At 62.9% G+C, this 108,073-nt stretch overlaps 5 protein-coding genes across 22 annotated transcripts; 3 read left to right on the forward strand and 2 right to left on the reverse strand.

Annotated features, from left to right (window-relative positions):
• Positions 1-211: 211 nt before the first annotated feature.
• On the reverse strand, positions 212-17,133 carry LOC126635962 (RAS protein activator like-3-like). Its single transcript, XM_050307631.1, is given in 20 exon segments — positions 212-361; positions 1,590-1,665; positions 2,417-2,586; positions 2,667-2,786; positions 3,435-3,753; positions 4,622-4,725; positions 4,999-5,200; positions 5,953-6,189; positions 7,130-7,274; positions 8,661-8,805; positions 9,611-10,147; positions 11,183-11,281; positions 11,886-12,009; positions 12,777-12,865; positions 12,958-13,046; positions 14,339-14,411; positions 14,515-14,633; positions 15,693-15,878; positions 15,881-16,084; positions 16,779-17,133. Coding segments are annotated over 20 exon segments (3,543 nt in total).
• Positions 17,134-17,721: 588 nt separating this feature from the next.
• LOC126635963 (N-acetylmuramoyl-L-alanine amidase-like) lies at positions 17,722-22,668 on the reverse strand. The gene is given in 7 exon segments (XM_050307632.1): positions 17,722-17,984; positions 18,078-18,595; positions 18,709-19,003; positions 20,270-20,480; positions 21,059-21,735; positions 21,737-21,923; positions 22,506-22,668. Coding segments are annotated over 6 exon segments (1,428 nt in total). The 5' UTR covers positions 22,561-22,668; the 3' UTR covers positions 17,722-17,984; positions 18,078-18,592.
• A 359-nt stretch (positions 22,669-23,027) lies between these two features.
• Positions 23,028-32,960, forward strand: LOC126635966 (cytochrome P450 4F3-like). 8 transcript variants are annotated; one of them, XM_050307655.1, is made up of 14 exons: positions 23,029-23,676; positions 24,360-24,504; positions 24,976-25,029; positions 25,647-25,774; positions 27,439-27,560; positions 28,229-28,538; positions 28,852-28,918; positions 29,005-29,134; positions 29,209-29,342; positions 29,430-29,494; positions 30,435-30,517; positions 31,417-31,456; positions 31,712-31,755; positions 32,210-32,228. In XM_050307655.1, the coding sequence occupies exons 1-14, from the start codon at positions 23,491-23,493 to the stop codon at positions 32,211-32,213; spliced, it is 1,512 nt and encodes a 503-aa protein (XP_050163612.1). In that variant the 5' UTR covers positions 23,029-23,490; the 3' UTR covers positions 32,214-32,228. The 8 variants fall into 8 exon arrangements, with proteins under 8 accessions (XP_050163609.1, XP_050163608.1, XP_050163612.1 ...); XM_050307654.1 differs by lacking the exon at positions 31,417-31,456 and adding an exon at positions 31,548-31,587 and having other exon boundaries at positions 23,030-23,676; XM_050307652.1 differs by lacking the exons at positions 31,712-31,755; positions 32,210-32,228 and adding an exon at positions 32,744-32,960 and having other exon boundaries at positions 23,028-23,676.
• A 1,038-nt stretch (positions 32,961-33,998) lies between these two features.
• Positions 33,999-57,715, forward strand: MCOLN1 (mucolipin TRP cation channel 1). 10 transcript variants are annotated; one of them, XM_050307636.1, is made up of 14 exons: positions 33,999-34,078; positions 36,249-36,472; positions 38,396-38,563; positions 41,263-41,419; positions 41,993-42,074; positions 42,477-42,573; positions 43,691-43,790; positions 45,350-45,456; positions 47,117-47,266; positions 49,277-49,378; positions 50,848-50,970; positions 54,394-54,600; positions 56,694-56,824; positions 57,540-57,715. In XM_050307636.1, exons 1-14 carry the CDS (start codon positions 34,024-34,026, stop codon positions 57,574-57,576), a joined length of 1,740 nt encoding a protein of 579 aa, XP_050163593.1. In that variant the 5' UTR covers positions 33,999-34,023; the 3' UTR covers positions 57,577-57,715. The 10 variants fall into 10 exon arrangements, with proteins under 10 accessions (XP_050163593.1, XP_050163600.1, XP_050163596.1 ...); XM_050307638.1 differs by lacking the exon at positions 33,999-34,078 and adding an exon at positions 34,375-34,398; XM_050307637.1 differs by lacking the exon at positions 33,999-34,078 and adding an exon at positions 34,460-34,527.
• Positions 57,716-67,976: 10,261 nt separating this feature from the next.
• Positions 67,977-106,186, forward strand: PNPLA6 (patatin like phospholipase domain containing 6). Of its 2 annotated transcripts, none has more exons than XM_050307634.1 (33): positions 67,977-68,059; positions 68,167-68,249; positions 68,364-68,461; positions 69,226-69,366; positions 72,254-72,413; positions 73,944-74,024; positions 75,314-75,442; positions 75,525-75,605; positions 76,604-76,712; positions 76,829-76,921; positions 78,166-78,272; positions 79,424-79,615; positions 80,845-80,922; positions 82,827-83,032; positions 85,025-85,156; positions 85,242-85,365; positions 85,960-86,073; positions 86,800-86,875; positions 86,976-87,116; positions 88,811-88,874; positions 88,960-89,128; positions 90,483-90,665; positions 91,621-91,739; positions 92,326-92,482; positions 93,210-93,326; positions 93,438-93,507; positions 94,636-94,752; positions 98,160-98,308; positions 100,408-100,560; positions 101,117-101,233; positions 104,269-104,365; positions 104,452-104,555; positions 106,109-106,186. In XM_050307634.1, exons 2-33 carry the CDS (start codon positions 68,217-68,219, stop codon positions 106,184-106,186), a joined length of 3,789 nt encoding a protein of 1,262 aa, XP_050163591.1. In that variant the 5' UTR covers positions 67,977-68,059; positions 68,167-68,216. The 2 variants fall into 2 exon arrangements, with proteins under 2 accessions (XP_050163591.1, XP_050163590.1); XM_050307633.1 differs by lacking the exon at positions 94,636-94,752 and adding an exon at positions 95,302-95,418.
• The last annotated feature ends 1,887 nt before the right edge of the window (positions 106,187-108,073 follow it).

Consider the following 108,073-nt stretch of genomic DNA (forward strand, 5'->3'; position numbering starts at 1 on the left):
GACAGTCTGGGATTGGACACAGAGCCCCGAGGGGTGCCAGGACACGGCCAAGCCCTCGGTGACAGTGACACCAACGCTGTTTATTCCCACGGGATCGGGACCAAACACCCTTCGGGATCCCCCGGAGCAGGTTGGGGACGGGGCTGCAGGGACACCCCGGGGACACCCTGGGGACGCTCTGGGACACCCTGGGGACGCTCTGGGACACGGGTCACACGCTGGTGGCCTGGGCCTCGTCCCCGCTCTCGTCCCAGCCCCGCGCTGGCCCCCGGGGTCTGGTCCTGCCGGGGGGTCCCAGGGCCTGGGCCAGGATCCCGCGCAGCTCCGACTGCTCCCGCTCCAGCGCCGACAGCCGCCGCTCCTGCGGGGACACGGGGCACCCCTGTCACCCCTGCCTGTCCCCTGCCCACCCCCCTGTCACCCTGGGTCCCCCCTGTCATCCCGTGTCACTTGTGTGCCACCCCCATGTCACCTGTGTCATCCCCGTGTCACCTGTGTCACTCATGTCACCCTGTGTCACCCCTGTGTCATCCCTGTGTCACCTGTGTCACTCATGTCACCCTGTGTCATCTATGTCATCTCTGTGTCACCCCTGTGTCATCCCTGTGTCACCTGTGTCATTCATGTCACCCTGGGTCTCCCGTGTCATCCCGTGTCACCTGTGTCACTTATGTCACCCTGTGTCACCTGTGGGCCACCCCCATGTCACCTGTGTCACCCCTGTGTCACCTGTGTCACTCATGTCACTCGTGTCACCCTGTGTCCCCATGTCATCCCATGTCACCTGTGTGCCACCCCCATGTCACCTGTGTCATCCCTATGTCACCTGTGTCACTCATGTCACCCTGTGTCACCTATGTCATCTCTGTGTCACCCATGTGTCACCCCTGTGTCACCCCTGTGTCACTCATGTCACTCGTGTCACCCTGTGTCCCCATGTCATCCCATGTCACCTGTGTGCCACCCCCATGTCACCTGTGTCATCCCCGTGTCACCTGTGTCACTACATGTCCCCTCATGTCACCCCATGTCCCCCATGTCATCCTGTGTCCCCCGTGTCATCCCGTGTCACCTGTGTGCCACCCCGTGTCACCTGTGTCATCCTATGTCACCCATGCCACCCATGTTACCCTGTGTCATCCCATGTCCCCCTGTGCCACCCTGTGTCATCCATGTCACCCCTGTGTCACCTCTGTCACCTCTGTGTCACCTGTGCCACACCCATGTCACCGCTGTGTCACCCCCTGCCTCCCCGTGTCATCCCGTGCCATCCTGTGTCACCCCATGTCACCCATGTCACCTGTGTCCGCCCACGTCACCGCTGTGTCACTGCGTATTCCCCGTGTCACCCCCTGTCACCCTCTGTCACTGTATGTCCCCCGTGTCACCCGTGTCACCCTGTGCCCTCCATGTCATCCCATGTCACACCCCGTGTGTCCCCCATGTCATCTGTGTGTCCCCATGTCACCTATATCACCCTGTTCCCCCTGTGTCCCCCCGTGTTCCCCCATGTCCCCTGTGTCCCCCTGGTATTCCCTGTGTCCCCAGTGTCCCCCATGTCCCCCCTGTGTCCGCATCCCATCTCTCACCAGCTCCCGGTTCTTCTCCTCGTTGCTCTTCAGCCTCTCCAGGTCCTTTTTCCTGGTGCCTTCGGCCGCCGTCAGCCTGGGATGGGGGTGAGCTGAGACCCCGGGGGGCACCCACTGCTTTGGGGCACCCCTTGTTTTGGGGCACCCACAGGTTTAGGGCACCCAAAGGTTTTGGGACCCACTGGTTTGGGTCACTCCCTGTTTTGGGTCCCCCCCCCGTGTTTAGGAACATTCCTGGTTTGGGTCACTCCCTGGTTTGGGCACCCCTTATTTTGGGTCACCCCAATTTGGGACACTCCTGGGTTGGGACACTGCCTATTCTGGGTCCCCCCTTATTGGGAACAACCCCTCTTTTGGGTCACCCCCAGTCCTGGGTCACTCCCTTTCTTGGGTTTCCCCCTTGTTTGAGTCTCCCCTCCTCTTTTGGGTCACACCCTCTATTGAGTCACTCCCTGTTTTGGGTCACACCCTCTTTTGGGTCACCCCCAGTCCTGGATCACTCCCTTTCTTGGGTTTCCCCCTGTTTGAGTCTCCCCCCCCCTCTTTTGGGACACCTCCTCTTTTGAGTTACCCCCTGTTTTGGGTCACACCCTCTTTTGGATCACCCCCAGTTCTGGGTCACTCCCTTTCTTGGGTTTCCCCCTGTTTGAGTCTCCTCCCTCTTTTGGGACACCCCCTCTTTTGAGTCACCCTCAGTTTGGGTCACTCCCAGTTTGGGTCACCCCCAGTTTTGGACATCCCTTTTATAGTCTCACCCCTCACCCCCTGCTCCGGGTCCCCCCAGTTTTGTGTCCCCCTCCCCCAGTTCTGCCCCCCCATATCCCCACCTGGCCCCCAGGTTGGCGGCTCGGGCGTTGCCCTCGTCCAGCTGCTGCCGGAGCCGCTCCAGCTGCTCCCGGTGCTGCTCCTCGGCGCGTCCCGCCCGCGCCTCCGCCCGCTCCAGCCGCTCCCGCAGCTCCGACACCTCCTCCCGCAGCGCCTCCAGCAGCCGCCCGTGCTGGGGGGGACCGACAGTCACCGGGGGAATACCAAGGGCTATGCAGGAGGGTCTCAGGGGCCACCGCCCGCCCCCGTTACCTTCTCGAGCGGGCGCAGCGCGTAGAGCTCGCCCCGGGCCGCCGGGTCCTCCGCGAAGCGCTGCCACGGCACCGCCGGCTTGCGGGGCAGCGACGCCGACGAGCGCAGCTTCCCGCGGGCCTGCGGGCACCGCGGCGCCGGGTTAAGGCCGCCGGACCCCTCGGAGCACCGGGGAGGGCCGCCGGACCCCTCGGAGCACTGGGTAGTGCCACCAAACCCCTCAGAGCAGTGGTTAACACCCCATGTCTCTCAGAGCACCAGTTAGAGCTGCTGGAACCCTCGCAGCACCAGTTAGCACCCCAGACTCCTCCTCGGAGCACCAGTTAGTGCCCCAGACCCCACAGAGCACTGATTAGTGCTGCTGGAGTCCTCAGAGCACTGGTTAACATCCTGTGCCCCTCAGAGCACTGGTTAGTGCTGCTGGAACCCTTGGAGCACCAGTTAGTGTCACCAGACCCCTCGGAACACCAGCCCCCACTCCAGGGTGGCACCGGGACACCGGTTAATGCCCCTTGGACCACCAGTCAATGCCACTGGACCCCTTGGGGCACCAGTAAGTACCCTGTGCCCCTCAGACCACCAGTCAACGCCACTGGACCCCTTGGGGCACCAGTAAACACCCTGTGCCCCTCAGACCACCAGTCAATGCCACCAGGCCCCTCAGACCACCAGTCAACACCCCATGCCCCTCACACCACCAGTCAACACCACCAGGCCCCTCTGACCAGCGGTCCCCACAGGGGCACCACGGCAGCTGCCGGGCCTTACCGGGGCGCTGCCGGTGACCGGTGACCCTGTGCCATCGCCGGGCGACGGCTCGGCCTCGAGCTCGGCGCTGCCCTGGTGGCGCGGGCGCCGCGGGGCCTTGCCCTGCGCCGGCACGCTCTGGGTGCGCTGGACGTTGCGGCGCTCCCGGCCGGGCTCCGGGGCTGGCGATGGCTCCGGCGATGGCTCCGGCTCCGGCTCCGGCCCCTCCTCACGGCCCCGCACGCGGCGGATGCTGATGAGGGACTGGCTCTTGATGAGGGGGCTGTGCTTGCTCAGGTCCCGCGGGGGCACAAAGCCCGGCTTGAAGGGCTCGCAGGGGCTGCGAGGGGACAGAGGGCACAGGGTGTGGGGGATGCAGGGATGGACCCAGGAGGGAGCGGGACCACCACCTACCCAGCCCAGAGGGACCCCAAACCATCTTGGGATCAGACCCATCACCCAGTCACAGCCTGGACCAAAGACATTCCAAACCCATCTGGGAACAGACCCATCTCCTGACCCCGTATGGGACCAAAGGCACCACAAACCTTGTTGGGATCAAGATCCATATCCCGACCCCAGTCTGAACCAGAGGGACTCCAAACCCTGACCCCAAGTCCTGTTAAGATCAGACCCATCTCCCAATCCCTGCCTGCACCAGAGATACCCAAACTCCATTGGGATCAGACCCATCTCCCAAACCCAACAAGAGCCAGAACCCAGAACCATCCTCAAACCCAGCCAGGACTAGAAACACCCCCTAAATCCATCTGGCACCAAAAACATCTCCTGGACATAAACTGGGCCAAAATATCCACCAAATCCAGTCCAGATCAGAACCACCCCTTAAACTGGGACCAGAACCATCCCCTACCTGCACCTCAACCACCTGCTGGACCCACCAGGGATGAGAACCATCCCCTGAACCCAACTGGGACCAGTGACTCCAACTCCAATCTGAACCAGAGTCCCCCCAGACCCATGCAAGACCAGAACCGTCCCCTGGCCCCAGGCAGGACCCCAAACTCCACCAAAGCTCCTCCCGTGTCCCCCTTGGGACACATGTCCAACTCAGCCCCCTGCGTCCCACTTGGTCCCCCATGTCCCCCTTGATCCCCTGTCCCCTCCTCAGCCCCCCGTGTCCCCCTCAGCCCCCCATGTCCCCCTTGGTCCCCTGTGTCCCCCTCAGCTCCCGTGTCCCCCCGTACCTCCTCTTGGCGGTGGAGCTGAGCCGGACGGACACGGGCACGGGGGTGCCCTCCCTGATGGCCGTGAGGATGGTGGGCAGCGGTTCCAGCTCCTCCTGCGTGGCCTGCGGGGACACGGCCGGGACATTCTGGGGACAGGGGGAAAGGTGCCACCCACGGGGCAGCCAACACCAGCTCTGGGGGGAAAAGGGAAGGGAAGGGAAGGGAAGGGAAGGAAGGGAAGGAAGGAAGGGAAGGGAAGGGAAGGGAAGGGAAGGGAAGGGAAGGAAGGGAAGGGAAGGGAAGGGAAGGGAAGGGAAGGGAAGGGAAGGGAAGGGAAGGGAAGGGAAGGGAAGGGAGAGAAGGATGCAGCCTTGGGGACAACAGGGTGGTGGCACCTGGTCCAGGCTGGAGAAGATGTCGCAGAGCAGCAGGTGGAGCGTGGCCAGCTCCAGGGCCAGGTCCACGTAGCCGTCGTAGGTGGCCATGTGGGCGCTGCTCTCGGGGCTGGCCACGCTCTGCAGGAACTCTGCCATGGGGCTCCAGTGGCACTCCAGGAACTCGTTCATGAAGCCCATGTAGGCTTCCTTCTCACCAAACCTGGGGGCCGCCTCGGGGTTACCCGGGGGCCGGGGCGTGGCCTGGGCCACCACCGCGGTCACAGGGGCCACCGCCGCGGTCACAGGGGCCACCACCGCAGTCACAGGGGGCACCACCGCAGTCACAGGGGGCACCACCGCGGTCACAGGGGCACCACCACGGTCACAGGGGCCACCGCCGCGGTCACAGGGGCCACCACCGCAGTCACAGGGGCACCACCATGGTCACAGGGGGCACCACCGCGGTCACAGGGGCCACCACCGCGGTCACAGGGGCACCACCACGGTCACAGGGGCCACCACTGCGGTCACAGGGGCACCACCACGGTCACAGGGGCCACCACCACGGTCACAGGGGCCACCACTGCGGTCACAGGGGCACCACCACGGTCACAGGGGCCACCACCATGGTCACAGGGGCCACCACCGCGGTCACAGGGGCACCACCATGGTCACAGGGGGCACCACCGCGGTCACAGGGGCCACCGCCACGGGCATGGCCACAGACCACTTTCAGGAACAGGGACCAGGGACACTGCCATGGTTAGGGGCGACCTCTGTGGTCACATGGGCCACCACCATGGTCAGGGGCCACCTTCATGGTCACAGCCACCACCCTGGGCATGGGACACCACCCTCATCACGCAGCAAGCCACCTCCAGGAGGTGACACGTGCCACGGAGCACGTCGGGGATGTCCCCACTGCCCCGCACGCCCACCCACGGCCACCCCCTCCCCGCCACCGCCACCTACGTGGTGAAGTTGGCCAAGTTCTGGATGACCTTGGCCACGAGGGTGAGGGTGCGGGCGGTGGCCTCGCCGGGGTACTCCTGGACGAGGCCGAAGAGGCTCGGGGACATGATGGCGGGGCAGAGGAACCGCAGGAAGAGCGAGGCCGACACCAGGCGCTGCCCCAGGGCCGCCTTGCCCCGCGCCGCGCACTCCTCCTGCCACGCTGCAAACACCTCGCCCAGCTCCGCCGGGAAGGCGCTGGGGGAGACACGCCCTGATGGGGGCTGGGGACGGGGGGTGGGCTTGGAAACCCCCACTCACACCCCCTGTGCCATCACAGTGCCCACCACGCCTGTGCTTGTCCCTGTGTCGGTCCCAGGTGCTTGTCCCCAGGTCCTTCCTGTGCCCAACTCATGTCCACCAAGGGATGGTGCCAGATCCCAATCCCATCCCCATCCCTGTCCCTCATGGCTGTCCCCAAGGTTGTCCCCAGGTCCTTCCTGTGCCTATCCCCCAGCCCAGCCTACAGATGGTGCCCATTCCCATGTCTCTCCCCTGTGTCTGTCCCCAAGGTTGTCCCCAGGTCCTTCCTGTGTCCACTGCCATGTCCAACCTGTGAATGGTGCCCATCCCCATCCCTGTTCTCTGTGTCAGTCCCCAAACCTGTCCCCAGGTCCTTCCTGTGCCCATCCCCATGTCCAACCCATGGGTGATGCCCATCCCCATCCCTGTCCTCTGTGTCAGTCCCCAAACCTGTCCCCAGGTCCTTCCTGTGCCCATCTCCATGTCCAGCCCACGGGTGATGCCCACCCCATCCCTGTCCCCTGTGTCAATTCCAAACCTGTCCCCAGGTCCTTCCTGTGCCCATCTCCATGTCCAGCCCACGGGTGATGCCCACCCCATCCCTGTCCCCTGTGTCTGTCCCCCCAGGGTTGCCCTCAGGTCCTTCCTGTTGCCCATCCCCACCCCTGTCCCCAAACCTCTCCCCAGGCCCGTCCCAGTGCCCACCCCCATGTCCATCCCAGGGCGGTGCCAGTCCCCAAACCCACCCCCTGTGCCCACCCCTGTGCCCACCCCTGTCCTCCTGCCCGTTCCCATTCCCACCCCCAGCCCCATCACCCATCTCCAAGCCTTTTCCCCGAGTTCTCCTGGCCGTGTTGCCCCCCTGCCCACCCCCTGCGTGGGCGCTGCCCCTCACTCGCAGTTGTGGGCGATGCGCTGGAAGGTCTCCTCGCAGACCTGCCGCAGGTTCTTCTGGTGGATGGAGAGGTCGGGGCCGAAGCATTTGCTGGGATCCACCTCGCAGCTCTCATCTGAGCTGCACAGCCGGGCCACCACCTCCCCTGGGCACCGTGGGACAGCCCGTCAGGGGACGGACAGACCGGCCACTGGTACAGGGGTGGGTGGGACGTGTCCCCATGGAGGGGCTGGGGGTGTCCCACTGTCCTTGAGGGGACAGACTGGCCACCAGCACGGGGGTGGGTGGGACGTGTCCCCATGGAGGGGCTGGGGGTGTCCCACTGTCTTTGAGGGGACAGCCCATCAGGGGATGGACAGACCGACCACTGGCACGGGGGTGGGTGGGACGAGTCCCCATGGAGGGGCTGGGGGTGTCCCACTGTCCATGAGGGGACAGACTGACCACCAGCACGGGGTGGGTGGGACGAGTCCCCATGGAGGGGCTGGAGGTGTCCCACTGTCCTTGAGGGACAGCCTGTCAGGGACAGACAGACAGGCCACTGGTAGGGGGTGGGTGGGACACGTCCCCATGGATGGTCTGGGGTGTCCCCACTGTCCATGAGGGGACAGACTGGCCACCAACACGGGGATGGGTGGGACGAGTCCCCATGGAGGGGCTGGGGGTGTCCCACTGTCCTTGAGGGGACAGCCTGTCAGGGGACAGACAGACAGGCCACTGGTAGGGGGGTGGGTGGGACACGTCCCCATGGATGGTCTGGGGGTGTCCCACTGTCCATGAGGGGACAGACTGGCCACCAACACGGGGATGGGTGGGACGAGTCCCCATGGAGGGGCTGGGGGTGTCCCACTGTCCATGAGGGGACAGCCTCTCAGGGGACGGACAGACCGGCCACTGGTAGGGGGGTGGGTGGGACACGTCCCCATGGAGGGGCTGGAGGTGTCCCACTGTCCATGAGGGGACAGTCTGGCCACTGGCACGGGGGTGGGTGGGACGTGTCCCCATGGAGGGGCTGGGGGTGTCCCACTGTCCTTGAGGGGACAGACCGGCCACTGGCACGAGGGTGGCTGGGACACATCCCCATGGAGGGGCTGGAGGTGTCCCACAGCCTGTGATGGGACGAACTGGCCACTGGCACAGGGATGACCAGGACAAGCCCTCCCCACATCCCCATGGATGGTCTGGGGGTGTCTCACAGCCACCAGCACGGGGTTGGCTGGGACATGTCCCCACCACATCCCCAGGGGTGGTCTGGAGGTGTCCCCACAACCCGTGATGGGATCGATGGGCCACAGGCACAGGGGTGACCAGAAGAAGCCCCCACCACATCCCCAGAGGTGACCAGGAGAAGCCCCCACCACGTCCCCAGGGGTGACCAGGAGAAGCCCCCACCACGTCCCCAGGCGTGGTCCGGGGGTGTCCTTCAGCCCCAAAGCCCCGTAACACCCCATAGCACCCATAATGTCCCTCCTGGGGTGTCCTGCACCCCCTCACACCCCGGGATGTCCCCCAAGACCTGCCCCCGGCTTACCCAGCGTGTCCTGGAGGTACTTGCCCCCCACCAGTTTCATGTACTCGTCGATGGCCTTGGTGGCCAAGGTGTTCTCACGGAAGATCAGGGCCTCGCGCTCATCGAAACGGTCCAGCTCAGCCACGCCAAGGTCGATGAGGAACGACTGCCAGGGGACGTGATCGAGGGCTTGGTGGCACCCATGGCCCCAAAATGGCTCGGCCAACCTCCTCTAGGATCTCCTGGCACTCCCCTGAGTTTTGTTTTCTATCCCTCCAATTCCATCCAAACTCATCCATCCCATCCTGTTCCATCCCATCCCAACCCTGCCCATCCCACTCTGTTCCGTTCCAGCACAACTCAACCCAATCCATCTATCCCATCCCTACCCAACTCCTCCATCCCGTCCCATCCCATCCCACCCCATCCCATCCCAATCCCATCCCATCCATCCCATTCCAAACCAACCTAACACAACCCATCCATCCCACCCCATCCCATCCCAAAACCAAATTTATCCATCCCATTCCAACCCAGCTCAACCCAACCCATTCATCCCATCCCATCCCATCCCATCCCATTTCATCCCATTCCAAATGATCCCAACCCAACCTATCCATTCCATCCCACTCCGCCCCAACCCAATCCAACTCATTCATGCCATCCATCCCATCCCATCCCATCCCATCCCATCCATCCCATTCCAAACCAACCTAACACAACCCAACCCATCCATCCCACTCCAAACCATCCCAACACAACCCGTCCATCCCATCCCAATCCAATTTATCCATCCCATTCCAACCCAACCCAACTCACCCCATCCATCCCGTCTCACCCCACCCCATGCCACCAATCCCAACTCACTCCCATCCCACCCCATCTACCCCGGCACCCCCGCCCTCGAGATGCCTCTCCCGCCCCCACTCACCACACCCCCCTCCGCTCCTCCCTCCCTCCTCCGTACCCACCTTGGCCTTGCCGGTGCTCTGCAGGACGCGCACCAGGGCCCCTGCCAGCTCCTCCTTGTGGCGCAGGGCGATGGCGGGCTCCAGGCGGGCGCACAGCTCGCGGTAGTGGAAGGTGATGAACTCGGCCAGCTCCTTGTAGCGCACGATGGGCAGCACCCGCACCTCGCGGTACCGCCCGCGCACCCGCAGCGCCGGCGCCCGCTCGCCGCCCGCGCCGGGGCCGCTCAGGCTGTACCAGCGCTCCAGCGGCTGCCGCGCCAGCTCGGCCAGCGGCACGGTCACCGCGGCCAGCGGCGGCGCGCCGGGCTGGTCGTCGCGGCACAGCGCCAGGGTGAGGGCACGGGCGGGCGGCAGCGCGGCCAGCTGGAACAGCTCCCCCCAGAAGAGCTCGCCGTCGGCGCCCGCCGCCTTGGCCGTGGTGCGCGCCAGGAGCGCCCCGTCCAGCTGCAGGTGGCACCGCAGGCGGCGCCGCGGGGGAAGGTCCCGGCCCTCGTACACCCACAGGCTCAGCGCCAGCTCCAGCCGCTCGCAGTTGTCCTGGGGGGGGACGGGGGGTGTGGGGATGGAGGGACGTGTGGGGTGGAGGGACGTGTGTGGGGTGGAGGGGACGTGTGGGTGGAGGGACGGGTGGGGTGGAGGAGATGTGGGTGAGGGGAGATGTGGTGGAGGGAGATGTGGGGTGGAGGGACGTGTGGGGTGGAGGGACATGTGGGTGGAGGGATGTGTGGGGTGGAGGGCACGTGTATGGGGTGGAGGGGATGGGGAGGGGACATGGAGGGACAGAGGGGACATGGAGGGACAGAGAGGACATGGAGGGGACATGGAGGGACAGACAGGACGGGACATGGAGGGACTGTGTGGATGTGGGGATGGGGTATGTGGGGACAGCAGGGGACATATGTGGGGATGGAGGGGACAGGAAGGGGACATGGAGGGACAGAGAGAACATGGAGGGACAGGACGGGACATGGAGGGACTGTGTGGATGTGGGGATGGGGTATGTGGGGACAGCAGGGACATGGGGATGTGTAGGGATGGAGGGGACAGGGAGGGGACAGGGAGGAACAGGGAGGGGGCAGGGGGGGACAGACGGGACATGGAGGGACCGTGTGGGCATGGGGATGGGGTATATGGGGACGTCAGGGGACATGTGTGGGGATGGAGGGGACATGGAAGGGACATGTGGATGTGGGGATGGGATATGTGGGGACAGCAGGGACATGGGGACATGTGTGGGGATGGAGGGGACACGGAGGGGACCATGTGGATTTGGGAATGGGATATGTGGGGACAGTAGGGGACATGGGGACGTGTGGGGATGGAGGGGATGGAGACAGACAGGAGGGGACATGGAGGGACAGAGGGGACATGGAGGGACATGAGGAGACATGAAGGGATGCGAAGGGACATGAAGGGACATGGAAGGGCATGAAGGGCCATGGGGACAGGAGAAGAAGTGCAGGGCAGGAGGGCACATGGAGGGACAGGGTGTCCCTTTGGTGTCCCTTTGGTGTCCCTGCTGTGTCCCCGCAGTGTCCCCACGGTGTCCCCACGGTGTCCCCGCGGTCCCACCTTGTTGGGCTGCACGGTCCGCCGCAGGTTCTCGATCCAGCGGTCGCGCTCGGCCAGGGAGGCGCAGCCGAAGGACCGGCTGCCCTCGCCCGTGATCACCTGCGGGCACGGGGGGCTGTGGGGGCACCCCAGGCTGCCCCACGGGGGCTGTGCTGGGGACTCGGGGTGCCCACGGCCGAGGGCTGTGCTGGGCTGTCCTTTTGGGCTGCCTGGTGCCTGTACATGGTGTGCCTGGGTGCCTCTGGGGTGCCCTGGGTGCTCCTTTAGGGTCCTCTGGTGTGCTGTGGGTACCTCTCAGGGTGCTCTGGGTGCCCCTTTAAAGGGTCTGGGTGTTCCTGGGTGCTCCTTTAGGGTGCCCTGGCTGTCCGCTTTGAGCGGTGCCTGTCGAGTGCCCTGGGTGCCTTCTCCAGGTACTCTGAGCTGGCCTGGGTGTCCCTTCCAGGGTAGCCCTGAGTGCCCTAGTGCTGCCTCGGGTGCCCATGCTTCAGTCTGCCTGGGGCTCCCTGGATTCTCAGGATGCCTCTCCAAGGTGGAATTGGTGACCTGGGCTCCCCCTCAGGTTGCCTTGGGTGCCCCCTCGGGTGCCCTGAGTGCCCCTCCAAGGTGAAAAGGGTGTCCTGAGTTCCCCTCCAGCTTGTCTGGGGTGCCCCCCAGGGTGCCCTGGGTGCCTCTGTGGGGCTCTCTGAGCCTCCCAACCCTTTACCTGGAAGCAGAACCTCTCGCCCACGATGCTGCCGTGCACGGGCCGCACGATGACGGCGTCCCCGCTCAGGTCCAGCTCGGCCGGGGGCAGCAGCGACTCCCGGGAGCCGCTCCGGCTGGGGACCCTGGGGACAGGAGTGTCACTGAGACCACCCAAATCACATCAAATGGGGACCCTGGGGACAGGAGTGTCACTGGGAGAGCCCCCTCAGCACCCACCCACCCAAATCACATCAATTGGGGACCCTGGGGACAGGAGTGTCACTGGGAGCCCTCAGCACCCACCCACCCAAACCACATCAAATGGGGACCCTGGGGACAGGAGTGTCACTGGGACCACCCAGCACCCACCCACCCAAACCACATCAAATGGGGACCCTGGGGACAGGAGTGTCACTGGAGAGTCCCCCTCAGCACCCACCCACCCAAACCACATCAAATGGGGACCCTGGGGACAGGAGTGTCACTGGGAGAGCCCCTCAGCACCCACCCACCCAAACCACATCAAATGGGGACCCTGGGGACAGGAGTGTCACTGGGAGAGCCCCTCAGCACCCACCCACCCAAATCACATCAATTGGGGACCCTGGGGACAGGAGTGTCACTGGGAGAGCCCCCTCAGCACCCACCCACCCAAATCACATCAAATGGGGACCCTGGGGACAGGAGTGTCACTGGGACCACCCAGCACCCACCCAAACCACATCAAATGGGGACCCTGGGGACAGGAGTGTCACTGGGAGAGCACCCCAGCACCCACCCACCCAAATCACATCAAATGGGGACCCTGGGGACAGGAGTGTCACCAGGACCCCCCCCAGCACCCACCCATCCAAAAATGCCTGAATTGGGGACCCCCAGCACTCCCACCCCCTCCCCGGCCGTCCCGCACCTCTCGGCCTCGGGGCCCGTCACCGCCGGGGTCTCAGCTTTGGTGCCACCGCGACTCTTCCTGTCCCGGAGCCTCTTCCACAAGAGCCCCTGCATGGCGCGAGGGGACAGCGACAGCCCCGTGTCACCCCCGGGGAGGGGCAGCACCCCCGGGGGGGTGGGGACAGGGTGGGTGTGCCCACCTTGACATTGCTGAGCTGGGAGGTGGGGGGGGTCTCGCTCTCGGGGCTCCTCGCGGCCCCCCGGGCATTCCTCTCATCTGCAGCCGGGTCTGGGGGTGGGCAGTGGGGTCAGCACCCCCTCCCCAGCACCCCGGGCACCCCAACACCGTGCCAGGGGCTGGAGGGGCAGGACACCCACCCCGACCCCCGGGAAACGTCACCCAAATCCTGCAGGTGTTGGGTGCAGCCAAGTTTGGGTGGGAAGGTGGGTGAATGGTGGGGGGAGGAGGGAGGAGGGGCAGAGGGATTTATCCTGCTGCTCGGGTCAATACCCGGTGCTGGTGCCCACCCCCAGTGCCCAATGCGAGGGTCCAGCCCCAGTGCCCACCCCCGGTGCCCTGGTGCTGGTGGCCATGCCCGTGTCCCAGTGTCCCAGTGTCCCAGTCCCAGTGTCCCAGTCCCAGTGTCCCAGTGTCAGTGCCATGATGCCAGGCACCCACTCCCGTGCCCGGTGTGCGCCAGGCGTGTGCCAGCCCCGTGCCAGCAGCGTGCCAGGAGCGTGCCGGGGGTCCCGGCGCGGAGCAGGGCAGGCGGTGCCAGGGCCCCATGAGCCCGTGTCGGTGCCAGAGGAAGCCGGAGGGGGTTTTATCTCCGGTGCTTTATCGTGGGATCAGCAGACGCAGCAGCGGGAAGGAAGTGGGGACGGGACGGGGACAGTGACGGGGACAGGGACGGTGACAGTGACACAGCTCAGTGTGGGGCACGGGGCACGGCGTGAAGTGCGGCTCGGGGCTTGGCGTGCGCTGCTGCAGGGTGTGGGGCACGGCACGGAGCATGGCATGGGACATGGCACAGGACATGGCACAAGGCTTGGTGTGGGACATGGCACAGGGCTTGATGTAGGGCACAGCACAGAGCGTGGCATGGGACATGGCACAGAGCATGGCATGGGACATGGCACAGGGTTTGGTGTGGGAAGTGGCACAGAGCTTGGCATGGGGAATGGCACAGGGCTTGGTGTGGGGAATGGCACAGAGCATGGCGTGGGGAATGGCATGGCATGGGACATGGCACAGGGTTTGGTGTGGGGCACAGCACAGAGCATGGCATGGGGAATCGCACAGAGCTTGGTGTGGGAAATGGCACAGGGCATGGCATGGGACACGGTACAGGGCTTGGTGTGGGAAATGGCACAGGGGATGGCATGGGACACGGCACAGGGCACAGGCCACAGGGCACGGGGCACAGGGCACGGGGCACAGCACGGTGCTCAAGTCACGACCTCGTGGTTCCCACCACAGTGCCCGTCCCAGCCCCTGTCCCAGGGGGCTCCGTGCACACACGTGTGGCTCACGTGGCACATGCCAACCCCCCCCATCCCGTGGCATCGGCGTGTGCTCACCAGGGTCCCTCCTGCCCACGTTGGTGCCCTCGGAGTTGGAGCTCCCGGCGCGGTTCCTGCTCCGGTGGGAAGCCTGGGGGGCACGGGGAGGGGGGTCAGGCACCGCCCCCCTGGCACCCAGCTGGCCACCCTGTCACCCATGGGTGCCCAGGGCACTCCTGCCCCCCTGGCCTCACCTCCTCGTCCCTGCCCACCAGGACCAGGTGTCCGTCCACCAGGCAGAACTGGGACACGTCCCACACCGGGACGTCGGGCACTGGCGCCAGCGGGATCGGGGGCGTCCTCTGAGTGCTCACTGGGGGGGCACAGTGTGGTGTCAGGGGGGCTCCAGGTGCCCACCGTGTCCCTGTCACCCACGGGCAGCCTGGCAGTGGCGGGGGACACGTGGCTGTGAACGTGCCACAATGGCTGTGGTGACACCAAGGGACACGTGGCCATGGAGGTGCCACCATGAATGTGGCAGTGCCAGGGGACACTTGGTCACGGCTGTGCCCCATCTGGGGTGGCAATGCTGGGGGACATGTGGCCCTGGAGGTGCCACTGTGGGTGACACAATCCTGATGGACATGTGGCCACGGAGATGCCACCACGGGATGTGGTCACACCAGGGGACACGTGGCCACTGAGATGCCACCAGGGATGTGGTCACACCAGGGGACAAGCAGCCATGGAAGTGCCACAATCAAGGTGCCAGTGCTGGGGGACACTTGGCTGTGCCACCCTCAGCGTGGCCGTGCCAGACCACTCTTGGGGACAGCCCCGTGTGGCTGCCCTGCCCTGGCCCTGCCCCCTGTGTGGGTGGCCCTGCCCCGTCCGTGGGTGGCCCTGCCCTGTCCGTGGGTGGCTGTGCCGGTTTGGCCGGATCCTGGCGCCACCGGGGCTGGCACAGCTCCAGGAGTCACCCCTGAGCCCCGTGCCGGGCACACACGGGGGACCAGGGCCACGGGGAGCAGCACCTGGTGCCAGGTGGGACCCATCCTGCACCCAGGGGTGCTCCCCCAACCCCGGAGGGCACCCACAGGCAGGAGCTCCCCAAAGGGAGCAGCAAAGTCTGGCCACGTCCTGTCACCCACCCAGCACCCAGCGCTTCCCAGAGCACAGTGGTCACCATCACCCCACCGCCCATCACTGTCACCCCCCGTCCATCACTGTCGTCACCCCACCCATCACTGTCACCCCCGCCCATCACTGTCACCCCCACCCATCACTGTCACCCCCACCCATCACCACTCATCACCCCACTCATCCCATCACCATCCCCCAACTCATCACCCTCCATCACCCCCACTCATCACACCCACCCATCAACCCCTCAACCCCCTCCCCTCCCTTCCCGCCTCCCCTCCCCCCGTACCTGTCCCATCGTGTCCCCCCTGCTCCGCCCTGTCCCCGTGGCCCCTCCTCCTGCCCACGGAGCGCAGGTACTTGTGCAGGGGGGCCCGGCCGCCCCCCTCGGCCCCGCGGGGCTCCTTGGGTCCCTTGGAGGGTGCCGAGAAGGCTCTCTGGAACAGGGACCGGCGGCTGCTGGCCTTGGGGACCCTCTCTGGGACCCCCTGTCCGGGGGGCCGTCGCTCTCGGGGTGGCTGTAGGAGCGTTTCCAGCCCTGCAGTCGAGCCCAGCGGCGGCTCCCGGGGGACCCCCCGGCCCTCTCGGGGTCCCGCTCGCCCCCCCCCGGGGTGCTCGTGCGCCACTTGTAGGCCTTCAGCAGGGTGGGGGCTCTGGGGCCACCGGGGGCTCCACCTCCATCTGTGGGGAAGGGGTGTGTTGGTGGAGGGTCCGTGGGATGATGGGAGGGGGCGGGATGGGGAGAGTCACGTTGGGGGCCATGGGGCGGTGTGGGGAGGGTGAGGGGTGGGATGGGGAGAGAGTTCAGGGGTCCATGAACTGGTGGTGAGGGGTGGGATGGGGAGAGTCACGTTGGGGGCCATGGGGTGGTGTGGGGAGGGTGAGGGTGGATGGGGTGAGGTTGGGGGTCCATGGACTGGTGGGGGTGGGATGGGAGAGTCACATTGGGGGCCAGGGGCTGTGGGAGGGTGAGGTGGGATGGGTGAGGTTGGGGTCCATGAATTGTGGGGTTTCATGAGATGGGAAGAGTCACGTTGGGGGTCCACGGGCTGGCGAGGAGGTGAGGTGGTGGGATGGGTGGTCCCCTATCCAGGCACCCCAATCTTGTGCATCCCCACTCGGGCACCCCTGTTTAGGGGACCCTAATCCAGGCACCCCCATCCAAGGCCACCCCCATCCTTTCTCGCCACCCATATTGGGGCACCCAGTGGGTGCCCACGTTCCCAGAGTGCCCCGACCCGTGAGGAGTCCCTGTTTTGTGTGTTCCCACATCCCCAAGATGCTTCTACCCACCCAGGGATCCCCCATTTTGGGGGTTCCCGTGTCCCCAGGGTGCCCCTGCCCACCGAGGGGTCCCCACCCAGCGGGCTCTCACGCCATCCATCCTCCTCCCCACGGCGGGGCGCGGTGATAGCGTGGCCCGGGTGACAGCCGGGCCTCTGCCCCGCCACCCCCGTGCCCCGGGGCGCAGGTGGTACCGGAGATGTTTCCGTCGCGCCCCGGCCGCGCTTCCCTTCGCGCCGCCACCGCGTTTCCTCCCGCACCTGAACCCGCGCCCCGTCCCGGGGTCCCGTCCCCCAGCCCCGCACCCCGGGGTGCTCACAGAGGGGCTGCTCGGGGTGGGGGGACACAGGGTTGGTGACACCCCCCTCGCCGCGACACCCCTGGGGGTGGCAGCGACCGGCGGGCACCTGCGGCTTTGGCACCCGCCAAACTGGGGGCAGCAGCATCCCCGAGCCGGGCTGTGCCGAGGGGCCAAACCCGCGGAGGGCAGGGGGCGCGCAGGCATTTTTGGGGTCCCCACCCCACCTCGCAGCGCCCCCCAGCACCCCGCAGCACCCCCGCCCTCCCCCGCAGCGCCCGGCGCCCCGCGGGATGCTGTGCCACCCCCTCGCCCCGCATTCCCCGCGCATCCCCACGGCTGGAGCATCCCGGGGGGGTCCCCTCCGAGCGCCCCCCGCCGTGTCCCCCCGAGGTACCTCGGCTGTTCTCCGCCCGCTCCGACACCCGCGCTCGGCCCCGGTTCCTGTCGTGGCTTCCCCATGTGACCGGGCAGGAGTTTCAGTCACACCCTCACCTCCGCCTCTGCCCCGCTCGGCTCATCCGAGCTCCCGCATCGCGTGGGGGACACGGCCCGGGGCGCGGCGGGGACCGGGGGGGCCACCACGGGACAGCCCAGGGGGGCTCAGCGTGCCCCGATGACCGTCAGGAGGTTGCAGAGTGAGCAGAGGCTGGAGGTGACAGAGAAGTCCCCTCCCATCACCCCCGTCCCTGAGCCTCGGTTCCCCCGAGCCCTCCAGGGACCACCCAGAGCCACGTCCTGGCAATGATTTATTTCGGGAGTTTGAGGCTACAGGGATGGACGGCTGGGCTGGTGGGGCTGGGCCAGGGTCCCTCCAGGCTGGTGGCCACCTAAGTTGGGATCTGTCCAGGCTGGAGTTCTGCTGGGCCAGGGTTCATCTGACATCCTTTGGGCTGGAGTCCACCCAGGGTCAGTGTCCACCCAGACCAGTGTCCATCTGAGCTGGGATCCATGGGGCTGGTGCCCACCTGGATCAGGATCCATGGGGCTGGTGCCCACCTGGATCAGGATCCATGGGGCTGGTGTCCACCTGGATCAGGATCTGTTGGGCTGGTGCCCACCTGGATCAGGATCCGTGGGGCTGGTATCCACCTGGATCAGGGCTGAGCTGTGACTGGATGGACTGGGTGAGGGTCTGTCTGGACCGGGGTCAATCTGGACCAGGCTCCATCCAGGTTGGTTCCCATGGGGATGGAGTCCATCTGGACCAGCATCCAACTGGGCTGCCTTCTGGCCACTTCTGGGTCAGAGTCCATCTGGATCAGGGTTCTTTTGGGATCTGTGGGATTGGTGTGTCCATCGGGACCAGTCCATCCAGATCGGCATCCATGGCACGTGTCCATCTGGATCAGGATCCATCTGGGATCCATGGGTCTGGTGTCCATCTGGACCAGGGTCCATCCAGCATCCATGGGACTGACGTCTGCTGGACCAGGGTCCATCCAGCATCCATGGGACTGACATCTGCTGGACCAGGGTCTGTCCAGCATCCATGGGACTGACATCTGCTGGACCAGGGTCCGTCCAGCCCATCCCCCACTGGCCCAGCATCCATCCAGCCCACGCTCCGACCTCACCATCCGGCCCGGGGCCCACGGGGCTGGTCCTCACTGGGCAGGGGAGAAGAACCCCGGTCAGTCCCAGCACCGCCCCAACATCCCTCCCACACAACCCCCATCACCCCCACCCCAAACGTGGGTGACACCCCCCGCCCCGGTGTCACCTGGAAGCCGGGCCAGCTCTGGATCTCCTGGAAGAGGGCATCCCCGGGGCAGTCGGTGCGGCCCAGCTGGCGGTGCCCGCGCAGGGTGTAGTTGTGGAGGATGTGGCCGGCGCGGACGGCGCAGGGCAGGAGCTCGTCCCGCACCAGGGCCAGGGCGTCGGGGTCCGGCAGGGTGGCTGAGAAGTCCCCCACGTAGCCCACCCCGAAACCTTTGGTGTTGTAGCCCTTGGTGTGGGCACCCACCCAGTGCCACCCCCGGCCCTGGTACAGGTACCCGTCCGAGCCCACCACGAAGCTGCGGGGACACGAGGGGGGACAGTGGTGGGGACTGAGGGGACAGTGACAGGGATTGAGGGGGGACAGTGGTGGGGACTGAGGGGACAGTGGGAGACCATTGGGGACAGTGATGGGGACAAGGGGACAGTGATGGGACCATGGGAGGACAGTGATAGGGACAATGGAGGGATAGTGATGGGGATTGAGGGGTACCAGCAATGGGGACAAGAGGGGGACAGAGATGGGGATTGAGGGGGGACAGTGATGGGACCAAAGGGGCACAGTGATGAGGACAAGGGGGACAGTGATGGGACCAAGGGGACAGTGGTGGGATTGAGGGTGCCAGTGATGGGGACAGGGGGACAGTGATGGGACCAAAGGGGGACAGTGATGGGGTCCAAGGGGGGACAGTGATGGGGACAATGGAGGGACAGTGATGGGGATTGAGGGGTGCCAGCAATGGGGACAAGAGTGGGACAGTGATGGGGATTAAGGGGGGACAGTGATGGGAGCGTGGGGGGACAGTGATGGCAACTGAGGGGTGACAGTGGTGGGACCAAAGGGGAACAGTGGTAGGGACAATGGGGGGACAGTGATGGGACCATGGAGGGACAGTTATGGGGATTGAAGGGGGACAGGGATGGGACAATGGAGGGACAGTGGTGGGACTGAGAGGGGACAGTGATGGGACCAAGAGGGGACAGTGATGGGACCAAGAGGGGACAGTGCTGGGACTGAGGGGGGACACTGGTGGGACCAAGAAGGGACAGTGATGAGGACAGGCATGGGGACTGCAGGGGGAGTGAGAGATCAGGGGACGGTGATGGGGACCAAGGGGGGACAGTGATGGGGACAGTGGGGGGAGAGTGATGGGGATTAAGGGGGTCACTGATGGGCACTGAGGGTGGACAGTGATGTGGTCAGTGGAGGGGCAGTGATGGGGACTGTGTGGGGTGACAGGTCCCAGGTCCTGGGGGTTCAGGTCACAGGAAACATCTTGGGGGGGTGGTTCCAGGTCCCAGGGAGGGGGTTCCAGGGGCTGGGGGGTGGTCCCAGGTCCCAGGGTGGGTCCAGATCTCGGGTGGTTCCAGGTCCCAGGAGGGTTCAGAGGCTGGGGTGGTCCCAGGTCCCAGGGTGGGTCCCAGATCTCGGGGTGGTTCCAGGTCCCAGGGAGGGGGTTCCAGGGGCTGGGGGGTGGTCCCAGGTCCCAGGGTGGGTCCCAGATCTCGGGGTGGGTCCCAGGTCTCAGGGTGGGTTCCAGGGGCCCGGGGGGGGTGGCAGGGACCTGTATCCGATGTCATCCCAGCCGCGGGTGTCCTGGTGGAAGCGCTGCATGCTGCGCATGGCGCGGGCACAGGCGCGGAAGGAGCGGCACGGGGTGCCCGGCTCCAGGGTGTGGTGGATGAACACGGAGCCCAGCGGGAGGCTCAGCAGGCTGGGGGTGCCCCGGTACGGACGGGCCCCCCACATGCAGCGGGGCACGATGGCCGGGCACTCTGGGGGGCACAGGGACCCTCAGCTGGGCCCTGGGGGACGCGGCAGTGGGGTCTTGGGGACAGGAGGGCACAGGGCATCTGCCCGGCTGAGGAACCCCTTGGCATGGACACGGATGTGTCCTCCTGTGGGCAGAAGGGGGAGTGTCTGCTCTGGGGGTCCCTTGGGTGGGCCGTGGTGGTGCCCACCCAGGGGACATGGTGGTGGTCACCCAGGAGACAGGGTGGTCTCCACCCAGGGGACACAGTGGTGGCCACCCAGGGGACACAGTGATGGCCACCCAGGGGACATGTTGGTGCCCACCCAGGGGACAGGGTGGTGCCCACCCAGGGGACACAGTGGTGCCCACCCAGGGGACATGTTGGTGCCCACCCAGGGGACAGGGTGGTGCCCACCAGGGCCGTGGTGCTCTCGCCCCCCTCCCCCCCCAGGTCCCCACTCTGCTGTCCACTCTTGCCTCTCCTCAGTGCCCCCCTCACCGGGGGACCCCAGCCCCACCCGGGGTGCACCTTCCCCTACCCTCCCACCCACTTTCGGGTGGGCCAAAGCTCACCACATTCCAGTGCCCCCTCCCCCGTACCCACGTAGCGCTGGGTGAACTCCCCCGCCGCTCGTCGAGCCACGGCCGCCACCTCCTCGGGCCCCACGCCCTCCAACAGCCCCCGCGTGGGGGGCAGGACCCTCAGTACGTCCAGCATGGCCACCAGCTCCTCCTCCAGCCTCTCCGGCCCCGCCAGCGCCCCGAAATCCCGCCGTCGGTAGCTGCTGGGGGGTCTCGCCGTGTCCGAGCCGTTGCCCGTCCCGTAGTAGCCCCGGAGGAGCTCGGCGAGCGGGACGGGGTCCTGGGCCAGGCGGTCACCCAGGACCACCCCGTCCATCGCCCCGTTGGCCACGGCGTCGGGCACGGGGGTCGGAGGGCCCGTCAGGGTGTAGTTTTGGGGGTCGTCCACGTCGTCCCAGCAGCCACCGGGTCCCAGCGCGGGTCCGTCGCTGTCCCGTGCCAGGAGGAAGGAGGTCCCCAAAACCTCGGCGATGGTGACGGCGAAGAGCGGGTCGAGGGGCGGCCGAGGGGTGGGGAGGGGGTCCCAAGAGCCCTCCGAGCCCCCTCGCCTGAGCCCCACCTCGATGCCGGCGAGGAGGGGGCCGAGGGCCACCGTGGAGCCGTCGGGGGCCAGCACGGCCCCGCGCTCCGGGGCAGCGGGGTCGGGCCGGAGGAGCTCCCGGAGGAGCTGCCACTGCTCGGGGGGCAGCTCTGCGAGGGTCAGGGGAGCTCGGGGGCTCACCCAGCACGGCGCGGCACCCCGGGCTGCTGCAGACCCCCAGGGACCGCGCCAGGGCCGGGAAGGTGCCCAGGAGCCCCCGGGCCGGGGATTCGAGAGCGTCCAGGATCTGAATCAGAGAGTCCGTGTGGCGAGGGGAGACCTGGGGGGACAACCGGGGCAGGGGAGGGGGTCAGGGAGCAGGGGGTGTCCCAGGAGGGGAGGAGGTTTGGGATGAGAGGGTGCACCAAAAACAGGGGAGAAGGACCCAAGACAGGGGGAAAGGATCCAAAAACTGGATGAAAGGAATGCAAACCAGGATGGGACGACCCAAAACTGGGGGAAAGGATCCGAAATCTGGGGGAAAGACCCAAGGGGGGAGACGTGGGGGACAACGAGGGAGGGGAGGGAGGGTCAGGGGGTGGGGGTGTCCTGGGGAAGGGGAAGGGGAAGGGGTTGGAGTGGGGGGATGCACCGAAAACAGGGGGAAAGACCCGAAGCAGAGGGAAAGAACCCAAAAACCAGGGGGAAAAGACCCAAAACAGGGGGAAGGGACTCAAAATCGAGCTGACATGAGGTGCCATGGGGTGTTGTGTTGAGGTGTGGCGTGGGGTGCTGTGGCATCTTGTGGCGTGTCATGGGGTACTGTGGGTCCTGCGGGGTGCCGTGGGGTGTTGTGGGGTGTTGTGGGGTGCCGTGGGGTGCTGTGGGGTGTTGTGGCGTGTTGTGGCGTGTTGTGGCATGTTGTGGTGTGTTGTGGCGTGTTCCTACCTGTGCCGGGGCGGGTGCAGACGCTCAGCACCAGGAGCAACCACGGGAACATCCCACGGGACACGGGAATACCTTGCGGGACACGGAAATATCCTGCGGGACACGGGAATATCCTGTGGGATACGGGAATATCCTGTGGGACAGGGGAATATCCTGCGGGACACGGCCCCGGTGTCGCGACCTCGGGGACTTTGTCCCCATGGAGGCGGGGAACGGGGACACAACCGGGGGGGAAACAGCGACACCCGGGGTGGGGGCGACAATGACACACGGGGGAACAGCGACACACGGGGGGGACAGCGACACACGGGAGGGGACATAGGGACACGCGGGGGACGGGGACACAGGGGGGACAGTGACACACGGTGGGGGGACATGGGGACACGGAGGGGTCAGGGCACACGGGGACAGCACACGGTGGGGGACATGGGGACACGGGGGTCGGGGACACACGGGGGGGACAGGGGGACACGGGAGGGGGCAGGGGACGTGAGTGTGTGACGGGGGTGCTTCCGGGGTGACAATTCTGCAGCGCGTGTGGCAGGAGCACGCATGTCACTGCATGAAGCCACCAGGACACGTGTCAGGGGACGAAGCCTCCAGGGGACGATGGCACCAGCACAGGCGTGGAAGGACGATGCCAGCAGGACACGCGTGGCAGCGATGATGCCCACCAGGACACACGTCAGGGGACGATGCCACCACGCTCGGGGTGACAGTGCCATCAGGACACACGAGGGGACGCTGCCACCAGGACATTCGTCAGGGGACGATGCCACCACATACGGAGGGGACTGATGCCACCGGGACACGCGTCAGGGGACAACGCTACCAGGACCTACAGCAGGGGACGCCACCACCGGGACACACATCGCGACAAAGCCACCAGGACGCGCTGGGTGCCACCCACTCCGGGGACATGTGACCCCACGGGTGACACCGCCCACGACCCGACCCTTGCCCTGTCCCCAACGGTGCTGCCATGGCGGTGACCGTGGCGCTCGGTCCCCTGGGCGCGGTGGCCCTGGGCACCCTGCTGCTGTCCCTGCTGCTGCGGTGGCTTTGGGACGCCGTGGTGGCTGTCGCCCGCTTCCGGGCCACTTGTCGCCAGCTGAACAGGTTCCCCCTCCCCCCGTGGCGCAACTGGCTGCTGGGACACACCGGCATGGTGAGGGGACAGCGGGGTGGCACCCAGGAGAGGTGGCAGGGAGGGGGGGACAGCGGGGACAGGGCGGTGGCACCTTTGGGGGGACGCTGGGGACAAGGCGGTGATGTCTGGGCGGTGGACAGGGACAGTGGTGGCACCTGGTGGTGGCAGCGGGAACAGGTCTGGGGAACGGGCAGGGACAGGGTGGTGGCACCTGCGGGGGACAGAGGGGACGGGGTGGTGGGGATAGGGGTGTCCCTAAGGCACGATGAGGACACGCATGTCCCCACGGCTGTCCCCAAGGTGGGAACACGTGTGTCCCACGGCTGGCAGTGCCCTCGAGGTCACACATAGCCCCCTGGTGTCCCCAGGTTGGGATCACAGGTGTCCCCATGCTTGGATCGTAGGTGTCCCCGGTGTCCCTGGTGTCCCCAAGCTGGGATGACTGGTGTCCCCAGTGTCCCCAGACTGGGATGACTGGTGTCCCTGGGTGTCCCCAGGCTGGCATGACCGGTTTCCCCGGTGTCCCCAGGTTGGGACCACTGGTGTCCCTGGGTGTCCCCAGGCTGGCATGACTGGTGTCCCCTGTGTCCCCAGTGTCCCCATGCTGGGATCACAGGTGTCCCTGGATGTCCCCATGCTGGGATCACAGGTGTCCCTGGGTGTCCCCGAGCTGGGATGACCAGTGTCCCCGGTGTCCCCAGGCTGGGAGCACAGAGCAGGACCTGCAGGCCGTGGATGCTCTGGTGGCCCGGTACAGCCCGGGCTGCCTGTGGTGGGGGCTGCCCTGGCTGCCCGTCCTGCGCCTCTTCCACCCCAGCACCCTCCGGCCCCTCCTCAGCGCCTCAGGTAGGACACGGGGCCACCACAGGTGTCACAGGGGCTGGCACGGTCACCTGGCAGTGCCCAGGCACCCACCCTGTGGTGGCCACCAACCCAACCCCTCTGGTCCTCGGAGCTGTCACCCATGGCCAGACCAGTGAATGTCCAAATGCCACCTCAAGGTGGCCACCAACCCGTCCTTGAGGGGTCCCCAGGGCCACCCACAGGTGTCACCCATGGCCAACCCATGGTTGTAGCCCAACCAACCTGTGGGTGCAGACAGAGGGTCCCCACCCCAAGTGTCCCCACCTGAGGGGACTCTGGTGGCCCCCAGCCCACCCTGGTGGTCCCCAGCCCATCCTGGTGGTCCCCTGCCCACCCTGGTGGCCCTCTGCCCATCCTGGTGGTTCCCAGCCCATCCTGGTGGCCCCCTGCCCACCCTGGTGGTCCCCAGCCCATCCTGGTGGCCCCCTGCCCACCCCACCCCCCTCTCTACAGCCTTCGTTGCCCCCAAGGACGAGTTTTCCTACGGCTTCCTCAAGCCCTGGCTGGGTGAGTGGGTGCTGGGGGGGGGGACAGGGTGGGGGGCAGCACCCCTGGGTGCCCCCTGGATTGAGTCAGGGGTCTCATAGGGACAGAGACAGCTCCCCTGGGTGGTCCCAGATGGATCTGGGGGTCTCATAGAGGAGGGGGTAGCACCCCTGGGTGGTCGTGGATGGATCTGGGGGTCTCACAGAGGAGGGGGCAGCCCTCCTGGGTGGTCGTGGATGGATCTGGGTGTCTCAGGGGAGGGGGTAGCACCCCTGGGTGGTCGTGGATGGATCTGGGGGTCTCACAGGGACAGGGACAGCACCCCTGGGTGGTCCCAGATGGATTTGGGGGTCTCACAGGGGAGGGGGCACCCTCCTGGGTGGTCGTGGATGGATCTGGAGTCTCACAGGGGAGGGGGCAGCCCTCCTGGGTGGTCGTGGATGGATCTGGGGGTCTCACAGAGGAGGGGGCAGCCCTCCTGGGTGGTCCCAGATGGATCTGGGGGTCTCACAGGGACAGGGACAGCACCCCTGGGTGGTCATGGATGGATCTGGGTGTCCCCCCCAGGTGAGGGGGCAGCAGGGATGGGGGCAGCCCCCCTGGGTGCCCCCCTGGACAGAGTGGGGTGTGCCCCCCAGGTGAGGGGCTGCTGCTGAGCGGGGGGCACAGGTGGGTGCGGCACCGGCGCCTCCTGAACCCGGCGTTCCACGGGGACGTGGTCCGGGGGTACACGGGAATCTTCAACCAGAGCACCCACGTCCTGCTCGTGAGCGCCCCGAGATGCACCCCAAATCTGCCCTGTACCCCAAACCTCATCCTGCACCCCCAAATCTGCCCTGCACCCCAGATCTGCCCTGCACCCCAAACCTCATCCTGCACCCCCACATCTGCCCTGCACCCCAAACCTCATCCTGCACCCCCACATCTGCCCTGCACCCCTAAATCTGCCCTGCACCCCCACATCTGCCCTGCACCCCAAACCTCATCCTGCACCCCAAACCTCATCCTGCACCCCCAGATCTACCCTGCACCCCAAATCTGCCCTGCACCCCAAATCTGCCCTGCACCCCTAAATCTGCCCTGCACCCCAAACCTCGTCCTGCACCCCCAGATCTGCCCTGAACCCCAAACCTCGTCCTGCACCCCCACATCTGCCCTGCACCCCAAACCTTGTCCTACACCCCCAAATCTGCCCTGCACCCCAAACTTCATCCTGCACCCCCAAATCTGCCCTGCATCCCAAATCTGCACTGCACCCCAAACCTCATCCTGAACGCCAAATCTGTCCTGCACCCCCAAATCTGCCCTGCACCCCCAGATCTACCCTGCACTCCAGATCTGCCCTGCACCCCCAAATCTGCCCTGCACCCCAAACCTTGTCCTACACCCCCAAACCCTGTGCTGCATCCCCAGATCTGCCCTGAACCCCAAACCTTGTCCTGCACCCCAAACCCCATTCCTGCACCCCAAACCCTGTCCCACACCCTTAACCTTGTCCTGCACCCCAAACCCCAAGATCTGTCCTGCACCCTGAGACCTGTTCCTGCACCCCAGACCCCGTCCCACATCCCAAACTCTGTCCTGCACCCAGACCCCAATCCCCACCCCCAGATGCTCTCCCCAACCCCATCCCCTGCCCTTAACCCCAATCCTCATCCCCTGTCCTGCACTCAGACCCAAAACTACCCCTTAACCCTGCCCAATGCCTGTCCACACCCCAATGCACACCCTGACCCCAATTCTCACCTCGTGTCCCAGTCCCAGACACCCCCGACCCCGTCCCTGTCCCACCCTCAACACCCCCCCAATCCCATCCCTGTCCTACCCCTGATCCCATCCCTGTCCTGCCCCCCAATCCTGCCCCTGTCCCACCCCCAATCCCATCCCTGTCCCACCCCAACACCCCCAATCCTATCCCTGTCCCGCCCCCAATCCCACCCCAACACCGCCTAAATCCCATCCTTGTCCGCCCCAACACCCCCAAATCCCATCCCTGTCCTACCCCCAATCCCACCCCTGTCCCACCACCAACACCCGATCCACCCTGTCCCACCCCAACACCCCCAATCCTGTTCCACCCCAATCCCACCTAACACCCTTAAATTCCATCCCTGTCCCGCCCCAACACCCCCAAATCCCATCCCTGTCCTGCCCCCAACACCCCCAAATCCTATCCCTGTCCTGCCCCTGATCCCATCCCTGTCCACACCCACTCCCACCCCTGTCCCACCCCAACATCCCCAATCCTATCCCTGTCCCACCCCAATCCCACCCCAACAGCCCCAAATCCCATCCCTGTCCTACCCCTGATCCCATCCCTGTCCCACCCTCAACACCCCCAAATCCCATCCTGTCCTGCCCCTGATCCCATCCCTGTCCCACCCCCAATCCACCCTGTCCCACCCCTAACCCTGTTGGTGTCCCCCCCAGGCCAAGTGGGGGGCGGCGACCGCTGAGGGCCCGGTGGGGCTGGAGGTGCTGCAGCCCCTGAGCCTCCTCACCCTGGACACGCTGCAGAAATGCATCTTCAGCCACGAGAGCCACTGCCAGGAGTGAGTGTCACCCGTCCCACCCCCCCTTGCCCGTCCCCGCGGTCGTGGTGGCCCTGCCATTGTCCCCTTGCCCATCCTGGTGGTCCCACCGTGGTCCCCTCGCCCATCCCGGTGGTGGTGGTGGTGGCTCTGCCATGGACCCTCTTGCTCATCTTGGTGGTCTCAGTGGTTTGGCCGTGGTCCCTTTGGCCATCCTGGTCCCTGGTGGCCATCCTGGTGGCCACGGTTGCCCCACCATGGTCCCGTTGGCCATCCTGATGGTCCTACCATGGTCCCCATTGGCCATCCTGGTGACCAAGTCCATGGATCCCATTGGCCAACCTGGTGGCCAAGTCCATGGACCCCATTGGCCATCCTGGTGGCCCCACCACGGTCCCCATTGGCCATCCTGGTGGCCCCACCATGGTCCCCACTGGCCATCCTGGTGGCTCTACCATGGTCCCTGTTGACCATCTTGGTAGCCCCACCACAGTCCCCATTGGCCATCCTGGTGGCCCCATCATGATCTCCCGTGGCCATCCTGGTGGCCCCACCATGGTCTCCCTTGGCCATCCTGGTGGCCATCCCCACAGTCCCCATTGGCCATCCTGGTGGCTGCCCCCAAAGCCCCCCCACCGACCATCCCGGTGGCCGTGGTGGCCCCTCCACGGTGCCCGCTGGCCCCGCAGGAAGCCCAGCGAGTACATCCAGGCCATCCTGGAGCTGAGCTCGCTGGTGGTGCGGCGCCAGCTCCGTCCTCTGCTCCACCCGCCGTGGCTCTACCGCCTCTCCGCCGACGGCCGCCGCTTCGCCCGCGCCTGCGCCACCGTCCACGGCTTCACCGCCCGCGTGGTGCAGCGCCGGCGCCGCGCCCTGGCCGGCCTGGGCCACCAGGACCCGCTGGAGGGCCACCAGGACCCACTGGAGGGCCACCAGGACCTGCTGGAGGGCCACCGGGGTCGCAGCCTGGACTTCATCGACCTCCTGCTGCTTGCTAAGGTGGGGCGGGGGGTGGGTGTGGTGGTCATGGGGGGGTGGTGGTGGCCATGGGGGGTGGTGGTGGCCATTGGGGGAAGGGTGGTGGCCAAGGGGAAGGTTTGGCCATAGAGTGGTGGCCATGGGGATGGTGGTGGCCACGGGGGGATGGTGGTGGTCAAGGGGGACACAGTGGTGGCCATGGGCATAGGGATGACCAAGAGGATGGTGGTGGCCGTGGAGGAGGTTTGACCACAGACTGGTGGCCACGGAGGAGGGCTGGCCACAGACTGGTGGCCCTGGGTAGCCCAGTGGCTCACACTCCCCCTTCCCCCAGGACGAGGACGGCAACACCCTGTCGGACGAGGACATCGCGGCCGAGGCCGACACCTTCATGTTCGAGGGTGAGGACGCCACCCTTGTCCCCAGGTGCCAGCTGGGGGGGGGGATGACACCCAGGTGTCCCCTCTCTCACCCGCTGTCCCCACAGGCCACGACACCACGGCCAGCGGCCTGGCCTGGCTCTTCTACAACCTGGCCGGCCACCCCGAGTACCAGGAGCGGTGTCGCCAGGAGGTCCGGGAGCTCCTGGCAGGCCGGGACACCGAGGACATCGAGTGGTGAGAGATCCTCAGGGACGTCCCTAGCCACCCCATGCTCAGGGGACACGGTGCCACCATGGCTTTGTCCCCAGGGAGGACCTGTCCCGCCTGCCCTTCACCACCATGTGCATCAAGGAGAGCCTGCGGCTGCACCCGCCCGTCACCGCCGTGTCCCGGCGCTGCACCCAGGACGTGGCCCTGCGTGACGGTCGTGTCATCCCCAAGGGTGAGGCCACCCCCCTGGGGTGTCCCCGGTGTCACCGGCCCCCCCCCTCGTCCCCTGTCCCTGAGGTCATCGTTTCTGTCCCACCAGGGGTCATGTGCCTGATGAGCATCTACGGGACCCACCACAACCCCGAGCTCTGGCCCGACCCTGAGGTAGGGCCAGGAGGGCGTGGGAGGTCCCTGTCACTGTGGTGGGGACAGTTGTGTCCCCATGGTGTGACAATGTCCCTGTCACTGTGGTGGGGACAGCTTTGTCCCCATGGTGTGACAATGTCCCTGTCACTGTGGTGGGGACAGCTGTGTCCCCATGGTGTGACAGTGTCCCTGTCATCATGGTGGGGACAGCCATGTCCCCATGGTGTGACAGTGTCCCTGTCGTCGTGGTGGGGACAGCCATGCTCCCATGGCGTGATGGTGTCCCTGTCATCTTGGTGGGGACAGCCATGTCCCCATGGTGTGCCAGTGTCCCTGTCACCGTGGTGGGGACAGCCATGCTCCCATGGCGTGATGGTGTCCCTGTTATCATGGTGGGGACAGCCATGTTCCGATGGTGTGGCGATGTCCCTGTCCCCATGGCTGGGGACAGCCATGTCCCCATGGAGGGGACAGCCATGTGCCTACGGCAGTGACAGCCATGTCCCCATGGTAGTGACAGCCCTGTCCCCATGGAGGGGACAGCCATGTCCCCATGGCGTGACAGTGTCCCTGTCCCCATACTGGTGACAGCCATGTCCCCATGGTGTGGCAATGTCCCTGTCCCCATGCTGGTGACAGCCATGTCCCCATGGCAGTGACAGCCATGTCCTCATGGTATGGCGGTGTCCCTGTCACCATGGTGGGGACAGTCGTGTCTCCATGGCAGTGGCAGCCATGTCCCCATGGCATGACAGTGTCCCTGTCCCCGTGACGGTGACAGCCGTGTGTGTGCCAGTGTCCCTTTCCCCATGGCAGTAACAGCTGTGACCCTGTGGTGTGGCGATGTCCCTGTCCCCATGGTGGGGACAGTTGAGTCCCCATGGCAGTGACAGCCATGTCCCCATGGCGTGACAGTGTCCCTGTCCCCGTGGCGGTGACAGTGTCCATGTCACTCCAGGTCTACAACCCGCTGAGGTTCAGCCCCGAGAACACCAAGGGACGGTCCCCGGGGTCCTTCATCCCCTTCTCCGCCGGCCCCAGGTACACCAGGGTGGGGTCCCTGTTCCTCCTTCCCAAGGTGCCCCCACAAGGCAACCCTTACCTCTGGGCTGTCCCCAAACAGGGTCCCCCCTGCCCTGGTTGGTCCCCAACCTGGGTCACCCCTGGGCTTTGCTCCCACCAAGGTTCCCGTCATCCCAATGTTGGTCCTGCCAAGTCCCCCCACCCCAGCTCTGTCCCTCTTATGGGGTCCTCCCTGGCCTTTGCCCCCACTGAGGTCCCCACCACTCCAACGCTGTCCCCTCAAGTCACCCCTCCCCAACTCTGTCCCTTCTGGGGTCCCCCTTGGGCTTTGCATCCATCAATCAAGGTTCCCACCACGCCAATGTTGGTCCCCCCCAAGTCTCCCCACCCCAACTCTGTCCCTCTCGAGTCCCCTCTTATTCCAGCTCTGCCCCCCCTTCAGAGTCAACCCTGGTTGTCACCCCAGCCTGGCCCCACATGTCCTCATGGGCAGGGGACCTTGTCCCACCCCCCATCCTCACTGAGGCTCACCATGACTGGGGGACGGCCTTTGCCAGTGGCCCATGGTGGCTGTCCTTAGTGATCCCCAGTGGCCATCCCTAGTGGCCCAGGTGGTCCCTGTTTACTGTCCCTGGTGGCCTGTGGTGGTCCCTGTGGTGGCCGTCCCCACCCTGGCTGGGTTCACAGTGGGCTCGTTGTCCCCGAGCTGTGACATCCAGCTGGGACAGCCCTGGGGAGGGTGGTGGTGGTGGTGGTGGCACCTGTGTCACCCGGGAGGTGACAGCGGGGGCCGTGGTGGCAGGAACTGCATCGGGCAGAGCTTTGCCATGGCTGAGATGAAGGTGGTGGCGGGGGTGGTGGTGGTGGTGGTGGCACCTGTGTCACCCAGGAGGTGACAGCGGGGGCCGTGGTGGCAGGAACTGCATCGGGCAGAGCTTCACCATGGCCGAGATGAAGGTGGTGGTGGGGGTGATGGTGGTGGTGGGGGGTGATGGTGGTGGCACCTGTGTCACCCGGGAGGTGACAGTGGGGGCCGTGGTGGTGGCAGGAACTGCATCGGGCAGAGCTTCGCCATGGCCGAGATGAAGGTGGTGGTGGGGGGGTGTTGGTGGGGGTTGATGGTGGTGGCACCTGTGTCACCCGGGAGGTGACAGCGGGGGCCGTGGTGGCAGGAACTGCATCGGGTAGAGCTTCGCCATGGCCGAGATGAAGGTGGTGGGGGAGGTGATGGTGGTGGCACCTGTGTCACCCGGGAGGTGACAGTGGAGGCTGTGGTGGCAGGAACTGCATCGGGCAGAGCTTCGCCATGGCCGAGATGAAGGTGGTGGTGGGGGTGATGGTGGTGGTGGGGGCACCTGTGTCACCCAGGAGGTGACAGCGAGGGCCCTGGTGGTGGCAGGAACTGCATCGGGCAGAGCTTCGCCATGGCCGAGATGAAGGTGGTGGGGGGGGTGATGGTGGTGGTGGTGGCACCTGTGTCACCCAGGAGGTGACAGCGGGGGCCGTGGTGGCAGGAACTGCATCGGGCAGAGCTTCGCCATGGCCGAGATGAAGGTGGTGGGGGTGATGGTGGTGGTGGTGGCACCTGTGTCACCCAGGAGGTGACAGCAGGGGCCGTGGTGGCAGGAACTGCATCGGGCAGAGCTTCGCCATGGCCGAGATGAAGGTGGTGGCAGGGGTGGTGGTGGGGGCACCTGTGTCACCCAGGAGGTGACAGTGGGGGCCCTGGTGGTGGCAGGAACTGCATCGGGCAGAGCTTCGCCATGGCCGAGATGAAGGTGGTGGTGGTGGGGGGGATGATGGTGGTGGTGGGGGCACCTGTGTCACCCAGGAGGTGACAGCAGGGGCCGTGGTGGCAGGAACTGCATCGGGCAGAGCTTCGCCATGGCCGAGATGAAGGTGGTGGTGGGTGATGGTGGTGGTGGTGGCACCTGTGTCACCCGGGAGGTGACAGTGGAGGCTGTGGTGGCAGGAACTGCATCGGGCAGAGCTTCACCATGGCCGAGATGAAGGTGGTGGTGGGGGTGATGGTGGTGGTAGTGGCATCTGTGTCACCAGGAGGTGACAGCGGGGGCCGTGGTGGCAGGAACTGCATCGGGCAGAGCTTCGCCATGGCCAAGATGAAGGTGGTGGTGGGGAGGGTGATGGTGGTGGTGGTGGCACCTGTGTCACCCGGGAGGTGACAGCAGGGGCCGTGGTGGTAGGAACTGCATCGGGCAGAGCTTCGCCATGGCCGAGATGAAGGTGGTGACGGCGCTGACGCTGTCGCGGTTCTCGCTCCGGAGGGACCCGGCGCGGCCGCCCCCGCGCCGCAAACCGGAGCTGATCCTGCGCGCCGAGGACGGGCTGTGGCTGCTGCTGGAGCCGCTGCCCGGCGGCACGGCCTGAGGGACACCCTGGGGACACCGTGGGGACACCGTGGGGACACCCTGCGGGGTGGGTGTCGCGCCGGGGGGGAGCGGCAGGGAATAAACGTGGCACAGAAGGGACATTGTGGTGCTCTCATGGTGTCCGTGTGTCCTCCTTGGTCACGGGACATCCTGTGGCACGTGGGGCTGTCCCTCCGTGATGTTGTCACTGCCCTGACGGGGGTGTGGCCTCCTGGGACACGTGCCACCCTCCGTGGGTGTGTCCCTTGGGCCGTATGTCACCCTCCATGGCCGTGTCACCCCATGTCACTGTGCACGTCTGTGTCCCTCCATGTCCCCATCCATAGCTGTGTCACCTCATGTCACTGGCCCCATCTGTGTCCCTCCATGTCACCCTCCATGGCCGTGTCACCCCATGTCACTGTCCCTGTCTGTGTCCCTCCATGTCACCCTCCATGGCCGTGTCACCCCCTGTCACTGTCCCTGTCTGTGTCCCTCCATGTCACCATCCATAACTGTGTCACCCCATGTCACTGTCCCCGTCTGTGTCCCTCCATGACACCCTCCATGGCCGTGTCACCCCATGTCACTGTCCCTGTCTGTGTCCCTCCATGTCACCATCCATGGCCGTGTCACCTCATGTCACCCTCCATGTCCGTGTCACCCCATGTCACTGTCCCCATCTGTGTCCCTCCATGTCACCATCCACGGCCATGTCACCCCATGTCACTGTCCCCGTCTGTGTCCCTCCATGTCACCCTCCATGACCATGTCATCCCATGTCACTGTCCCTGTCTGTATCCCTCTATGTCACCCTCCACGGCCGTGTCACCTCATGTCACTGTCCACGTCTGTGTCCCTCCATGACCCCATCCATGGCCGTGTCACCCCATGTCACTGTCCCTGTCTGTGTCCCTCCATGTCACCATTCATAACTGTGTCACCCCATGTCACTGTCCCTGTCTGTGTCCCTCCATGTCACCATCCATAACTGTGTCACCCCATGTCACTGTCCCCGTCTGTGTCCCTCCATGTCACCCTCCATAAGTCCGTGTCACCCCCATGTCACTGTCCACATCTGTGTCCCTCCATGTCACCATTCATGGCCATGACCCCCCCCATACCTGATGTCCCCGTCCATGTCCGTGTCCCCCCATGTCCGACGTCACTGTCCCCACCGAGGCCGGCGAGGGGCGGAGTCAAGAGCTGGGTGGGCGTGATCACATCATTAAGGGGGCGTGGTCAAACAACAGAGGGCGGTGCGTGGGCGTGGTCACCGCAGTCGGTGGGCGGGCTCACAAACACATCGATGAGATGAGTGGGCGTGGTCACCGCCATCGGTAGGCGGGGCTCGGAGGCAGTGGGCGGAACCACCGCGCTCTGAGCTAAGAGAAATGGGCGTGGTTATGCAAATGAGAGGGCGGGTGGGTGCGGTGATTGGTGGGTGCGAGCAGGTGGGCGGGGCCGTGTTTTTTTCCGGTCACGTGAAGGGGCGGGGCGGGCGAGGCCTCGCCATGGCGGAGGCGTCCGGTGAGGGGGAGCGAGGGAGAGGGGGACACTGAGGGGGACACTGAGGGGGGACACCGAGTTGCACCGGCACGGGGGAGGACACCGGGAGCACATCGGGATAGGGAGACGGCGCCATGGCGGCGGCATCTGGTGAGAGGAGCGGAATAGGAGCGGGAAGAGGGGTTGGGAGGGGGACACCGGGACAGGGGCAGGGAATAGGGGGGTGACATCGGGACCAGGGGACACTGGGGGGGACACGGGGACAAGAGGGTGACATCAGGACCAGGGGACACTGAGGGGGACACCGGGACAAGAGGGTGACATCGGGACCGAGGGGACACTGGGGGGACACCGGGACAGGGGGCAGGGAATAGGGGGGTGACATCGGGACCAGGGGACACTGGGGGGGACACCGGGACAGGGAATAGGGGGGTGACATCGGGACCAGGGGACACTGGGGGTGACACCGGGACAGGGGGAGCAGGGAATAGGGGGGTGACATCAGGACCAGGGGACACTGGGGGTGACACCGGGACAGGGGGAGCAGGGAATAGGGGGGTGACATCGGGACCAGGGGACACTGGGGGTGACACCGGGACAGGAGCAGGGAATAGGGGGTGACATCGGGACTGGGGGACACTGGGGGGACACCGGGACAGGGGAGCAGGGAATAGGGGGGTGACACCGGGACAGGGCAGACGGCGGCGTCCGGTGATGGGGAGCAGGAATAGGAATAGGGGGGACACGGGGACAGGGGGAGACACCGGGACAAGAAGTGGCACCGGGGCGAGGTGGGACCCGGACAAGGAGGTGACAGCGGGCTGAGGGGACACCGAGGAGTGGCGAGAGGGGGGATAGGGGTACGGAGGTGACAGCGGGCTGAGGGGACACGGAGGAGTGGGCGGGGGAACACCGGGGCGAGTGAGACCGGGACAGGGGGTGACAGCGGGACAGGGAGTGACACCGGGTTGAGGGGACACCGGGGCGAGATGGGACCGAATGGGGGGAAGGTTGACACCGGTGACAGGGGGTGACACCGGGACAGGGGGTGACACCGGGGGGTGAGTGAGACCGGGACAGGGAAGTGAGAGCGGGCTGAGGGCACACCGAGAACCGGGCATGGGGACAGGGAGGTGACAGCGGGCTGGGGGGACACCGAGAACCGGACATGGGGACAGGGGGGTGACAGCGGGCTGGGGGACACCAGGACGGACATGGGGACAGGGGGTGACACGGGCAGAGAGGACACAGGGATAGGGGGTGACACCGGCATGGGGACACGGGGACAGGGAGGTGACTGGCAGGCTGGGGGACACGGGAACTGACACGGGGACAGAGGTGACACTGGGCATGGGGAGGAGACACGGGGACAGGGAGGTGATGGCGGGCTGAGGGGACACCGAGGCCTGGACATGGGGACAGAGGGTGACACCGGGCATGAGGAGGACACAGGGACAGGGGGTGACACCGGGCATGGGGAGGAGCAGGGACAGGGAGATGACGGCGGCTGGGGGACACCGAGAACCGGACATGGGGACAGGGGGTGACACCGGGCAGGGAGGGACACGGGGACAGGGAGGTGACACGGGGACAGGGAGGTGACGGCGGGCGGAGGGAACACGAGAACCGGACACGGGGACAGGGGTGACACACCGGGCATGGGGAGGGACACGGGGACAGGGAGGTGACGGCGGGCGGAGGGGGACACCGAGAACCGGACACGGGGACAGGGGGTGACACCGGGCATGGGGAGGGACACGGGGACAGGGAGGTGACACCGGGCATGGGGAGGGACACGGGGACAGGGAGGTGACAGCGGGCACACCGCGGGGCTCCGTGTCCCCCCGTCCGAGCCGCCCCGGTGCCCGCAGAGACCGAGCGGCTGCTGAGCCGCGGCCCCGGGTACGGCGCGGCCGAGGCGGCCCCGGCGGCGGAGCGGGACGAGCGGGAGGAGCGGGAGGAGCGGGAGGAGCTGGAGCTTCGCCGTCGCCTCAAGTACTTCTTCATGAGCCCCTGCGACAAGTACCGAGCCCGCGGCAGGAGGCCCGTGAAGCTCGGGCTGCAGCTCGCCAAGATCATCCTCGTCACCGTCCAGGTAGGGGGGGGACATAGGGGAGGGAGCACAGGGGGTGGGGACAGCGGGAAGGGGGTTGGGACACGGGGAGGCACAGGGACATGGGGACATTGGGCAGGGGGCTGGGACACTGGGGAGGGTTACAGGGATGTGGGGACAGTGGGGGGGCAGGGATGTGGGGACATCGGGGGAGGGGGCTGGGACACAGGGGAAGGGGGTACAGGGATGTGGGGACACAGGGGAGGGGCACAGGGACATGGGGACATTGGGCAGGGGGTTGGGACACAGGAGGGGGCACAGGGACATGGGGACATTGGGCAGGGGGCTGGGACACAGGAGGGGGCACAGGGACATGGGGACATTGGGCAGGGGGTCTGGGACACAGGGGAGGGGGTACGGACATGGAGACAGCAGGGAGGGGGCACAGGGACATGGAGACAGCAGGGAGGGCACAGGGATGTGGGGACATTGGGCAGGGGAGGTTGGGACACAGGGAGGGGCACAGGGACATGGGGACAGTGGGCAGGGGGCTGGGACACTGGGGAGGGGTACAGGGACATGGGGACAGTGGGCAGGGGGCTGGGACACAGGAGGGGGTACAGGGACATGGGGACATTGGGCAGGGGGGCTGGGACACAGGGGAGGGGGAACAGTGGGAAGGGTCCCCTGGGACATGGAGGGAGATGCCAGGGTGGGTGGCACCGGGGGACAGCGGGCACAGGGACACTGGGACACAGGACACCGGGGGGGGGGTGACAATGACACACGTGCTCAGTGTCATTGGGAGGTGACACTGAGGTGGGCACTGGGGGACAAGGGAGGGGACACTCAGTGAGGCCTGGGGACACCGGGGTGGCGCCAGAGTGTCCCCAAAAGGGGGGGGGACAGGCAGGGCTGTCACCTGCCCCTGGGCTGGTGTGGAACACGGTCACGGGACAGGGAGGAAGCGGGTGGCATGTGACATCCCCCCTCAGCGGGGACACCGGGCCCCCCTCGTTCTGCTTACTCAGCACAACCGCCTTGTCCTGTCACCCGCTGTCACCCGCTGTCACCCTGAGCCTTTGCCCTGCTAATCAGGGGCACGGTTAATTAATAGGAGCTAATTAAGGGCGCGGGGAGGGGTTCGGAGCAGGGAAAACAATGAGGGGGAAGAGGAAGTTTGGGATCCTCAGGTTTCCCGGGGGGGTGTTTGGGGACATTGTGCGGTCATGAGTGTCCCCAGTGGGATTGTCCTCCCCTTGTCTGTGGTGGGACAGTGTGTCCCCAAAGGGGATTGTCCCCTCCATCAGGACGTGGGTGTCCCCAAGGACATTGTCCTCAATCCATGATGGGACACAAGTGTCCTCAAAGGAGATTGTCCCCTCCATCAGGACATGGGTGTCCCCAAGGACATTGTCCTCAATCCATGATGGGACACAAGTGTCCCCAAGGAGATTGTCCCCTCCATCAGGACATGGGTGTCCCCAGGGACATTGTCCTGCAATCTATCTGTGGTGGGACAGTGTGACCCACCCCTCCATCAGGACATGGGTGTCCCCAGGGAGATTGTCCCCTCCATCAGGACATGGGTGTCCCCAAGGACATTGTCCTCAATCCGTGATGGGACACAAGTGTCCCCAAGGGGATTGTCCCCTCCATCAGGACATGGGTGTCCCCAGGGGGATTTGTCCTCCCCCATCTGTGGTGTGACACCCGTGTCCCCAAGGAGATCGTCCCCCCACCTCCGCTGGGACAGGGGCTTTGCCTCAGGAAAACGGGGCAGTTCCAGAGGTTTTGGGGCTCACCAGGTGCCACCTGCCCCTGTCACCTCGAGGTCCCCCCCAGTCACGTGGCGGTGATGCCGTTTCCCCTCCCGGGAGCCTCTTTTGGGGGGCATTTTGGAGGCTGTGGTGGCACCGCTGTGGGGTCACCGCGGGGCTGATGGCGGTGGCCTTCATCCCCCAGCTCATCCTCTTCGGGCTCAGCAACCAGATGGTGGTGGCCTTCAAGGAGGAGAACACGGTGGCCTTCAAGCACCTCTTCCTCAAGGACTACGTGGACGGCGCCGACGACTCCTACGCCGTCTACACCCAGCGGGACCTCTACGAGCGCGTCTTCTACGCCCTGGAGAAGGTGGGGCACGGGTGGGGTGGGGGCACAGGGGGGGTCTGGGGATGTGGAGGTGGCTCAGGGTCACCTGCAGCCCCTGAAGGCACCTTGTCCCGCAGTACCTGGCCATCCCCAGCGAGGCCATCGGGTGCTACACCTACAAGTGGGGACATGGGGGTGATTTGGGGACACGGAGATGATGAGGAGTCATGGAGGTGGTTTGGGGTCATGGGGGTGGTTTGGGGCCACCTCCAACCCCTGAGACCACCTTGTCCTGCAGTACCTGGCTGTCCCCAACGAAGCCATCGGGTGCTACACCTACGAGTGGGGACAGGGGTGATTTGGGGACACAGACATGATGAGGGGTCATGGAGGTGGTTTGGGGTCACAGGGGTGGTTTGGGGTCACAGGGGTGGTTTGGGGCCACCTGCAGCCCCTGAAGGCACCTTGTCCTGCAGTCCTTGGCCATCCCCAGCGAGGCCATCGGGTGCTACACCTATGAGTGGGGACAGGGGGGTGATTTGGGGACACGGAGATGATGAGGGGTCATGGAAGTGGTTTGGGGACACAGGGGTGGTTTGGGGTCACAGGGGTGGTTTGGGGTCACCTGCACCCCCTGAGGGTCCCCTGTCCCGCAGTACCTGGCGCTGCCCAGCGAGGCCATCGGGCGCTATGCATACGTGTGGGGACACAGAGTGCTGTGGGGTCATGGAGGTGGTTTGGGGTCACAGGGGGGTTTGGGGCCACCTGCACCCCCTGAGGGCCCCCTGTCCCGCAGTACCTGGCGCTGCCCAGCGAGGCCCTCGGGCGCTACGCATACATGTGGGGACACAGAGTGCTGTGGGGTCATGGAGGTGGTTTGAGGTCACGGGGGTGGTTTGGGGTCACAGGGGTGTTTTGGGGTCACGGGGGTGGTTTGGGCCCACCTGCACCCCCTGAAGGCCCCCTGTCCCGCAGTACCTGGCGCATGCCCAGCGAGGCCCTCGGGTGCTACGCCTGCGTGTGGGGACACAGGGATTCTCAGGGCTGTGGGGGTGGTTTGGGGTCACAGGGGTGGTTTGGGGTGATGGAGGTGGTTTAGGGTCACAGGGGTGGTCTTGGGGCCACCTCCACCCCTGAGCCCACCTTGTCCTGCAGTCCTTGGCGCATGCCCAGCAAGGCCATCGGTGCTACACCTGCGTGTGGGGACATGGGGGTGATTTGGGGACACAGGAGATGATGGAAGGGTCACGGAGGTGGTTTGGGGTCACAGGGACCACCTGCACCCCCTGAGGTCCCCCTGTCCCGCAGTCCTTGGCCATCCCCAGCGAGGCCATCGGCCACTACAGCTATGAGTGGGGGCAGGGGGATGATCTGGGGACACGGGATGATGGGTCATGGAGGTGGTTTGGGGTCACAGGGGTGGTTTGGGGTCACAGGGGGGTTTGGGGCCACCTGCACCCCCTGAGGGTCCCCTGTCCCGCAGTACCTGGCGCTGCCCAGCGAGGCCCTCGGGCGCTACGCGTACATGTGGGGACACAGAGTGCTGTGGGGTCATGGAGGTGGTTTGGGGTCACAGGGGGGTTTGGGGTCACCTGCACCCCCTGAAGCCCCTGTCCCGCAGTCCTGGGCTATCTGGCGAGACCCTGGCGCTACGCCTATGTGGGGACATGGGGTGATTTGGGGACACGGAGATGATGGGGGTCATGGAGGTGGTTTGGGGCACGGGTGTTTGGGGTCACGGGGTGGTTTGGGGCCACCTGCACCCTGAGGCCCCTGTCCTGCAGTCCTGGCGCTGCCCAGCGAGGCCCTCGGGCGCTACGTCGTGGGGTGGTTTGGGGTCACAGGGGTGGTTTGGGGTGATGGAGGTGGTTTAGGGTCACGGGGATGGTTTGGGGCCACCTCCACCCCCTGAAGACCCACTGTCCTGCAGTACCTGGCGCTGCCCAGCAAGGCCCTCGGGCGCTACGCGTACGTGTGGGGACATTGGGGTGATTTGGGGACACAGAGATGATGGGGGGTCACGGGGGTGGTTTGGGGTCACAGGGACCACCTGCACCCCCTGAAGGCCCCCTGTCCCGCAGTACCTGGCGCTGCCCAGCGAGGCCCTCGGGCGCTACGCGTACGTGTGGGGACACAGGGATTCTCAGGGCTGTGGGGGTGGTTTGGGGTCACAGGGGTGGTTTGGGACCACCTCCACCCCCTGAAGGCCCCCTGCCCCGCAGTCCTTGGCCATCCCCAGCGAGGCCCTCGGGCGCTACGCGTACATGTGGGGACACAGAGTGGTGTGGGGACATTGGGGTGATTTGGGGTCACAGGGGTGGTTTGGGGTCACAGGGGTGGTTTGGGGCCACCTGCACCCCCTGAAGGCCCCCTGTCCCGCAGTACCTGGCGCTGCCCAGCGAGGCCCTCGGGCGCTACGCGTACGTGCGGGGACATTGGGGTGATTTGGGGACACGGAGATGATGGGGGGTCATGGAGGTGGTTTGGGCACACGGGGGTGGTTTGGGGTCACGGGGGTGGTTTGGGGCCACCTTCATCCCCTTAGGGCCCCCTGTCCCTCAGTACCTGGCGCTGCCCAGCGAGGCCCTCGGGCGCTACGCGTACGAGTGGGGACAGGGGGGTGATTTGGGGACACAAAGTGGTGTGGGGTGATGGAAGTGGTTTGGGGTCACAGGGGTGGTTTGGGGTCACAGGGGTGGTTTGGGGTCACCTCCACCCCCTGAAGACCCCCTGTCCCGCAGTACCTGGCGCTGCCCAGCGAGGCCCTCGGGCGTTACGCCTACGTGCGCGGCGGGGCCGGGAACGGCTCGGCCCTCCTGCTGTGCCAGCGCTACTTCCGCAAGGGCCGCATCGACCCCGCCAACGACACCTTCAACATCGACCCCCACATCGTCACAGGTGGGTCTGGGGAGGGAGGTGGGGCCATCAGACAACGTCCCAAAGCTACCACGGGGGCCTGGGAGGGGTTGGGGTGTCACTCCAGGCTGGGGAGGGTCTGGGAGGGAGGGGGGGTACTTGGGATGGTCTGGAAGTGTTTGGGGTGGCCTGGAAGTGTTTGAGATTTCCTTAAAGTGTTTGGGATACCCTAGAAGTGTTTGGGATTTCCTTAAAGTGTTTGGGATTTCCTTGAAGTGTTTGGGATGCCCTGGAGGTATTTGGGATGCCCTGGAAATGTTTGGGATTGCCTGGAAGTGTTTGGGATTTCCTGGAAGTGTTTGGGGTGGCCTGGAAGTGTTTGGGATTACCTGGAAGTGTTTTGGATTTCCTTAAAGTGTTTGGGATGCCCTGGAGGTATTTGGGATGCCCTGGAAATGTCTGAGGATTGCCTGGAAGTGTTTGGGATTTCCTTGAAGTGCTTGGGATGGCCTGGGAGTGCTTGGGATGGCCTGGAAGTGTTTGGGATTTCCTTAAAGTGTTTGAGATTTCCTGGAAGTGCTTGGGATGCCCTGAAGGTTCTTCTCCACCCCACAGATTGCCTGGGGGTGGATCCTGAGGACCCCCAGCCCCCAGCTCTGGATGGCACCTACAGGAACTTCACCCTCAAATTCCACAAGTAAATCCCCACTTCCCCAAATCCCAGTGCCAGGGGTTGCTTCCCTTCCCCAAAACCTGGTGCCGGGGTTTGGTTCCTCTTCCCAAATCCTGGGTGTTGTGTTCCCTTTTTGGGGGGAGGGAAGGGGGGGCTGAGACCCCCTTGGAAAGCCCCGGGATTGAGGATTGAGGATTGAGGGTTGAGGGTCGAGGATTGAGGGTCAAGGATTGAGGGTTGAGGATTGAGAGTTGAGGATTGAGAGTTGAGGATTGAGGATCGAGGATTGAGGGTTGAGGGTTGAATATTGAGGATTGAGGGTTGAGGATCGAGGATTGAGAATTGAGGATCGAGGTTTGAGGATTGAGGATCGAATATTGAGGATTGAGGGTTGAGGGTCGAGGATTGAGGGGGGTCCCTCCCCAGGCTCGTCAACGTCACCATCCAGTTCCAGCTCAAGGCCATCAACGTCCAGACCATCATCAACAACGAGATCCCCGACTGCTACACCTTCACCATCACCGTGAGCCCCCGGCAATGGGGGTCCTGGGGGGGCCCCCTCCTGTGTCCTCCTCGGGTGTCCCCCTTGTGTGTCCCCCTCATGTGTGTCCCTCACGTCCCATCATGGCTCTTCTCTGTCCCTGTGTCCCTCCCGTGTCCCTCTTGTCCTTCGTGTTCCCCTGGTGTCCCCCTCACGTGTCCCTCCCACCCCTTGTGTCCCCCTCCTGTCCCTCGCCCGTCCCTCTGTCCCCTGTGTGTCCCTCTTGTCCTTTGTGTCCCCCTCGTGTCCCTCGTGTTCCTCCTGTCCCCTGTGTGTCCCTCTTGTCCTTTGTGTCCCCCTGGTGTCCCTCTGTGTGTCCCTCTGTCCCTCCCGTGTCCTTCTGTCCCCTGTGTGTTCCTCTTGTCCTTTGTGTCCCCCTCGTGTCCCTCCTGTCCCTCGTGTGTCCCTCATGTCCCTGCATCCCTTGCCTGTCCCTCCCATGTCCCTCTGTCCCCAAAGTGTCCCTCTTGTCCTTTGTCTCCCCCTGGTGTTCCCCTCATGTGTCCTTCCCATCCCTTGTGTCTCTCCTGTCCTTTGTGTCCCCATCCTGTGTCCCTCTGTCCCGTGTCCCTCAGGTGTCCCTTGAGTCCCTGTGTCCCCCTTGTCCTTCATGTGTCCCTCTGTCCCCGTGCCCCTCCCGTGCCCCTCGCATCCCTCTTGTGTCCCTTTGCCCCCGTGTGCCTCGCATGTCCCTCACACCCCTGGTGTCCCTGGGAGGGACGGGGACAGTCCCCGAGGGGTGGTGAGTGGGTGTTGTGTGGGTGTTGAGTGGGTGTTGAGAGGGTGTTGTGTGGGTGGTGAGTGGGTGTTGTGTGGGTGTTGTGTGGGTGTTGTGTGGGTGGTGAGTGGGTGTTGTGTGGGTGTTGTGTGGGTGGTGAGTGGGTGTTGTGTGGGTGGTGTGTTGTGTGGGTGTTGTGTGGGTGGTGAGTGGGTGTTGTGTGGGTGTTGTGTGGGTGTTGAGTGGATGGTGAGAGGGTGTTGTGTGGGTGGTGAGTGGGTGTTGTGTGGGTGTTGTGTGGGTGTTGAGTGGCTGTTGAGTGGGTGTTGTGTGGGTGTTGTGTGGGTGGTGAGTGGCTGGTGACCGTGCCCCTGTCCCCAGATCACGTTTGACAACAAGGCCCACAGCGGGCGGGTGAGGATCCACCTGGACAACCACGCCCACATCAAGCAGTGCAAGGACCCCTCAGTCTTCGGGAGAGGTGGGACAAGGGAGGGTGGTTCCTGTCCCCAGGGGGTGGCTCCTGTCCCCAAGGAGTGCCTTCTGTCCCCAGGGGTGGCTCCTGTCCCCAGGGAGTGCCTTCTGTCCCCAGGGGTGGCTCCTGTCCCCAGGGGGTGGCTCCTGTCCCCAGGGGGTACCTCCTGTCCCCAAAGGGTGATTCCTGTCCCCAGGGGATGCCTTCTGTCCCCAGGGGGTGGCTCTTGTCCCCAGTGATGGCTCCTGTCCCCAGTGGTGGCTCCTGTCCCCAGTGATGGCTCCTGTCCCCAGGGGGTGCCTCCTGTCCCTAGGGGGTGACTCCTGTCCCCAAAGGGTGATTTTTGTCCCCAGAGGGTGATTTTTGTCCCCAGGGGGTGCCTTCTGTCCCCAGGGGTGACTCCTGTCCCCAGTGGTGGCTCCTGTCCCCATGGGTGGCTCCTGTCCCCAGGGGTGGCTCCTCTCCCCAGGGGGTGCCTCCTGTCCCCAAAGGGTGATTTCTGTCCCCAAAGAGTGATTTCTGTCCCCAGTGGTGGCTCCTGTCCCCAAGGGGTGACTCCTGTCCCCAGGGGGTGGCTCCTGTCCCCATTGGTGGCTCCTGTCCCCAGTGGTGGCTCCTGTCCCCAGGGGGTGCCTCCTGTCCCCAAAGGGTGATTTTTGTCCCCAAAGGGTGGTTCCTGTCCCCATGGTGGCTCCTGTCCCCAGGGGTGGCTCCTGTCCCCAGGGAGTGCCTTCTGTCCCCAGGGGGTGGTTCCTGTCCCCAGAGGTGGATTCTGTCCCCAAGGAGTTCCTCCTGTCCCCGGGAGTTCCTCCTGTCCCCAGGGGGTGGCTCTTGTCCCCAGTGATGGCTCCTGTCCACGAGAGGGGCTCCTGTCCCCAGGGGGTGATTTCTGTCTCCAGGGAGTGCCTCCTGTCCCCAGGGGGTGGCTCCTGTCCCCAGAGGGTGGCTCCTGTCCCCAGGGGTGGCTCCTGTCCCCAGGGGTGTCTCCTGTCCCCAGGGGGTGATTTCTGTCCCCAGGGAGTGCCTCCTGTCCCCAGGGGGTGGCTCCTGTCCCCAGTGACGGCTCCTGTCCCCAGGGGGTGCCTTCTGTCCCCAGAGGGTGATTTTTGTCCCCAGAGGGTGATTTTTGTCCCCAGGGAGTGCCTTCTGTCCCCAGAGGGTGATTCCTGTCCCCAGAGGTGGCTCCTGTCCCCTGGGGTGGCTCCTGTCCCCAAGGAGTTCCTCCTGTCCCCAGGGAGTTCCTCCTGTCCCCAGAGGGTGGCTCCTGTCCCCAGTGGTGGCTCCTGTCCCCAGGGCGTGCCTTCTGTCCCCAGAGGGTGATTTTTGTCCCCAGGGGTGCCTCCTGTCCCCAAAGGGTGATTTCTGTCCCCAAAGGGTGATTTCTGTCCCCATGGGTGGCTACTGTCCCCAAAGGGTGATTTCTGTCCCCAGAGGGTGATTTCTGTCCCCAGAGGTGACTCCTGTCCCCAATGGTGGCTCCTGTCCCCAGGGGGGTGACAACAGGCCGTAGAGGGGCTCAGGAGGTCCCCCAGGTTCCGAGCAGCCCCTCCCCGTGTGTCCTGCAGGTGACAATTCCTTCCGGCTGTTCTTCGATGTCATCGTCATCCTCGTGTGCTCCTTGTCCTTCATCCTCTGCGCCCGCTCCATCGTCCGCGGCCTCGCCCTGCAGCTCGTGCGTGGGGGACGGGGGGAGGCTGAGGGAGAGGGGGAATGGGGGGAGAGGGTGGGAAGGAGGGGAGATGGTGGAGAGGTGGGAGGAGCGCAGGAAGGGTGGGAGGTGTTGGGAAGGGGTGGGAGGGTGGGAGATGGTGGGAAGGACGGGATATGGTAGGAAGGGTGGGAGATGGTGGGAAGGGGAGCAGAGATGGTGGGAAGGAGTGGGAGATGGTGGGAAGGGGGGAGAGGGTGGGAAGGGGAGGAGATGGTGGGAAGGAGTTGGGAGGTGGTGGGAAGGGGTGGGAGAGGGTGGGAAGGAGTGGGAGATGGTGGGAAGGAGTGGGGAGATGGTGGGAAGGGGTGGGAGGGGGTGGGAGGTGGTGGGAAGGGGTGGGAAGGGGTGGGAGAGGGTGGGAAGGAGTGGGAGATGGTGGGAAGGGGTGGGAGGGTGGGAGGGGGTGGGAGGGGGTGGGAAGGGGTGAGAAGGGTGGGAAGGGGTGGGAGAGGGTGGGAAGGAGTGGGAGATGGTGGGAAGGGGTGGGAGGAGGGTAGGAGAGGGTGGGAGATGGTGGGAAGGGGTGGGGAGATGAGTGGGAAAGAGTGGGAGATGGTGGGAAGGGTGGGAGATGGTGGGAAGGAGTGGGAGATGGTAGGAAGGGGTGGGAGGCAGTGGGAAGGGTTGGGAGATGATGAGAGGGGGTGGGAGATGGTGGGAAGGAGGGGAGATGGTGGGAAGGGTTGGGAGGTGGTGGGAAGGAGTGGGAGATGGTGGGAGATGGTGGGAAGTGGGAGATGGTGGGAAGGGGTGGGAAGGAGTAGGAGATGGTAGGAGATGGTAGGAGATGGTGGGAGATGGTGGGAGGCGGTGGGAGGCAGTGGGAAGGGTTGGGAAGTGATGGGAAGCAGTGGGAGGCACTGGGAAGGGTTGGGAAGGGTTGGGAAGTGGTGGGAGGCAGTGGGAAGGGTTGGGAAGCAGTGGGAAGGGCTGGGAAGCAGTGGGAAGGGTTGGGAAGCAGTGGGAAGGGTTGGGAAGCAGTGGGAAGCAGTGGGAAGGGTTGGGAAGCAGTGGGAGGCAGTGGGAAGGGTTGGGAAGGGTTGGGCAGCAGTGGGAGGCAGTGGGAAGGGTTGGGAAGGGTTGGGAAGCAGTGGGAAGGGTTGAGAAGCAGTGGGAAGGGTTGGGAAGGGTTGGGAAGCAGTGGGAAGGGTTGAGAAGCAGTGGGAAGCACTGGGAAGCGATGGGAAGGGTTGGGAAGGGTGGGAAGCACTGGGAAACAATGGGAAGGGTTGGGAGGCAGTGGGAAGCACTGGGAGGCACTGGGAAGGGTTGGGAAGCAGTGGGAAGGACTGGGAGGCAGTGGGAAGGGTTGGGAAGCAGTGGGAGGCACTGGGAAGGGTTGGGAAGCAGTGGGAAGGGCTGGGAAGCAGTGGGAAGGGCTGGGAAGCAGTGGGAGGCAGTGGGAAGGGCTGGGAAGCAGTGGGAAGCACTGGGAAGCACTGGGCAGTGGCGTCACTCGCAACCTCCCCTCGAGGTGTCCCCGTTGGGGACATCCCCCCAACACCACTCCCAGGATTCCAGAGGAACCCCTTTCCCAGGGGGGAGCTGTGGGTGCCGTGACCCCCTTCCTGGGCGGAGTGGGGGTGGCAAACCCCCCATGTGACCCCCCCTGACCCCACAGGAGTTCAGCCGGTTCTTCCATCGCCGCTACGGGCGCGGCGTGTCCCTGTCGGACCGCATGGAATTCCTGAACGGGTGGTACATCCTGCTGGTCATCAGCGACGTCCTCACCGTGCTGGGCACCCTCATGAAGATCGGCATCGAGGCCAAGGTCTGGGGGAGGGGCTGGGGGGGGCACCAGGGCTGTCCCCTGTGCTCCAGGAGGGGACATTGTCACCCAACAGCCACCCCTGGGTGTGTCCCCAGTGCTCCAGGAGGGGACATTGTCACCCCACAGCCACCCCTGGGTGTGTCCCCAGTGCTCCAGGAGGGGACATTGTCACCCCTGGATGTCATCAGAGCCCTCCAGGAGGGGTCAATGTCACCCCACAGCCACCCCTGGGTGTGTCCCCAGTGCCCCTGGAGGGGACATTGTCACCCCTGGATGTCATCAGAGCCCTCCAGGAGGGGACATTGTCACCCCACAGCCACCCCTGGGTGCTGGCAGTCACCCAGTGACGATGTCCTGGATGTCCCCTGTGCTCCAGGAGGGGACATTGCCACCCCACAGCCACCCCTGGGGCTGTCCCCTGTGCTCCAGGAGGGGACATTGCCACCCCACAGCCACCCCTGGGGCTGTCCCCTGTGCCCCTGGAGGGGACGTTGTCACCCCACAGCCACCCATGGGTGTGTCCCCTGTGCCCCTGGAGGGGACATTGTCACCCCACAGCCACCCCTGGGTGCTGGCAGTCACCCAGTGACACCCTGGATGTCATCAAATCCCTCCAGGAGGAGACATTGTCACCCAACAGCCACCCCTGGGTGTGTCCCCAGTGCTCCAGGAGGGGACATTGTCACCCAACAGCCATCCCTGAGTGCTGGCAGTGATCCAGTGACAATGTCCTGGATGTCCCCTGTGCTCCAGGAGGGGACATTGTCACCCAACAGCCACCTCTGGGTGTGTCCCCTGTGCCCCAGTGACACCCTGGATGTCATCCAGAGCCCTCCAGGAGGGGACATTGTCACCCCACAGCCACCCCTGGGTGCTGGCAGTGACCCAGTGACAATGTCCTGGATGTCCCCAGTGCTCCAGGAGGGGACATTGTCACCCCTGGATGTCATCAGAGCCCTCCAGGAGGGGACATTGTCACCCCACAGCCACCCCTGGGTGTTGCCAATGCCCCTGTGACACCCTGGATGTCATCCAGAGCCCTCCAGGAGGGGACATTGTCACCCAACAGCCACCCCTGGGTGCTGGCAGTGACCCAGTGACACCCCTGGGTATGTCCCCAGTGCTCCAGGAGGGGACATTGCCACCCCACAGCCACCCTTGGGTATGTCCCCAGTGCTCCAGGAGGGGACATTACCACCCCACAGCCACCCCTGGGTGTTACCAATGCCCCTGTGACACCCTGGATGTCATCCAGAGCCCTTCAGGAGGGGACATTGACCCCCAAAAGCCACTCCTGGGTGTTGCCAATGCCCCAGTGACACCCTGGATGTCATCAGAGCCTTCCAGGAGGGGACATTGTCACCCCACAGCCACCTCTGGATGTGTCCCCTGTGCTCCAGGAGGGGACATTGTCACCCCACAGCCACCCCTGGGTGTTGGCAGTGACCCAGTGACAATGTCCTGGATGTCCCCTGTGCCCCTGGAGGGGACATTGTCACCCCACAGCCACCCCTGGGTATGTCCCCAGTGCCCCAGGAGGGGACATTGTTACCCCACAGCCACCCCTGGGTGCTGGCAGTGACCCAGTGACACCCTGGATGTCATCCAGAGCCCTCCAGGAGGGGACATTGTCACCCAACAGCCACCCCTGGGTGTGTCCCCAGTGCTCCAGAAGGGGACATTGTCACCCAACAGCCACCCCTGGGTGCTGTCCGCAGTGACCCAGTGACACCCTGGATGTCATCAGAGCCCTCCAGGAGGGGACATTGACCCCCAAAAGTCACTCCTGGCTGTTGCCACTGCCCCAGTGACAACATCACTGGTGTCCCAGAGCACCCCCATCTCTCCAGAGGGTCCCGAGTGTCACCCCAGAGCCCTTTTGGGGGTGACTCACAGGGCGTGGTGGCACCAGGAATTCCCTCTGGGGGAGTTGGGGGGGGTTTGTTGGTCTCGGGGACGGCGCTGGGGATGTCGTGCCGGTGCCAGCACCGCCCGTGTCCCCCCCCCCAGAACTTCGCGGGGTACGACGTGTGCAGCATCCTGCTGGGGACATCCACGCTGCTGGTGTGGGTGGGGGTCATCCGCTACCTCACCTTCTTCCAGAAGTACAACGTGAGTGACGGCCCTGCCACCGCCAGGGGACACTTCCAGGGGTGGGGGTGGCCTGGGAGGGGACAGTTCCAGGGCTGGGAGGGACTGGGATGACCCCACAGGGGACAGTTCCAGGGGTGGGGATGGCCCGGGAGGGGACAGTTCCAGGGGTGGGAGGGACTGGGATGACCCCGCAGGAGACAATTCCAGGGGTGGGGGTGGCCCTCAGGGGACAATTCCAGGGGTGGGGATGGCCCGGCAGGGGACAATTCCAGGGCTGGCATTGACCAGGATGGCCCCTCAGGGGACAGTTCCAGGGGTGGGAGTGACTGGGATGGCCCCTCAGGGGACAGTTCCAGGGGTGGGAGTGACTGGGATGGCCCCTCAGGGGACAATTCCGGGCCTGGGGTTGGTCAGGATGGCCCCTCAGGGGACAATTCCAGGGGTGGGGATGGCCCCTCAGGGGACAGTTCCAGGGCTGGCATTGACCAGGATGGCCCCTCAGGGGACACTTCCAGGAGTGGGGATGGCCCCTCAGGGGACAGTTCCAGGAGTGGGGATGGCCCAGCAGGGGACAGTTCCATGGGTGGGGATGGCCAGGATGGCCCCTCAGGGGGCAGTTTCAGGGCTGAGAGTGACTGGGATGGCCCCTCAGGGGACACTTCCAGGGGTGGGAGTGACAGGGATGGCCCCTCAAGGGACACTTCCAGGGGTGGGAGTGACAGGGATGGCCCCTCAGGGGACACTTCCAGGGGTGGGGATGGCCAGGATGGCCCCTCAGGGGGCAGTTCCTGGCCCTGGGTCCTGCCAGAGCTAGGGTTGTCCCTTGGTTGCTGCCCTTTGTCCCCAGGGTCACATGGTGGGGAACTTGGGGTCTCACAGGTCCCTGTCCCCTCATCTTGGTCTCACAGGTCCCCATCCTCAGATTTTGGGGTCTCACAGGTCCCTGTCCCCTCACCTTGGGGTATTTAAGGTCCCTGTCCCCTCACCTCAGGGTCTTTCAGGTCCCTATCCCCTCACCTCGGGGTCTCACAGGTCCCCATCCTCAGATTTTGGGGTCTCACAGGTCCCCATCCTCAGATTTGGGGGTCTCACAGGTCCCTGTCCCCTCACCTTGGGGTCTCACAGCTCCTGTCCCCTCACCTTGGGGGTCTCACAGGTCCCTGTCCCCTCACCTTGGGTTCTCACAGGTCCCCATCTTGGGGTCTCTCAGGTCCCCATCCTCGGGGTCTCACAGCTCCTGTCCCCTCCCTTGGGGGTCTCACAGCTCCTGTCCCCTCACCTTGGGGTCTCACAGGTCCCCATCTTTGGGGCCTCACAGGTCTTTGTCCCCTCACCTTGGGGTCCCCTCCTCCGAGCTGGGGGTCCCCCCATGTCCCTCCCCCTTCCCCCACGTGTTCTCCCGTGGTGCTGCCACCTCGGGGTCTCTGCTGTCCCCAATTTGGGGTGGTGGTGGTGGGGGTTCATCCCCTCTGTCCCCCCCTCCTCAGATCCTCATCGTCACCTTGCGCGTGGCCCTGCCCAACGTGATCCGCTTCTGCTGCTGCGTGGCCGTCATCTACCTGGGCTACTGCTTCTGTGGCTGGATCGTGCTGGGCCCCTACCACGTCAAGGTGGGCTCGGGGAGGGCTTTGGGAGGGGTTTGGGGGGGATTTGAGGGGATTTGGGGGGGATTTGGGGGGGGATTTGAGGGGCTTTAGGGGCTCCCCCTGCGCCAGGGGACTCCCAAATCCCCACCGGATCCCGCTGGGGTGACCCTGCTGGGGGTTGTGTTCCCTCTCCCCAAATCCCTGTGTTGGGATTTGTGTTTTCTACCCCCAAATCCCTGTTTGGGGGTTGTGTTCCCTCTCCCCAAATCCCTGTGTTGGGATTTGTGTTCCCTGCTCCCAAATCCCTGGTTTGGGGTTTGTGTTCCCTCCCCAAAAACCCCATTTTGGGGGTTGTATTCCCTTCCCAAAACCCTGTTTTGGGGGTTGTGTTTTCTTCCCAAATCCCTGGTTTGGGGTTTGTGTTCCCTCTCCCCAAATCCCTGTGTTGGGATTTGTGTTCCCTCTCTCCAAAACCCTGTGTTGGGATTTGTGTTTTCTACCCCCAAATCCCTGTATTTGGGGTTGTGTTCCCTCTCCCCAAACCCCCCCATTTTGGGGGTTGTGTTCCCTTTTCCCAAATCCCTGTGCTGAGGGTTGTTTTCTACCCCCAAATCCTTGTTTTGGGGGTTGTGTTTCCTTCCCCCAAATCCCTGGTTTGGGGGTTGTGTTTTCTTCCCAAATCCCTGTTTTGGGGGTTGTGTTTTCTTCCCAAATCCCCATTTTGGGGTTTGTGTTCCCTCTCCCCAAATCCCTGTGTTGGGATTTGTGTTCCCTCTCCCAAATCCCTGGTTTGGGGTTTGTGTTCCCTCCCCAAAAACCCCATTTTGGGGGTTGTATTCCCTTCCCAAATCCCTGTTTTGGGGTTTGTGTTCCCTCTCCCCAAATCCCTGTTTTGGGGTTTGTGTTCCCTGCTCCCCAAATCCCTGTGTTGGGATTTGTGTTTTCTACCCCCAAATCCCTGTGTTGGGATTTGTGTTTTCTACCCCCAAATCCCTGTATTGGGATTTGTGTTCCCTCTCCCCAAATCCCTGTGTTGGGATTTGTGTTTTCTACCTCCAAAACCCTGTGTTGGGATTTGTGTTTTCTACCCCCAAATCCCTGGTTTTGGGGTTGTGTTCCCTCCTCAAACCCCCATTTTGGGGCTTGTGTTCCCCTCCACAAAACCCTGTTTTGGGGGTTGTGTTTTCTTCCCAAATCCCTGTTTTGGGGTTTGTGTTCCCTCTCCCCAAATCCCTGTTTTGGGGGTTGTGTTTTCTTCCCAAATCCCTGTTTTGGGGTTTGTGTTCCCTTTTCCCCAAATCCCTGTGCTGAGGGTTGTGTTTCCTACCCCCAAATCCCCATTTTGGGGGTTGTGTTCCCTTCCCCCAAATCCCTGGTTTGGGGGTTGTGTTTCCTTTCCCCAAATCCCTGTGCTGAGGGTTGTGTTTTCTACCCCCAAATCCCTGTTTTTGGGGTTGTGTTCCCTCCCCAACCCCCCCATTTTGGGGCTTGTGTTCCCCTCCACAAAACCCTGTTTTGAGGGTTGTGTTTTCTTCCCAAATCCCTGTTTTGGGGTTGTGTTCCCTCTCCCCAAATCCCTGGTTTGGGGTTTGTGTTCCCTCTCCCCAAATCCCTGTGTTGGGATTTGTGTTCCCTCTCCCCAAATCCCTGGTTTGGGGTTTGTGTTCCCTCCCCAAATCCCCATTTTGGGGGTTGTATTCCCTTCCCAAATCCCTGTTTGGGGGTTGTGTTCCCTCCCCAAAACCCCATTTTGGAGTTTGTATTCCCTTCCCAAATCCCTGTGTTGGGATTTGTGTTCCCTCTCCCCAAATCCCTGTGTTGGGATTTGTGTTTTCTACCCCCAAATCCCTGTTTTTGGGGTTGTGTTCCCTCCCCAACCCCCCCATTTTGGGACTTGTGTTCCCCTCCACAAAACCCTGTTTTGGGGGTTGTGTTTTCTTCCCAAATCCCTGTTTTGGGGTTTGTGTTCCCTTTTCCCCAAATCCCTGGGCTGAGGGTTGTGTTTCCTTCCCCCAAATTCCCATTTTGGGGTTTGTGTTTCCTTCCCCAAATCCCTTCCCCAGTCCCAGGTTTGGGAGCAGCTGGATTTGGGATCAGATGGATTCAGGCTCACGCTGACCTTTGCCTCAGTTTCCCTTCCTGGTGGCACATGGGGTGACAAGTGGGGGTGACACCAGGGGTGACACGGGGAGGTGACATGGGGTGACACAGAGGTGACACTGAGGTGACCCCGCCCTCTCCCCCAGTTCATGGTGTCCGAGTGCCTGTTCTCCCTCAGCGGTGACGAGGGGTGACACAGGGTGACACAGGGTGACACAGGTGACACTGAGGGTGACACAGGTGACACTGAGGGTGACACAGAGGTGACACAGAGGTGAATGATCACCCCCTGTCCCCCCAGTTCCGGTCTCTGTCCATGGTGTCCGAGTGCCTGTTCTCTCTCATCAATGGTGACGAGGGGTGACACACAGGGTGACACAGAGGTGACACAGATGACACATAGGGTGACACAGGGGGGTGACACAGAGGTGACACAGAGGGTGACACAGAGGTGACACAGAGGTGACACAGAGGTGACGCTGTCCCCCCCAGTTCTGGTCTCTGTCCATGGTGTCCGAGTGCCTGTTCTCCCTCATCAACGGTGACGCAGGGTGACACAGAGGGTGACACAGAGGGTGACACAGGGTGACACTGAGGGTGACACAGGTGACACAGAGGTGACACTGTGCCACCCTGTCCCCCAGTTCCGGCCCTGTCCATGGTGTCCGAGTGCCTGTCTCCCTCATCAGCGGTGACGAGGGGTGACACACAGGGTGACACAGGTGACACAGAGGGAGGGTGACACAGGTGACACAGGGGGTGACACAGAGGTGACACTGAGGGTGACAGAGGGTGACACTGAGGGTGACACAGAGGTGACACAGAGGTGACACTGTCCCCCCCAGTTCCGGTCTCTGTCCATGGTGTCCGAGTGCCTGTTCTCCCTTATCAATGGCCATGAGGGGTGACACACAGGGTGACACAGAGGGAGGGTGACACAGGGTGACACAGGTGACACACAGAGGTGACAGGTGACACTGCTGTCACCCCTGTCCCCCAGTTCCGGTCTCTGTCCATGGTGTCCGAGTGCCTGTTCTCCCTCATCAACGGTGATGAGGGGTGACACACAGGGTGACACAGGGGGTGACACAGAGGGAGGGTGACACAGAGGTGACACAGAGGGTGACACAGAGGGAGGGTGACACAGAGGTTCCAGGTGACACTGCTGTCACCCCCTGTCCCCCCCAGTTCCGGTCCCTGTCCATGGTGTCCAAGTGCCTGTTCTCCCTCATCAACGGTGACGAGGGGTGACACACAGGGTGACACACAGGGTGACATAGAGGGAGGGTGACACAGAGGTGACTCAGAGGTGACACAGGGTGACACAGAGGTGACACTGTCCCCCAGTTCCGGTCTCTGTCCATGGTGTCCGAGTGCCTGTTCTCCCTCATCAACGGTGACGACATGTTCGTGACGTTTGCGGAGATGCAGCAGCACAGCCACCTGGTGTGGCTCTTCAGCCAGGTGTACCTGTACACCTTCATCAGCCTCTTCATCTACATGGTGCTCAGCCTCTTCATCGCCCTCATCACCGGCTCCTACGAGACCATCAAGGTGCCACGGAATGGGAGGGGGGAGGGGAAAGGGGTGGGGTTTGGGGGGGGTCACACCCCCTGCGCTTCACCTGGTCCCTCACCTGTCCATCCCCTCACCTGTCCCCTCACCTGTGTGACCCCTCACCTGTCCCCTCACCTGTGTGTCCCCTCACCTGTCCCCTCACCTGTGTGACCCCTCACCTGTCCCCTCACCTGTGTGACCCCTCACCTGTCCCCTCACCTGTGTGTCCTCTTCACCTGTCCCCTCACCTGTCTGTCCCTTCACCTGTCCCCTTTCTCTGTCCCCTCACCTGTGTGTCCCCTAACCTGTCCCTCCCCTCACCTGTCCCCTCACCTGTCCCCTTCCCTGTGTGTCCCCTCACCTGTGTGTCCCCTCATGTGTCCCTCCCGTCCCATGTCCATCCCCTCACCTGTCCATCTCCTTACCTGTCCCCTCAGCTGTCCCTTGTCCTCAGCACCAGTGTGAGGGTGACAGCCCGGTGTCCCAGCTCCATCCCCTGACCTGTCCCATGTCCCCTGAGCTGTCCCCATGTCCCCTGAGCTGTCCCCATGTCCCCCATGTCCCCTGTGTGTCCCCAGCACCAGTGTGAGGGTGACACTCCGGTGTCCCAGCTCCATCCCCTCACTGGGGGTGTCCCCTGAGCTGTTCCATGTCCCCTGAGCTGTCCCCTGTGTCCCCAGCACCAGTGTGAGGGTGACACCCCAGTGTCCCAGCTCCATCCCCTGAGCTGTCCCATGTCCCCTGAGCTGTCCCCTGTGTGTCCCCAGCACCAGTGTGAGGGTGACACCCCAGTGTCCCAGCTCCATCCCCTCACTGGGGGTGTCCCCTGAGCTGTCCCCTGTCCTGTCCCCTGTGTCCCCTGTGTGTCCCCAGCACCAGTGTGAGGGTGACACTCCGGTGTCCCAGCTCCATCTCCTCACTGGGGGTGTCCCCATGTCCCCTGTGTGTCCCCAGCACCAGTGTGAGGGTGACACTCCGGTGTCCCAGCTCCATCTCCTCACTGGGGGTGTCCCCATGTCCCCTGTGTCCCCTGTGTCCCCAGCACCAGTGTGAGGGTGACACTCCGGTGTCCCAGCTCCATCCCCTGACCTGTCCCCTGAGCTGTCCCCTGTGTCCCCAGCACCAGTGTGAGGGTGACACTCCGGTGTCCCAGCTCCATCCCCTGACCTGTCCCCATGTCCCCTGAGCTGTCCCCATGTCCCCTGTGTCCCCAGCACCAGTGTGAGGGTGACACTCCGGTGTCCCAGCTCCATCCCCTCACTGGGGGTGTCCCCTGAGCTGTCCCCTGAGCTGTCCCCATGTCCCCTGACCTGTCCCCTGACCTGTTCCATGTCCCCATGTCCCCTGTGTCCCCAGCACCAGTGTGAAGGTGACACTCCGGTGTCCCAGCTCCATCCCCTCACTGGGGGTGTCCCCTGAGCTGTCCCCTGAGCTGCCCCATGTCCCCTGAGCTGTCCCCTGTGTGTCCCCAGCACCAGTGTGAGGGTGACACCCCGGTGTCCCAGCTCCATCCCCTCACTGGGGGTGTCCCCATGTCCCCTGTGTCCCCTGACCTGTCCCATGTCCCCTGAGCTGTCCCCTGTGTCCCCAGCACCAGTGTGAGGGTGACACTCCGGTGTCCCAGCTCCATCCCCTCACTGGGGGTGTCCCCATGTCCCCTGAGCTGTCCCCTGTGTCCCCAGCACCAGTGTGAGGGTGACACTCCGGTGTCCCAGCTCCATCCCCTCACTGGGGGTGTCCCCTGAGCTGTCCCCTGAGCTGTCCCCATGTCCCCTGAGCTGTCCCCTGAGCTGTCCCCTGTGTGTCCCCAGCACCAGTGTGAGGGTGACACCCCGGTGTCCCAGCTCCATCCCCTCACTGGGGGTGTCCCCTGAGCTGTCCCCATGTCCCCTGACCTGTCCCCATGTCCCCTGTGTCCCCTGTGTGTCCCCAGCACCAGTGTGAGGGTGACACTCCGGTGTCCCAGCTCCATCCCCTGACCTGTCCCCATGTCCCCTGTGTGTCCCCAGCACCAGTGTGAGGGTGACACTCCGGTGTCCCAGCTCCATCCCCTCACTGGGGGTGTCCCCATGTCCCCTGTGTGTCCCCAGCACCAGTGTGAGGGTGACACTCCGGTGTCCCAGCTCCACGCCTACATCGCGCAGTGCCAGGACAGCCCCAAGTCCGGGAAGTTCCGCCGGGACAGCTCCTCGTCCTGCTCCGTGTTCTGCTGCTGCGAGAGGTGGGAGGGGATCAGGGGGGATTTTGGGGGGGTTTTGGGGGTTTTGGGGCGCTGGGACCCCCCATCAGCCGGCCCAGGGGGAGGAGGGTCCGGCTGGTTTGGCCGCTGATCCCACCTGGGTCGGGATTTCCAGCCCCTTCTCCACGTGTGGGGGGGGAGGCTCTGCCAGGACCCCCAAAATGATCCCAAAATCTGTCACCCCTCAAAATGACCCCAAGATCTGGCACCCCAAATGACCTCAAAATCTGGCACCTCAACATGACCCCAAAAATTCAGCCCCTCAATATGACCCCAAAATCTGGCACCCCAAATGACCTCAAAATCTGGCACCCTCAAAATGACCCCAAAAATTCAGCCCCTCAACATGACCCCAAAATCCAGCCCCCAAAATCCAAGTCAGTCTCTTCCTGCAACCCCAAAACGACCCCAGCATTATCAATCTCTTCCCACCCCCCACCCCAAAAAGCCCAGTACCCCAAAAACGACCCCAAAACCCTTGAGCCTCTTGCCACCCCCCCCAAAACCACCCTGTGCCCTCTCTTCCAGCCCCCCCAAAATGCCCCGTGGGCCCCCCACCCAAAATGGGTCCAACCATCCTCTGTGACTCCCCCCTCCCCCCCTCCTGTATTTTTGGGGTGTGGGGGGGTCTCACCCCCCCACCTTGAGTCCCTGCACCCCAAATTTACACCCCATAACCGGTGCCATCTCCCCCCAGGGCTCCCCTGCAGGACAACGCTCTGCTGGTCAACTGAGGGACCCCCAGGATGTGGGGGGAAGGACCCCCAGGACGAGGGGGGGGACCCCCAGGAATCCCCCCCAACCCCTCAGCTTTTAACTTATTTTGTCACCTGCTTTTACCCACTCGGGGGTCCCAAATTTGGGGGGGGGCTCGGACTCAAATGTGACCCCAAAAACTGATGGACCTCGACACCCCCCCCCGGGGCTCAATGGGGGCCCTGGGACCCCTTGGATGGATTTTGGGGGGCACTTGGAGCCCTTGGATGGATTTTGGGGGGCACTTGGAGCCCTGGGACCCCCCCAGATGTGTTTGGGGGGCATCCTTGGACGGATTTTGGGGGGCACTTGGAGCCCTGGGACCCCCCCAGAGGAGTTTTGGGGGCATCCTTGGACCCCTTGGATGGATTTTGGGGGGCACTTGGAGCCCTGGGACCCCTTGGATGGATTTTGGGGGGCACTCAGAGACTTGGGGCCCCCAAATATGTTTGCAGGATAAGTTTGGAGCCCTGGGAACCCCTTGGATGGATTTTGGGGGGCACTCGGACACTTGGGACCCCCCCAGACGTGTTTTGGGGGCATCCTTGGACCCCTTGGATGGATTTTGGGGGGCACTCAGACACTTGGGACCCCCCCAGACGTGTTTTGGGGGCATCCTTGGACCCCTTGGATGGATTTTGGGGGGCACTCAGACACTTGGGACCCCCCCAGAGGAGTTTTGGGGGCATCCTTGGACCCCTTGGATGGATTTTGGGGAGCCCTTGGAGCCCTGGGACCCCTTGGATGGATTTTGGGGGGCACTTGGAGTCCTGGGACCCCTTGGATGGATTTTGGGGGGCACTCAGAGACTTGGGACCCCCAAATATGTTTGCAGGGTAAGTTTGGAGCCCTGGGAACCCCTTGGATGGATTTTGGGGGGCATTTGGAGCCCTGGGACCCCCCAGAGGAGTTTTGGGGGCATCCTTGGACCCCTTGGATGGATTTTGGGGGGCACTTGGAGCCCTGGGACCCCTTGGATGGATTTTGGGGGGCACTTGGAGCCCTGGGACCCCCCAGATGTGTTTGGGGGGCATCCTTGGACCCCTTGGATGGATTTTGGGGGGGCACTCAGAGACTTGGCACTTGGCACCCCCCTAGATGTGTTTTGGGGGCATCCTTGGACCCCTTGGATGGATTTTGGGGGCCCTTGGAGCCCTGGGACCCCTTGGATGGATTTTGGGGGACACTTGAAGCCCTGGGACCCCCCTAGAGGAGTTTTGGGGGCATCCTTGGACCCCTTGGATGGATTTTGGGGGGCACTTGGAGCCCTGGGACCCCCAAATATGTTTGCAGGGTAATTTTGGAGCCCTGGGAACCCCTTGGATGGATTTTGGGGGCATCCTTGGACCCCTTGGATGGATTTTGGGGGGCACTTGGAGCCCTGGGACCCCTTGGATGGATTTTGAGGGGGCACTTGGAGCCCTGGGACCCCCAAATATGTTGGGGGGGGGGACAGTTTGGAACTCTGGGACCCCCCAGATGAATTTTGGGGGGCACTTTGGGACCCTCAGACCCCCCCAGGTCTGTTTTTGGGGGGCAGTTCCAGAGCCCTGGAACTCCTTGGATGCGTTTTGGGGATTTTGGGGGCTGTGCCAAAGGGTTGGCACCTGGCACTGGGCACCTTCCTGCACCCAAAAATGCCCCTTTTTACCCCAAAACAGGGCTTGGCCAATTTGGGGGCTTGGCACCCAGCACTGGGTTCACCCCCAGCACCCAAAACTGCCCCTTTTCACCCCAAAACAGGGCCTGGCCAATTAGGGGGGGTTGGAACCTGGCATTGGGCCCTTCCTGCACCCAAAACTGCCCTTTTTCACCCCAAACTGGGGCGTGGCCACATGAGGGGTTGGCACCTGGCCTTGGGTTCCCCCAGCACCCAAAACTGCCCCTTTTCACCCCAAAACAGGGCCTGGCCATTCTGGGGGGTCTTGGGGGGGGAGGTGGGGTTGGCACCTGGCACTGGGGGGAGGGTGGGGGTCGTGCCCTGGGGGTCCCCACAGGGAGACAATAAAGTGCCCTAGGAGAACAGGGGGTCTGTGCTGTTCTTGGGGGGGGGTCAGAGGGGTGGGGGTGACACCCTGAGGGGACAGAAGGGTGGCCCTGGGGGTCCCAATGGTGGCACTGGGTGTCACATCCCACCCATGGGGACAAGGTGACACAGCAGGTGCCACCCCGGGGGTCCCAATGGTGGCACTGGGTGTCACATCCCACCCATAGGGACAAGGTGACACAGCAGGTGCCACCATGGGGCACAGGGGTGACAATGGGGGACACCCTGGGGGTCCCAATGGTGGCACTGGGTGTCACCCCCCACCCATGGGGACAAGGTGACAAAGCAGGTGCCACCCGGGAGTGCCATGGTGGGGGGGCGGGGTTACACCGCTGTCCCTGCGTGTCCCACCCCACCCGGGGGCGCCCACGAGGACAAACCCAGGATTGCCCCCCTCGAAATTTGGGGTCCCTCCCCACCCCCAAGATGGCGCCGGGGCGCTCCCACCCACGAGCCGTCGCCCGGCGATGACGTCACTCAAAGCCACCCTAAGATGGCGCCCTCCCCGTCGAATCTGAATGAGAGTTGACCTTCTCAAAATGGTGGGGATGGGCGCCGTACGATGAACGTCACGACGGGGCAGGGCGGGTTCTTAAAGGGCAATGACCACGCAGGGGCCGCAGGCGCCGCCAGGGCCAGAGCAGGGCGAGACCGGCCGAGGGTGAGGGGACCGGGGAGGGGGTATGGGGGGTCCCAGGGGGGCTCAGGGGGTTCTGGGGGGGCCTCAGAGGGTCCCAGGTGGTTGGTAGAGAGTTGGGAGGCGCTGCTGGCTGGGCAGGGGCTGAGGAGTGAAGGGGAGTGGGGGGAGGGAGGGAGTTGGGGGAGGGAGGGGGTAGGGGATGAGTTGGGGGCAGTAACGGGTTGGGGGCGGGAATTAATACGTGGGGGCAATAACGGTTGTGGGGGTGTTAAACTGGGGGAGTAACGGTTTGGGGAGGTATCGCGTGGGAGGCAATAACGGATGGAGGGCATTAAGACATGGAGGGAGGTAATAAGAGTTTGGGGGCAATATTAGATTGGGGGAGGTAATAAGAGTTGGGGAGTATTAAACCTGGGCCGGGGGCAATAACGGATGGAGGAGTTATTAACACATGGAGGGAGTAATAAGAATTTGGGGGTAATAAACCCGGGGGGCAATATCAGCTTGAGGGGTTATTAAACCTGGGCCAGGGGGCAATAACGGATGGAGGGTATTTACACGTGGAGGGGGTAATAAGAGTTGGGGGGGCCAATATTAGCTGGGGGGCAATATCAGCAGGGGGCAATATCAGCTTGGGGGTTATTAAACCTGGGCCAGAGGGGCAATAATGGATGGAGGGGTATTGACACATGGAGGGGTTAATAAGAGTTTGGGGAGGGTAATATTAACTTGGGGGTAATATTAACTTGGGAGTAATAACAGTTTGGGGGTTATTAAACCTTGGCTGGAGGGGCAATAACGGATGGAGGGGTATTAACACGTGGGGGGACATATACGCCCTGGGTGGGTTTTGGGAGGGTAATAAGCCCTGGGAGGGCAATATTAGCCTAGGGGGCAATAACAGCGGGAGGGTTATTAAACCTGGGCTAGAGGGCATTAAGGGATAGAGGGTCATTAACATATGAGGGGGTAATTAGAGTTTGGGGGCATTGGGGGTAATAAGCTCTAGGGGGCAATATCAGCTTGGGAGGCAATAACAGTTGAGGGGGTATTAAACTTTGGGAGGGGGTCATTAAGGGATAGAGGGTCATTAACACATGGGGGGGTAAGAAGAGTTTGGGGGCATTGGGGGTAATAAGCTCTAGGGGGTAATATCAGCTTGGGGGCAATAACAGTTGGGGGGATATTAAACTTTGGGAGGGGGCAATAACGGATAGAGAGGGTATTAACACATGGGGGGGCAGTTTGGGAGGTTTTTAGCACATGGGGGTCAATATTAGCTTGGGGGCAATAACAGCTGGGGGGTTATTAAACCTGGACCGGGAGGCATTAAGGGATAGAGGGTCATTAACACATGGGGGGGTAATAAGAGTTTGGGGGCATTGGGGGTAATAAGCCCTGGGGGAGCAATATCAGCTTGAGGGGGCAATAACAGTTGAGGGTATTAAACTTTGGGAGGGGGCAATAATGGATAGAGAGTATTAACACATGGGGGCAGTTTAGGGAGGTTTTTAGCACATGGGGAGCAATAACGCCCCGAGTGGGTTTTGGGGGTAATAAGCCCCGGGGGCAATATCAGCTGGGAGGCAATAACAGTTCAGGAGATTAAACCGGGGGTAATAATGGGGTATTAACACATGGGGGTAATAACACCTTGGGGGCAGTTTAGGGGAAGTTTTAGCACATGGGGGGGCAGCAATGCCCTGGGGGCAATAACAGTTGGGGGTGGGTAATAAGCCCTGGGGGCAATATCAGTTGGGGGGCAATAACAGTTGAGGAGTATTAAATTTTGGGAGGGCAATAACGGATAGAGGGGTATTAACACATGGGAGACCAATAACTTCTTTGGGGGCATTTGGGGAGGTTTTTAGCACATGGGAGGTCAATATTAGCTTGGGGGGCAATAACAGTTGGGAGGGTTATTAAACCTGGGGAGGGGCAATAAACAGCCGGGGAATTTTTACCCTGGGAAACATGGGAATAATTTGAGGGAGGGGATAATTTTTGGGGGTGTTAATATTTTTTGAGGGGGCAGGAACAGCTTGGGGGAGTGGATTTTGCCCTGGCGAGGGTGGGAAGAATTTTGGGGGTTAATATTGCCCTGGGGGGATGGGTATAATTTGGGGGGAGAATTTTGGGGGGTTAATATATCCCTAGGGGGTGGGAATAATTTTGAGGGGGACAATTTTGGGGGTTAACATTGCCCTGGGGGATGGGTATAATTTGGGGGATTTTTTGGGGGTTAACATTGCCCTGGGGATGGGTATAATTTGGGGGGAATTTTGGGAGGGGTTAACATTGCCCTGGAGGGGTGGGAATAATTTGGGAGGGGAGAATTTTGAGGAGGGGTTAATATTGCCCTGGGGGAGTGGGAATAATTGGGGGGATAATTTTGGAGGGAGATTAATATTGCCCTGGGGATGGGTGTATTTAGGGGGACAATTTGGGGAGGGTCAGTATTGCCTGGGGGGTGTAATTTGGGGATGGAGAATTTGGGGAGGGGAGTTAATACTGCCCTGGGGAAGTGGAATAATTGGGGGGAGAATTTGGTGGGGGATTAATATTGCCTTGGGGGTGGGTGTAATTTGAGGGAGAGAGAATTTTGGGGGTTAAAATTGCCCTGGGGGGATGGGTGTAATTTTGTTTTGGGGGAGGGAGGAGAATTTTGGGGGTTTAATATTTCCCTGGGGGTGGGTGTAATTTGGGGGTGGAGAATTTGAGGGTCAATATTGCTCTTGGGGGTGGGTGTAATTTGGGGGGGTGTCAATATTGCTCTGGGGGTGTAATTTAGTGGGGAGCAGAATTTTGGGAGGGGTTAATATTTCCCTGGGGGTGGGGGAATGTAATTTAGGGAGGGGGAGAATTTGGGGGGTAACATTGCCCTGGGGGTGGGTGTAATTTGAGGGGGGAGAATTTTGGGAGGGGTTGGAGGGGTGGAAGAACCAGCCTGGGGGGAGGGTATTTTTTTAGGGGGAGGAGCTGTTTGGCACAAAAGAGAGGGGGGAATTGTCACCCTGGGGGGACCCCATTGTCACCCTGGGGGTGTCACCAGGCCCTGGTGCCATCTTGGTGTCACCACCCTTGGCTGTGCCCCCCCCCCCGGGGTAGCCTTGGTGGCACTGGGGTGACACGTGCCAACCCTGGTGACATCCCCGTGCTGGTGCCACTGTCACCTCCCCAGGGTGTCCTTGGGAAGGACAGGAGGACACTGGCGGGGGGGGGGGACATGCCAGGCATGGCACTGGCAGGGTGACAGCGGGGACACAGAGGGGACACAGAGGGGACACACTGGGGTGGGTCCCAGTGGTGGCACTGGCAGGGTGACAGTGGGGACACAGAGGGGACACAGAGGGGCACACTGGGATGGGTCCCAGTGGTGGCACTGGCAGGGTGACAGCAGAGGTGGGTGACAGTGGGGACAGGTGACACAGAGGGGACACACTGGGGTGGGTCCCAGCAGTGGCACTGGCAGGGTGACAGCAGAGGTGGGTGACAGTGGGGACACAGAGGGGACACAGAGGGGCACACTGGGGTGGGTCCCAGTGGTGGCACTGGCAGGGTGACAGTGGGGACAGGTGACACAGAGGGGCACACTGGGGTGGGTCCCAGTGGTGGCACTGGTGCCAGTAGGTGACAACGGGGACAAGTGGCAGCAGGGATGGGTGACAGTGGGGACAGGTGACACAGAGGGGCACACTGGGGCAGGTCCCAGCGGTGGCACTGGTGCCTGTAGGTGACAACGGGGACAAGTGGCAGCAGGGATGGGTGACAGTGGGGACAGGTGACACAGAGGGGCACACTGGGGCGGGTCCCAGTGGTGGCACTGGCAGGGTGACAGCAGAGGTGGATGACAGGTGACACAGAGGGGACACACTGGGGCGGGTCCCAGTGGTGGCACCGGTGCCAGTAGGTGACAATGGGGACAAGTGGCAGCAGGGATGGGTGACAGTGGGGACAGGTGACACAGAGGGGACATACTGGGGCAGGTCCCAGTGGTGGCACTGGCAGGGTGACAGCAGAGGTGGGTGACAGTGGGGACAGGTGACACAGAGGGGACACACTGAGGCAGGGGTGACAGTGGGGACAGGTGACACAGAGGGGCACACTGGGGTGGGTCCCAGTGGTGGCACTGGCAGGGTGACAGTGGGGACAGGTGACACAGAGGGGACACGCTGGGGCAGGGGTGACAGTGGGGACAGGTGACACAGAGGGGACACGCTGGGGCGGGTCCCAGCAGTGGCACTGGCAGGGTGACAGTGGGGACAGGTGACACAGAGGGGACACACTGGGGCGGGTCCCAGTGGTGGCACTGGCAGGGTGACAGTGGGGACAGGTGACACAGAGGGGACACACTGGGGCGGGTCCCAGTGGTGGCACTGGCAGGGTGACAGTGGGGACAGGTGACACAGAGGGGACACGCTGGGGCGGGTCCCAGTGGTGGCACTGGCAGGGTGACAGTGGGGACAGGTGACACAGAGGGACACGCTGGGGCGGGTCCCAGTGGTGGCACTGGCAGGGTGACAGTGGGGACAGGTGACACAGAGGGGACACACTGGGGCGGGTCCCAGTGGTGGCCCTGCTGCTCAGGGACCCAGCAGGTGACAACGGGGACAAGTGACAGCGGGAACGGGTGACACAGGGGGGGACGTGCCAGGGCTGGCATTGGCACTGGGGGATCTGGGAGGGTGGCAGGGGGGACATGAGGGGGACACAGGTGACACCCTGGGGCTGGCATTGGCACTGGGGGATCTGGGAGGGTGGCAGGGGGGACATGAGGGGGACACAGGTGACACCCTGGGGGTGGCATTGGCACTGGGGGACCTGGCAGGGTGACGGGGGGTCGTGAGGGGGACACAGGTGACACCCTGGGGGTGGCATTGGCACTGGGGACCTGGCAGGGTGACAGGGGGACATGAGGGGGACACAGGTGACACCCTGGGGGTGGCATTGGCACTGGGGGACCTGGCAGGGTGACGGGGGGGACATGAGGGGGACACAGGTGACACCCTGGGAGTGGCATTGGCACTGGGGGACCTGGCAGGGTGACAGGGGGGACATGAGGGGGACACAGGTGACACCCTGGGGGTGGCACCGGTGAGGTGACAGCAGGGACGGGTGGCACAGGGAGGGGACACAGTGGGGTTGGCCCCGGTGGTGGCACTGGCAGGGTGGCAGTGGTGGCAGGTGACATGGGGAGGGGACACCGGCCCCGTGGTGGCCCCAGGACCTGGCAGGGTGACAGCAGGGCCTGGTGACAGCGGTGACAAGTGACAGCAGGGACGGGTGACAGCGCCTGGTGGCCTCAGCCCGGTGACAGGACCTGTGGCAACAGGACAGTTCCTGCCACCCCTTCCTGTCCCCGAGGGGGAAGTGACACCCAAGTCCCCAAGTTGGGGGGGAGGGGACACCACAAGATCCTCTGTGGCCACTCAGTGTCCCCCAGGGCCTTGGGGACACCTTGGGGACACCTTGGGGACACCTTGGGGACAACGCTGTCCCCGAGGCAGCCCCACCCCGGGCAGGGTTTTACCCCTTGTGGGGTGTCCCTGGGTGTCCCCAGTCCCTCGGTGCCACCCTGTGTCCCCATGTCACAAGTTTTGTCCCTTTTTGTCCCTTTTGTCCCCATCTTGGCAGGACCTTGGATGGGCAGAGCCCCCCCCGGCCATGGGGCAGAGCGAGTCGGAGCCGCAGGACGAGGCCGAGGTGGGACCTGGCCCTGTCCCCTCAGTGTCCCCACCCCCTGGGCTGTGCTGTCCCTTGTCCCCACCCCTGGGGGACACCAGGGGGGGCTCAGCTGTCCCTTGTCCCCCCCCCCACAGGACGGGCCCCTGAGGGCGGTGCTGCCGCGGTTCTTGACCGACCGGCTCCCGACCAGCGTGGTGAGGGGACAATGTCCCTGTGTCCCCGTGTCCCCAGTGTCCTCATGTCCCTGTGTCCCCTTGTGCCTGTGTCCCCAATGTTCCCAGTATCCTCATGTCCCAGTGTCCCCATGTCCCTGTGTCCCCATGTTCCCAGTATCCTCATGTCCCCTTGTACCTGTGTCCCAGTGTCCCCCTGATCCCCTGTCCCTGTGTCTCCATGTCCTTGTGTACCCATGTCCCTGTGTCCCCCTGTCCCCAGTATCTTCATGTCCCCTTGTCCCTCTGTGCCCGTGTCCTTATGTCTCCAGTGTCCTCATGTCCCTGTGTCCCCATGTCCCCAGTGTTCTCATGTCCCCTTGTGCCTGTGTCCCCTTGTAGCCATGTCCCCATGTCCTCATGTCCCAGTGTCCTCATGTCCCTGTGTCCCTGTGTCCCCAGTGTCCTCATGTCCCCTTGTGCCTGTGCCCCAGTGTCCCCATGATCCCCTATCCCCATGTCTCTCTGTCGCTGTGTCCCCGTCCCTGTGTCCCTATGTCCCCAGTATCCTCATGTCCCCATGTCCCTGTGTCCCCATGTCCTCATGTCCCAGTGTCCTCATGTCCCTGTGTCCCCTTGTCCCCATGTCCCCAGTGTCCTCATGTCCCCTTGTCCCTGTGTCCCAGTGTCCCCATGATCCCCTGTCCCTATGTCTCCATGTCCCTGTATCCCCATGTCCCTGTGTCCCTTTGTTCCCATGTCCCCAGTATCCTCGTGTCCCCTTGTCCTCATGTTCCCGTGTCCCCTTTTCCCCGTGTCCCCTTTTCCCCTTGTCCCCGTGTCCCCATGTCCCTGTGTCCCCATGTCCCCATGTCCATGTCCCTGTGTCCTCGTGTCTCTTTGTCCGCGTGTCTTCATGTCCCTGTGTCCCCATGTCCTCATGTCCCCATGTCCTCATGTCCTGATGTCCTCATGTCCCCATGTCATGTCCCCATGACCCCTTGTCCCTGTGTCCCAGTGTCCCCATGGTCCCCTGTCCTTGTGTCTCCATGTCCCTGCACCCCCATGTCCTTGTGTGCCTCTGTCACCATAACCCCAAGTTTCTGTGTCCCCATGTCCCTGTGTCCCTATGTCACCATGTCCCCATGTCCCTGTGTCCTTATATCCCCGTGTCACCAGTGACAGTGTCCCCAGGGACAGTGTCCCCTTGCTTCTTTGTCCCCAGTGTCCCCACATCCGACTCGGCATGGTGAGCCCAGGGACAATGTCCCCACATCCCCATGTCCCTGTGTCCCCTTGTCCTCATGTCCCTGTGTCCCCATGTCCCTGTGTCCCCTTGTCTCCATGTCCCCGTGTCCTCATGTCCCCGTGTCCCCACATCCCCATGTCCCTGTGTCCCCTTGTCCCCATGTCCCAGTGTCCTCCTGTCCCCAGTGCCACTCAGCACCCCCTAAGGTGGCACAAAAGTGTCCCCATGTCCTTGGGGACAGTGTCCCCATGCCCCCAGTGCCACCCAGCACCCCCTAAAGTGGCACAAAAGTGTCCCCCTGTCCCCAGTGGTACTCAGCACCCCCTGAAGTGGCACAAAAGTGTCCCCATGTCCTTGGGGACAGTGTCCCCCTGCCCCCAGTGGTGCTCAGCACCCCCTGAGGTGACCCAAAAGTGTCCCCTGGGGACATGTCCTGGTCCTTGACCCCGCCCAGCCCCTCCCCTCGGCGGCTGTGCCATCTGTCACTACCCCCCACTCTCATCCCTGTCCCCTGGGGACCTTGAGGACCTCGTGGGGACCTTGGGGACCCCGTGGGGACCTTGGGGACCGCATGGGGACCCCCCCTTTGTCCCTGCACAGGTGCTGGGGGCCCTCCTCGGCCTCGGCCTCACCGTTGTCGTGGTGGTCACGGCCGTGGTGGCCTTGCTGCACCGGCTGCGCCTTAAGAGTGAGTGACACGGCCCCGGTGGCCTCGGGGACGGGGAGGGGAAGGGAAAAGGGGGGGTGGTGACAGAGCCACAACCCCCTCAGCCCCTGTCCCTTGCCTGTCCCCAGAGGTGCCCGCCCAGGAGACCCCCCGGTACCGGTTCCGCAAGAGGGACAAGATGCTCTTCTACGGCCGCAAGATCATGCGCAAGGTGACCCTCAGAGGGGCACCCAGGGGGTGGTGGCACCCATAGGGGGGTGGTGGCACCCATGGGGGGGTGGTGGCATCGCTGTGACACCCTGAGATGTCGTCCCCCCGCCCCCAGGTGTCCCAGTCCACGTCGTCCCTGGTGGACACCACCATCTCCAGCACCTCCCGGCCCCGCATGAAGAAGAAGCTGAAGATGCTCAACATTGCCAAAAAGTGAGGGGGGGCCGGGTTGGGATCCGTCCCTGGGGGGGTTAAGGGGGTGCTGGGGGTCAGGGTCCGTCCCTGCAGAGTCAGGATCCATCCCTGGAGAGTCAGGATCCATCCCTGGAGAGTCAGGATCCATCCCTGGGGGGTCAGGATGTATCCTGGGGGGTCAGGATCCATCTGTAGGGGGTCAGGGTCCATCCCTGGAGAGTCAGGATCTGTATCTGGAGGGTCAGGATCCATCTCTGGGGGGTCAGGGGGTGCTGGGGGTCAGGGTCCATCTCTGGAGGCTCAGGATCCATCCCTGGGAGGTCAGGGGGTGCTGGGGATCAGGATCCATCCCTGGGAGGTCAGGGGGTGCTGGGGATCAGGATCCATCTCTGGGGGGTCAGGATCTATCTTGGGGATATTCAGGATCCATCCCGGGGGGGTCAGGATCCATCTCCGGGGGGTCAGGATCCATCTCTGGGGGGTCAGGATCCATCCCTGGGAGGTCAGGATCCATTCCTTGGGGTCAGGATCCATCCCTGGGGGATCAGGATCCATCCCTGGGGGGTCAGGATCCATCTCTGGGGGGTCAGGATGTATCCCTGGGGGGTCAGGATCCATCCTTGGGGGTCAGGATCCATCCCTGGGGATTCAGAATCCATCCCTGGGGATTCAGGATCCATCCTTAGGGGTCAGGATCCATCCTTAGGGGTCAGGATCCCTGGAGGGGGTGGTGGTGGCAGGGCCCTGGGTGCCCACAGCGGTGTCCCCCCGGTGTCCCCAAGGCTGCTGCGCATCCGGAAGGAGCAGCCGACGCTGCAGCTGAAGGAGCCGCCGCCGGCGGTGCTCGAGGCCGACCTGACCGAGTTCGACGTGGCCAACTCACACCTGCCCTCCGAGGTGCTCTACATGCTCAAGAACGTCAGGTCAGCAGAGGGGTCCGGCCCTGGGATTGGGATCTGGCCCTGGGAGCGGGGTCCGGCCCTGGGAGCGGGGTCCGGCCCTGGGAGCGGGGTCTGGCCCTGGGATCAGGATCCAGCCCTGGGATTGGGGTCCGGCCATGGGATTGGGGTCCGGCCCTGGCATTGGGATCCGACCCTGGGATTGGGATCTGGCCCTGGGATCGGGGTCTGGCCCTGGGATTGGGGTCCGGCCCTGGCATTGGAGTCCGGCCCTGGGATTGGGATCCGGCCCTGGGATCGGGATCCGACCCTGGGACTGGGAGCCAGCCCTGGGATCGGGGTCCGGCCCTGGCATCGGGATCCGGCCCTGGGATTAGGATCTGACCCTGGGAGCGGGATCTGGCCCCTGGGAGCGGGATCCGGCCCTGGGAGCGGGGTCCGGCCCTGGGAGCAGGATCTGGCCCTGGCATTGGGATCCGACCCTGGGATTGGGATCCGGCCCTGGCATCGGGGTCAGACCCTGGGATCGGGGTCCGGCCCTGGGAGCAGGATCCGGCCCTGGGATTGAGGTCCGGCCCTGGGATTGGGGTCCGGCCCTGGCATCGGGGTCCGGCCCTGGGATCGGGGTCCGGCCCTGGGATCGGGATCTGGCCCTGGCATTGGGATCTGGCCCTGGGATCGGGGTCCGGCCCTGGGAGCGGGATCCGGCCCTGGGAGCGGGATCCAGCTCTGGCATCGGGGTCTGGACCTGGGATTGGGGTCCGGCCCTGGGATCGGGATCCGGCCCTGGGATCGGGGTCCGGCCCTGGGATCGGGATCCGACCCTGGGAGCGAGACCCAGCCCTGGCATCGGGATCCGGCCCTGGCATCGGGATCCGGCCCCTGGGATCGGGATCCAGCCCTGGGATTGGGATCCGGCCCCTGGGATCGGGGTCTGGCCCTGGGATCAGGATCCGGCCCTGGGATTGGGGTCCGGCCCTGGGATTGGGGTCCGGCCCTGGGATCGGGGTCCGTCCCTGGGATCGGGGTCCAGCCCTGGGATTGGGATCCGGCCCTGGGATTGGGATCCGGCCCTGGGATCGGGGTCCAGCCCTGGGACTGGGAGCCAGCCCTGGGATCGGGGTCCGACCCTGGGAGCGGGATCCGACCCTGGCATCGGGGTCCGGCCCTGGGATCGGGATCCGGCCCTGGGATTAGGATCTGACCCTGGGAGCGGGATCCGGCCCTGGGAGCGGGGTCCGGCCCTGGGAGCAGGATCTGGCCCTGGCATTGGGATCCGACCCTGGGATTGGGATCCGGCCCTGGGATTGGGATCCGGCCCTGGCATCGGGATCCGGCCCTGGCATCGGGATCCGGCCCTGGCATCGGGATCCGGCCCTGGGATTGGGATCTGACCCTGGGATCAGGATCCAATCCTGGAGGTCAGGATCAAGGTTCAGCGTCAGGATCCATCCAGGGGGGATCAAATCCATCCCTGGGGTTCAGGATCCACCCCAGGGATCAGGATCCATCCCTGGAGGTCAAGATCAGGGTTCAGGGTCAGGATCCATCCCTAGAGCTCAGGACCAGGATTCAGGGTCAGGATCCATCCAGGGGGAATCAAATCCATCCCTAAGGTTCAGGATCCATCTGAGGGTTCAGGATCCATCCCTTGGGGGTCAGAATCTATGCCAGCAGGTCAGAATCCATCCTAGCAGGTCGGGATCAGGGTTCAGGGTCAGGATCCATTCTGAGGGGGATCAAATCCATCCCTGGGGACCAGAATTCCACCCGAGGGATCAGGATCCATTCTTGGAGATCACGACCAGGGTTCAGGGTCAGGATCCATCCCTGGGGTCAGGATCAGGGTTCAGGGTCAGGATCCATCCCTGGAGGTTGGGACCAGGGTTCAGGGTCAGGATCCATCCCTGGGGTCAGGATCAGGGTTCAGAGTCAGGATCCATTCTGAGGGGAATCAAATCCATCCCTGGGGACCAGAATTCCACCCAAGGGATCAGGATCCGTTCTTGGAGATCAGGACCAGGGTTCAGGGTCAGGATCCATCCAGGGGGGATCAAATCCATCCCTGCGGTTCAGGATCCATCCCAGGGATCAGGATCCATCTCTGGAGGTCAGGATCAAGGTTCAGGGTCAGGATCCATCCTGGGGGGATCAAATCTATCCCTGGGGTTCAGGATCCATCCCTGGGGTCAGGATCCATCCCTTGGGGGTCAGGATCTATGCCAGCAGGTCAGAATCCATCCTAGCAGGTCAGGATCAGGATTCAGAGTCAAGATCCATTCTGGGGGGGATCAAATCCATCCCTGGGCACCAGAATTCCACCCCAGGGATCAGGGTCCATCCCTGGAGGTCAGGGCCAGGGTTCAGGGTCAGGATCCATCCCTGGAGGTCAAGATCAGGGTTCGGGTTCAGGGTCAGGATCCATCCTGGGGTCAGGGTCAGGATCCATTCTGGGGGAAATCAAATCCATCCCTGGGCACCAGAATTCCACCCCAGGGATCAGGATCCATCCCTGGAGGTCAGGACCAGGATTCAGGGTCAGGATCAATCCTGGGGAGATCAAATCCATCCCTGGGGTTCAGGATCCACCTGAGGGATCAGGATCCATCCCTGGGATCAGGACCAGGGTACAGGGTCAGGATCCATCCCTGGGGTAAGGACCAGGGTTCAGGGTCAGGATCCATCCCTGGGGTCAGGATCAGGGTTCAGGGTCAGGATCCATCCTGGGGGGATCAAATCCATCCCTGGGGTTCAGGATCCACCCGAGGGACCAGCATCCTCCTCCTTGGACACCATTTCCAAGCAGTGTTTTGGGTCCCTGCTCCATGGGCTGCTCCTCTCCCGCCTCCCCCCGTCCGTGGCCACCAGCAGGGGTGGCCCTGGGCTCGGTGTCACCCTCTGTCCCCTGCAGGGTGCTGGGGCACTTCGAGAAGCCGCTGTTCCTGGAACTGTGCAAGCACATGGTGTTCCAGCAGTGCCAGCAGGGAGACTACGTGTTCCGGCCCGGCCAGCCCGACACCAGCATCTACGTCCTGCAGGACGGCAAGCTCGAGCTGCTGCTCACCGAGCCGGTGAGGGGACACCTGGGGACAGCCAGGGACAGCCTGGGGACACTTGGGGATAGGCTGGGATATCCTGGGGACACTTGGGGATAGGCAGGGATAGCCGGGGACAGCCAGGACGGCAAGCTCGAGCTGCTGCTCACCGAGCCGGTGAGGGGACAACTAGGGGATAGCCAGGGATAGCCTGGGGATAGACAGGGATAGCCAGGGATAGCCTGGGGATAGCCAGGGATAGCCTGGGGATAGCCAGGGATAGCCAGGGATAACCTGGGGATAGCCTGGGGATAGCCAGGGATAGCCAGGGATAACCTGGGGATAGCCTGGGGATAGACAGGGATAGCCAGGGATAACCTGGGGATAGGCAGGGATAGCCAGGGATAGCCTGGGGATAGCCAGGGATAGCCTGGGGACAGCCAGGGATAACCTGGGGATAGCCAGGGACAGCCTGGGGATAGCCAGGGACAGCCTGGGGATAGGCAGGGATAGTCTAGGGATAGGCAGGGATTGCCTAAGGATAGGCAGGGATAGCCTGGGGATAGCCAGGGATAGCCTGGGGATAGGCAGGGATAGCCTAAGGATAGGCAGGGATAGCCAGGGATAGGCAGGGATAGCCAGGGATAGGCAGGGATAGCCAGGGATAGGCAGGGATAGCCTGGGGACACTTGGGGATAGGCAGGGATAGCCAGGGACAGCCAGGACGGCAAGCTCGAGCTGCTGCTCACCGAGCCGGTGAGGGGACACCTGGGGATAGCCAGGGATAGCCTGGGGATAGCCTGGGGATAGCCAGGGAGAGCCAGGGATAGCAAGGGGATAGCCAGGGATAGCCAGGGATAGCCAGGGATAGCCTGGGGACAGCCAGGGATAGCCTGGGGACAGCCAGGGATAGCCTGGGGACAGCCAGGGATAGCCTGGGGATAGCCAGGGATAGCCTGGGGTTAGGCAGGGATAGCCTGGGGATAGCCAGGGATAGCCAGGGATAGCCTGGGGATAGGCAGGGATAGCCTGGGGATAGCCAGGGATAGCCTGGGGTTAGGCAGGGATAGCCTGGGGATAGGCAGGGAGAGCCAGGGATAGCCTGGGGACACCTGGGGATAGCCAGGGATAGCCTGGGGATAGCCAGAGACACACAGGGGACAACTGGAGATAGCCAGGGGACACCAGGGGATTGCCAGGGACATCCCAGGGACAGCCAGGATGGCAAGCTCGAGCTGCTGCTCACTGAGCTGGTGAGGGGACAGCCTGGGGATAGCCAGGGACAGCCAGGGGACAGCTGAGGATAGTCAGGGATAGCTTGGGGATAGCCAGGGACATCCCAGGGACAACCAGGGACAGCTGGGGACACCTGGGCATACTCAGGGACACCCAGGGGACATCCAGGGACACCCAGGGGACATCCAGGGACATCCCAGGAACACCCAGGGGGTATCTGGGGACACCTAAGGGACAGTGAGGGACACCCAGGGGACAGGGACATGCTGGGAACAGGGATGGGATGGGGACCCCAGGGGTGGAAGGATGGACGGGATCTGTGCTCGGCAGGACGGGAAGGAGACGGTGATGAAGGAGGTGTTCCCTGGGGACAGCGTCCACAGCCTGCTCAGCATCCTCGACGTCATCACGGTACCGGTGCTGTCCCCAAACCCACCCGGTCCAAGCAGGACCATCCCCAAACCAACCAGGACTGTCCCCAAACCCAACTGTGTCCGTCCCCAAACCAACCAGGACTGACCCCAAACCAACCATGGCCATCCCCAAACCCAGCTGTGACCTTCCCAAACCAACCAGGACTGTCCCCAAACCAACCAGGACTGTCCCCAAACCAACCATGGCCATCCCCAAACCAACCAGGACTGACCCCAACCCCAGCTGTGACCGTCCCCAAACCAACCAGGACTGTCCCCAAACCCAACCATGGCCATCCTCAAACCCAACTGTGACCATGACCATCCCAACCATGGCCATCCCCAAACCCCTCCAGCCCAACCACGACCGTCCCCAAACCCAACCATGGCCACCCCCAAACCATCCATGACCACCCCCAAACCATCCATGACCACCCCCAAACCATCCATGACCACCCCAAACCCAACCATGGTCACCCCCAAACCATCCATGGCCACCCCCAAACCATCCATGACCACCCCCAAACCCAACCATGACCATCCCCAAACCCCTCCAGCCCAACCAGTGGCCATCCCCAAACCCAACCATGGTCATCCCCAAACCCAACCATGGCCACCTCCAAACCATCCATGACCACCCCCAAACCCAACCATGGTCATCCCCAAATCCAACCATGACCACCCCCAAACCATCCATGACCACCCCCAAACCATCCATGACCACCCCCAAACCCATCCATGACCACCCCAAACCCAACCATGGCCATCCCCAAACCCAACCATGGCCACCTCCAAACCATCCATGACCACCCCAAACCCAACCATGGCCACCCCCAAACCCATCCATGACCACCCCAAACCATCCATGACCACCCCCAAACCCATCCATGACCACCCCAAACCCAACCATGGCCATCCCCAAACCCAACCATGGCCACCCCCAAACCCATCCATGACCACCCCAAACCCAACCATGGCCACCCCCAAACCCATCCATGACCACCCCAAACCATCCATGACCACCCCCAAACCCATCCATGACCACCTCCAAACCCAACCATGGCCATCCCCAAACTCCAACCATGGCCACCCCCAAACCCATCCATGACCACCCCAAACCCAACCATGGCCACCCCCAAACCATCCATGACTACCCCAAACCCAACCGATGTCCATCCCCAACCCCAACTGTGACCACCCTGGGACTTCCCCACCTCCCAGCTGCCCCCCAAACCCCCTCCCCGTGCCGGGCAGGGCCATCCCCCCAGATCAGGCCGTGTCCCTCAGGGCCACCAGCGGCCGTACCGCACGGTGAGCGCCCGCGCGGCCGAGGACTCCACCATCCTGCGCCTGCCCGTCGAGGCCTTCTCTGCCATCTTCGAGAAGTACCCCGAGAGCCTGGTGCGGGTGGTGCAGGTGAGGTCGGGGCTGGGGGGATGGCAGGGATGTCCCCTGGGGTGACAGGGGGGTCACTTTTTGTCCCCCTTTCCCCTTTCAGATCATCATGGTGCGCCTGCAGCGTGTCACCTTCCTGGCCTTGCACAACTACCTGGGCTTGACCAACGAGCTCTTCAGCCACGTGAGTCCCACCAGGGGTGGGGGTGGTGGGGAAATCAGGACAAAATTGGTATAGAAAGAATAATTTCCTTCCCAAATTGCTCTCCTGGGAGAGCAGTTAACGGAGGATCGGGTTGAAATTGGGTTGAAATGCAAGGAATTACAGAGGTGGGGTTTGAGCCCCCGTTGTCCCCCCTGGGTTTTAGTGGTTGGCAAAGTGGGAACGTTCCTACAGAAATAGTTAATAAATTGGTAAGTGAATAGTTAGTAAGTTAATAATAGTTAATAAAATAAGAGTTGTGTAAATGTTTGTGTGATAAACGTGTAATAAATAAGAAGGGTTTCTGTAAAATGGGTTATTTATGAGTAAAAGCGATCACACAGAAGGTCTTAATCAGGATTAATCACAAAAATAAAACTGCCAGTAGCGTAGTATTAGAGCAGGATAGTTGACTGTATTGAAGTAATTGTATTAAATAATATATAATTTATATATAATTTTATAAGTTTATCATTATGTATGTTATGTATGTTATAGATTGTATGTATTGATTATATGCTATATATGAAATCTTAAAGGTTATCATTTGGACATGACCTCATTGCCCCAAAAAATGTCCTTCCCATCGTCCCACCCTCACCACACCTCCCCAAATTTGAGTGGTGGTGGGGGGGGGGTCCCAAAACCACCACCTCCTTTCCTCCCCACCTTCATCACCCTCATCATCCCTGCCCTTCTTGGAAAGCCTTCAAGGCTTCCCAGGAGTTTTGACCTGGGCATATCAACAATTGTCCCTCACTCCAAGCACATTTTCACCCTTGGGACGTTCTCCCACCTCGTTAAAATCTTTGGGATTTGTGGGCGAGAAACCTTGAAGAAAATTTTAGGGACCTGACAACAAAGGTGCTGAAAGAAAGAGCCGGGCTGGGATTTTGATGGGATGTAATTTTATATCGTGACATGTCGTAGCATGCAGAGTTTAAGGGCATCATCTCCTTCCATCTGCTCTCCATTTACAGGACATGCAGCCCCTGAAGCTCTTCCCCCAGCCCGGCCACGCCGCCCGCACCAGCCCCGTCCGGCACAGCAAGAGGGGCCTGGGCAGCACCGACGAGGGCCGGGAGCAGGGTAAGGCTGCCAAGGAGGGGTGCTGGGACCCTCCCCCTGGGCTTTTGGGGGGCTGGGAGAGGGGGGGGCTCTGCTGCTCCCTCGGTGCTCAGAGTTGGGGGGGTTTTATCGTCCAGCTGAGCTGCTGAAAAGTGCAGGACTGGAGACCCCGGTGGTGCCGCCGCCGCCCCCCCTGAGCCGCTGCATCTCCATGCCCGTGGATATCTCCGGTGGGTTTGGGGTTGTGTAGCTCAGGGGATCGATGGGGACACCCAGGGGACATCCAGTGACACCCAGGGACACCCAGGGGACACCCAGGGGGCAGGCAGGGACATGCAGGGGGCACCCAGGGCAGCCCCCCCTGAGCCAGTGCATCTCCATGCCCGTGGATATCTCCGGTGGGTTTGGGGGTGGGAATGGGGTGTGTAGCTCAGGGGATAGATGGGGCCACCCAGGGGACATCCAGTGACACCCAGGGGACACCCAGGGGACAGGCAGGGACATCCAGGGGGCACCCAGGGCAGCCGCCCTTGAGCCGCTGCATCTCCATGCCTGTGGATATCTCCGGTGGGTTTGGGGGTGGGAATGGGGTGTGTAGCTCTGGGGATCGATGGGGACACCCAGGGGACATCTAGGGGACATCCAATGACATCCAGGGGGCAGGCAGGAACATGCAAGGGGCACCCAGGGCAGCCCACCCTGAGCCGCTGCATCTCCATGCCCGTGGATATCTCTGGTGGGTTTGGGGATGGGAACGGGGGTTTTGGGGGTGTGTAGCTTAGGGGATAGATGGGGACACCCAGGGGACACCCAGGGGACACCCAGGGACACCCAGGGGACACCCAGGGACACCCAGGGCAGCCCCCTGAGCCGCTGCATCTCCATACCCGTGGACATCTCCGGTGGGCTTGGGGGTGGGAACGGGGGGTTTGGGGCTGTGTAGCTTAGGGGATAGATGGGGACACCCAGGGGACATCCAGTGACACCCAGGGGACACCCAGGGGGCAGGCAGGGACATGCAAAAGACACCCAGGGCAACCACCCCTGAGCCGCTGCATCTCCGTGCCTGTGGATATCTCTGGTGGGTTTGGGGGTGGGAACGGGGGGTTTGGGGGTGTGTAGCTCAGGGGATAGATGGGGACACCTAGGGGACACCTGGGGACATCCAGTGACACCCAGGGTCACCCAAGGACAGCTGGGGATCCAGAGGGACACCCCAGGACACCTAAGGGACACCCAGGGCACACTCAAGGGGACATCCAGGGACAGTGGGGTCATCCAGGGACCTACAGGGGACACCTGAGGGCACCCAGGGGACACGCAGTGGACACCCCAGGGGACACTCAGTGGACACCCCAGGGGACACTCAGGGGACACCCAGGGATACCCCAGGGACACTTGGGGACACCCAGGGGACACTGGGGGTGTCCTGTCCCCGTGTTGGACGCAGTGGCCCCGTCAATCTCCCCCCCAGGCATCCAGAGGGGTCCCCGCTCCGACTTCGACATGGCCTACGAGCGCGGCCGCATCTCGGTGTCGCTGCAGGACGACAGCACGGGGGGCATGGCCGGCTTCGCTCGGGTATGGCGGCTGGGGGGGGCTCAATCCCACCCAAATCCCTCCCCAAATCCCTCCTGAATCCCATCTGAATCCCACCCCAAATCCCACCTGAATCCCATCTGAATCCCACCCCAAATCCCACCTGAATGCCACCCTGAATCCCACCCCAAATCCTACCTGAATCCTACCCCAAATCCTACCTGAATTCCACCCCGAATCCTACCTGAATCCCACCCCAAATTCCACCTGAATCCCACCTAAATCACACCCCAAATTCCACCTGAATCACACCCCAAATCCTACCCTAAATCACACCCGAAATCTCACCCCGAATCACACCCTGAATCCTACCCACACATCCAACCTAAATCACACCCCGAATCCTACCCAAAATCCCACCCGAATCCCACCCCCAAATCCCATCAAAATCCCACCTGAATCCTACCCCAAACCCCTGAATCCCCCCAAACCCCCTGAATCCCCCAAACACCCTGAAACCTCCCTGAATCCCCCAAACGCCCCTCAAACCCCCTGAATTCCCCCAAACCCCCTGAACTCCCCAAACCCCCTGAATCCCTCCAAATGTCCCCAAACACCCCCAAACTCCCTGAATTCCCCTAAATTCTCCCAACCCTTCCTGAATCCCCCAAACCCCCTCAATCCCCCAAGCCCTCCTGAACCTCCCAAATCCCCTAAGCCCCCTGAATCCCCCCAAACCCCTTGAGATCCCCCAAACCCCCTGAATCCCCCAAACCCCCTGAATCCCCCAAACGCCCCCAAACCTCCTGAATCCCCCAAACCCCCTCAATCCCCCAAACAGCCCCCAAACCCCTGTAGAATCCCCCAAACCCCTGAATCCCACCAAACACCCTGAAACCTCCCTGAATCCCCCAAACCCCCTGAATCCCCCAAACACCCCCAAACCTGTGAATCCCCAAACCCCCTGAATCCCCCAAACCCCTCTCAATCCATCCCAAACACCCCTTAAACCCCCTGAATTCCCCCAAACCCCCTCAATCCCCCAAACACCCCCAAACCCCTGTGAATCCCCCAAAGCCCCTGAATCCCCCAAGCGCCCTCCAAACCCCCTGAATCCCTCCAAACCCCCTGAATCCCCCAAACCCCTGAATCCCCCCAAACCCCTGAATCCCCCAAACCCCCGTGTCCCGCAGTCGGTGTCCCACAGGCCCAAGGAGCGCAAGTCGGTGACTCTGGAGGAGCCCCCGCCGGGGTCCCACCAGTCCAACTCGAGCGAGGACGAGGCGGGGCCGGGGCCGAGTCCCTTCGGGCCCTTCCAGGGCCGCCAGACCAGCCTGGTCTTCGAGGCCGCCAAGCAGGAGCTGGTCAAGCTCATGAAGGTCGAGGTGAGGGCTCAGAGGGGGGGTCCCCGTGTGGATTTGTGGGGGTTCTTGGCGTGTTGTGGTGGGTTCCTACTGCTGCCTGGTGGACCCCATCCCTTCGTGGTGGGCCCCTCTTGCTTTTGGGGTCGGCCTCCTGGTGGGTCCCTGTCGCCTCGTGGCAGATCTGTCGCTCCATGGTGACCCCCCATCTCTTTGGGATGGTCCCCCATCTCCTTGGGGTGGTCCCCCATCTCTTTGGGGTGGTCCCCCATCTCCTTGGGATGGTCCCTCATCTCCTTGGGATGGTCCCTCATTTCCTGGGGTGGTCCCCCCTCTCCTTGGGATGGTCCCTCATCTCCTTGGGATGGTCCCTCATCTCCTTGGGGTGGTCCCCCCTCTCCTTGGGGTGGTCCCTCATCTCCTTGGGATGGTCCCCCATCTCCTTGGGGTGGTCCCTCATCTCCTTGAGATGGTCCCCCATCTCCTTGGGGTGGTCCCCCATCTCTTTGGGATGGTTCTTTATCTCTTTGGGATGGTCCCCCATCCCCTTGGGGTGGTCCTCATCACTTTGTGGTGGTCCCCATTGCCTCATGGCGAATCTCTCGTTGCTCCTTGGTGAACCCCCCATCTCCTTGGGGTGGTCCCTGTCCCTTCTTGGTGGTCCCCTCTTGCTTTTGGGGTTGGCCTCCTGGTGGGTCCCCATTGTCTTGTGGTGGATCTCGTTGCTTCGTGGTGACCTCAAGTGGTCCCCCATCTCCTTGGGGTGGACCCCCATCTCCTTGGGGTGGTCCCCCATCTCCTTGGGGTGGTCCCCCATCTCTTTGGGATGGTCCCTCATCTCCTTGGGGTGGTCCCCCATCTCTTTGGGATGGTCCCTCATCTCCTTGGGGTGGTCTCCCATGTCCTTGGGGTGTTCCCCATCACTTTGTGGTGGTCCCCATTGCCTCGGAGTGGTCCCCTTTCTCTCTGGGGTGTCCTGCCATCACTTCCCAGTGGGTTCCTGTCTCCTCCCGGTGGTCCCTGTGGCCTCCAAGTGGTCCCTCATCTCTTTGGGGTGGCCCCCCCCTCCACTTTGTGCTGGTCCCGTTGCCTCAGGGTGGTCTCTGGTCTCCTTGGGGTGGTTCCCTGTTACTTTGTACTGGGTTCCCATCTCGTCACGATGTCCCCCCTGGCCTCCTGGTGATCCCCATCCCCTCGTGGTGGCCCCCATCCCCTCGTGGTGGCCCCCACCACCCCACAACTCTTCCCTCCAGGACCCCTCTCTCCTCAACAACCGCGTCCTGCTCCACCACGCCAAAGCCGGCACCGTCATTGCCCGCCAAGGTGACCAGGTGGGTTTCTGGGGGGGCTTCCGTGGCCCCTTGACACCCCCCCTCATATTTCCATGGGGTGCCACCCCCATGCTCCGTCCCCTGTGGGTGTTGGGGGGTGGGAACGACCCCAGAACCCCTGGAGGGTTCAAAATGCCCCGTGAGGAGAACCCACAACCCCCCTCACGGGGTGCTGGTGGGACCCCTCATCCCTGGGGGTCCCTGGTGGGTTTTGGGGGGGGTCCTGGGTGGCTCCAAGGGGTCCTGGGTGACTCTGAGGAGTCTCCAAAGCCCCAGGTGGCTCTGAGGGGGTCTCAGGTGGTTCTGAGGGGTCCCCGAAACCTCAGGTGGCTCCGAGGGGTGGCTCCAAGAGGTCCCAGGTGGCTCCCAGTGATCCTGCATGACTCCCAGTGATCCTGGGTGACTCCCAGTGATCCCAGGTGTCTCTGTGGGAACCCAGATGGCTCTGTGGGATCCAGATGGCTCCCGGTGATCCCAGGTGGCTCTGTGGGCTCCCGGGTGTCTCTGTGGGATCCCAGATAGCTCTGTGGGCTCCCGGGTGTCTCTGTGGGATCCCGGGTGGCTCTGTGGGCTCCTGGGTGGCTCTGTGGGCTCCCGGGTGGCTCTGTGGGCTCCCGGGTGGCTCTGTGGGAACCCAGATAGCTCTGTGGGCTCCCGGGTGGCTCTGTGGGCTCCCAGGTGCCTCTGTGGGAACCCAGATAGCTCTGAGGGGTCCTGGGGGGCTCTGAGGGGTCCTGGGGGGCTCTGAGGGGTCCTGGGGGGCTCTGAGGGCTCCCGGGTGCCTCTGTGGGATCCCAGACAGCTCTGTGGGCTCCCATGTGGCTCTGTGGGCTCCCGGGTGGCTCTGTGGGATCCCACATAGCTCTGTGGGCTCCCGGGTGACTCTGTGGGCTCCCGGGTGCCTCTGTGGGCTCCCGGGTGTCTCTGTGGGCTCCCGGGTGGCTCTGTGGGATCCCAGGTGTCTCTGTGGGATCCCAGGTGACTCTGTGGGATCCCAGGTGACTCTGTGGGCTCCCGGGTGTCTCTGTGGGCTCCCGGGTGGCTCTGTGGGATCCCAGGTGTCTCTGTGGGATCCCAGGTGGCTCTGTGGGCTCCCGGGTGGCTCTGTGGGCTCCCGGGTACCTCTGTGGGCTCCCGGGTGTCTCTGTGGGATCCCAGGTGTCTCTGTGGGATCCCAGGTGTCTCTGTGGGATCCCAGGTGGCTCTGTGGGATCCCAGATAGCTCTGTGGGCTCCCGGGTGTCTCTGTGGGATCCCACATAGCTCTGTGGGATCCTGGGTGTCTCTGTGGGCTCCCGGGTGACTCTCAGTGATCCCAGATGGCTCTGTGGGATCCCGGGTGTCTCTGTGGGATCCCACATAGCTCTGTGGGCTCCCGGGTGTCTCTGTGGGAACCCATATAGTTCTATGGGCTCCCAGGTGGCTCTGTGGGGACCCAGATAGCTCTGTGGGATCCCGGGTGACTCTCAGTGATCCCAGGTGGCTCTGTGGGATCCTGGGTGGCTCTGTGGGATCCCGGGTGCCTCTGTGGGATCCTGGGTGGCTCTGTGGGATCCCACATAGCTCTGTGGGCTCCCGGGTGGCTCTGTGGGATCCCAGGTGTCTTTTTGGGATCCCAGATTGCTCCCAGTGATCTCGGGTAGCTCTGTGGGATCCTGGGTGACTCTGTGGGCTCCCGGGTGTCTCTGTGGGCTCCCGGGTGGCTCCCGGGGATCCCAGATTGCTCCCAGTGATCCCAGGTGCCTCTGTGGGCTCCCGGGTGGCTCTGTGGGCTCCTGGGTGCCTCTGTGGGATCCCGGGTGTCTCTGTGGGCTCCTGGGTGACTCTGTGGGAACCCACATAGCTCTGTGGGCTCCCGGGTGCCTCTGTGGGCTCCCGGGGTGTGACGGGGCGCGCTCTGGGCAGGACGTGAGCCTGCACTTCGTGCTGTGGGGGTGCCTGCACGTGTACCAGCGCATGATCGACAAGGCGGAGGACGTGTGCCTGTTCCTGACGCAGCCCGGCGAGCTGGTGGGGCAGCTGGCCGTGCTCACCGGGGAGCCCCTCATCTTCACCATCAAGGCCAACCGCGACTGCACCTTCCTCAAGATCTCCAAGTCCGACTTCTACGAGTGAGGAAGGGGCCAAGGGGGGTGGATCTGAGGGGTCCTGGGTGCCTCTGAGGGGTTCTGGGTGGCTCTGAGGGGTCCCAGGTGGCTCTGAGGGGTCTCAGATGGCTCTGAGGGGTTCTGGGTGGCTCTGAGAGGTCCTGGGTGCCTCTGAGGGGTTCTGGGTGGCTCTGAGGGGTCCCAGGTGGCTCTGAGGGGTCTCAGATGGCTCTGAGGGGTCCCGGGTGGCTCTGAGAGGTCCTGGGTGGCTCTGAGGGGTCCCAGGTGATTCTGAGGGGTCCTGGGTGCCTCTGAGGGGTTCTGGGTGGCTCTGAGGGGTCCTGGTGGATCTGAGGGGTCCCAGGTGGCTCTGAGGGGTCCTGGGTGCCTCTGAGGGGTTCTGGGTGGATCTGAGGGGTCCCAGGTGGTTCTGAGGGGTCCTGGGTGCTTCTGAGGGGTTCTGGGTGGATCTGAGGGTCCTGGGTGGCTCTGAGGGGTTCTGGGTGGCTCTGAGGGGTCCTGGGTGGATCTGAGGGGTCCTGGGGGGCTCTGAGGGGTCCTGGGGTGGCTCTGAGGGATCCCGGGTGGCTCTGAGGGGTCCTGGGGGGCTCTGAGGGGTCTTGTTTGGCTCTGAGGGGTCCCAGGTGGCTCTGAGGGGTCCCAGATGGCTCTGAGGGGTCCCGGGTGGCTCTGAGGGGTTCTGGGTGGATCTGAGGGGTCCCAGGTGATTCTGAGGGGTCCCAGGTGATTCTGAGGGGTCCTGGGTGCCTCTGAGGGGTCCTGGGTGGCTCTGGGGGGTCCCAGGTGGTTCTGAGGAGTCCCAGATGGCTCTGAGGGGACTCAGATGGTTCTCAGGGGTGCCAGGTGGCTCTCAGGGGTCCCCAGGTCCCTCTGAGGGGTCCTGGGTGGCTCTGAGGGTCCCAGGTGGCTCTGAGGGGTCCCAAATGGCTCTAAGGGGGCCCAGATGGCTCTGAGGGGTCCCAGGGGGCTCTGAGGGGTCCAGGGTGGCTCTGAGGGGTCCCAGATGGCTCTGAAAGTCCTGGGTGGCTCTGAGGGGTCCCAGATGGCTCTGAGGGGTCTCGGGTGCCTCTGAGGGGTCCCGGGTGCCTCTGAGGGGTTCTGGGTGGATCTGAGGGGTCCTGAGTGGCTCTGAGGGGTCCCCAGGTCCCTCTGAGGGGTCCCAGGTGGCTCTGAGGGGGCCCAGATGGCTCTGAGGGGTCCTGGGTGGCTCCAGGGGGCTGCTGTGGTAGCACCATTGGGACCACTGTGGTGGCACCTTCTGGGCTGCTGTAGTGGCGCTTTCAGGGCCACTGCGGTGGCATCTTTGGGGTTGCCGTGGTGGTACTTGGGGGGCCACTGTGGTGGCATCTTTGGGACCACTGTGGTGGTGGCACCTTCAGGGCTGCTTTGGTGGCACCTTGGGGGCCACTGTGGTGGCATATTCAGGTTTCCTGTGGTGGCACCTTCAGGGCCACTGCGGTGACATCTGTGGAGCTGCTGTGGTGGCATCTTCGGGGCCGTGGCGGTGGCACCTTTGGGGTTGCTGTGGTGGCATCTTCAGGGTTGTTGTGGTGGCACCTTCAGGACCACCGCAGTGACATCTGTGGGGCTGCTGTGGTGGCACCTTGAGGACCACTGTGGTGGCACCTCCAGGGTTGCTGTGGTGGCACTTTCGAGGCTGCAGCAGTGACACCTTTGGGATTGCTGTGGTGGCATTTTCAGGGCCACTGCAGTGACATCTTTGGGATTGCTGTGGTGGCACCTTCATGGCCGTTGCGGTGTCACCTTCGTGACCGTTGTAGTGGCACCTTTGGGGTTGTTGTGGTGGCACCTTCAGGGCCACTGGAGTGACATCTTTGGGATTGCTGTGGTGGCACCTTTGGGGTTGTTGCGGTGTCACCTTCATGGCTGTTGTGGTGGCACCTTCATGGCCGTTGCGGTGTCACCTTGGTGGCCGTTGCGGTGTCACCTTGGTGGCCGCCTGGGAGCCATTTCTGGCGTGTCCCCCCCCTCCAGGATCATGCGGGAGCAGCCCAGCGTGGTGCTGAACGTGGCGCACACGGTGGCCGCCCGCATGTCCCCCTTCGTGCGCCAGATGGACTTCGCCATCGACTGGATGGCGGTGGAGGCCGGGCGGGCGCTCTACAGGTGGGTGACACCGCGGGACAACCCCCCTTTCCCTTCACCCAGACCTCCAGGGGGTCCCACTGGTGATGTCCCCCCCCTTTTCCAGGCAGGGGGACAAGTCTGACTGCACCTACATCGTGCTCAACGGGCGGCTCCGCTCGGTCATCCAGAAGGGCAGCGGCAAGAAGGAGCTGGTGGGGGAGTACGGCCGAGGGGACCTCGTGGGCGTGGTGAGCTCTGGGGCATGGTTGGGGACAACCTCTGGGCCTTGGCTTGGAGGCTTTAAGATTGGTTAAAAAAGTAGATTTTTAATTTTTTATGGATTTTTAATGAATTTGTGTGGATTTTTTTGTGAATTTTTATGAATTTTTTTGTGAATTTTTATGAATTTTTTTTTTTTAATGAATGTTTTGGGGACGCTGGCGGCTCGTGGGTGTCATTGGTTACACCCAGTCCAAAACCACCTGTACCATCGTCCCACCCTCACCACACACCCCCAGACTTGAGGGGGGGGTCCCAAAACTGCCCCCCTTTCCTCCCCCACCTTCATCATCCTCATCATCCCTGCTCTCCTTGGAAGGCCTTCAAGGCTTCCCAGGAGTTTTGACCTGGCCATATCAAGAATTGTCCCTCTGTTGTGTGGACGTTTCGCGTTTTCACCCCTGGGATGTTTTTCCCTCCTCATCGAAAGGGGAATCCCTGGCAGGGAACGTTGGGGAATCTCGTGCCCCGTGAGCTGGAAGAGCTCCCCGTGTTTTCCGGAGCGTTTGCAGCGGAGTTTTCTGGGATCTGGGGTCGGAGGGATCAGTTGTCTTGCCCTGCAGGTGGAGGCCCTGACCAGGCAGCCCCGAGCCACCACGGTGCACGCCGTGAGGGACACCGAGCTGGCCAAGCTCCCCGAGGGCACCTTGAACAACATCAAGCGCAGATACCCACAGGTACCCTCCCCTGACCCACCAGGTACCCTCCCAGACCCCAGGTACCCCTGACCCTGGTACCCCCAGATACCCCCCAGACCCCTCAGGTACCCACCCCTGACCCCCCAGGTACCCCACAGACCCCCAGGTACCCACCCTGACCCCCAGGTACCCACAGACCCCAGGTACCCCCAGACCCCCAGGTACCCACCCCTGACCCCCAGGTATACCACAGACCCCCCAGGTACTTAAGGTCCCCAAGGATTTGGGGTGGTGACACCTGAGGTCCTCAAGGATGAGGGGGTGACATCTGAGGTCCCCAAGGATTTGGGGTGGTGGCACCTGAGGTCCCCAAGGATGAGGTGGTGGCACCTGAGGTCCCCAAGGATGAGGTGGTGGCACCTGAGGTCCCCAGGAATGGGGTGGTGGCACCTGAGGTCCCCAAAGATTTGGGGTGGTGGTACCTGAGGTGCCCAAAGATTTGGGGGTAGTGGCACCTGAGGTCCCCAAGGATTTGGGGTGGTAGTACCTGAGGTCCCCAAGGATTTGGGGTGGTGGCACCTGAGGTACCCAAAGATGGGGTGGTGGCACCTGAGGTCCCCAGGAATGGGGTGGTGGCACCTGAGGTCCCCAGGAATGGAGGGTGGGTGCTGGCACCCGAACAGTCACGTGGGACGCCAGTCTGGGGTGCCAGCGATCCCCTCCCGGCTCTGACGTCCCTCCCTGTCCCCGTCCCCGTCCCCGCAGGTCGTCACCCGCCTCATCCACCTGCTGAGCCAGAAGATCCTGGGGAACCTCCAGCAGCTCCGAGCGCCCTTCACAAGTGGGTGCCACGTTAGGGGGGTGTGTGGGGACATCGGGGTGGCCTCCCCGGGGTCACCCCAGCAGGTGACAGTGCCACACCCTCCCCTGTGTCCCCACAGGCTCTGGCCTGGGAGTGACCTCCAGCTCGGAGCCCATCAACCCCACGAGCAACCTGTCGACGGTGGCGGTGCTGCCGGTGTGCGAGGAGGTGCCCACGGCCGCCTTCACACTGGAGCTGCAGCACGCGCTCACCGACGTCGGTGAGGGGCACGGGGGGCACGGGGGGCACCGGGGACGCCGGCACGGGGAGCTGCCGTGGTCTTGGGGAGGGGGTGGTGGGTGAAGATCCCGTGGTGAGGTGGGAGTTGTGGTGTGGTGACAACGGGGTGGGGCTGAGCACAGGAGGGGGGTGACCATGGGGTGGGGGTGACCACAGATTGGGGGTGACCATGGGATGGGGGTGACCACAGCGTGAGGGTGATGACAGGATGGAGGGTGACCACAGTGTGGGGGTGACCACAGTGTGGGGGTGACCACAGGATGGGGGTGACCACGGGGTGGGGGTGACCACAGGATGGGGGTGACCACGGGATGGGGGTGACCACGGGGTGGGGGTGACCATGGGGTGGGGGTGACCACAGGTTGGGGGTGACAACAGTGTGTGGGTGACCACAGGTTGGGGGTGACCACAGAATGGAGGTGACCACAGAATGGAGTTGATCACAGCATGGGAGTGACCACAGGTTGGGGGTGACCACAACCTGGAGGTGACCACAACCTCCTGTCCTGATGGTGACCATAGCCTGGGGGTGACCACAACCTCCTGTCCTGATGGTGACCACAGCCTGGAGGTGACCACAACCTCCTGGCCTGATGGTGACCACAGCCTGGGGGTGACCACAGCCCCTTGGCACGATGCCTACCATGTCACGATGACCACAGCCCCTTGGCATGGTGGTGACCACAGCATGGGGGTGACCACAACCTGGAGGTGACCACAACCTCCTGGCATGATCATGACCACAGTGTGGGGGTGACCACAGCCCCGTGCCGTGATGGTGACCGTGCCATGGTGATGGTGACCGTGTTCTGGAGATGACCACAGCCCCGTGGGCACGATGCCAACCGTGCCACGAGTGACCCCAGCCCCGTGGCACCATGGTGACCCTGTCACGGTGGCCACAGCCCCGTGGGCATGATACCAACCATGCCACGAATGACCACAGCCCCGTGGCATCATAGTGACCCTGTCACGGTGGCCACAGCCTCTTGGCATGATGGTGACCATGCCATGATGATGGTGACCACGTTCTGGAGATGACCACAGCCCCGTGGCATCGTGGTGACCGTGTCATGGTGACCACAGCCCCGTGGGCACGATGCCAACCATGCCACAAGTGACCACAGCCCCGTGGCATCATGGTGACCCTGTCATGGTGACCACAGCCCCGCGGGCATGATACCAACCATGCCACGAATGACCACAGCCCCGTGGCACCATGGTGACCCTGTCACGGTGACCACAGCCTCTTGGCATGATGGTGACCATGCCGTGATGATGGTGACCACGTTCTGGAGATGACCACAGCCCCGTGGCATCGTGGTGACCGTGTCACGGTGACCACAGCCCCGTGGGCACGATGCCAACCATGCCATGAACAACCACAGCCCTGTGGCACCATGGTGACCCTGTCACGGTGGCCACAGCCCCGTGGCACGATGCCAACCATGCCATGAACAACCACAGCCCTGTGGCACCATGGTGACCCTGTCACGGTGACCACAGCCCCGTGGCACGATGGTGGACCGCATCGTGGTGACCCCAGCCCCGTGGCACCATGGTGACCCTGTCACAGTGACCACAGCCCCGTGGCACGATGGTGGACCGCATCATGGTGACCCCAGCCCCGTGTCACGGCACTGACAATGCGTGTCCCCCCTCTCCTCCCCCCAGGCCCCACGCTGCTCCTCACCAGCGACATCATCCGCGCCCGCCTCGGCTCCTCGGCGCTGGACAGGTAACTCCCGTGGGCAGGATTATGTCCCCCCTGTGTCCTCCCACACCCCACCCCACCCCCTGGCTGACCCCCTGTGTCCCGGCAGCATCCAGGAGTACCGGCTGTCGGGCTGGCTGGCGCAGCAGGAGGACATCCACCGCATCGTCCTCTACCAGACCGACTGCACCCTCACCACCTGGACCCTGCGCTGCTTCCGCCAGGCCGACTGCATCCTCATCGTGGGGCTGGGAGACCAGGAGCCCGAGCTGGGGGAGGTCAGATGGGGGTTTGGGGTGGAATGGGATGGGCTGGGGGGGCACCGGGGGGGGCACCGGGACCGGCTCGGCAGCTGGTGGGGCCGCTCCTCGAGTGCTGTGCCCGGTTCTGGGGAGGGTGGTGAGGGGGCTGGAGCAGGTCCAGAGAAGGGAACGGAGCTGGGGAAGGGGCTGGAGCAGCAGGAGGGGCTGAGGGAGCTGTGAGGGGGCTCAACCTGGAGAAGAGGAGGCTCAGGGGGGGACCTTCTCACTCTCTGCAACTCCCTGAGAAGGGGTTGGAGCCAGGGCGGTGTCGGGCTCTGCTCCTGGCAGAAGGATGAGAGGACACGGCCTTAAACTGCACCGGGGGAGGGGTCAGGTGGGACATTGGGAAGAAGTTCTTGACGGGAAGGGTGGTTGGACACTGGAATGGGCTGCCCAGGGAGCTGGTGGAGTCCCTGGATCTCTCTGAGGAGATTCTGGAGGTGGCAGTCGGTGCCGTGGTCGGGGTGACGAGGTGAGGTTGTGTCACGACCTGATCCGACCCCGGCTTCTCCTGGCAGTTTTTGCCCGCGTTCTCCACCAAAAATGTCGTGGGTTTGCTCTTGGGTTAATCTTTCTCTTACCCTCCACGTAATTGCTAGGAGTTGAGAGAAGGTTTATGCAGACAAAAGAGATCTGATGTGGGGAGAATAATATTGGGATCACAGGTTGGAATGGATGATCCCAGAGGTTTTTTCCAACCTGGTTGATTCTGTGACTCAACAGCATGATGCTGTTAAGCCAGAATTCTTTTTGTTCCACATGGGGAGTGGTGGTGGGGGAAATTCCTCCACAAACACTCCCAGAGACAAAGCTTTCATGAGCTTTTATACACCTGGACACCCCAAACCCCTCCCCCAACAGTGAATCATCTTAATTCTTAACAAGGCATCAACATCGGTGCTTAGTTAAAGATGACCCAAACTTCTTCTACCTAAACAACCCTTGAAATAGTTCCATCTTAGCGTTACACCACAATCAATCTTTAACTGAAGGTCACCCAAACTTCTTCTCCCCAGACAATCCTAGAAATAGTTTCACCTTAGTGTTACGTCACAATCAGTCTTCAACCAAAGGTCACCCAAACTTTTTTTCCTAAACAACACTCGATTGATTTAGTTTTCTCTCCCTGAACAACCCTTTGTCGGTGGAGTTCTCGGGGGGAAGGGGGTCCAGGTCCATGTTTTGCTGCTCCCTCCAGCTCTTTGTTCCCCCAAGGACCGTCGGGGTGACGAATCCGCGGCGTCGATGCGGTAACGGCGAACCCCCCGAATTTTTGGGGTGATTCTCGGGGCGTGGCTGTGCCTGACAGTGATGTACCCCCTCCCCACAGCTGGAGCAGATGCTGGAGAACACGGCGGTGCGGGCGCTGAAGCAGCTGGTGCTGCTGCACCGCGAGGACGGGCCCAGCCCGGCGCGCACCGTCGAGTGGCTCAACATGCGCAGCTGGTGCTCGGGGCACCTGCACATCCGCTGCCCCCGCCGCGTCTTCTCCCGCCGCAGCCCCGCCAAGCTGGTGCGTCTGGGGGTGTCTGTCCCCTCCCCCTGCCCCGGGGGGGCCCTGGGGACCTGCCATGGCCATCATCAACCACTGTCCATCCCCGACCCCGACTTCCATGGTCATTGTCAGCCACTGTCCATCCCCCAACCCCAACTTCCGTGGTCATTGTCAGCCACTGTCCATCCCCCGACCCCAACTTCCATGGTCATTGTCAACCACTGTCTATCCCCCGACCCCTGACTTCCATGGTCATTGTCAGCCACTGTCCATCCCCAGCCCTGGGTGACCTTGGTGGTCTTCCTTGATCGCCACTCACTGTCCATCCCCAGCCCCAGGTGGCCTTGGTGACCTGCCATGATCACTGTCAGCCACTGTCCATCCCCAACCCTGGGTGGCCTTGGTGGTCTTCCTTGGTTGCCACTCACTGTCCATCCCCAGCCCTGGGTGGCCTTGGTGACCTGCCATGGTTGTCAACTGCTGTCCATCCCCCGACCCTGACTTCCATGGTCATTGTCAACCACTGTCTGTCCCCAACCCCGGGTGGCCCTGGTGACTTGCCATGGTCATTGTCAACCACTGTCCATCCCCAGCCCCCTGTGACCTTGGTGACCTGCCATGGTCATTGTCAACCACTGTCCATCCCCAGCCCCAGGTGACCTTGGTGATCTTTCCATGGTCACCATCACCCACTGTCCATCCCCAACCCCTGTGACCTTGGTGGTCTTCCATGGTCATCATCACCCCCTGTCCATCCCCATCCCCTGGGTGACCTCGGTGGTCTTTCCACGGCCACCACCCCCTGTCCATCCCCACCCCCTGGTGACCTCGGTGGTCTTTCCATGGTCATCATCGCTCACTGTCCATCCCCACCCCCTGGTGACCTCGGTGGTCTTTCCATGGTCATCATCACTGGGTGACCTCGGTGGTCTTTCCACGGCCACCGCCACCCACCACGTGTCCCCCCCGGCAGCGGGAGATGTACGAGAAGGTGTTTGAGAAGGAGCCCGACCGCCACAGTGACTTCTCCCGCCTGGCGCGGGTCCTCACCGGCAACACCATCGCCCTGGTGCTGGGTGGCGGCGGGGCCAGGTGGGTGCTGGGCACGGTGGAGCCCGGCAGGGTGGGGGGTCCTGGGCTCATCCATCCTGGTTTTCCTTGTCTGTCTATCTGTCTGTCTGTCCAGGGGCTGCTCCTACATTGGGGTGATGGATGCTCCCACATCAGGGATCCTCATCAGCCTGGTGGGGTGGAGGGTCCTGGGCTCATCCTTCTTGTTTTTCCATGTCCATCCATCCAGGGGCTGCTCCCACATCAGGGATCCCCCCTGATCTGGTGGGGTGGGGGGTCCTGGCTCATCCATCCTGGTTTTCCCAGTCCATCCATCCAGGGGCTGCTCCCACATCAGGGTGATGGATACTCCCACGTTAGGGATCCCCAGCCATCTGGTGGGGTGGGAGGTCCTGGGCTCATCCATCCTGGTTTTCCCAATCCATGCAGGGGCTGCTCCCACATCAGGGATCCCCCCTGATCTGATGGGGTGGGGGGTCCTGGACTCATCCCTCTTGGTTTTCCCAGTCCATCCCTGCAGGGGCTGCTCCCACATCAGGGATCCCCCCTGATCTGGTGGGGTGGGAGGTCCTGGGCTCATCCATCCTGGTTTTCCCAATCCATGCAGGGGCTGCTCCCACATCGGGGTGATCAAGGCCATGGAGGAGTCAGGGATCCCCATCGACATGGTGGGCGGCACCTCCATCGGCGCCTTCATCGGGGCTCTCTACGCCGAGGAGCGCAGCGCCGTGCGCACCATGCAGCGGGCCAGGGAGTGGGCCAAGGTGGGTGCTGGGGGGCCTCCCCCACCCTGGACAGGGCCCCCCACCCACGGCCAGCCTTGCCTGGGTTGTTTCTAAACCAGCTTCTTCCTCTCCTTCTTCTTTTCCTTCTTCTCCTCCTTCTCCTTCTTCTTCTCCTCCTCCTTCTTCTTCTGCTTCTCCTGCTTCTCCTCCTTCTCTTCCTTCTCCTCCTTCTTATTCTTCCTCTCCTCTTCCTTGTCTCCTTCTCCTCCTTTTGTCCTCTTTCTGCTTCTTGCTCCTCCACCTTCTTTTCTTCTACTGCTGCTTCTTACTCCTCCTCTTCTTTCCTTTTTCTTTCTCCTCCTCATTATTTCTTTCTCTTCCTCCTCCTTCTCTCCTTCATATTCTTCTTCATTTTCCTTTCTTCATTTATCTCCCCCTCCTCCTCTTTCCTCTTCTTCCTTCTCTTTTTCCTCTTCTTTCTTCTTCATTCATCTCCTACTTCTCCTTCTTTCCTTTTTCTTCCTCCTTCTTCCTCTTTCTCCTTCCTTCCTTCTTACTCTTCCTCATCCTCCTTCTTTCTCCTTCTTCTTTCCTTCCTCCTTGTTCTTCTCACTCCTCTCCTTCAACTTCCTCCTCCTTCTTACTCTTCCTCCTCCTCCTTCCTTTGTCTCCTTCCTCCTCTTCTTTCTTCTCTCCTTATTTTTCTTCCTCCTCCTTCTCCCTCCTCTTCCTCCTTCTCTTCTTTCTCCTCCTCCTCCTGTTCCAGTGCATGAATTCAGTCTTTGAGACCGTCCTGGACCTCACCTACCCCATCACCTCCATGTTTTCGGGCTCGGCCTTCAACGCCAGCATCAACAAGGTGTTCCAGGACAAGCAGATCGAGGTGTGTCCCTCTGCCCCCCTTCCTTCCCATCACCCACAGGGAGGGTCCAGCCCCTCGGGGACCCCTCCCCGGTGTCCCCACGGCGTCACCCACCCCGTGCTGTCCCCGCAGGACCTGTGGCTGCCCTACTTCAACGTCACCACCGACATCACGGCCTCGGCCATGCGCGTGCACACGGACGGTAAGAGCGCCCTGGGGACCCGGGGGGAGCTCTGGGGGGGCCACCCTCGTCACCAGCACCCCAAAACGGTACCAAGGGGGCAAGGACAGGGCTCAGAGGGCTCAACCCGGGCGGTGGTGGCTTCTCAGAGCCACCCGTTGTGCCCCCATGGGGGTCTGGCTGTGCCCCAGGTCCCGGGTGGGGTTGGGGGCAGAACTGGGTGGGGGTGGGGAGGCTGCACGATCCACTAACACACCCACTCACCACTAACCCCAGTAACCCACAGCCCCGGCACGTGGGGCACGGGGACACGGGGGTGGCGGGGACACCACGGCGGTGGCGGGGTCATCGTGGCGATGGGGATGGCGTGGTGGGGTCGTGGTGGTGATGGGGATGGTGTGGTGGGGTCGTGGTGGTGATGGGGATGGTGTGGTGGTGGGGATGGTTTAGTGGGTCCATGGTGGTGATGGGGATGGTGTGGTGGTGGGGATGGTGTAGTAGGTCCATGGTGGGGATGGTGTAGTAGGTCCATGGTGGTGATGGGGATGGTGTGGTGGGTCCATGGTGGCGATGGGGATGGTGTGGTGGGGTCATGGTGGCGGTGGGGATGGTGTGGTGGGTCCATGGTGGCGATGGGGATGGTGTGGTGGTGGGGATGGCGTGATGGGGTCATTATTGTGGCGATGGGGATGGTGTGGTGAGGTCATGGTGGCGATGGGGACGGTGTGGTGAGTCCGTGGTGGCAATGGGGATGGTGTGGTGGGTCCATGGTGGTGATGGGGATGGTGTGGTGGGGTCATTGTGGTGATGGGGATGGTGTGGTGGGTCCGTGGTGGCGATGGGGACGGTGATGCAGCGGCGGGGCCGTCGCGGCGGTGGCGGGGACGTTGTGGTGGCTGCCCCTCCTCCCTGCCTCGGTGGCGGAGCTCACCTGGGACATTTTGCCGTCCACGGGCCGCCCTGGTGGCCCGTCAGCAGCCTGGCTCTCGCTCTACCCGCCCCTCTAACACCCACTAATCCCCCCTCACCCCCTCTAACCCACCCAAACCACCCCCATCCCCGCTCCGATGGGGCTGCCGACGTCCCCCAGCCCCAGGCACCCGTGGGTCACCTCCCCGTGGCCGTGACCGTGTCCTCTCCGTCCCCCAGGCAGCCTCTGGCGCTACGTCCGAGCCAGTGCCTCCTATACCCCCTACCTGCCTCCGCTCTGCGACCCCAAGGACAGCCACTGGCTGGTGGACGGCTGCTATGTTAACAATGTCCCAGGTCAGCACCGCCTCGCTCGCCGGGGCCACCGGCCTCCCCTTCCAAAAAACCACCTACCCCCTTTTCCTCGTCCCAAAAACCCCACCACGTCCACCCCCCTCTAAAAAATAAAAACCCCACCACATCCACCCCCCTCCCAAAAAAAAATAAAAACCCACCACGTCCACCCCTCTAAAAATAAAAACCCCACCATGTCCACCCCCCTCTAAAAAAAAAAACCCCACCACGTCCACCCTCCTCTAAAAAAAAACCCCACCACGTCCACTCCCTCCAAAAATAAAAACCCCACCACGTCCACCCCCCTCTAAAAAAAAACCCCACCACATCCACCCCCTCCCACCTCGAGCCACTTGGACTTTGCAAAGGGCCGGTTCAGGGACGCGCCACGGGCTCCTCTGCCACCCGTGGGTGCCCTGGGGGCGCCCGTGGGGTGCAGACGGGCGGCGGGCAGGGCGAGGGGCAGCCCCCCCACCCCACCCCCACCCCACCCCGTCCTGGGTGGGGGCGCGGGGCGGGCGGCGCTGACGGCGTTTGTTCCCGCCGGCGCAGGCTCGCTCTGGCGCTACGTGCGAGCCAGCATGACCCTCTCGGGGTACCTCCCGCCCCTCTGCGACCCCAAGGACGGCAACTTGCTGATGGACGGGGGTTACATCAACAACCTGCCAGGCAAGTAGCGGCGCCGCAGCCGCCGGCGCCGCGAGCGGCGGTTCCTTCCCCCCACCCTCACCCGCCAGGTGGGATCTCCGGCACATGGATGGATGGAGGGATGGATGGAGGGATGTATGGATCGAGGTGTTGGAGTTGTTGGGACGTCCTGGCTCGGTTTGGAGGCTTCTCCACCGGGGGAGGCTTCGTTGCCGGGCGTTGGCTCAAGGAGTGTCCGTCCGTCTGTCTCTTGGGGTTCTCCATCTCAGGTGGCTTCCCAGGACATTTCCATGTTTCTTTGTGTTCAGGATGAATCCATCCACCCATCCATCCATCTTCCATCCTCTCTTGATGTTCTCCATGTTCAGATGGTTTTCCAGGGCATCTCCATGTGTTTTCACGTGCAGGATGAATCCATCCATCCATCCATCCATCTTCTGTCATCTCATGGGGTTCTCCATCTCAAGTGGCTTCCCAGGGCATCTCTGTGTGTTTTCACGTGCAGGATGAATCCATCCACCCACCCATCCATCCTCTCTTGGGGTTGTCCATCTCAGGTGGCTTCCCAGGGCACCTCCATGTGTTTTCACGTGCAGGATGAATCCATCCATCCATCCCTCCATCCATCCTCCATCATCTCTTGATGTTCTCCATGCTCAGATGGTTTTCCAGGGCATCTCCACGTTTCCTCATGTGTAGGATGAATCCATCCATCCATCTTCCATCCTCTCTTGGTGTCCTTCATGTCAGGTGCCTTCCCAGGGCTTCTCCACGTGTCTTCCCGTGCAGGATGCACCCATCCATCCTCCATCACCTCTTGATGTTCTCCACGACCAGATGGTTTTCCAGGGCATCTCCACCTTTCTTCCTGTGCAAGATGAGTCCATCCATCCATCCTCCATCACCTCTTGATGTTCTCCACGATCAGATTGCTTTCCAGGGCATCTCCATGTGCTTTCACATTCAGGATGCATCCATCCATCTTCCACCATCTCTCGGGATCCTCCCATCTCAGTTGATGTCTTCAGTGCTGATCGTCCTTCTGGGGCATCTTCATCCTCCTTCACCTGCTGGAAGAGCCACAGTCTTGTGTCACATTCTTGTGGCACCTCCTGGTGTTGGCACCAGGTGGTTTCCCGGATGATTTTCGTCCTTCCTGTCCCAAAAGGGTCCCTCCACCTTGCGCCATCCTTGGCACTGGGTGTCCTCCCGGAGCATCCTCACCCTCCTGACGTGCCCACCACCTCCTTCCACCCTTCCTCATCCTCTCCTGGTGTCCTCACCATCATCTCTTGAAGCCCTCAGCACCAGACGTCCTCCTGGAGCATCTCTGTCCTCCTTGATGTGCCAACGACCTTCCTCCATCCTTCATCATCATCATCATCATCCCTTGATGTCCTCAGCACCTGATGTCCTCCTGGAGCATCTCCACCCTTCTCCATCCTCATCCATGTGCAAGACCACCTGATGGTCTCCTGGTGTCACTGGATGTCCTCCTGGAGCATCTCCACCCTCCTTCACATGACAACAACCTTCCTCCATCCTTCATCTTCATCATCCCTTGATGTCCTCAGCACCTGATGTCCTCCTGGAGCATCTCCACCCTCCTTCACATGGGAACGACCTTCCTCCATCCTTCATCCTCATCATCATCATCCCTTGATGTCCTCAGCACCTGGAGCATCTCCATCTTTCTCCATCCTCTTCCATGAGCAAGCCCTCTCCAAACACTTGGTGGTCTCCTGGTGTCACTGGATGTCCTCCTGGAGCATCTCCACCCTCTTTCACATGGAAACGACCTTCCTCCATCCTTCATCATCATCATCCCTTGATGTCCTCAACACCTGATGTCCTCCTGGAGCATCTCCACCCTCCTTCGCATGACAACGACCTTCCTCCATCACCTCCTGATGCCCTGACCCTGGACACCCTCCAGGGCCATTCCAACCACCTTCCTTCATCACCTTGTGGTGTCCCCAACCTGGATGTCTTCCTGGGCCATTCCAAGGACCTTCCTCCATCACCTCCTGGTGTCCTGGTCCTGGACATCCTCCAGGGCCATTCCAACGACCTTCCTCCATCACCTCCTGGTGTCCTCACCCTGGACATCCTCCTGGACCATTCCAAGGACCTTCCTCCGTCACCTCCTGATGTCCTCACCCTGGACATCCTCCTGGATCATTCCAAGGACCTTCCTTCATCACCTCCTGGTGTCCTCACCCTGGACATCCTCCTGGATCATTCCAAGGACCTTCCTCCATCACCTCCTGATGCCCTGACCCTGGACATCCTCCTGGATCATTCCAAGGACCTTCCTCCATCACCTCCTGGTGTCCTGACCCTGGACATCCTCCTGGATCATTCCAAGGACCTTCCTCCATCACCACCTGGTGTCCTCACCCTGGATGTGCTCCCAGGCCATTCCAACAACCTTCCTTCATCACCTTGTGGTGTCCCCAACCTGGATGTCTTCCTGGACCATTCCAAGGACCTTCCTCCATCACCACCTGGTGCCCTGACCCCAGATCTCCTCCGGGGTCGCCTCCATCCTCCACGTCCCCCCACCGAAGCTGCCGCTTGCCTGTGCCCCCCACCCCGTCCCTCCCTCACCTCCCCGAGGTCCCCCCCTTGCTCTGACACCCACAGAACCCATCCCCACCCCCCTCCTCACATCCCTTGTGCCACCACCACCCTCCCCAGGGGGCTCAGAGTGGGGGGACACCCCTCTGATGGCCCGGCTCGGTGTCCCCTTCCCCCGACAGCCGACATCGCGCGCAACATGGGGGCCAAGACGGTGATCGCCATCGACGTGGGCAGCCAGGACGAGACCGACCTGTGCAACTACGGGGACAGCCTGTCTGGGTGGTGGCTGCTCTGGAAGCGCCTCAACCCCTGGGCTGAGAAGGTCAAGGTGGGTCCTGCCAGGGGGGGCTGAGTTGGGTGGGAGAAGGTCCCGTTGAAGAAGTTGGAGAAAGTTGGAGAAAGTTGAGTCACGAGGTGCAGGAGGGACCCCCTGAGACCCCCAACCCCTCAGGGTTCCGAAATCCTTCTGAGAGGAGCGTGGGGGGTGGTTGGATCCGCTCTCAGACCCCGGGCCTGTCGATGGTTTGGGTCTAAGGGAGATGCAGAGGTCGAACCTCGGTCCTGTGGCATCGACAGGGGGTGAATTGGGGGCGTTTCCCGTGAAAATGGGGGGTGGTTGTTGAGAGTTATGGGAGGAAAGGTCCTTGTCGGGGTTATTTGTTACAGGGGAGGGGAGAGAAAGCTGCTGGGATGGGATGGGGTGGGGTAGGAATGATGGAATGGGGAAGACGGGATGGGATTGGGAAGATGGGATGGATGGGATTGGGAAGATGGGATGGGATGGGAATGATGGAATGGGGAAGATGGGATGGGATTGGGAAGATGGGATGGATGGGATGGGGAAGATGGGATGGGATGGGATGGGAATGATGGAATGGGGAAGACAGGATGGGATTGGGAAGATGGGATGGGATGGGGAAAATGGGATGGGATGGGATTGGGAAGATGGGATGGGATGGGATGGGGAAGATGGGATGGGATTGGGAAGATGGGATAGGATGGGGAAAATGGGATGGGATTGGGAAGATGGGATGGGATTGGGAAGATGGGATGGGATTGGGAAGATGGGATGGGATGGGGAAGATGGGATGGGATGGGATGGGGAAGATGGGATGGGATGGATGGGATGGGATGGATGGGATGGGATGGGATGGGGAAGATGGGATAGGATAGGAAGGGATGGGGATGGGGTGGGATGGGATGGGAATGATGGAATGGGGAAGATGGGATGAGATTGGGAAGATGGGATGGATGGGATAGGATAGGATATAGGACAGGATAGGATAGGACAGGACAGGACAGGACAGGACAGTAGAAGGTGGGACAGGAGGGGATGGAGATGTCAAAAGAACCCATGGCAGGATTTTGGGGTGCCCAGGGTGGGGTTTGGTCTCCATGACCCTCGTAGGCCCCTTCCAACTCAAGAAATTCCACAATTTCAGAGCTCAGGGAGCCTTTGGACGAGATTCTCAGGCGCAGGGTGGCATTTTGGGGCATCCTGGGCAGGGATTGGGATCTCCATGACCCTTTCCAACTCCCATTCCATCGTCCTGTCCACGAGTCCCCCATCCCTCACCCCACCCGCTGAGAGCTTCGTAAACGCGGCGCTTCCCGATTCCTCGGCCGCATTCCGGGGCGGATCGGGGACACTGGGGACACTGGGGACACTGGGGACACTGGGGACACTGGGGACACTGGGGACGGTGGGCACACTGGGGACACTGGGGACACTGGGGACACTGGGGACGGTGGGCACAGCGTGAGGGTGCCCCTGAAAGAGGAAGGGTTAATCAAAACACTTTTACTGTAAACCCATAAGAGCCCCCCTTACCCCCTGTACTTCATTTACTGTAACCTGTAAGGCTGTGTCCTGTACTAAGAGCATCAGACCTTAAAGGAACCACAACAAACACCAGACAAAGAACTCAACACACATCAATCTCATCCAGAGGAACCAAGGTAGACATTGGAATAGGTAAAGTAGGCCTACAGCCAAGGGTTTCTTGAAGCTTGAACGATTAGAACACGAGAACAATGGAAAGAACAGAAGGTCATGGATGTCACCCGAGGAAGACGAGTAAAATGCAGACCCCAGGATGAAGGCAGGCAGGAACTCCCACCAAAATATTCCTCAAAATAGAGACCACGCCTCAATCTCCGCCCCGACTCCACCTGCTATGAATATTGTAATCTAATGATGCAATAATAGGAATATGCATATTATTATGTTGTAATCATGATTAGAAACTGTATAAATTACTTGTTTTTACTGAACCACTTCGGAGCTTTTTTTTGTCCAGCCTGAGCTGGAAGCCACCCCGGCGTCGTCAATCATTCAATAAATCCCTGCTGTTCATAGGCTCAAAATTCTGCCTTTAAGCAGTTTTTTTTTAAAAGCTGCCTTTTTTTTTGGGCATCACCCCCCAGGTGCCCGACATGGCCGAGATCCAGTCCCGCCTGGCCTACGTGTCGTGCGTGAGGCAGCTGGAGGTGGTGAAGTCGAGCTCGTACTGCGAGTACATCCGCCCGCCCATCGACCGCTTCAAGACCATGGACTTCGGCAAGTTCGACGAGATCTACGTGAGCTGGGGGGGATCTGGGGGAAAGGGGGGGAAAGAGGGGCCTGGAGGGGCACGGGGTGGGGGTCCCCAAACCGTGGGTCGGGGTTCTGAAGATCTCAGTGGGGGTGTCCCACCCGTCAGTGGGGTGTCCAGACCATCAGTGGGGTGTCCCACCCATCAGTTGGGGTGTCCAGACCATCAGCTGGGGTGTCCCACCCATGAGTGGGGTGTCCCACCCCTCAGTGGGGTGTCCTTGGCCATCATTTGGGGTGTCCAGACCATGAGATGGAGTGTCCTACCCATCAGTGTGGTGTCCCACCCATCAGTGGGGTGTCCCACCCATCAGTGGGGTGTCCTTGGCCATCCTTTGGGATATCCCACCCATCCTTTGGGGTGTCCCACCCATCCTTTGGGATATCCCACCCATCAGTGGGGTGTCCCACCCATCAATGGGATGTCCCACCCATCACTGGGATATCCCACCCATCCCTGGGATGTCCAGCCCCCCCCTGGCAGTGCCCCAGCCCCTGTGGCCGGGGTGTTCCGTGGCCACGGACGGGCGGCTGTGCCCGCAGGACGTGGGGTACCAGCACGGCAGGGTGGTGTTCGAGGCCTGGCGCCAGGGGGACGTCATCGACAAGATGGTCCGGGACCGGCGCTCGGCCGACTTCTACGAGAGCAAGCGCATGGATGTGAGGGGGGGACACCTGGGGGTGGGGGACTCCCTGGGGTTGGGGGACTCCTGAGGGTGAAGGGGACACTCTGAGGGTGGGGACACTCTGGGGGTGAAGGGGACACTCTGGGGGTGGGGGGACACTCTGGGGGTGAAGGGACACTCTGAGGGTGGGGGGACACTCTGGGGTGGGGGGACACTCTGGGGGTGGGGGGACTTCCTGAGGGTGGGGGGACACTCTGGGGGTGGGGGGACACTCTGGGTGTTGGGGGACACTCTGGGGGTGAAGGGACACTCTGAGGGTGGGGGACACTGTGAGGGTGGGGGACACTGTGAGGGTGGGGGGACACTCTAAGGGTGGGGACACTCTGAGGGTGGGGGACACTCTGAGGGTGGGGGACACTCTGGGGGTGGGGGGACACTCTGGGGTGGGGGGACACTCTGAGGGTGGAGGGACACCTGAGGGTGGGGGACACTCTGGGGGTGGGGGGACATTCTGGGGTGGGGGGACACTCTGGGGGTGGGGAGGACACCTGGGGGGGTGGGGGGACTCCTGGGAGTGGGGGGACACTGAGGGTGGAGGGACACTCTGGGGTGGGGGACACTCTGGGGGTGGGGGACACTCTGGGGGTGGGGGGACTTCCTGAGGGGTGGGGGGACACTCTGGGGGTGGGGGAGACACTCTGGGTGTTGGGGGACACTCTGGGGGTGAAGGGGACACTCTGAGGGTGGGGGACACTCTGGGGGTGAAGGGGACACTCTGAGGGGTGGGGGACACTCTCAGGGTGGGGGGACACTCTGGGGGTGGGGGGACATTCTGGGGTGGGGGACACTCTGGGGGTGGGGGGGGACTCCCTGGGGGCCTGGGATGGGATGGGATGGGATGGGATGGGATGGATGGGATGGGATGGGAGGGGATGGGGTGGGATGGGATGGGATGGGAGGGGATGGGATGGGATGGGAGGGGATGGGATGGGATGGATGGGATGGGATGGGAGGGGATGGGAGTGGGATGGGAGTGGGATGGGAGGGGATGGGATGGGATGGGAGGGGATGGGATGGGATTGATGGGATGGGATGGGATGGGATTGATGGGAGGGGATGGGATGGGATTGATGGGATGGATGGGATTGATGGGATGGGATGGGATGGGATGGGATGGGATGGGGCACCTTCATCTTGAGAGGTTTTCACCCCCCTGGAGCCATTTCGGGAGCAGCACCTTCCCCTCGTCCCTCATCCCTTGTCCTTGTCCCCTCTGTGTCCCTTCATGTCCTCCTGGGGTGGTTTGTCCCCCCCCAGTGTCCTCCTGTCCCTCAGCACCATCTTCCTGTCCCCCCACCCTGCTGTGTCCTCTTGTCCCCTTGGTCCTCCTTTTGTCCCCTTTGTCCCTCCTGCTGTGTCCTCCTGTCCCCTTGGTCCTCCTTTTGTCCCCTTGGTCCCTCCTTTTGTCCCCTTGGTCCCTCCTCCTGTCCCCTTGGTCCCTCCTTTTGTCCCCTTGGTCCTCCTCCTGTCCCCTTGGTCCCTCCTTTTGTCCCCTTGGTCCCTCCTCCTGTCTCTTTGTTCCCTCCTTTTGTCCCCTTGGTCCCTCCTTTTGTCCCCTTGGTCCTCCTTTTGTGCCCTTGGTCCTCCTTTTGTCCCCTTGGTCCTCCTCCTGTCCCCTTGGTCCCTCCTCCTGTCCCCTTGGTCCCTCCTTTTGTCCCCTTGGTCCTTCCTTTTGTCCCCTTGGTCCTCCTTTTGTCCCCTTGGTCCCTCCTTTTGTCCCCTTGGTCCCTCCTCCTGTCCCCTTGGTCCTTTTGTCCCCTTGGTCCCTGCTGCTGTCCCTGTCACCCTGGTGACCCCCATCTCCTGTCCCTTTGTCCCATCCTGTCCCCTCCACCATCCTCGTGTCCCCTCCTTGGTCCCTCCTTTTTGTCCCCTCGGTGCATTGACCGTCCCCACTCACCCAGTCCATCCTCCCTGTCCCCTCCTTTAGGCCGTGCTTGGCCTTTCCCTGGTCCATCATCTGTCCCCTCTTTGGGTCCATCTCCTGCCCCTCCTTGGCCCCTCCTGTCCCCCCCTCCTGTCCCTTTGTCCCTTTGTTCCACCTCCTGTCCTGTTTTTGTCCATCTCTCCTTTCCATCCTCCATCCCTCTCATCCCTCTCCCCGTGCCCTCCCCGTCCTCCCACCCCTTTTCCCACCCCACATCCCTCCTCCTGTCCCCTCCATCCTCATCTCTGGGGGGTTTTTCCTCCTCCCTGGGGGGTTTTTCCTCCTCCCTGGAGTTGGTTTCCTCCTCCCTGGGGTTGGTTTCTTCATCCCTGGGGGGTTTTTCCTCATCCCTGGGGGGGATTCCACATCCCTGGGGGGATTTTCCTCATCCTTGAGGGGGTTTCCTCATCCCTGGGGGGATTTTCCTCATCCCTGGGCGAGTTTTCCTCATCCCTGGGGTTGGTTTCCTCCTCCCTGGGGTTGGTTTCCTCATCCCTGAGGAGTTTTCCCCATCCCTAGGAGGGATTTTCCTCATCCCTGGGGTGGTTTCCTCATCCCTGGGGTGGTTTCCTCATCCCTGGGGTGGTTTCATCATCCCTGGGGGGTTTTTCCTCATCCCTGGGGGGTTTTTCCTCCTCCCTGGGGGGGTTTTCCTCATCCCTGGGGGGATTTTCCTCATCCCTGGGGTTGGTTTCCTCATCCCTGAGGAGTTTTCCTCATCCCTGGGGAGGTTTCCTCATCCCTTGGGGGGTTTTCCTCCTCCCTGGGGTTGTTTTCCTTATCCCTGGGGGGTTTTCCTCATCCCTGGGGGGATTTTCCTCCTCCCTGGGGGGTTTTTCCTCCTCCCTGGGGTTGGTTTCCTCATCCCTGAGGAGTTTTCCTCCTCCCCAGGGGAATTCCTCATCCCTGGGGGGTTTTTCCTCATCCCTGGGGGGTTTTTCCTCATCCCTGGAGGGTTTTTCCTCATCCCTGCGGGGGTTTTTCCTCATCCCTGGGTGGTCTCCTCATCCTTGGGGGGGGTTTCCCTCATCCCTGGTGGATTTTCCTCACCCTGGGGGTGCTTTTTCCTCCCTCCCTGGCAGGTTCTCACCTGTCCCAGCGCCGGCTTCACCGACCTGGCCGAGATCGTGTCTCGCATCGAGCCGGCCAAGCCCTGCCTGTCCGACGGCTACGGCGACGGTGAGAGGGGTTGGGGAGGGTCTGGAGGGGGCAGATTTGGGGCTGGGGGCTCACCCTGCACCCCTTTTTTTGCCCCCCCCTCCCAGAGGAGTCCGACTGCCTGACGGAGGACGAGGGGCCCGAGTCGGGCCGGGGCGAGGAGGACGCGTTCGCCGCCTCGGAGTGGGCCGGGAACGGCGCCCTGGAGGCTGTGAGTGACCTCGGGGACACCCCCAGACTGAGGGTTGGGGGTCCTAAGGGTGTCCTGACCCTGGGTAGGGGGGTTTGGGGTCATGGAGACCCCTCCAGAATGGGGTCGGGGACGGCCCAGACCCCGCGTTTGCTCCGTGTCCCCCAGCCCAGTGTCCCCAACATGTCCCTGTGGTCTCAGGGACCCCCTACCCCCCCCATGCTGTGTGCCCCCTCCCCATGTCCCCAAAGTGTCCCCAACATGTCTCCATCATGTCCCAAACATGTCCCTGAGGGCTCAGGGACCCTGCTCCCCATTGGCCGTGGGCCCCTCCCCATGTCCCCAACATGTCCCCATCATGTCCCCATCATGTCCCCCCATGTCCCTGAGGGCTCAGGGACCCTCTACCCCATTTGCTGTGGGCCCCTCCCCGTGTCCCCAACATGTCCCCCCATGTTCCTATGGTCTCAGGGACCCTTGCCCCCCCATTGGCCGTGTGCCCCTCCCCATGTCCCCCCGTGTCCTCCCCATGTCCCTGTGGTCTCAGGGACCCCCTATCCCCCATTTGCCGTGTGCCTCCTCCTGCGTCCCCAGAGTGTCCCCCATGTCCCTGTGGTCTCAGGGACCCCCTGCCCCCATTTGCCGTGTGCCCCTCTCCCATGTCCCCAAAGTGTCTCCAACATGTCCCCCATGTCCCTGTGGCCTCGGGGGTCCTCCACTACTCCCCCATTTGCTGTGTGTCCCTCCCATGTCCCCAATGTGTCCCCCCATGTCCCTGTGGTCTCAGGGACCCTGCCCCCATTTGCTGTGTGCCCTTCCCCATGTCCCCAACATGTGCCCCCCATGTCCCTGTGGCCTCGGGGTCCTCCCACTACCCCCATTGGCCGTGTGCCCTCCCATGTCCCCAGAGTGTCCCCCATGTCCCTGTGGTCTCAGGGACCCCCTGCCCCCATTGACCGTGGGCCCCTCCCCATGTCCCCAGTGTGTCCCCCATGTCCTGTGGTCTCAGAGACCCCTCTACCCCCATTTGCCATGTGCCCCCTCCCATGTCCCCAACATGTCCCTGTGGTCTCAAGAGACCCCCTACTCCCATTTGCCATGTGCCCCCTTCCGTGTCCCCCCATGTCCCTGTGGTCTCAGGGACCCCCCCATTTGCTGTGTGCCCCCTCCCCATGTCCCCAACATGTCCCCATGTCCCTGGTGGCCTCAGGGACCCCTACCCCCCCATTTGCTGTGTGCCCCCCGTGTCCCCCCCATGTCCCTGTGGTCTCAGGGCCCCCCTACCCCCATTTGCCGTGTGCCCCTCCCCATGTCCCCAGAGTGTCCCCCCCCATGTCCCTGTGGTCTCAGGGACCCTTGCCCCCATTGGCTGTGTGCCCCCGTGTCCCCCCATGTCCCTGTGGTCTCGGGGTCCTTCCCCTACCCCCATTTGCTGTGTGCCCCTCCCCATGTCCCCAAAGTGTCCCCCATGTCCCTGTGGTCTCAGGGACCCCTTGCCCATTTGCTGTGTGCCCCTCCCCATGTCCCCAAAGTGTCCCCAAAGTGTCCCCAACATGTCCCCAACGTGTCCCCAGGAGGAGGAGAGGACCCTTCGGCACCGCCGAGCCGCGGCAGGACCCCCCGACCCTCTGCGGATCCCCGACGGTTTCTGAAGGACCCTCACGGCTCTACCTCCTCCAAAACCGCCCCAGGTGCTCCACCCCCAAACCTCCCCCATCCCAAAAAAAGCCCTTCTGGCACTTCCCGGCTCCTCCTGTCACCCCTCCCCAGGGGTGACACGAGGAGAAGGTGTGGGACCCCATTGCCCTCCCCACCTTGCACTGTTGCACTGGCCCGAAATCCCCCCATCCCAAATTGGGGAGGGGCAGCGACTACTGTAAATGTTCATTTTCTTTTGGTTGATTTTATCCTTTTTTTTTTTTTTTTAATTATTATTATTATTATTATTTAAACTGAGGCTGGCTGTAAATTTTATTAATTCATTCGTATTAATATGATTAATTAATTAAAATTTAAGAAGGTGGTGGTCGTCCTGTGGGGGCCAGAGGGGTGGCACTGCTCATGGGCAGGTGGGATTGGGAACAGGGATTGGGAATGGGGTGGGATTAGGGAACAGGGGTGGGATTGGGAAATGGGGTGGGATTGGGACTGGGGGTGGGAGTAGGAATGGGATGGGATTGGAAACAGGGATTGGGAACAGGGTGGGATTGGGAACAGGGTGGGATTGGGAATGGGGTGAGATCTGAGATGGGGTGGGATTTGGAACGGGTGGGATTGGAACAGGGGTGGGGTTGGGAATGGGGTGGGATTGGGAATGGGGTAGATTGGGAACGGGGTTGGATCTGGAATGAGGTGGGATTGGGAACGGAGTGGTATTTGGAACAGGGTGGGATTGGAACAGGGTGGGGTTGGGAACAGGGTGGGGTTGGGAGACAGGTGGATCTGGAATGAGGTGGGATTGGGAATGGGGTGGTATTTGGAATGGGTGGGATTGGAACAGGGGTGGGGTTGGGAATGGGGTGGGATTGGGAACAGGGTGGGATTGGAACAGGGATTGGGAATGGGGTGGGATTGGGAATGGGGTGGATGTCCGGGGGCTGAAACTGGGGGAATTCGTGTCCAGGGGAGGTCCAGGGGGTGTCCAGAGGGGCTCGGGAGGGGATCTGGGTCTGGGCCCAGGTCCAGGGAGGTCCAGGGGCCAGGTCTGTGTCCAGGGAGGTCCAGGGGCCAGGTCTGTGTCCAGGGAGGTCCAGGGGCCAGGTCTGTGTCCAGGGGGTGTCCAGGGGCCAGGTCTGTGTCAGGGGGTGTCCAGGGGCCAGGTCTGTGTCCGGGGGTGTCCAGGGGGCGTCCAGGGGTGTCCAGGGGTGTCCAGGGGCGTCCAGGGGTGTCCAGGGGGTGTCCAGGGGCCAGGCTCTGTGTCCGGGGTGTCTAAGGGCGCCCAGGGGTGTCTAGGGGGTGTCCAGGGGTGCCCAGGGGGTGTCAGGGGGTGTCTAGGGGCCAGGTCTGTGTCCGGGGGTGTCAGGGGCGCCATGGGTGTGTCCAGGGGTGTCTAGGGGGCGTCCAGGGGGTGTCTAGGGGGTGTCTAGGGGCGTCCAGGGGGTGTCCAGGGGTGTCAGGGCCAGGTCTGTGTCCAGGGTGTCCCAGGGGCCAGGTCTGTGTCTGGGAGTGTCTAGGGTGTCCAGGGGCCCCTAGGGGGCTCTAGGGATGGGGGTCTGTGTGGGGCTGTGGCCGGAGGTGGCCGGGCCTGGGGGTGCTGATGACGTCTGGCTCTTCCTGCCCGGGGGGAGGCTGGGATGGGACAGGCACATGGGACACCGCGGGGACAGGGGACACCACAACAGCACCGTGGGGACACTCCGCGGGGACAGGGACACCACAACAGCACCGTGGGGACAGGGACACCACAACAGCACTGTGGGGACACCCTGGGCATGGGGACACCCTGGGGACAGGGACACCAATGACACGGCCATGGGGACACCCCGGGGACAGGGACACCACAACAGCACCGGTGGGGACAGGGACACCACAACAGCACT

The sequence above is a fragment of the Myiozetetes cayanensis genome, unplaced genomic scaffold, assembly GCF_022539395.1.
Source record: "Myiozetetes cayanensis isolate MyiCay16 unplaced genomic scaffold, myiCay2020 scf123, whole genome shotgun sequence".
In the NCBI taxonomy this organism is placed as follows: Eukaryota; Metazoa; Chordata; class Aves; order Passeriformes; family Tyrannidae; genus Myiozetetes; species Myiozetetes cayanensis.

Bases quoted from the DNA above. Each gene is read 5' to 3' on its own strand.
- MCOLN1 (XM_050307636.1), top strand. From the start codon at position 34,024: ATGTCCGACGTCACTGTCCCCACCGAGGCCGGCGAGGGGCGGAGTCAA. The intron at 38,564-41,262 runs GTGGGGCACGGG...CCTGTCCCGCAG, and splicing joins TCTTCTACGCCCTGGAGAAG to TACCTGGCGCTGCCCAGCGA. The intron at 45,457-47,116 runs GTGCGTGGGGGA...CTGACCCCACAG, and splicing joins GCGGCCTCGCCCTGCAGCTC to GAGTTCAGCCGGTTCTTCCA.
- PNPLA6 (XM_050307634.1), top strand. From the start codon at position 68,217: ATGCTCTTCTACGGCCGCAAGATCATGCGCAAG. The intron at 75,443-75,524 runs GTGAGGTCGGGG...TTCCCCTTTCAG, and splicing joins GCCTGGTGCGGGTGGTGCAG to ATCATCATGGTGCGCCTGCA. The intron at 89,129-90,482 runs GTCAGATGGGGG...CCCTCCCCACAG, and splicing joins AGGAGCCCGAGCTGGGGGAG to CTGGAGCAGATGCTGGAGAA.
- LOC126635966 (XM_050307652.1), top strand. From the start codon at position 23,491: ATGGCGGTGACCGTGGCGCTCGGTCCCCTGGGCGCGGTGGCCCTGGGC. The intron at 29,135-29,208 runs GTGAGAGATCCT...CTTTGTCCCCAG, and splicing joins GACACCGAGGACATCGAGTG to GGAGGACCTGTCCCGCCTGC. The intron at 30,518-31,416 runs GTACACCAGGGT...CCGTGGTGGCAG, and splicing joins CCCTTCTCCGCCGGCCCCAG to GAACTGCATCGGGCAGAGCT.